This window comes from Zootoca vivipara, chromosome 3, assembly GCF_965207765.1.
Source record: "Zootoca vivipara chromosome 3, rZooViv2.hap1.1, whole genome shotgun sequence".
Taxonomy (NCBI): domain Eukaryota; kingdom Metazoa; phylum Chordata; class Lepidosauria; order Squamata; family Lacertidae; genus Zootoca; species Zootoca vivipara.
Genome location: NC_142586.1, coordinates 8,835,426 through 8,966,291, shown reverse-complemented (window position 1 = coordinate 8,966,291; position 130,866 = coordinate 8,835,426). Strand labels below are relative to the sequence as shown.

The 130,866-nt window shown below is 42.7% G+C and overlaps 5 protein-coding genes across 23 annotated transcripts; 4 read left to right on the top strand and 1 right to left on the bottom strand.

The window, feature by feature from the left end:
- The first annotated feature begins 11,156 nt into the window (after positions 1-11,156).
- CPB2 (carboxypeptidase B2) lies at positions 11,157-30,706 on the top strand. Its single transcript, XM_035110186.3, has 11 exons — positions 11,157-11,520; positions 17,939-18,014; positions 18,867-18,991; positions 19,083-19,191; positions 20,682-20,783; positions 22,756-22,860; positions 23,196-23,306; positions 24,770-24,860; positions 27,007-27,209; positions 30,182-30,266; positions 30,398-30,706. Exons 1-11 carry the CDS (start codon positions 11,441-11,443, stop codon positions 30,580-30,582), a joined length of 1,272 nt encoding a protein of 423 aa, XP_034966077.1. The 5' UTR covers positions 11,157-11,440; the 3' UTR covers positions 30,583-30,706.
- Positions 30,707-32,590: 1,884 nt separating this feature from the next.
- Positions 32,591-79,763, bottom strand: ZC3H13 (zinc finger CCCH-type containing 13). Of its 17 annotated transcripts, none has more exons than XM_088667177.1 (22): positions 79,449-79,763; positions 69,407-69,532; positions 67,678-67,787; positions 60,910-61,021; positions 60,556-60,600; positions 59,241-59,333; positions 54,245-54,353; positions 53,158-53,297; positions 50,371-50,528; positions 47,980-48,180; positions 47,098-47,268; positions 45,609-45,943; positions 44,132-44,599; positions 43,183-43,365; positions 41,622-42,093; positions 41,133-41,236; positions 38,888-39,898; positions 37,485-37,979; positions 36,466-36,615; positions 34,798-34,998; positions 33,733-33,896; positions 32,591-33,227 (listed from the first exon to the last, which is right to left on the bottom strand). In XM_088667177.1, exons 8-22 carry the CDS (start codon positions 53,242-53,244, stop codon positions 33,060-33,062), a joined length of 4,368 nt encoding a protein of 1,455 aa, XP_088523303.1. In that variant the 5' UTR covers positions 53,245-53,297; positions 54,245-54,353; positions 59,241-59,333; positions 60,556-60,600; positions 60,910-61,021; positions 67,678-67,787; positions 69,407-69,532; positions 79,449-79,763; the 3' UTR covers positions 32,591-33,059. The 17 variants fall into 17 exon arrangements, with proteins under 17 accessions (XP_088523303.1, XP_088523305.1, XP_034966078.1 ...); XM_088667179.1 differs by having other exon boundaries at positions 69,407-69,529; XM_035110187.3 differs by lacking the exon at positions 59,241-59,333.
- A 474-nt stretch (positions 79,764-80,237) lies between these two features.
- On the top strand, positions 80,238-94,071 carry DNAJC18 (DnaJ heat shock protein family (Hsp40) member C18). Of its 2 annotated transcripts, none has more exons than XM_035110193.3 (8): positions 80,238-80,550; positions 82,303-82,489; positions 83,564-83,709; positions 85,190-85,375; positions 85,862-85,974; positions 87,098-87,207; positions 88,880-89,052; positions 91,526-94,071. In XM_035110193.3, exons 1-8 carry the CDS (start codon positions 80,514-80,516, stop codon positions 91,663-91,665), a joined length of 1,092 nt encoding a protein of 363 aa, XP_034966084.2. In that variant the 5' UTR covers positions 80,238-80,513; the 3' UTR covers positions 91,666-94,071. The 2 variants fall into 2 exon arrangements, with proteins under 2 accessions (XP_034966084.2, XP_034966085.2); XM_035110194.3 differs by having other exon boundaries at positions 80,280-80,617.
- Positions 94,072-95,280: 1,209 nt separating this feature from the next.
- SPATA24 (spermatogenesis associated 24) lies at positions 95,281-102,339 on the top strand. Of its 2 annotated transcripts, none has more exons than XM_035110195.3 (6): positions 95,281-95,385; positions 97,043-97,108; positions 97,805-97,935; positions 100,012-100,082; positions 100,822-100,924; positions 102,157-102,339. In XM_035110195.3, the coding sequence occupies exons 1-6, from the start codon at positions 95,305-95,307 to the stop codon at positions 102,245-102,247; spliced, it is 543 nt and encodes a 180-aa protein (XP_034966086.2). In that variant the 5' UTR covers positions 95,281-95,304; the 3' UTR covers positions 102,248-102,339. The 2 variants fall into 2 exon arrangements, with proteins under 2 accessions (XP_034966086.2, XP_088523309.1); XM_088667183.1 differs by having other exon boundaries at positions 95,281-95,800.
- Positions 102,340-112,622: 10,283 nt separating this feature from the next.
- On the top strand, positions 112,623-118,007 carry PROB1 (proline rich basic protein 1). Its single transcript, XM_060272388.2, has one exon. It carries the CDS (start codon positions 113,027-113,029, stop codon positions 117,506-117,508), a length of 4,482 nt encoding a protein of 1,493 aa, XP_060128371.2. The 5' UTR covers positions 112,623-113,026; the 3' UTR covers positions 117,509-118,007.
- The last annotated feature ends 12,859 nt before the right edge of the window (positions 118,008-130,866 follow it).

Genomic DNA, 130,866 nt, shown 5'->3' with positions numbered 1-130,866 from the left:
ACCATTAGGTCCAGTCGCGGACGACTCTAGGGTTGCAGCGCTCATCTCGCTTTACAGGCCAAGGGAGCCGGCATACAGCTTCTGGATCATGTGGCCAGCATGACTAAGCCGCTTCTGGCGAACCAGAGCAGCGCACGGAAGCACCGTTTACCTTCCCGCTGTAGCGGTTCCTATTTATCTACTTGCACTTTGACGTGCTTTCAAACTGCTAGGTTGGCAGGAGCTGGGACCAAGCAACAGGAGCTCACCCCGTCACAGGGATTCGAACCGCCAACCTTCTGATCAGCAAGCCCTAGGCTCTGAGGTTTAACCCACAGCGCCACCTGTGTCCCTTTTGTATGTTTAGGACTAAACAAATATGGTTCTTACCTTTATCCCAAACGACAGTTCAGTAAGAAAGAGTCCTGTAATTTAGCGTAGCCAAGGTTGGATCTTTGTTTGAATCCTCTGTGTTCTAGATCATTCTTTTGATTATCTTGACACCATTTTCCACCAGCCCATTAGACTGTGGTTATCTAGGACTCGGAAGTATTCACAGTGTTCCTTCGCATTACAAATGAGAGGGATTCCTCAACACAGGGTCATTCCACGCCAAATCACCTGATTTTAATATTCAACCGTGCTCTCACGACTCAGATTTTCTTTTAAAAAAATTATGTGTGCATACCTATGTGATAACCTCCAATCCAATTAATATTTTTTAAAGATTCTTTGGTCCAAAATTGGGCACAGGACAATTTTTTTGAAAATTTCGTTTTTCGCGCGATTTAGGCTAATGCAATTTCTGCTTCATTTTAGGAAAAAACAAACAAACCTCCTGTTTCGCTCATTTTTCATGGCACCAGGTGATTTGGTGTGGAATAACCCTACAGGGATGCCATGTTTGGTCCCATCACTGTGTTTGCATGTAACATCCGGCCCTAAGAAGCGCACTGAGGATGGAGCATCTTCTAGAGAGAACAATGATTGCACCTCAATTGTAATGCAACTTTGAGTAGGTCTGTGAGAGGGCCATGTGAAACGCCCTCCCATCAGATGTCAAGGAAATAAAACAACTACTGTATCTGACTTTTAGAAGACTTCTGAAGGCAACCCTGTATTGGGAAATTTTAATGTCTAATGCAGGGGTTCCCAACAAAATTTTCTCGAGGACCCCTCATCGAGCCGCTATTGTGACAAGGACCCCCATTAATTCCTAATCCTAAAATTAAAAAGTGGTTTTATTTATTTTTCAGTTGTTTTCCTCTTTTCTTTATCCTTCGTGGGGGGGGGCGTTGGTGTGGTGGTGGCTGTGGTGGCGGCGGTGTGATGGCCGTCTGGGGGTCGGGGGGTTTCCCTCTGGAGGGGGGGGAGGCTTCTACCCTTTCACCTGGGTTGAGGGTGGTGGTGGGGCCCTCTCTTCCCTGTCGTCCCCTCTTCTTTTCTCCTCCTCTGGGGGTGGCTGTATATGCGGCGGTAGCAGCGCCAGCGCCAGCAGGTTCGGTGCGGCCTTTGTTCTTCGGGTCCCCACGAGGCTCCCCGTGTGGCGCGCAGGAGCTGCGGGATCGGGGGCCTTCGCTTGGGGGGGCTCCTTCCCCCTCTTGGGCAGCTAGGGGTGATGGCGACTGCAGTCGTGAGGCAGGCCCCCCAGGATCGTTGCGTGGTGGGAGGTCTCGGGCCACGAAGCTCCACTCGGTCGCCGCGGGGTCCACGGCCTGGAAGGCGGTTTCGGGCCTCTAGGCCCAGGGGTTCCGCCGAGTCTCCGGCCGGGCGCACTCAGCCTCGGTCCGGTGGGGTCGCTGGGGGGCCTTCAGTGGCTCCCCGGTTGATCCACCGGGCTCGCTTGGCGCCCGCACACCGGCGGCGGCAGTTCCGCCGGTTCCGGCGGGCCAGAGGCTTGGCATCTAATAGCATCTTGAGGACCCCTCTGGCATAGCTCGCGGAACCCTGGGGGTCCCTGGACCACCTGTTGGGAACCACTGGTCTAATGTTTTTTCCATTTTTTATGTGTTGTAAGCCGCCCTGAGTGATTGGGGAAACCCAGCCAGATGGGCGGGGTATTATTATTATTATTTATTAGGTCACTGCCAAATGGCTGGACAACAGGTGACAGGTGCATATTGAATAACCACAAGGAAGCCATCATGTTTTTTTAGAGTCCCTACTACTATTACAACATGAACAATAGTACTAGTTACAGGTAGGTAGCCGTGTTGGTCTGAGTCGAAGCAAAATAAAAAAAATCTTTCAGTAGCACCTTAAAGACCAACTAAGTTTTTATTTTGGTATGAGCTTTCGTGTGCATGCACACTTCTTCAGATACACTTGAACCTTAACCACTCCCATCAGCCCATCACCCATTCCCCCCACCCCACCCTCTGTATATACATAAGGGTCTGACTCTTCTGGTTCAAGTGTATCTGAAGAAGTGTGCATGCACACGAAAGCTCATACCAAAATAAAAACTTAGTTGGTCCTTAAGGTGCTACTGAAGGATTTTTTTTATTTAACACAAACAATGACAAAGAAGAAACAACAACACCAATTTTAATGTACAAATGGTTTAAAAGGACAACACAGACCATAAATATACTTCTGCTGCAGATATTGTAAGCTCTTTCTAATCCATCTCTAGACAGTTGCACTCTGTTTTACCTCTTTGTCCTACCTGAGACTAGAAACAGGCTGGACAAGCCCAGGCTTGTCGTGCTATAAGGCCTAGTTCAGAGAAGGCAGTCTGGGTAAATAAGGAAATGTATTTCAGTTGACAGCCAAATTTCACATAAGTGTATAACCAAATCTCATTTTTGTAGAAGAGGATTCCATGCTGCATCTTCTGCCTAAAAGTGGCAAACACATTACACACACACACATACACACACACACACACTGTGTGTGTGTGTGTGTGTGTATTCTGGTAGCAGTTAGAAACCTTATCTCAATCAGTGATTTATTTCAGGGTTGCCAAGAACGGTATCTCTCGGACTGTGTTATCAGGGCTGTTTTCAGATTCCACCTGAAAGTCAATAATAAGAGAGACAGGTACACTTTGACATGGTACACAAATGGGGAGCCGCCACCGAAAAGGCCCTGTCTGGGGCAGCACCAAGCAGACAGAACCACCAACAAGGTTTCACCTGAGATTAATTCTGATGTGTTTCATATGTATGGCAACTGGAGTAGCCTGATCATTTCTACCAGAAATGTTTACATAGTCACTCCTGTGGTACCTTCTGCTCCATGCTGGTGATGCGCAGAAAAGGCGTCGTTGTGGCCATGTCACCACGCAATCCACTCTAATCATCTGGATGGGATAGGACAATGTTCTATAAAAGTACAGGATGAGCTCCATGATCACTGCAGATGGTGACAGCAGTCACAAAATTAAGAGACACCTGCTTCTTGGGAGAAAAGCAATGACAAACCTAGACAGCATCTTAAAAAGCAGAGACATTACCTTGCCGACAAAGGTCCGTACAGTATAGTTAAAGCTATGGTTTTCCCAGTAGTGATGTATGGAAGTGAGAGCTGGACCATAAAGAAGGATGATCGCCGAAGAATTGATGTTTTTGAATTATGGTGCTGGAGGAGACTCTTGAGAGTCCCATGGACTGCAAGAAGATCAAACCTATCCATTCTGAAGGAAATCAGCCCTGAGTGCTCACTGGAAGGACAGATCCTGAAGCTGAGGCTCCAATACTTTGGCCACCTCATGAGAAGAGAAGACTCCCTGGAAAAGACGCAGATGTTGGGAAAGATTGAGGGTTTGAGAAGGGGATGACAGAGGACAGGTGGCTGGACAGTGTTCTCGAAGCTACCAACATGAGTTTGACCAAACTGCGGGAGGCAGTGGAAGACAGGAGTGCCTGGCGTGCTCTGGTCCATGGGGTCACGAAGAGTCGGACACGACTAAATGACGAAACAACAACAACATAGAAATCCTCTCACGGAAAGGCTTGTGTCCACAGCACTACACTGAATTCCTCAGGTGGTTGAAAAGAAACCCTGGCGGGCTTTTCTCGTGCTATAATTTGTTCTTGGTGAAATAGCTTGGTCACCATCTTTTTGTGTAAAGAGTATACCTCACACCACCCATTTGTTTGATTTTATTTTTTTTTAAAAAGAAGTGATTAGCAAGGAAAGAGTAAGGTGAATGCCATTGTGAGTGGCCTTTGGAGGAGGCTGGAGACTGTTGCGGCTGGTGAAGAACGACGCAACGAGACAGGATGGTTTCCAACGGGAAGGCGACCTTGAGCCTTTGCGGGCGCTCCCTTTTATTGACAGTTCTAGCTAAAGGTAAAGGGGCCCCTGACCATCAGGTCCAGTCGTGTCCGACTCTGGGGTTGCGGAGCTCATCTCGCTCTATAGGCCGAGGGAGCCGGCGTTTGTCCGCAGACAGCTTCTGGGTCATGTGGCCAGCATGACAAAGCTGCTTCTGGTGAACCAGAGCAGCGCACAGAAACGCCGTTTACCTTCCCGCCGGAGCGGTCCCTATTTATCTACTTGCACTTTGATGTGCTTTTGAACTGCTAGGTGGGCAGGAGCTGAGACCGAGCAACGGGAGCTCACCCCGTCGCAGGGATTCGAACTGCCGACCTTCTGATCAGCAAGCCCTAGGCTCTGTGGTTTAACCCACAGCGCCACCTGTGTCCCTATTGACAGTTCTACATGACAGCTAATGATTAACCCGTTAGCGCAACTTTTAACCAATGGTGGTAGCGCGTGACTCCATACAAGGTGGTGTTCTTGTGCACGTCACTTCCCGGTGCTACCCCAAAATGTCTCCATTGCCTACGTGCAGTTTTGTCATGCCCTCTGTCCATGCTCTTAGCACATGTCACTCTGCACACACACCCTCCCTGTATCCCATTGTCTTCCCTGACTTGTCTTGACCCACCTGGCTCATCCCGTTCTATCCAGTTCTTTCCAGATCTATCATGTCCTTCCTTGTACTGCCATGACCTGTTGCCCTGCCTACCCATGCCTCCCAACCTGTCCTGTTACACGTGTTTTTCTTTCTGACATTAGCCGGTATGCCGGGCTACTCCTTCTGCTTTTGAGGATCGGCGTGGTGTGCCAGCGCCGATCCAGTTGCAATCCCTACATGAGACAGAAAGGTCATGATCACCAATTCTCCCCTTATGGTGAGGAATCTGTAGCAGAATTATTAGACATAAGACCTAAGAGAGGCAGAATGCTAAATGGTTGGTGAAGTTGCTTATTCCAGTGTACAGTCATTGCATTCAGGGCTTTTGGCCAGTTTCAGCAAGGAAATGGTTAGATTCAGCAGTTAACAATTCAGGTTTTGCCACATATTCAGGTCAAAAGTCCATCTCTTTAACCACAGCTCTTTTAACTAGGGGTCTATTAATAAAAGTTGCAGAGAAATTAAGAATTAACTTCTTTGCAAGGCCTCAAATAACATTTGCTACTGTTTTAGTTGAGAATCAAGTTTTTACAAGCTGGTGGGACTGCAAATACACTAAAGATGTTAAAGAAGGTTCCCCTCCCCCCCCACAGATTGTCCCCCAAATCCAGTTATTAAAAAAAATATCAAGAATGGAAGTGCAAACTATAAGAGCAATAGCCTTTGGGGGAGGAGGGAGGAGGAAAGATAAAAACAACTGAACTACATAACTAGACTCCACATTCTGTAGAAAAATGGAGTCTGTTTATGATTTACTGAAATTTCAAAATGCAAGATATTAATCCATACTCATAAGAAGGAGTGTCTTATATGGATCACATATAATTGCTTTGATATGTGATTAGTGTTGTTGATATTGCTAAAGGGGGAAAACCCTTTAATAAACATAAGGAAAGGTGGGAGGTAGAGATTAATACTTATATACCGGTACGTACAGGTGCAATATATTTATTCTTATGTCTTTTATGATAGTATTTTATAAAATCTCTGCACTAGTTATATGATATTTATTATTATTAGTAGTAGTAGTAGTAGTAGTAGTATTAGTATTCTTATTCTTATTCTTATTCTTATTCTTATTCTTATTCTTATTTATGTATTTATATACCGGTACCACACTTCATCCAAAGGTCACATTTAGTTAGTATACAATGGAATATTATCTCTATCAAATCTCTTTATAATTTTTTATGGTTTTTTGTAATGCAGTAGCATATTTATATTATTCTGTGCTATCAAAAAATATTTCCTTCCTTCCTTCCTTCCTTCCTTCCTTCCTTCCTTCCTTCCTTCCTTCCTTCCTTCCTTCCTTTCTGGAATGCATACAAGGAATACACACAAACACACATGCAGGAAAAAATGAAAATGAATACATTCTGCTGATTTACGGCATTTTTTTTAAACCCAAGATTCTACTTTAAACACATCATCATAAGACCTTCAGACTACCATTCCAAAAGGTCTCATAATCAAATTGCTGATACAACTTGTATAAGTCAGGTACCAGTTTGCTTAAAGTCATTAAACTTTAACTATTTTTAAAGTTTGTTAAGTTAAAGTCATTAACTTCAACTATTGTTCCTCTGCCAAAAAGAATCCACAATGAGTAGTCTGAATGACTACAGACCAGTTGCACTTGCTCTGATTATTTTGAAGTGTTTTCAGAAACTGGTACGGAGTTACATCATTTCCTGTCTTCCATCGACATTTGACAACTACCAGTTTGCATACAGGGCGAATAGATCCACAGAGGATGCTATCACTACCAGGGTCCATGCCGCTCTGTCTCATCTGGAGCAGCCGGGGAGCTATGCGAGGCTGCTGTTCGTGGGTTTTAGCTCTGCTTTTAACACTATCCTCCCCCATAGACTGATGTCCAAACTAGAGGCACTTGGACTTTCTAACTCCATTTGTCTCTTGGTTTTGGATTTTTGGTCAGATCGCTCCCAGAGGGTTAGAGTAGGGTCATATATGTCCACAGCCCTTAGCCTTAACACTGGCTTCCCACAGGGTTGTGTGTTGAGTCCCCTGCTTTTTACCCTCTATACGTATGATTGTACAGCTATCCACTCCAGCAACAAGATCATCAAGTTTGCTGATGACACCACTGTGGTGGGGCTCATTTCTGGGGGGGGGGGATGAGTCCGTCTATCGGGACGAGGTGGAACGGCTCTATGGTTGGTGTGGAGATAATAATCTGGTCCTTAATACTGCCAAGACCAAGGAACTGGTGGTGGACTACAGGAAGGAAAAGGCGGACATTCAGCCCCTGTATATTGCCGGGGACCGGGTGGAGAGGGTGGCTGTAATTAAGTTCTTGGGTGTTACCATCAAACAGAGTATGTCCTGGAACACAAATACCACTGCTCTGGCGAAGAAGGCCCAGCAGAGAATATATTTCCTCGGACTTTTAAAAAAGAACAAGCTGAATGAGAGACTGCTGGTGTCCTTCTACCGAGGCTCCATAGAGAGCATTCTTACATACTGTATCTGTGCTTTCTGTGCTTGGTTTTCCAGCTGCACAGTCATGGATAGGAAAGCGCTCCAGAAGGTCATAACCACAGCCCGAAAGATTATCGGTCATCCTCTCCCATCTCTGGAAGAACTATACAATTCCTGTTGCCTTAAAAAAAGCAAATAATATTTTACAGGATCCATCTCATCCTGGATATAGTCTTGTTGGACCATTGGTTATAGCTCTTGGATAGAAACTGTTCTTTAATCTATTCGTTCTTGATTTAATTGTTCTGTATCTCTTGCCCAAAGAGATACAGAACAATTAAATCAAGAACGAATAGATTAAAGAACAGTTTCTGTCCAAGAGCTATAACCATCTTAAATGCTGCAACTAAATAATATGATCCTGGGGAGTTGTGATGGGTGTGTATGTATGTGTGTGAGTGGCTGTAATTGTATTTTTGTTTTGTTTTATGGGATGGCATTCAATTTCGTTGTACGGTATACGTGACAATAAAGTATATATTCTATTCTATTCTATTCTAAACAAAAAAAAAACTTGAATCCAGGCAATATGGAGGACGAGCCTGCTGCAGATCTTAGTAATTTCTGCTCTAAGCTCTTATCAAGCATGCTATGGTGGCTTCCATACCTGCTATTTTCAGGTGTGATTCGTTCATATACCGGAAAATTCAGGTAGTGCAGGTATAGCTGATCAGGAAGTCTTGCACAGCAAACCCAGGAAAATGAACTGGAAAGTGTGGGATAATGCTTGCTTTGATGTGATATCAATTCACCTTCCCACAAACATATCAGAATGAGTGCTCATTAAATAGCCCACTCACATGTCCTTTTAAATGTGTTTATGGGAGTGGTGGGTTATTGGTTTGCTTTTGGTTTGCTTCTTGTTTTTATTCTGCATTCTGTGCTCTCATTTTGTATTTAGATGTTGTGAAACTGCCCTGTGATCTGCGGATGATGATGTTGTTGGCGTCCGTCTGTCTCAAGAAACAATGGAGTGCACCTCCAGGGGTTGCAGTCAAACTGCGGGAGAATCGCAGCACCTGCTGTGGCTGCAGAGACCGGTAACTTGCCATTGCTGCCTCCCACATTGTTTTTGCTTCATTAGCAGCACTGAAATGACCTCTCTGGGGCGCAAGCCTAGGCAGCGTGTACGGAGGTCCTGGGCTGCCCAGACGACAAGACCCCCTTCTTGGCCCCATTAATATGGTGAACCAACTGCCCCAGAAGGAGCATGATGTGTCTCCCATTAGAGGTGCTACCCCTCTCCTGGCACCCATAACCCCTTCTTTGGATGAAGGGTGGCATATAAATTTAATTCATCATCATCTCGTCTCTCTCCAAACAAATCATGATGAATGTGAAATAAACAGGTTGTCTAATGGGACGTGGGTGGCACTGTGGTCTAAACCACTGAGCCTCTTGGACTTGCTGATCAGAAGGTTGGCAGTTAGAATCTGCTCGATGGAGTGAGCTCCTATTGCTCGGTCCCAGCTCCTGCCAACCTAGCAGTTCAGAAGTATGCCAGTACAAGTACATTGGTACCTCTGGTTAAGAACTTAATTCGTTCCAGAGGTCCGTTCTTAACCTGAAACTGTTCTTAACCTGAAGCACCACTTTAGCTAATGCGGACTCCTGCCACTGTGCCACTGGAACACGATTTCTGTTCTCATCTTGAAGCAAAGTTCTTAACCTGAGATACTATTTCTCGGTTGGCCGAGTTTATAACCTGAAGCGTTTGTAACCCAAGGTACCACTGTAGATTAATAGGTACCTCTGCGACGGGAAGGTAAACGGCATTTCCGTGCGCTCTGGTTTCTGTCACAGCATCCCATTGCACCAGAAGCGGTTTAATCCTGCTAGCCACATGACCCAGAAAGCTGTCTGTGGACAAACGCCGGCTGCCTCGGCCTGAAAGCGAGGTGAGCGCCGCAACCCCATAGGCGCCTTTGACCTGGACTTAACCGTCCAGGGGTCCTTTACCTTTTACCTTTACCAAACAGGTTGCCTAGAAGCACCCCATGAAAACATTATGGGTGAAACCCTCTGGGCATGACAACTGAGCTATGTCTTGGCTGGTGCTGCTTCTGTTTGCCTCTTGCCATGCTCTGATCCTCACAGAGTGAAGATCCGGAGTCTGCCGTCCTTGTCCCGTTATGCTAACTTTTGCTGCCACACAGAGGCACTGCGGAGGAAAAGGTAGGGGAAGCTCTGTTGCCAAAACAAGCTTATGAGTTAGAGAAGTTGAGTGCTAGCTGTTGGAGTTTGTTAGCTGTGGGGTGAGTGGAATCGTAGCTCTGAGAGGGGTAAACCACAGTTCCCAGAATTTCTTTGTGGGGCAAACTGCTTTAAATGTGCAGTGGCATGCGGTGAAATTTTGCATAGGGGAACAGTAGGATCAGAGGTGCCACCATGTGAGGGCGATTGGGGGGGGGGAGATGACGGGGGTGGTCATTGCAGCTCTCTCCCTAAGCTGGGCAGAAGCTCCCCAAATTTGGGGAGAAGGTGCCAGGCCTCTGACAGGATGCTGGAGCCCTGCCTGCCTCCTTCTTAAAGCCGGACAGATCTGTGAGTCCTGGTCTGTACTATGATGTGCTGTACATTTTGTAGAACGCTTTACGAGACGATATCATCGTTAATTTTTTTTTTCATCACAAAAACCACCACTAAGAGGATATGGAGTTTTGCAACCCCTGAGCCAAGGAGATAAGTAACCTTTCGGAGACATCTGAATGCAACCCTGTTATAGGGAAGGTTTTTAAATGTTGAATGTGTTGTTATGTTTTTTCACATGTTGGGACCATGGAGAAACTCAATCAGATGGTCAGCGTATAAATAGTAATATTATTATCATTATTAAATACGACACCCTTATTTTCATTGGAGAAATGTTGGAGGGTGTGTGTGTTGTATCCAACATTAGTCATGTCTCAGAGTAGACCAATTGAAATGAATGGAAAGGGCTAACTTAGGTCCGTTAATTTCAGTGGGTATACTTTCAGTAATCATACCCTCCAACATTTCTTGAGTAAATTGTGATTGTATCTCACTGGAAGGACAGATCGTGAAGCTGAGGCTCCAGTACTTTGGCCACCTCATGAGAAGAGAAGACTCCCTGGAAAAGACCCTGATGTTGGGAAAGATTGAGGGCACAAGGAGAAGGGGACGACAGAGGATGAGATGGTTGGACAGTGTTCTCGAAGCTACCAACATGAGTTTGACCAAATTGCGGGAGGCAGTGCAAGACAGGAGTGCCTGGCTTTGCTCTGGTCCATGGGGTCACGAAGAGTTGGACACGACTAAACGACTAAACAACAATGACAACAACAACATAACCCTATATAATCCTATATATTAATTTTTGCTTATTGTCATCCACCATGGAGGCCTGAAAGATTGTGCGTAAACATTTAAAATAAATATTTGATTCCAGGCCAGATCAACAAAGCATAACACCTCAACTGGTTGGGGGGGGGGGTTAAATGAGAATTTGGGCTGCTTAGGACGCAGGTGGCGCTGTGGTTAAACCACTGAGCCTAGGGCTTGCTGATCAGAAGGTCGGCGGTTCGAATCCCTGTGATGGGGTGAGCTCCCGTTGCTTGGTCCCAGCTCCTGCCAACCTAGCAGTTCGAAAGCAAAAAGATAAATTGGAACCGCTACAGCAGGAAGGTAAACGGCGTTTCCATGTGCTGCTCTGGTTTGCCAGAAGCGGCTTTGTCATGCTGGCCACATGACCTGGAAGCTATACGCCGGCTCCCTCGGCCAATAATGCGAGATGAGCGCGCAACCCCAGAGTCGGTCACGACTGGACCTAATGGTCAGGGGTCCCTTTACCTTTACCTGGCAACTGCTTAGACCTGCACACAGAGGATCACTTTACATTTTGAAAATTGTCATTGTAAAGGAATCTACTCTGACTCAGTCACACAAGGGATGGGAGCTGTGAGGATTACAAAGAGCGATAACATTAAATTTTAACCATTCTTTCAACAGAGACTTTAGAAAATCAACAGAGCAGGTCCTGAACCTCCACTGTCTCGCTTGGTTTCTTTGCAAATGGCGGCTTTGAAGTTTTTCCTTCTAATTTGTATAATATCCACCTTTGGCCAAAAGAAGAATGTTACTGCTCTTCAAAGGTAAGTATTTGTTTTCTAATGAGAGAGGTGGGAAATCTCCACATAGAATAGAAGCATATTGTCCAATGGTTGAACCTAACATGAGGCAGATATCCAAATATGCTTATTACTTTTTAACTGAGATATATAAATCAGTGTAGAATGTAGCAAAATGTCTCTTTTGGAAACATAAATCCTTAGCTGTTACTCATTGCATGAAGTATTTGCCACGGTCAAATTACAAGTTGACTTGTATACTATAATGTTGCACATTGAGACTAATAGCTAAACCCTAGACCAGGCATGTCCAACAGGTAGATCGTGAACTACCGGTAGATCACTGGATGTCTGTGGTAGATCACCGGTAGATCAGTGGCTCCCCCCAAAGAAGCTAAAAAACTTTGGCTCCCCTAAAAAAAAACTCAACATCTTTGCCCTGCACCCCTAAAATGACCTGAACCACCAAAAACAGGGCTTTCCTTCCTAAAAAAAGCTCAATGTTACTTTCCTTCTTCCATAAAGAAGCTCAACAACTTTTACGTGACCCCCCCCAAAAAACAGGGCTTTCTTTCCTAAAAAAGCTCAACAACTTTGACCTGAACCCCCCAAAAGGGGGTAGATCACTGCCAGTTTTTAACTCTGTGAGTAGATCGCAGTCTCTTGGAAGTTGGCCACCCCTGCAGCCTAGACCTATACTCAAAGCAAGTCCCTTTGAGTTCAATGGAACTTACTTCCAAGTAAGTGGGTATGGGATTGCATCCTAAAATAAGGAAACATTATTTTCGTTTTACCGAAATCTTAAAATAATGACTCCCATGTGTAAACAGAATCCATTTATGTGAGAACAATGAGTCGTTTGTGTTAAGAGTTCATTTTGTCTGTGTTGTTATGCTTTTCAGAAGCAAAGACAGATATATTGATTTGAGAGCCAAAAATGAATGAGAGAAACATTAAAAAAAAACATGTCAGGAAAGATTAAACTGTCCAAATCTTCTGCTCTTTCTAACGTACAAGTTCAGGATAATGTTTTGACATTCCATGGACTTCAAAAACCTTCATGGACTTCGATAAACTCAGACATTACATTTCACTAGACTTTGAGGAAAACTGAACATCATCATTATTATTACAGTGGATGCTCGGGTTGCGAATGTGATCCATGCGGAAGGCACGTTCGCAACCCACAGCGCTCGCAACCCGCAGCACCGTGTCTCTGCACACACGGGTTGCGATTCAGTGCTTCTGCGCTTGTGCAAAGCGCCGAAACCCGGAAGTAACCCGTTCCGGTAGTTCCAGGTTCAGCGCAGTGCGCAACCAGAAAACACACAACCTCAAGAGTCTGTAACCCGAGGTATGACTGTATTCTTATTCTTATTTTATTGAATATATATATATCACCCTATACCCGGGACCGGTTCACAGAATAAAATCAAAATACATAATCCAAATAAAAACAACAACCCAATAACCTCCCCCCCAAAAGTCCACATTTTAAAATGGCATCCTATATAATAAAGTGCAAGTGTCTCTGCGTCCAGTCCCTGTGTCCGTGGGATTGCGCTACTGCGCATGTGCCCCACGGACAGCCGTTGGGACTTGGAGCGCAGAGACTTCGGATGGGATAAACCAGGACCGTGAGAGAGATTACATGCTTGCATATACACAACCATACAAAAAAAAAGTGCGCGGCTTCCCCTTGCCTCTGCTGTGCTATGGAAGGATCTCTCTCTTTCCTCCTGGTTTCTTCTCCGTTAGAGGGGAAGGAGAGGAGGCAGGCGTGTGCCGGCGAAAGGGAGAGGGAGGGTAGGTGGGTGTGGATAGAGAGAGCGCATGAGCCGCAAGTGATGCGGCTGCTGGGCTGAAGGATCGTTTAGCTGTTACTGAGGGGCGAAAGCAGGAGAGCGGGCGGGTGGGCGCACCCGCGGGGGAAGGGGGAATTAGTCCCTGGAAGTGTGCGTGGATTTGGGGGGGGGGGTTGGAAGGGCTGCTGCAACTGGGACCAGCGAGGGGAGAGAGGGGGGGGAAAGAGTAGGAAAAAAGAGGGTGGGAAATGGGGGGGGAGAGGAAGCTGAGGAGGCAGCTGGCTGGGGCGGGGGGCGGGGAAGGGACTGAGTGAGGGTCTGAGGTGGTGGCGGTGGGTGAGTCACCGGGGGGGGGAACCCCGCTAATTAATTATAGCACCCGTTAATTTAACGGGCTTCATGATACTAGTAGGATATATTCTCCCCATAAAAGCAGACAAACATTTCCCACAAGACAAGTATGCCTCGTCCATACTTCGGCTTAATATGGTTGTGAACCCCTTGTGCCTCCTTTAATTTCATTTTGCCCGTGTGGCCACCTCCTCCAACTACTGTACTCCTGTTCCACACTTTTGCCTCCCTAAATCTGTGGTTTAAACCACTGAGTCTCTTGGGCTTGCTGATCAGAAGGCCGGCGGTTCAAATCCCCGCAATGGGATGAGCTCCCGTTGCTCTGTCCCAGCTGTTGCCAACCTAGTACAGTGGTACCTCAGTTTAAGTGCACAATTAACTTCGGGTTAAGTATGCTTCAGGTTGAGTGTAATTGGTTCTGGAAGTCTGTACTTAACCTGAAGCGTACTTAACCTGAAGCAGACTTTCCCATTGAAAGTAATGGAAAGCGGATTAATCCGTTCCAGAGAGGTCCGCAGAGTACTTAAACTGAAAGCGTACTTTCAGTACTCAAACTGGAGCGTACTTAAACCGAGGGATGACTGTAGTTCAAAAACATACCAGTGCAAGTAGATAAATAGGTACCACTGCGGCAGGAAGGTAAACAGCGTTTCCATGCGCTCTGGTTTCCGTCATGGTGTCCCGTTGCGCCAGAAGCGGTTTAGTTCTGCTGGCCACATGACCCGGAAAGCTGTCTGCGGACAAACGCCAGCTCCCTCGGCCTGAAAGCGAGATGAGCACCACAACCCCATAGTCGTCTTTGACTGGACTTAACCGTCCAGTGGTCCTTTACCTACCTTATACTGTATGTAGTTGATGTAGCTTTCTTATTGAGACTTTCAAAATGGAGCAAATCTCCGCATGAACGTGGTGTGGAATCAAAAGAGGCACAATCCACATTTACCCAACATATGGACAGGTCCTTAGTTCAATTTGTCCTGTTTTCTAGCAGGGTGGATTTCATTTAAATCATGATTTAAATCACTAGTCAGTAAGACTTTATTTAAATCCTTTTTTTTTTTACAAAAAGGCTCCTTCTTGCTGGTGTAATCTTAATATTTAAAAGCAGATGAAGGTTTCATTTTTAGAATAAAAATTACTGATTTGTTATACTATTAGAAATACATAGACCCATAACGATGAAATTATTGTGAGGTTTAATAAGTTAACTGCTTATACTTGGACAACTTTTCTACTTTGTAGGAAGGAGAAAAATAATCATTTCCTTCAAGCAATTTAAACAATTTAACTAAGACGATAACATTATAGCATATGTATTCATGTTTGTTAACTGATGTGGTTAAACAATTTTAAAAAAACACCAGACTTTAGCACACTTGGAAAACTTAAAACAAATCCTTATTTCCTGATGGACTAAAATGTAACTTAAATAGAAAACTCTATTTCGAAAGATTTTTGCTCCAAAAGCATTTTATTTTAAAAATCTGATTTAAATAAAAATTTAAAAATCTGATTTATTTATTCATTTATAATCATCGATTTTTTTACCCACCCTGGTTTCTAATAAGCATTTTTAGTTTGGGGTTTGGGGCTTGCTCTTCCTGTGGAGGGCTGTGTTTTGCAATGATTGCCCAAGAGCAAGGTTGGCAGAGTTACTCACTGTGCGCTAAATGAGGGACAGAGAGTACAAGAGATTTAAAATTAAAATTAAAATTAAACCTCCAAGCAGTTTTAGAATGGGTCTAGCTCACAGGTGTAAGTGACTCACTTCAGGATTGCAGCATCAAATGGCAGCTTGACCTGTGAATAGCTCATTCACATGCAAATGCCACAAGCAGAACTTTCCCAGAACCTCAAAAGCAGTGGACAAGTTTGTTAAATCCTATCGAAGTCAATGGGGATCAAGCATATTGGCTGAGTAGAAGAAGGCAGGCCTTTTCGCTTCGGTTGATATCCCAATTAAAGTAGCCATGCTAAAATACCCTCCAACATTTCTCCAACGAAAATAGGTAAAGGTAAAGGGACCCCTGACCATTTGGACCAGCCGTGACCGACTGTGGGGTTGCGGCGCTCATCTCGCGTTATTGTCCGAAGGAGCTGGCGTACAGCTTCCAGGTCATGTGGCCAGCATGACAAAGCCACTTCTGGCGAACCAGAGCAGCACACGGAAACGCCCTTTACCTTCCCGCTTGGAGCGGTTCCTATTTATCTACTTGCACTTTGACGTGCTTTCGAACTGCTAGGTGGGCAGGAGCTGGGACCGAGCAACGGGAGCTCACCCCGTTGCAGGGATTCGAACCGCCGACCTTCTGATCAGCAAGCCCTAGAGCGGCTCTGTGGTTTAACCCACAGTGCCACCTGCCAATGAAAATAGGGACGTCCTATTCCATAATAATAACAACAATAATTTTATTATTTATACAGTACTCTGCCCCATCTGAGTAGGTTGCGCCAGCCGCTCAGGCTTCCAACTTATATAAAAACATAATAAAACTATACAGGGCTGGCTTCAGATGTCTTCTAAAGGTAGTTTAGTTACTTATCTCCTTGGCTCAGGGGTCACATTACTCCATACCCTCCAACATTTCTGTTGCGTGTTAAGGCCTTTAAACCTCCCCCTTAAATAAATTCAAACAAGACTCAAATTTTGGTTTGGTTTTTGGCAGAATTTAGGCCACAACTTTATTGATTACAGCAAGTGAGTGGTTGCATAGGCTCTGGTTCCACTAACTCCCTGCACCCTTGCAGGTAGCGCCGACCCAGGGCACCAGCATAGGTCAGCCAAGGGTGAACACCTGGATAGGCAAAAAGCCAGGAACAGGCTATGTCCGCCACGCAGATGTCCCCCCTGGACTCAGGCATGGGCACAACCCCTCTCAGGGTTGACCAAACCATTGAGTCCCTGGATTCCTTTAACGGAATACCCTTCACATAGGGATGGCGAGAGCGTTCCCCCATCCCTATTACCTGAACCAGTGCCTATCTGCAACCTTACAAGTTGTGACGATTTGCTACGTGGCAGGCGAAACCCAAGTGGTACCAGCCAATCAGCCAAGTGGGGGAAATTCCTGCTGTGCCCCTGTCCCAACGACAGACGAAAGACGATGGCATAGCAAGGTCAAGTGTGCAAGCCCTAAAAGTAGGGAGAGGTGGGCGGGTGTTCCGATGCACTGACCAAAAGAGGAAGCTCTGAGTCACGTGCATGGGCATATATAGGTCCCTTGATCGGTTTGGCTAGCGTCCCATTGGCCAGATTGATCCCTGCATCAAGGGACCTACCACTTGGGTGTTGTGGCTATCCAATCGTACCCACCCACAACACAGGGTTTGGTTGCTAGGCCTCACCGCAACACGTGCCCTCTTTAAGGGAGGACCCGATCTATGAAAATGGGGGCATCCTAAGGAAAAGCAGGATGTTCCGGGATCAAATCAGAAACCAGAATGGCTTCTGTAAATCCAGGACTGTCCCTGGAAAATAGGGACACTTGGAGGGTCTGTACCAATTATTATAGTTATTGATTAAGTTTCTTTACTACCCTTCATCCCAAGATCACAGGGCAGTTTACAATATAAAACCACAAAAATACGTAACAAGCAATAACAATATCTCACACACACCCAGTTTAAAATATCTTATGTGTTTAGGGCAGGCATAGGCAAACTCAGCCCTCCAGGTGTTTTGGGACTACTCCCATCATCCCTGACCACTGGTCCTGTTAGCTAGGGATGATGGGAATTGTAGTCCCGAAACATTTGGAGGGCCGAGTTTGCCTATGCCTGGTTTAGGGTGTTAAAAACACCTGTGCAAGTAGATAAAGAGGTACCGCTGCGGCGGTAAGGTAAAGGGTGTTTCCATGCACTCTGGTTTCCATCATGGTGTTCCGTTGTGCCAGAAGCAGTTTAGTCCTGCTGGACGCATGACCTGGAAAGCTGTTTGTGCACAAACACCAGCTCCCTCAGCCTGAAAGCGAGATGAGCGCCGCAACCCCATAGTCACTTAAAAGATAGCATATCAAACAGGCATGTTTTGAGAACCCAGCTTTTGTTGTGCCCTTCTTGCCCCTACCTGGCTAGCATCGATGCTTGACCTGTTTGACAGCCATCACCAGTGTCTGTGGATTGTGAGGCTTCTTGAAGATGCACTGGGTGGTTTAAGAACTCTTAGAAGTATCCCTGGCACGCTTTTTTTGAGTTCTACTCATATTAGGGGGTCTGGTGATTTCCTTTGCATGTCTTCAGTGCTTCTCTACTACCAATAATTCCCTTTCCCCCCCTCTCTCTTCCAGTGATCAGGTCTTGTGGGCTCTTCCTCAGTCGGACAGGCATGTTGAATTTCTCCAGAATTTGACCACTACTTTTAAGGTAACTGCTTCTGGGGGGGGGGGAGCCATTGCAATTAATGGGCGGTGTTATCCAACATTCTTGTCCTGCTCTAGCACAAGAGACTTCCACAGATCAAAGTGGTCAGGGAGGCGGGTGTGTGATTCATCCCGTTTCAATTTTTATTTCAAAGAATGCAATTCTTCTCGTCACTGGGCCTGCATACAAATGACACCTTAAACCAGGAGTTGCACAATATTGTTTCGCCTTCGCAGAGAACCTGCATTCTCCATTCCATGCAATTGTCATCATAGAGGCATTTATTTTCATAGTATGGACACATTGACACAGTCATAATCAGTCTTCCCTACATGCTTCAGGGCTGTCCCTATATTTACTACTGATGTGCCAATCAGAAGGTCGGCTGTTCGAATCCCCGCTACGGGATGAGCTCCCGTTGCTCTGTCCCAGCTCCTGCCAACCTAGCAGTTTGAAAGCATACCAGTGCAAGTCGATAAATACAGTACAGTATTTTTTCCATGTATAAGATGCCCCCATGTATAAGACGACCTCTATTTTTTTTAAAACCCAAAATTAAGAAATTAAGTTGTTTAGCTTTTGGGGGGGTAGGGGAGCTCACTTCCACCAATCGCTCACCCGCCTGCCCACCACTGCTGATTGCTTGCCACAGCCATTGCCTCGCTGCAGCTGCCTATTGTCTGCCTGCTTGCCACCACCAACGGCCTGCCCGCCCACTTGCCACTGTATTGTTTTTAGACAGCCTTTCAGAAACACAAGAGTTTTTCTACCTGTTACCATTTGCCATTGTGATTCCTTTTAATTAACCCAATGTTTATTTCAATTTTCTTTAAATGTTTTTGTAAATGTGAATAGATTGTGCTGTGGCAGCCAGATTCCCCCAAGAACATCATGAAGAGCAAAGAGGTTCATTTCTACGTCAATGTGTCTGATGTCGGCAATGTGAAAGCGGCGCTTAACCAATCGACTGTTCCGTACAAGTACGAGACTCTTATTTCCTGCTATTCGTGCACGAAACAAGCAAGAATCTAACCATTTTGTTAAATGGTACACTCTCTCTTTCTTGTTCAGAGTTTTGCTGGAAGACGTTCAAAAAATGGTTGAGGCACAAACTCTCAACGACACTGTCTCCCCGCGGAGCTCTTTATCGTATTATGAACAATATCACTCTCTAAAAGAAGTAAGGCATTCTCGTTGTTTCTCTTCTTTATTATAAAAAAATAGCTCTATTGGTTTCTAATATACATATAACAAAAATTGCAGAAAGAGGGAAAAGATACAAAAACAAAATTCCAACTTATCCTCTTTTCCCTTACCACACACACACTTCTAGGATGGACCAGTCTGCTTAAGTTTGCCAGAGTCCAATCTGTTATTTCCATGGTTGCTATGCTTCAGGGTTATCTGGAAAGTATTTTTATAAAAGGATACTATATTTCAACAAAATTGTCTACATCATTTATATAATTCAATGCATTTATTTATTTATTTGCATTTATATACCATCTTTATCTCCCAAGGATCTCATCCTAAGAGATGGAGACTGTTTCATGGCCAAGTGGGGATTCGAACCCTGCTCTCCCAGTTCCTAGTCCAGCTCTCTAACCATTATGCCACACTGACTCTTTGAACTCATCGTTAATTTTTCTTATACAGCAAAGGCATTCTTATTGTTACTTGTTATTATTCTGTCCTATCTCAAACGGGCTGGTGGGTTGAGACACTTAGCAGAAACTTAAACCTTAAAACATAGCACCTATAGTCCCAAGAATAAAAAAATGGCTTCCAATTATGGCTGGGTGTTACATCATATGAGGAACTGAATGAGATCATTTCTAAGCAACAAGTTTCACACTGTAGAGATGACTTGAAGATGATATACATGAGAAAATGAGAGCACTTCCAGTTTTATACAACACTGTTCTTCCTTTTTCTTTGAAATCATTTTTATTGGTTTTACTTATACAAAGTACAAATAAACCAAGAATAAATATATCTATATCTATATAAAGAGATTATCTGAATCTCGAGACCTCCCCCCATCCCCTCCATGGGGTCTCATTTTAAACATCTACTTCTGCATATTCATCCATACTCCAATTTTTATATCAAACCATATTATCCATAGTAATTCACTCCAAACTAGTGCCAATGTTGTTGGGTTTTTTTGGGGGGGGGGATACCTCTGGCACCCAGTTTGGGTACTGGTTACTCAGCTTGAGGGCCAGTCCAAAACACAGGGTTTGTGGTACAAAACGGTAGAAAACAAGTGTGACATTTTAGAGAGAATCAGACAGTGTTGGATTTTGGGGTGTTAATTGTGAACCTTCATTTGATGTATCAATTATTCAGTGGGGGGGGCAGTACAAAATGTGAGGCTCACAGTGCAAAACTATACCAAACATGTATAACACTTCGGCATCAGTTTGGAGGGGATTCTAAATCTCAGGGTTCCTGTGTAATAAAGCTCAAGGTGAGGTCTCATTGTGAAAATGGAACACTGTATCGGGTGCAATCCATTCTTCCGATCAATGTAAACTCCTGATCTGTTACATTAAATAGCCAGTTCTAGGTATGAGGAACCAAATGGGGTATGCTTCACTTTCATATTTAAAATAGGCATAGATGTAGATTTTTTTATATAAAGAAATTCTACTTATTTTATTTTAGATATACTCCTGGATGACAGAAATAACCGCACAACATTCGGATATCCTCCAAAAAATACACATTGGCGATTCCTATGAGAAACGGCCACTCTATATTTTGAAGGTACAGTTTGTCAAGAGCTCCCCACCGGTACCGGACGCCTTGCGTGGATTCCCTTTTGAACATTGAGAGAGTTAGAAGAATCTCTGGAATCAGGCTTGTGGAATTTATCTGCCATGAGACTGAGTGAGGCAGCTGCCTTGGGCGGCAGATACTGAAGGGCAGGGACTAGACAGAGCTGTTTGTGCCATGTGTCCTGGCCTGCACTAGCCTTATGACCTCATCCTAGAATCATAGAATGATAGAGTTGGAAGAGACCACAAGGGCCATCCAGTCCAACCCCCTGCCAAGCAGGAAACACCATCAAAGCATTCTTGACATATGGCTGTCAAGCCTCTGCTTAAAGACCTCCAAAGAAGGAGACTCCACCACACTTCTTGGCAGCAAATTCCACTGTCGAACAGCTCTTACTGTCAGGAAGTTCTTCCTAATGTTTAGGTGGAATCTTCTTTCTTGTACTGTAGTTTGAATCCATTGCTCCGTGTCCGCTTCTCTGGAGCAGCAGAATACAACCTTTTACCCTCCTCTATATGACATCCTTTTATATATTTTATATATATCCTGTCCCATCATCAGTGTAGTAAGGTTGAATTCCCAGTCTGACTGGCTTTTGTAAATGGAATTGGGCAAGGAAAGGAGGAGGTAACAAGCACAAGATTCAGGGACCAGGGTAGCACCTGATAAATGCGTTTTCAGGACTTGCCGTATTCCGGTGACTATAATTTGTTCTATCTGTCTTCAATGCTGAATTTCAAATTGTTGGAATTTGCCGTGGGACCTGAAGGTGAAGGGTGAGTACCATTTTGAAGTAGTAAAGGTAAAGGACCCCTGACAGTTAGTCCAGTTGCGAATGTCTCTGGGGGTTGCGGCGCTCATCTCACTTTACTGGCTGAGGGAGCCAATGTTTGTCCGCAGTTTTTCCAGGTCATGTGGCCAGCATGACTAAGCCGCTTCTGGTGAAACCAGAGCAGTGCACGGAAACGCCATTTACCTTCCCGCCAGAGCGGTACCTATTTATTTATCTACCTGCACTGCATGCTTTTGAACTGCTAGGTTGGCAGGAACAGGGACCGAGCAACAGGAGCTCACCCCATCGCGGGGATTCGAACCGCCGACCTTCTGATCAGCAAACCCAAGGCTCAGTGGTTTACACCACAGCGCCACCCGCGTCCCTTGTAGTAGTAGTAGTAGTAGTAGTAGTAGTAGTAGTAATATCAAATATACAGACAGAGCTACTTTCTACACCGAGTTAGGAAGAGTCCTGTATAGTATAGAAAAGCACTTTGAGAAGACGTAGAGAGGACTGTATCGTAGTAACTTTTTATAAACAGAGACTTGGGGTGGGGGGATATAGAACACTTTTCACCTTGACAAATGTGCTTTGAATCCTAGAATTGTAGAGTTGGAAGGGATCACAAGGGTCATCTAGTCCAACCCCCCGCCACACAGGAATCTTTTGCCCAAATTGGGACTTGAACCTGCGACCTTGAGATTAGGAGTCTCATGCTCTACCAACGGAGCTATCCCAGTCATTTGAAATGACATTCAATTAGTTCAAATAGAGGGATTTCATATACTTAAGATATGGGGCGGCAAAGGTGCTTTAACTATAGCTGAACAATGATTTAGGCTGCAATCATAACAGAACGCTTACTGGGAAATAAGTCTCCTTGAACTCAATAGTGAAGGTTCATAGAACTGCGCTGCAAGTGTCTCACACACAAATTATTTTGTCTGACGGTACAGATTTTTCACACGGTTGTAATGCATAATTTTACTTTATTTTTATAGCATGGAGATTCCAAACAATGCTAGTTGTTGTGAAATGATAACCAGCGGGTGGTGTGGTTTTTATGGATGACATTTCACAGGGATTTCTTTAGAAAACTCTTCAGGAAAAGGATTTGACCAGGAATCTTGGTACCATCTAGGAAACCCTATACAACCGAACTTTCTGTTTTTATTCTCTTATTAGCTTTCTAACAGAGACAGAAGTCCAAAGAATGCTATTTGGATCGATTGTGGCATCCATGCCAGAGAATGGGTTGCTCCAGCCTTTTGTCTCTGGTTCATAGGACACGTAAGTACATGGCATATTCCCCCCAAACAGACTTTATTTATATGTACATGGAGCACCCATTCGTGTATATGGTCCCATACAGAATGTCATAGGTAAAATACAAATGGGGCCCTGCTTCCAAAGAGCTTTGTTGTTGTTGTTGTTGTTGTTGTTGTTGTTGTTGTTTAGTCATGTCCGACTCTTCGTGACCCCATGGACCAGAGCACACCAGGCACTCCTGTCTTCCACTGCCTCCCACAGCTTGGTCAAACTCATGTTGGTGGCTTCAAGAACACTGTCCAGGCATCTCACCATTTGACACTTCCCATCAAATCTCGTTCTTTCGTTCTCTGTAGGCCACTCAGTTTCTACAGCGAGATCGGGCCATGGCAAGACTTTTGCGGCACGTTGATTTCTATGTCATGCCAGTAATGAATGTGGACGGTTATGAGTTCACATGGACTACTGTAAGTACATGTTTTATAGAAGAATTGTGGGATTTGGTTTGGAGCATCACAAAGCTCATGAATACCATGAAATGGCTGGCTATTCCTAGTCCTTCCACCTTAAAACATCCAGTGGGGGCGGGATAAGTTCACAATCTTAAAGCAGAATGAAATGCATGCTCTTAAGGATGCTTTCTTCTGTATTGTTGGGTAAACGTAACATTTTCTACAAAAAAATATAGAATATAAAATGTACCCTGGTTTCATACAAGATCATATATACATAATTAGGATTAGCTAGGCTTTTCTTTCTCCCCCCCCCTAAACTATAGAGCTTTAAACCTGATGGTGACAACCCAAAGTGCTGAGGGTGTTCTGACTTCACGGAAACATTCATAGCCACCTGAAATGTTGGGCAAGAGTGATGTTACCCACCCATCCTTTTTCTTGTTCCTTTTGCTTAAGCATTGAGTTGTATCCAGCAGAGCAGACCCACCGAAATTAATGGACCCAAACTAGTCATGTTTGTTAATCTCAATGAATCTATTCAGAGTATCACTAACACTGGCTACAACCCACTGATTTAATCTTCTGCGTATAATTTCTATAGGAACATTGACTGACATGTTCTGAAGTCCAAAGTATTTCAGACAGGAAAGGTGCAGTTGGTTGGCAACCTCTTTCCCCCCTCCTGGTTATAAAATAATAATGTCTGTCTCACCCAGAAGGATTCCCATTTGTTTTCTTCTTTGGCATTATCCAAGATCAGCCACACTGAGTAATTTTAGGTTCTTCTTCTTGTAGCCCTGTGAGAGAACAGCATGTGCACAAGGACAGCTGGAGAGCTTTAAGTGGGAAAGGCATTCATCCCTCCATTTGAGGATAAACATTTTCTATCCAGATTTCCTTCCATGCCAGGGAGAAAGGAGGAAACAGTTTTATTGTTACCACACAAAGTGGGCATCTCCTCAGTGTCTCCCTGCAGAATTCAATAGCATTTTTCTTCTTAACGAGACATTTCCTTTTCTTGTCATTAAGACCTTGGCTTATTTTTCCACTTACAGTATCTCCCTTTGCTTATCTAGTTGATGACCTTTCTTAGTTGGTGGCACTGCAGAAAAAAAATAGTTATCGACAGAGAACTCTTTCTAAGAAGCATACTCAGGTTGGAAACAAGATTGTAGCCCTGGTTATAGTGTCCAAAGGTCACTCCTATCTGCGTCCACAAGCAAGACTTCAGCAAGAAGGGTGGATACTATCCATCATAACAATCCATTTATTCATCTCACATCTGCAACGGGATTTATGAGGGCAATTTATCAATCTAGGGAGTTAAATTAAAGCGGATCAAGCGAATCAGAGTCAAACCTGATTCTCTTTCCAGATGCTGCGATTGGTTTAATAATATACATTAAAGACTGATGGTATCAACCTTAAAATGCTTTTGAATCCTTTTATTTTTAATGGGGTGCATTTGTATACAGAATCGAATGTGGAGAAAAAGCCGTTCCCTGCATGGCAACAACAGATGCACTGGTACAGACTTGAACAGAAATTTTGATGCGGGCTGGTGTGGTAAGATCAATTTATGTATTTATTTATTTTTAATACACCTTTTCTGAATATGTATTTTGTCCTTAAACCAAAAATCCTCTCCACCTACCTGGGAGTATAGCCCACTGAACTCAATGTGACATACCTCTGAGTAGATGTGTGTCGCATTTCACTGAATCTTCGGTATACAGTAGTGGTGTTTCCTACAGAGGCTGTGGACTACATCTGCCATCAGCACAGGCCACCTGGGGCTGAGCGGAATTGTAGTCTAAAACCAGACTGGGAAAATGTTGCTATGTTCAACCCCCATATGACATGTGAATTCTATATTGATGGTCTAGCTCTATAATAACAATTCTATTATTTATATGCCACTCATCTGACCGGGTCTCCCCAGCCACTCTGGGTGGCTTCCAACAGAAAAATAAAACACAGTAATCTATTAAACATTAAAAGCCTCCCTAAACAGGGCTGTCTTCAGCTGTCTTCTAAAAGTCTGGTAGTTGTTTTCCTCTTTGACATCTGTTGGGAGGGCGTTCCACAGGGCAGGCGCAACTACGGAGAAGGCCCTCTGCCTAGTTCCCTACAACTTGGCTTCTCGCAACGAGGGAACCGCCAGAAGGCCCTCGATGCTGGACCTCAGTGTCCGGGCAGAATGATGGAGGTGGAGACGCTCCTTCAGGTATACTGGACCGAGGCCATTTAGGGCTTTAAAGGTCAGCACCAACACTTTGAACTGTGCTCGGAAACATACTGGGAGCCAATGTAGATCTTTCAAGACCGGTGTTATGTGGTCTTGGCGGCCGCTCCCAGTCCCCAGTCTAGCTGCCGCATTCTGGATTAGTTGTAGTTTCCGGGTCACCTTCAAAGTTAGCCCCACGTAGAGCGCATTGCAGTAGTCCAAGCGAGAGATAACCAGAGCATGCACCACTCTGGCGAGACAGTCTGCAGGCAGGTAGGGTCTCAGCCTGCGTACCAGATGGAGCTGATAGACAGCTGCCCTGGACACAGAATTGACCTGCGCCTCCATGGACAGCTGTAAGTCCAAAATGACTCCCAGGCTGCGTACCTGGTCCTTCAGGGGCACAGTTACCCCATTCAGACTTGCTCCCACTGCAGGCAGTGATGGCCATCGGTTTGAATGACTTTGAAAGATTATACAAATTCATGGTGGGTAGGGCTGTCACTGGCTACAAACCGTGATCGCTGGGTTCCACCTCCACTCTTGGAGCCAATGTGCTTCTGTTGGAGCCAATGTTGCAAGAAACCACCGGAGGGGGGAGACCTGTTGCACTCGACTTCTGCTTGTGGGCTTCCCTTGGGCATCTGGTTGGCCCCTATGAGAACAGGATGATGGGACTCAATTTGCTGCTGCCCTGATCCAGGAGATTCTTGTGCTCTCACGTTTGCCTGTATTTGGATAAGCTGCTCGGCAGATCTTCACCTTACCCACAATGTTCAAATTGTTATTAAATATATTGGGTGCTGTGAGTTCTCCCCATGTCTATGAGATTCTGGATCAGTAGTTGCTTTTCTGCTTAAAACTTGCATTCCCAGAAACTGGTTAAGCAAGACTTCCCATCTATTTATACTACAGGAATCTATAAAATGCCACGTATGAAACAGCCATCAGTACTATACAGGTAGAAATATCAAGAGGATTTTTATAGACTAATGGCAGCTTGAATTCTCTGCATTCCAGTCTTCCTGAAAAAGAAGTCACATACAGTCGTAACTCGGGTTACGAACACCTCGGGTTAAGAACTCTGCAAACCTGGAAGTATTTTCGCCCCGTGCGCGTTCTGCGCATGTGCAAAGCACGAAAATCGCAGAAATTGCACTTTGTGCATGCGCAAAATGGCGCTTCGGGTTACGACCATTTCGGGTTATGAACTGCATATGAACTGCAACAGATCGTGTTCATAACCCAAGGTACCACTGTATAGGATTGGACCTTTCACAAATTATGGCCATATATCCCATTACTAAACAAATAATTGAATAATACTGCAGTAGCAATGTATGAATAAAATTATGTTTCAATATTTAATAAAGTTTTTAATTTTATAGCATAAATACAGAATTTAAAATGCCCCTTATTTGGTTACTCATTAGAGTCATGCCATTTTAAAGGAAAACATTTTAAATCAGCTGCTTTTTTTTTTAGGCATAGGGGCGTCTGATGATGCCTGCGAGGAGACATACTGTGGACCTTATCCTGAGTCTGAACCCGAAGTAAAAGCTGTGGCTAATTTTCTCAGAAAGCACAAGAATCATATTAAGGCATATATAACAATGCACTCTTACTCCCAAATGGTTCTGTTCCCATATTCTTACACAAGAAATAAAACTAAAGATCATGATGAGATGGTAAGTAGCCTACTATTCAAGTTTTATGATGCCCCAGAGACCTGCTATGGTCCTGCTTTTGAACTTGAGATTTCCCAAAGAGAGATTTCCTTCATAAATTGCTAAATGCTGGCAGTCTCTACTCACAGGCTCAGTTCAAATGTAATGACAAACAAGGATTTGACAAGTTACAGGTTTTTGTTTCGTAGTCGAAACAAAAAAATAACAAAAAAATTCCTTCCAGTAGCACCTTAAGAGACCAAGTTTGTCATAGGTATGAGCTTTCGTGTGCATGCACACTTCTTCAGATGCACTGAAACAGAAGTCACCAGACCCTTATGTATAGTCAGAGGGTGGGGAGGGGTATTACTCAGAAGGGTGATTGGCTGATAGGAGTGGTAAACCTGTTGACGACTGCAATTGGTCTTGCAGGGAAAAGCAAGGGGTGAGATGGCTAAAGAAAGCTTTATCATGTATAATGAGATAAGAATCCAATGTCCTTATTCAGACCAGGTCTCTCCATGATTTTAAGCTTGGTAATGAGTTGCAATTCAGCAACTTCTCTTTCCAGTCTATTTCTGACATTTTTCTGTAATAAAACAGCTACTTTGAGATCTTGTATAGAATGTCCTGGGAGATTGAAGTGTTCTCCTGCTGGTTTCTCTGTCTTGTGATTCCTGATGTCAGATTTATGTCCATTTATCCTTTGGCGTAGGGTTTGGCCTGTCTGTCCAATTTAGAGAGCTGAAGGGCACTGTTGGCATTTGATGGCATACACAATGTTAGAAGATGAGCAATTAAATAGTCCTGAGATGGTATGTTGGATGTTGTTGGGGCCAGTAATGGTGTTGTCTGGGTGTATGTGGCAGCAAAGTTGGCATCTGGGTTTATTGCAGGCTCTGGATTTTCTTCATGTGCTCCCTCCTCCTTCCCATCTAGGCTTTGCGCATAGTTTGCGTACAAACCAGAATTAACCATCGTTTGCGACCCTTGATTAAAAACCAACCGCTTTCCTATTTTCAGACAAAATAGCAAATTAGCTTGCAGGAATTTCTAGCGTCCTTTCCCTTGCATGTGGAGAGGAGGCAGTGCGTGACATTACTCATTCTCATGACAAGTCATGGTTTGTCATTACATCTGAATTGAGCCACAGCGTCTGAATAGATAAAGCTGCTTTATATTCTGATTGTTGACGCGTACTGTGCTGTGCGTTATTTGTTACACTTAAGACTCAGAACCACATTTGTGAAGCACAAAATATTCAACGTACAGTATTTTGGGAAAAGCTTAATTCTTAGAAGACTAGAACGCCAGACTCTTCCTACAGGTGTAAATAGGTAGGTAGGCATATTGAAGCTTTAAGCCCAGGGGTAGGCAAACTAAGTCCCGGGGGCCGGATCCAGCCCAATTGCCTTCTAAATCCAGCCTGCGGACAGTCCGGGAATCAGCATGTTTTTACATGAGTAGAATGTGTTCTTTTATTTAAAATGCATATCTGGGTTATTTGTGGGGCATAGGAATTCATTTCCCCCCAAAAAATATAGTCCAGCCCCACACAAGGTCAGAGGGACAGCCGACCAGCCCCCTGCTGAAAAAGTTTGCTGACCCCTGCTTTATGCTACACTGTGCAATGTAGTATGGGTAGGAGAGATAATCTGGGCCAGTGTTTCCCAAACTTGGGTCTCCAGCTGTTTTGGGACTACAAATCCCATCATTCCTGACCACTGGTCCTGCTAGCTAGGGATGGTGGGAGTTGTAGTCCAAAAACAGCAGGAGCCCTAAGTTTCGGAATCCCTGATCTAGGTGATACAAGCTGTAGTCCAACATCTGACTGACAACCATTGGCTACCCTGTCTAGAATTACTACTTCCCCACATTCAAGTAATTAATTTATGGAAACATGCATAAAATATTATACCTTATATTCAGTACTGAAGTGGTCAGGAACATTTAATTGCACGGATTAGCAAAACTAGAATTACAGCAAATGAAGTCTTGAGAGCTGGTTTGTCTTTCCACCATGAAGTTGCTCAACCCATGAGATGAAAGGGAATTAGGGGGACCCAGCAGCAATTATTTGGATTGAATGTTTTTATGGTATTTATTTTGTTGTGGATCACTTGAGAATCCAAAGGAAGAAATAAAAAGCTTTCTGGAAAGATAAGCGGATTGAATCATCAGGTTACAAATGCATGGAGCTTGAACTTGCTTATAAAAACATCTTGCAGAATTAATTACAACTGGTCTCTGCCCTTATGGTAATATAATGGTTCTTCCAAGGATTTGCAGAGAGCACTATCGCTAAAATCTGCTTGCTTAGCTAATAGGGCTTTACTGACATAAAGCAAATAGATTGCTTTTGTATGTGTCATGCCTAAAGAGTGTTTCTCTGTATAATTAAGGAGACTTCATTCTGGATTCTGGAAGTGTTTTTGTTTTTTTACAACAAATACATTTAATGCTATTTTGTTCTCTTCATACCTGGTGTCATTGAACAGTATTGGCTTTTGATTTAGTCAGGTTTCTTTTCCTTTTAGCTAAAAGAAAGTGTACATAAATTTCTTGTTATGCTTTCCAAAACGTTATTTCCTTCGCAATATAAGCAGGCACTGATTGAGATGATGGGTGGATAGAGGCTCACAATAAAAGAGAGCACCAATTCTTGGAAGACTAGCGCATATAGAATGAAGTTGTTTTATATTACTGCATATATAATGCAGCCAGCAAATACATGGGCCAGGAATAGAACAGCATGATTATGACATAACATACCATAGAACTGAGATTTCTATGTACGTTTTCCTAGAGCACGATTTTCCTCAGTTTGCTTCTCCTATTTGTTTTCAAATTGTGCACTATAAAAGGGTCAGATGCTTTTTCTTGTTACAAGTGTGTGAATGCTTTAGAATCCTTGGCTTAAACATAAATCTACATAAATTAGTGCAATTAAGGTTTTTTCCTTAGGCTAATTAACTTTTTTCTTCCTTTTTTAGCAACTTCTGGCAAGCAATGTAGCCAATACCATTAAAAGTAAACATAGAAACCGCTATGTTTCGGGCCCTGGTGCACAAACAATCTGTAAGTACCTAGACTGCTACAATAAGAATATAAAGATTTTAGTATCTTTGTGAACAGGAAATGCATAAGGGTACTGACAAAGTGTTACGGCTGAGGTATTAAGTAGTAAGTATTTCTGCTTCTTTCCATAGATTTAGCTCCAGGAGGTTCAGACGACTGGGCTTATGACCTTGGCATAAAGTATTCTTTCACTTTTGAGCTTCGGGACAGAGGAACTTATGGATTCTTGCTTCCTCAGAGTTTAATTAAACCAACTTGCTATGAAGCACTTACTGGAGTCAAAATAATAGCTGATCATGTTGTTAAAAACATGTGAAACCCCCTTTATTCAATTTGGCACTGCACAGTATAGTATCAGCTAACTTACCTGGCCCATAGGGCAGCCTAATTCAAGTTGCTTGGTATTTTCATTTCAGTGAAAATTAAACTCTGAACATGTACTTATCCTGTCTTTTTATTGCAATACTAATAGCATACCTAGTACTTGTTAACTTCTCCACATGGCTTTATAAATAAACCAGAAGACAAACTGTCAGGTTTCAAGCTCGCGTTCTCCAAGGGAAAATGTTAGAAGATGCCAATCTGGAAATGCGTTAATAGCATGTATACTGCTGCTGTATACAACACCTTCATACAAGATAGCCAAATGTAATCTCCGTGTGTAGAGGCATGTGACCAAGAATGAATCACCGCTATGTTCTTTGGAAACATCCAATCTTCTGGCCAGCCACTACTGGAAACAGAACACTGGGTTAGTTGGTAAGAGCTGTTCAATAGTCGAATAGATTCCCTTGGAAGCTGGTGGTTTTTAAGCAGAAGTTGGATGGTCATCCACCATAGATGCTTTAGCTGAGATTCCTGCATTGCAGAGGGTTGGAGTAGATTACCCTCAAGGTCTCTTCCAAGTGTACAATTATTTGATCCTCATCTTGTGCAGCAGGGCAGTTTTTATATTACATCAAAAGACAACTCTGAGGATACCGTGTTTCTCATATTTTAAGGCATCCCTACAAAATAAGGCATGGCAGGATTTTCCTGAGGTGGAAAAATATAAGGCATACCTCGAAAATAAGCCGTACCGGGTGGTGGAAGAAGGTCTGTGGCAAAGAAGGGTTGCTGCTGCCGCGTTAACCCCCGAGACCTGGCTGCAGCCTCAGTGCGCAGCGTGTGCAGCCCCACAACCCGGCTGTAGCTTTTGCGCACCGCGCGCGGACACCCGGAACCTAGCTGTAGCCTCAGCGCGCAGCCCCAGGACCCGGCTGCAGCCTTTGCGCGCGGACACCCGGGACCCGGCTGCAGCCTCAGTGCGCGCTGCCCCAGGACCCGGCTGCAGCCTTTGCCTGCCGCGCGCGCAGCCCCAGGACCCGGCTGCAGCTTCTGCCTTCCGCGCGCGCAGCCCCAGGACCCGGCTGCAGCTTCTGCCTTCCGCGCGCGCAGCCCCAGGACCCGGCTGCAGCTTCTGCCTTCCGCGCGAGCAGCCCCAGGACCCGGCTGCAGCCTTTGCCTGCCGCGCGCGAAGACCCGGTGGGAGCAGGTCTGTGGTCTGTACAGATACCGGTACCGGTACTTAATTAAAAAATAAGACATCCCTTGAAAATAAGCCATGCTGTGTTTTTTTCAGGAAAAAATTAATATAAGACATGTCTTATAATATGAGAAACACGGTATGCAGGTGTAAGATCAAGAAGTTTATGGGCTTTGTTCCCTGAAGCTTGCTTGCATTACATGCCAGTGACAACATTGACACCCCTGAATAATCCCCTTTTTGGCACAAAATAGGTTCCATCCATTGTCTGGCAATCGTATAGTATTGGCATGTACTGCTAAAACCTGAAACAGCAGCACTTCACCCAGCAAAATAGGGAGAAGTAGTCATAAGCAACAACTCCGTGTGATTTAACTTAAACCCCACAAGGAGGTTTGTACATTTGATCCCATATAATCATTCTGAATTTTCCATTCACTTCAGTAGAACATGGGCCTGCCTTTTAGACTGTTTTGCGCAGATGCATTTCTATATTTTTAGTATATAAACTAATTTCATTATACGGGAATTGCTATTCTCAGGTTAATCTATATTGTACTTAGAGTATTCTGAAGCAAAGAGTTATTTCTTGCCCAACCCTCGTTCCCTGGAACAGGTGTTTCTCTTACTAGCCAAGCAAACAATTTACCTTTGGTTGGGGAAGTGTTTGCACTTAGGAAGACAGAAGCAACTGTTATAAAAGCAATGCATTCACCTGTAAAAGGAACTACCACATTATTAGCTTCTGTGTTGCTGAAACTAAATTATGCTAACCAAAAATGAAGGTAACAATACAGTGTTCACACATTGAGAAAACAAGACTTTATGTGGTTGTATTTTTGACATGAACGCTACAGTCTAAAAGAGGCACAGATTTGCACTAAATGTAAACAAATCTTATTGGTAAGAAAATTTTGCAGAAGAAACTTTATACACAAGCTTTTTTAAAAAATCATGTTTTTTCTTAAAAATTTAATAGCAGGTGACAAAACAAGTCTCAAAAAATGGACATCTTCACACACTTAAATACAAGTGAGTTCTTAAATAAGATCTGTAGTTAGATGTACTAAAAACATGCAGTGAACCAAACAGAAAGGTCTTTGAACTGTTGTACGAGCAACCTTCTTTGCTATCCCATCTCGTAATGCACACTGTACGTATGGAAAGTGTTTTCCTCTTCTAGCACAAACATACTTCTTCACAGGAATAAAGATGGAAACCTCAATTGTTATCAGTGAAAAGTGAAAAGGCCAGAGACACCAACCAGCTCAGGACATGCAGATTTCTGGGATATATGGCTGTGAGAGCTTAGTGTCCTCTGTCTTTTCTTGTCCAGAAACTTGACGAACAGTCTTGCGTTTAAACAACCGTAGACTCAACCGCAGTAACTCATTGTCTACTACTGGAGGATTTGTGTAGGTTTGTTTGGTTGTGCCCTGTTTGAATGGAAAACAATTGCTAAGTTAGGCACAGCTGCACGGTGAGTTCAGACACTGTCACCCTATGAACTTAGAATATGCTACACAACTAGTGCTAATGAACAGTGCCTGGTTTATTGGAAGAACATTCAGCAGTATGTCTGGGAAATGATAATTTCCACAGGTATCTAAAATTATTTCAGGGGAGAAGAGCATCTTAAAACACCCACTAAAGTGAGAAGTCATTAGGTCTTAAAAGCCTCTAGTGTTCAGTCATTTATAAAATTTCTGCCACATTTTAAAAGGGGGGAAAAAGGGATATGGACAAGTACCAAACCCATTTGCAGAAGAAACCTAACTAGGTGGCTTATGAAACAAGGGGAAGGTACATCAGGTTGGTTTAGATGCATATAAAGATGATTCCATAGAAACAAGTCTCAAAGTTAAATGATCAAGTCACTTTGCAATTACTGAGTGTTAAACATGTGTTTCTGTGATGCGGTGGCCTGTTAGGTGCACTTGCCTTTTCATTTTTGACTAGCTGCTTGCGGATTGCAGAGTCTCTCCTAAAGCACAGGGCCTTACAACAGGGACCAAGATTACACAGCAGGCCAGATCGCTCTTCCTTTCGCAGTAGGGCAGCCATGTTCAGGGCCCCAAATTCATGTTCAAATAAGTTCTCGGCATCTACAGAAAAGCAACATAAAGGATATAATAAGAAAATGTTTTTAAAATGATGGATAAGACACCAATATACAGCTGTACTATGTATGTCAAGAGTGTGTGTAACTAAAGTAAAAGGAGCACGATGCAGCAGGGAGCACCAAATTTGATTACCAGGGGCATCAGGGGCATGACTTATGTTTGGCCCACACCCCAAGGGTATCCTTTATTTCCCCCTCAGGTAAGTGAACGGTGGCTTTTCACTCCTATACAGAAAACTAAAATGTTGCACTTGGGGATACTTTATAGCGAGAGTAAATATTATCTTCCATATCACTTACAAGGATCTTGGATGGTTTGTGCGCAACGTTTCAATATTTCAACAGAGCACCAACACATTCACAAACCCCTTACGCATGCCATACTTGTTGGGCATGTTGCTACTTGAATGGACATCTCAAACAGTTGATTTGATACAGCCTATACAAAACTGGGACCCAGGTGGCGCTGTGGGTTAGACCACAGAGTCTAGGGCTTGCTGATCAGAAGGTCGGCGGTTCGAATCCCTGCAACGGGGTGAGCTCCCGTTGCTCGGTCCCAGCTCCTGCCCACCTAGCAGTTCGAAAGCACATCAAAGTGCAAGTAGATAAATAGGGACCGCTCCGGCGGGAAGGTAAACAGCGTTTCCGTGCGCTGCTCTGGTTCGCCAGAAGCAGCTTTGTCATGCTGGCCACATGACCCGGAAGCTGTCTGCGGACAAACGTCGGCTCCCTCAGCCTATAGAGCGAGATGAGCGCCGCAACCCCAGAGTCGGACACGACTGGACCTGATGATCAGGGCCCCCTTTACCTTTATACAAAACTAACGAAATCCTTGGATGTTTTTCTACCTTCATTCGGACAGATCCGTCAAGCCAATTATTTACCTTTAGGTTTCTCCATTGTTCTCTGGCATGTTTCTTTAATTTTGGTGAAGAGTGAAGGGCCGGCGAGTTGTTTGGAAATGCCAACTCTCAACATAACAGCGCCGGGAGTAAATTTCAGAAGAGCAGCTCCGGCCTCTCGCGGCTCTTTGGGCTGCTTTGGCATTAGACTAGACCAGTCTACATCTATTACATCCACAGGATCTGAAAACACACACAAAAAAAGAAGTTATTCCTCCTCTCAACAGTACATATCAGGCAGAGCTGGAAAAAAATTATGGTCTCTCACTAATTACCATACAATGGATACCAGTGTCATTTAAATGGCTAGAAATCTGGAATTCACAGGACATCTATTTCTGAATAAACTAAGTGACATTTGCCGGCCACTCTCTAGCAAAGGGGGGTGGAGGAGGAGAAGAGAGGAATCTCTTAAGTTTCTTCCTTGATGAGAAAGATTGAGAGAGACTTTCCTTCATTCTGGCTCTGCCAAGACTTAATAATTGGACAGAAGTTAAAGTTTAGGGTTTAATTTTTTTTTTATCGTAGCACATTTTTATCTCTTTCCAAGTCACTTGGCTATTAAAGATTATTATCTTATTGGCTGCATTTATATCCCACCTTTTCTCCAAGGAGCTCAAGGTGGCATACATAGTTCTACCCCTCCTTAGTTAATCACTTTTTTTTTCACTTATCAAACCTTTATTAGGCATTTTACGAATAAAACCATAAAAGAGAAAATCACATATAAGAGCCTTGAAATATATATAAAAAAGGCAGCAGTTAGATACATAGACGTGTGTGTGTGTGTGTGTGTGTATAAATAAAATCTGGGATTTTCCTTATTAACCTGCTCCTTGGAGGACTGCTACCAAAAACTCGGCTACGCCCGCCGTTACCCTTTGGTCAACATCAGATAGGCAGAATCCCACACTTTCACCTTGCTGGGGTTCCAGACCACAGTGAGCCTGTGATGTAGATTAGGAGGAGAGGCAGTGACTGGCCCAAGTGGAATGTGGCTGGGTTCAGACATCACAACCAATGATGGTTTATTAGACTGGGAACAAGTCCTGCATCCATATTTATTCATTACATTTATACACCACCTTTATCTTCCAAGGATCTCAAGGTGGTGTATATGGTTCTCCTCCACATTTGATCCTCACAACAACCCTGTGAGGTAGGGAGATGGTGACTGGACCAAAGTCACCCAGTGAACTTCATGGCTGAGTGGGGATTCAAACCTTGCTCTTAAAGGTCCTAGTCCAATACTCTAACCACTACGCCACAACGGTTCCTTTCCCCTCCCATCACGTTCCCAGCTTTGGTGTTGAAGTCATGCCTTCTTAAAACTATGGTTTCCCATGATCTGGACCAGGAAGCTGTACTTTAAGCACTGTTTACAAACCAGAAACTGATAGGTTGTTCTATTATTTAGATGGGATACAAAACTTCAGAGAACAGGAAAATTTCTCTCCCCTTTCCCATGACTAACAGAAGTGGAATTAAGCAAAATCACAAAATGAAGGCCATTCATTTAATGTGTATAAATTAGGCAGGATGCAGAGTACAGATTATCTTTACATAGAAGCTGTGTAGACATAAAACAAAAGGGTTGAATTTATTTCAATTCACATATGCCTGACATAAAAAGGATTACTTAAAACTCACCTGGCATCTTCTCCTCGTCCTGTTGATCCTCCCTTTTTTCAGCATCACCAGCCAAAATTTCATCCAGTTCATCATCACTAATTGGCTCATATTCTCCAGCACCAGATCCCATTGACTGCATATCATCTATTTTGACTTCATCATCTCCACCTACAGAAGAACAGTGGCAAAACATATCTATTTGAACTTTCAAGCTCACCAATACCAACATCAATGAAATGCAGACCTTCCGTGGCTTGGATCCTAATGTCTGAGAGTCCAGTTCAATTTATTGAAGAGTGATCCCACTAAAGCTGCCTTTCTCCCCCCCCCCCAAAAAAAATCCAGAGTCTTGGGCCCCTCTTTGAAATGGCATGGGATGTGGGTGGCTGAAGCACAAAGGGCAAAAACCAGAGATCACCCCTCTGTGTGTGAGCAGGTGGCAGCTTTTGGATCCAAATCAAATGTGAGCTGCATATTATACTTGGGAAGAATTTTTTAAACCTATTTGGTTAAGAGTTTTAACAAGAAACTTTCCATACTAAATACACACTTTTGTTGTCTTTTTAAGCACCAACTGAACATGCTGCAGGAGATGAGATTAGGATCGCCTACTGTTCTTGTTAGCAGGGAAACAGTGTTCGGGGAGAAATACGCTGCAACCTTTTCCTCCTGTCTCTTTCCCTTGGCATAAACTCCTCACTGCAATTGGCTCCAGGAAGCAGGGCACAGAGAATGCAGATAATGTCCATGTCCCTCCCCAACCCTATTAGAGCAAGTGTGTGTGAGAGAGAGGGGGGGGAGAGGGAGAGGGAAGGTGATGAATGAGAATGATTTGCATTGGAGGTCATGGAAGAAGAGTCAAACACACTCTTCTAGAGGCATCTACACTGTTTAGGGCTCTGGCTACACTGCTGAGATGGTGTTGTGAAGTGGACCCAAGATCAGAGCCCTCAAGCAAGAGGATGAAACACTCAATTCTCCACCAAGAAGACTCATTCAGGTATTTGGACAGCCAAAACAGACCGATAATACATCACCTTCTACATGTTCCACTTTCTCAGCTTCAACCCCATCTTCGAATCCTTGCAAAGGTCCCAAGTCTTTATCTAGCCTTTCCTTCTCGAGGGAGGTAGAGTCCAAATAGATCACCTCAAATTCTGGATGCTCCTTGCCCGGTTTTGTTTCACTGTGCTTGGATAACTCTGCTTGAGAGGAAATATTGGCACCTCGATCTCTCTCGGGATTCTCCAGGAGTAGCCTCTCCTTTTCACGATCTGTATCCCTCCGTTTTTCCCGCAGTCTTTCTCGTTCGCGGATTCTGTCCCGCTCTCTGTTCCTTAGCCAGTCTTTGGCTGTATCTCGGTCCCAATCTCTCTGCCTCGCATCTCGCCGTTCCCGTTCCCGATCGTGCTCATGCCTGTCTCTCTCCTGCACCCTTTCCCTGCTATCAAAGGACCCAGATCTGGAATGACCTTGGCGATCTGATTCAGGAGAACTTCGCCTGGAACTGTGGCTCCTTGAATCCTGTCGATCTGGATAAAAGTGTTAAGCAGGTGCATGACTATGTTGTACATGGACTACACGCCTAGCAGAGCTTGGCTGAGAATAAGCCATGTTCCGCCAGTTCTCTTCTTGCTCTTCCCATTTGAAGCTGATTTTCTGGTTTGTTAGAACACAGTTTCCCTTGATACCCCCACCCCTACAATTCTCTAGGTTTCTTTGGCAGATAGGAAATGCTCCCTCAGCAAATGAGTCAATCTGGGAAGGGTTCCTGGAAAGCAGAAGGTTTGGATGCACCTTCCCACATTTTTGTCAAAATGAAATATTTATCCCCAATCAGCAAGGGCAGAATATGATATGTTTGTGATAGTACCACCTTGGAATACATGATGCTACTAAGGATCTAACCAGTTGCCATTGAACATCTAAAGATGTTCCATGGTCTGAAAAGGCACCATGGTTTGTTTATTGTTTTATGATGCCATTTTAAATTGAAAGCCACCTTGGGGGCTACTTGGGTCCAAATTCACACTATTAATGAAGACAATAACGAAGTCTACAAATCAATTTCAAAACTTAAAGAGGGTGTAGCACAGGCATCCCCAAACTTCGGCCCTCCAGATGTTTTGGGACTACAACTCCCATGATCCCTAGCTAACAGGACCAGGGGTTGGGGAAGATGGGAACTGTAGTCCAAAACATCTGGAGGGCCGAAGTTTGGGGATGCCTGGTGTAGCATCAGGAAAATCATAAACCAACAACCAACCTTCAAACCATGAAGGGGAATTGTTTTATGAGGCTAAAGATTATGAGATGCACACCATACTGCAGCCTCTCCCTGGTGTTGGCTGATGCTTAGCAAAGGTCTGAGGTATTATGAGAATTTGAGGAAACCGGGCAGAGGCAGCTTGTGCAAGCAGAGAAACACAAATGGAACTACCTGAAGAGGTGCTGCGGCTGGGAACCCCTCGTTTTAGTTGATCAATCCTCGACTTCCGCTCTCCGGCAGCAATTTCTAGACACCTCCTCTCTCTCTCTCTGTCACCAGCGCTGCCATGCAGGATCTTCTTAATGCCGGTCTGGTCATCTCCGCTACGATGTGCAGAATCATTGGAGGGCGAGCGAAGTCGACTGGAGGTCCGGCTCCGATTGCTACAAAGACTGCTGCTTCTCTTCTCCTCAGTAGGTTTATGGTGAGGGGGCTCCTCAACCACGTGAGGGGGCTCCACGGCTTCAGTCCGTGCGCGATGGCTATTTCTGTGGGGCTCCTCGGAACCTCTCTCCAGGATACTTTCCCCACGCTCTGGAACGTCTTCATCCGACCAGTCGCTAAACGTTGTGTCCTCTCTCTTGGGCGCAGCTTCTACGACCACAGATTTCTCAGGCACTGCTTCTACCAGCTCCTCTCTGGTGGTTACTGGTGGTGTCCTTGGGCCTTTTTTCTTTTTCTGGTGTGGGCCGCTGTCCTCTTCAGAAGCCTCAGAATCTCCTTTTGATCTTTTGCGCTTCTTTTCAGTGCTTTTCTTTTTCTGAGCTTTCTTGGGAGAAAAGACCTGGGCTTTCTCTGGAGCCGGCTCACTAACGAAGCGCTCCACCCCAACGTCATCTTCTTTCTTTTTCTTCGTAGTCTTTTTCTGTATTTTAACTTTTTTCTTATCTTCGTGCGCATGGTCAGCAGCCTCTCGTTCTTCAGAAGCCCGGGTGCTTATGTTCTCTTGGACCCGGCTCCTTGAACTTTCATTGGTCTCCCGCTGCTCTCGTTGTTTGTCCCCAGAAGAGGAACTCCGGTCCTTGAAATCACTTTCCTCATAGTGTCTGGAACTGCCCTTTCTCTCCGGCTTTCGGTCGCTGTCTTTCCACCGGCTCTGCTTGTCTTCTGAAAGGTGTGTAGGACTAAGTGAGCGTGATTCTTGAGGTCGTACAACCTGACTCAGTAATCTGCGTTTTTCGTCTGTGAAAGATGAAAAATAAGTCATGACACTTCTTTTCTGAACAGGCCCTTACATCTGATTGTCTCGCTTAGGTCACAACTAAGTGGCCTGCACATATCCAACATTAAGGGGCAGAATTCCTTCTACGTCCATTGCCAGTTACATTTTTAAATGCCCATTTAAAAAAAACACACACACACACAAACACATTCGGCATGAAAGATGCTCATAAGAAAACCACCATCAATACACATATACACTGTTTCCTTATCCTATAAATACCACCTGAAAGTAAAGAAGGATACTCCTAGAATATCTTTGGCCAGACTGCACATTTAACAGTGATGTACTTTTGGTGAAAATGTTTCTGACATTTTAAATTAGAACATTTTCTGTTTCATAAGCTAATCTGCAATGAATGGATAACAATTGCAATTACAGCATGAGGAAAGTCTGGCAGTTTCAAAATTATTAGCTTTGTTTACTAAATACAAGTAAAATAAACATGGTAAACCAGATTAAGTTCTTATTTTTGGAGTTTTGTACTCACACAGCCAACAGTCAAGGAGAACGTGCAGACTGACATGTTAGTAAAGGTAAAGGGACCCCTGACCATTAGGTCCAGTCATGACCAACTCTGGGGTTGCGGCGCTCATCTCGCATTATTGGCCAAGGGAGCCGGCGTACAGCTTCCAGGTCATGTGGCCCAGCATGACAAAGCCGCTTCTGGCAAACCAGAGCAGCACACAGAAACGCTGTTTACCTTCCTGCTGTAGCGGTACTTTTTTATCTACTTGCACTTTGACGTGCTTTCGAACTGCTAGGTTGGCAGGAGCTGGGAGCTCACCCCATCGTGGGGATTTGAACCACCGACCTTCTGATCGGCAAGCCCCAGGCTCTGTGGTAAACTCAGCCTTCTTCTTTTTTTCAAGTTCCACTCATGTTTTCAGCTAATCTGCAAATGTTCTGACATTTTCACATCTTTATGATCATGGTAAAGTGCCTCTAAAATGGGGAGGGGAAGGTAAGTATCAGAAGTAGGACGGACTTTGAAATGCAGAATGCAAATCTCTGCAAGATAAGAAAGCAAATCTCTGCAAGAATGATAGCCTTGTACATACAACTCAGAAATAAAATACAGACAGACATACAAACCCATATACTTTTAAGTCATCCTTTGCTATCTCAGCTTGCGAAATGAAAGCAATGACTTCTAATCTGCATCTAGCATGGGGACTGCATGCTTTTACTTACTCTGATCTTCTCCACTGTTATAGGCATCACTATCAGGTGAATGCTCACGGCGGCGCTTAGGTGATTTACGAGGGCTGGGGCTACTTTCATTTCTGTGACGTTTTCTATATCAGGCCAAAAAAACCATAATCAAATTTTATGCACTTCTAAGAAATCTCTCATCTTTCACCATAACAACAAACAGAACTGCAACAAATTGCAGCGAGTTGGACTACATGACCTGTGGGGGTCCTTTCCAACTATACCATTCTATGAGTCTATGAAATCAAAATTTTACAAGGGATCAGTAAAGTGTGCGCTAGTCTTCTTTTAAAAATAATAATTACCATATGGCATATGAACCTTCAATGGATCCCCAATCAATTATCCTTTTGCAGGCCTAACCATAGAGGCATTTAGTCCTTTTGCCGTCTGGTGCTACAGGCAACTATGGCTGCCAAACTGGCCATTCTAAGTATCAGTTCATTTTCTTTTAAAAACCAAACTTACTTTGACTTCCTCTCTTCGCGACTATCTCGTGGGGCCCTTTCTTCCCGGATGTCTTCTCTCTTGTCTCTGCGCTCTTCTCTTCCTCTCTCCTTGTCCTCCCACTCTCTCTGGCGCTCCCTTTCCTTCTCTCTTTCACGCCCTCTCTCTCGTTCACGCTCTCGTTCCCTTTCTCGCTCCCGTTCTCGCTCCCTCTCTCTTTCCCGCTCCCTCTCTCTTTCTCTGTCGTGATCCCTGTCCCGTTCCCTGTCTTTATTATCCCTTTCTCTCTCGCGTTCTCGCTCACGGGCACGTTCACGTTCAGCTTCTCTCTCGCGCTCCCTTTCTCTCTCGCGCTCACGCTCTCTCTCCCTCTCCCTCTGTCTTTCATCTCTTCGGTCTTCACCCCTATCTCCCCTTCGCTCTTCTAATCGTTCATCACGTTCAACGTCATCGTTCCTTCCCTGGTGTCGTACTGGCGAGCTTGGTCTCGGATCTAAAATGATAAAACAGGTTTCATTTCCCTGGATAAACAGACAGACAGACTTCAACATCCAGCTAATTGTTCGTGTATTCCTGCAGAAGGAAACTTCCAGCCCGCGAGTCTGGCAGGCCTCCCCAGTGGACACATAAGGCCACTCTGGCCAAGCCAAAAGCACCCTACATCTGCCCTGCACCTGACATGGGATTTGCAGGCACCACTGATCAGCCAAACAATGGTGCTTCGAATACTTTGGACTTCTAATATTGGCCCAAGTTACCAAACTAGTTAACAACTACTGTAGCTTGTTCACTGAAGCAACAGGACCACAGTCAGTCCATTTCCTTCTCCCCCCCACAAAAAATGTTTTATTAACAATTTTCAAGATAAAATACAGTAAAAATCAAACTAGTCTACAGACTAGTTTACCAGAATAGGTAAAGTTAAAGGGACCCCTGGCCATTAGGTCTAGTCGCGGACGACTCTGGGGTTGCGGCACTCATCTCACTTTATTGGCCGAGGGAGCCGGTGTACAGCTTCTGGGTCATATGGCCAGCATGACTAAGCCGCTTCTGGTGAACCAGAGCAGCGCACGGAAACGCCGTTTACCTTCCCACCAGAGTGGTACCTATTTATCCACTTACACTTTTAACATGCTTTCGAACTGCTAGGTTGGCAGGAGCTGGGACTGAGCAACGGGAGCTCACCCCATTGCGGGAATCCGAACCGCCGACCTTCTGATCGGCAAGCCCTAGGCTCTGTGGTTTAACCCACAGCGTCACCCGCTACAGAATATTTAAAAAGTCAAACGATAAAAAAGCAAGAGAAAAGAGGGGGGGAAATACCTGTAAGGCCCTTCAGCATATTTCTATCATGTATACCCTGTCATTTATCCACATACAGAGGTGATGACTCTTCCACCTGGGAGCCTACTTTTTCTGCCAGTCTCTCACTCTGGGGAGACCCTTTCTACCTGCCTTTCTTTCATGCAGGGAGCCCATCCTCTTTATTAAATTGTTAACAGTCACTCTCCCCCCTGCATAACTGTCCTTAGGAAACTGTTCTGCTTCAGCTGCTTACTGATAAAGTATAAACAGCGCCTACCTCTCTCTCTGTTGTCGCGCTTGTCCCTTTCCCCATGCCTTCTTTCAAAGGAAGAATCCCTCGTGTGTTCACGGTTTTCGTAGCGATCCCTGTCGGGATAACTGCTCCGAGATTCCCAGCTGTCGTGGTAGCTGCTGCTGGTGTTGTGGCTGTCAACCTGAGATCCCCTTGCTCCTCGACTACCTAATGAAAACATACATGTTGAAAAGCACAGGGAGATGGCCTGCTGCCATGCTGAAAGGTTACAGGATGGCTAAAACCTTTTTTATAATCTAAACATGTTTATAATTAGTTTTAACTTAAAAATACATGTATGGCGAGAGCTAGTGTTGTGCCTCCTGCAAGTCTCTAAATATGCTGCAGTGTCTTGTAACCCTCTGAAATGGATCTGGAGTCCGGGACAGGGGAGGAGACCACAGGGCAATCCTATTTGTATGAGCGGAAGTCTGCCACACAAGTGGGCCAACCCTGTTGAATTTCACTACCACTGTTATTTTCTCAGTAGGTATACTGGTGAATTAAAATTGCATCCTCTAAACCTGATAGTTTACCTACTGGGTATGAAATCTGTTGTGAAAGGGGCAATCATGTCAAGCAGAGGTGGAAGGGATCAGAGTGGTGATGTAGAAAAATACAGTCTAGTATTAGATTTCTTAACACTTAAAAGCAAATGCTTATTAAAAAGGCAATAATCAAATGGATTTCTACCTTCCCATTACCCATCTGCTCCTAAGTATTTCATAACTCTTTGGAATACCCAAGATAAATTAAACAGGATAAATTAAACAGGATGGTGTCTGTAGTTCGTAAGTGGGGCAGAAGGCCAACAGAATTTTAATGGTGAAAGGAGATTTAGTGAAGGAAAACAGTTCAACTTTAATGAAATTTGCCTCATGACGATTTAGAAATTTAATCATGCAACAAAAACCCAGCGTTTCATTTATTATACCTTTGTCCGATAATTCAGGTCCTCTTCCTCTACTTCTTCCGGAAGTTCTAGATTCATTTCTACTCTCACTTCTCGAGTCTGTCCTCGTTTCGGAACGAGAGCTCTCTTCTCTGCCATGGGTTCTTCCATAGCTACGTGATTCTTCCAAATACTGCTCTTCCTTTTTATGGGAGTCTCGACACTCGCGGTCTCTGTAGTCATGGGTGTCCCGTGCAGAACGCAGGTCTCTCTGATCGCGACCTTCCTTATTGTCTCTGCTACAGCCCCTTGTGTCCCGTGAGTCCCGAGTGTCTCGAGATTCTCTTAAATCCCGACGGTCTCTGTTATCCCTGGTTTCCCTTCGGTCCCGCCCCTCCCGCCCATCCCTCGATTCTCGATCGTCTCTGTGATCCCTGGGAGTGCTCTGTTCTTGGTCATAGTCACGTTCCTCTCGAGTCTCTCTCTCTCTTCCCCTTTTTCCTCTCGTCTCTGAAAGGGAATTTAGTACACCTGCAGTTGAACAGTCAATTGCACAAACAGTTCTAAAATTAAACTGCAATCTATTAAAACTACAAGAAACGTTGGAAGCAGAGGGACATTTTTAAAGGGTGATGGTGGTTCTTAAATGAAAAGTCACACAAACTCTGTCACTCTCTTTTGAAGGGGGGTAGTGTGTATTTTGTTCAATGCGCCAGGCAAAGCTTGATATATATCCAATGCAATCAATCAAGCTATTGTGGCAAAACACATTTTAAACATATTTCAAAACAAAAAATATTGCATTCCATCTCCCTTATCCTGCAACACACTGAGCTCTGTTCACAGCAATTTTACATTATGGTTTCCAAAGACTGCTGATTTAGGCAAAGTTTTGTTTTTGTTTTATGATTTTGCACTCATCCTGCTCCTCTTCTGCCATTCTACTCTTGTGCCACTTCAGAGAAGTCATTCTGAATCAGCTCAGACTTTCACCAATGTGACTAATTTAAACCCATCAGCCTCCTATCTTTAACCAGTTATCAATAAAATAAAATAAAATAAAGTGCTTTCCATTTATGACATTCCTACTGAATTTCCACAGGAGTGTTTGCACAGAGACAAAGACTTTTGAAAAATCAGGGTAAATGTTCACTGATCACAAAGTTGTTAACACCCTCAAATAATTCTAGAAAGGTGATGAGAAGTAACTTCCCTTTGCAGCAGCATATTTATTTTCTTCCTCGACAAGCTCTTTTATTCTAAAAGCTTTACTAATGGTTTATTATTAACTCCCGGGACAGGAGTTGTTACCGGTAGATCAACAACTCCATTAACTTTTCTCAATAAGCTTGATGATGTTAGTAATGCTGTCTTTTGTAGTTAATACAACAGCCAGCAATTCAATATTTGAGTTTAACAAGTCTTGGGAGAAATAATGCCTGGCCTCTTGTAACTTTAAAAAAATGTTCTTACGAACTACGAATATAAAGTTTGCTTTTATTCTTATCCCTATTCATACCATCCCTCCTTTCGTGGCGTCGATCATGTGACTGTGAAATCCGCTCACGATCATGCGACTGTGAAATCCGTTCACGATCATGCCGGCTTCTCTCTCGGACTGGTGAACGATGCCTTGAAGGGGTCTGTTTTTGCTGAGAAGGTGAGGTTCGGTGAGGATATGGAGATGAGGAACGGCCTACAGGTGGGGAAGCGGTCCTTTTGTAAGAGGGAGAAGGAGTTCTTTTGTGACGTGGTGAATGAGAACGTCTCTGAATGGAAGAACCTGACTGAGATGAGGAAGAGTGATGTCTTGAGGACACGGGAGAATGGTGCTGAGTTGGTGGTGAGGCAGACCTGCAGACATAGAAATCGGGGGGAAATATGTGGAATGAACATCCTGAGCCTTATACAACACCTTTTCAACTGATGAAAATGAATCCAATACAACTAGCCTAAATTTACCAAGTATTTCTCTGATGCACGAAAGAATATTTACAGATAATTTCATAACAATGTTGCCCATCAGATTTGAAATTATGGTAGCTTACACTGTGACCAAAATGATAATGTTGCGGACTCAGAAAGGCAAGTAATTTTCTGACAATCATTTTATGCAATATATAATAACATCAATGTGAGATCCAAAGACATAGTATGTAACAATATTATTTGAGATGTGATGTTCTACTTTGATCCTGAGTAACATGACCAATAATGCAGAGACTTAGGGTTTATCACTTTAAGCTGCTAGCTTCTTGCTAAAATGGCAGCTGATGCATTCAGATAGCTTGCATAGATATATGTTCCAGATAGGGATTGCAGTGGAACCTTGGTTTTCGAACGTCTCAGAAACCGAACGTTTCGGCTTTCGAACGCTGAAAACCCTGAAGTAATTGCTTCCGTTTTTGAATGCACCTCAGAAGTCGAACGGCTTCCAAGGCGCGTTTCTCCATTTTCTCAATGGATTCTGAGGACCATCCATTGAGCCTCCATTGTCGAACGCTTTGGAAGTCGGATGGTCTTCCAGAAGGGATTACATTTGACAACCGAGGTACCACTGTATTTTAAATTCTGTCTAGCAATGAGTCTACATGAGAAACAAATTGCAAACTTCTATCTGGAATCTGGAATGGAGTTAATATAACAATTATGGAGTACAGTTCATATCTAATCAGGAGAGATGATGCTCCATTTTCTGACCTTTTTAGAAGTGTTAGACTAGTCTCAGGCTATTATTGTTGTACTAATCCCATGGCTCTTTCTCACAAGAACTCTAAACAACTTATGTATGGACCCCAAATGGTAATACCACCTTTGGCAACAAAATTGAGCATGTGCGTATCAAATCACACCAATCAATATTGTAGCTAACATGGAAAGCAGCCTAATTTGGGCTACACAAGTTCGGTATTTCAACTTTCTGGGTGCAAAGAAAATATCCCTACAACTGGTTTTTAAAAACAAACCAACCAATAAACAAATCTATATACAGTATGTAATTACTCTACCTGCAAGATGGCGAAAGAGAATGTTTATGGCTGCTGGATTTAGCTGGAGCCCAAGATGTTTGCCTTCTCCTTGTGGTAGGAGAATATTCTCTTGAAGGAGAAGAATTACTACCAGACTGTTCTTCCGGACTAGGTGAACGTCTCTGTCTATGAGAACTTTCTGAGGGATCTCTGAGGAATATACAAACAGCAATAGGTACATGGTATCAACAACAACGACATGGAGACTGCTTGTGGCTTTGGTCAGCATGTCTTTGGCTAGAGATGAACTTGCACCCTTCTCAGAGCTTTCTGCAGTCCTTCGATAATGCACTGGTGAGAGCTGTTAGACCTGGCAGTTGCTATCCAGTTTGGGGGGTGGCGGCACAAAGTAGCTGCTGGCAACCTCCTGAAAATGTTCTCCCTCTGAGGTCCTCCAAGTTCCACTATGCCAACCACCCGTGGGCTACCCAAGGTTTACTGTCATCAGTACAGTGATATCCTAGCTGATGAGACCAAGGTTTGCTTGGCAGCCATGGGAGACTATGAACAAGCCAAGTGAAACTCAATTCCCATCCAACTGTAAATAAAGAAGGGAAGCAGGAAGAAATGCCAAATGTGCTGCAAATGGTCATCACTTAGCTAAGGTGGGCCCTGTTGAAGACTGCCTTCCATTTCTGGATTTCAGGTATTGTTGGCGCACTTTCAGATCGCAACAAGTAAGTTCCAAGACTTGTAGTGTATCATGTGATCAGGAAAAGGTAAACAGACTACAAATCAAAAGCCTTCAGTGGTGGCAAGATGGACATAAGCCCTTGAGTGTTTAGTAGTCTATGAATTACATATGTAGCAAAGCTTGACAAACTACTATACACAAACATTAAAAATACTGCAAATAAATACCTTTGTTTCTCTTTTTTCTCTTTATTGTGTCTTTCAAAGTCACGGCCTCTCTCTTTCACCTCCCTTGGCTTCTCTTCTAACCGCTCCTTAGCTTTGTGTTTCTCCTTGTGTTTCTTTCCTTGTGCCGTGTCTTCTTGTATTGGCGGTGGAGGACTAGGTGTACGAGGACCTTTCTTTTTACTGTGGTTATTTTTCGAACTCCTAAAACAGGTTGAGAAAACAAGTGTTGGAAGGGTTAATTGGTGTGCCTTTAATCACAAAATGCTACCTGAACTAGAGCTGCACCCCAAAAGGCTGGAGGAAAGTTACCTAAAGTTTCAAAGCAACTACCACCACCACAATATATTCTCACTCCAAGTCTGCCGTAGCCATTGAAAGGGAGGAATGCTGCTCACAATGGGTTGCTCTACAGCGAGAGCTGCTTCTTGGCATCAACGTGCTACACATGATTGAGGCTAATCCATCTGGTGAATCTGAGCACACAAAAAGAGGTTGCTACAACTGCACAGAGCTGCACTGGAATTGCAGCTAAAAATTGAGCAAAAATGTCATTGGGTCCGCAAATAATTTAAACAGATATTGAGTGATTCTTCCTTTACTGAAGGTACATATTCAAATTGGAACAGAATCAAGTACAGTGGTACCTCTGGTTGCGAAAAGGATCCGTTCCGGAGGTCAGGACGCATCCTGAAGAATTCGCAACCGGAGGACAGCTTCTGCACATGCGTGCACGGCGAAACCAGGAAAAATACTTCCGGGTTTGCTGCATTCACATCCCGAAGTTTACGTATCCAGAGGGATAAGTAAGCGGAGGTACAACTGTACAAAATATTATTCCAAAGAAAAGAAACAGAAAGCATACCAGATTTGATTTAATAATAATAATAATAATAATAATAATAATAATAATAATAATAATACTTATATCCCTCCCATCTGACTGGGTTTCCCCAGCCACTCTGGGCAGCTTACAACATATACAAAAACACAACAAAACATCAAGCTTTTTAAAAAAAATCCTATACTGTACAAGCATCAAACAAACCAACAGAAACCAATAGTAACAGAAACCAATGAATCAACAGAATCCAATAATGATAACAAAAAATAATAAGCAGTTTATAGTTATACTCAATTAAAATAACCCATGGACTGCAAGAAGATCAAACCTATCCATTCTGAAGGAAATCAGCCCTGAGTGCTCACTGGAAGGACAGATCCTGAAGCTGAGGCTCCAATACTTTGGCCACCTCATGAGAAGAGAAGACTCCCTGGAAAGGACCCTGATGTTGGGAAAGATGGAGGGCACAAGGAGAAGGGGACGACAGAGGACGAGATGATTGGACAGTGTTCTCGAAGCTACCAACATGAGTCTGACCAAACTGCGGGAGGCAGTAGAAGACAGGAGTGCCTGGCGTGCTCTGGTCCATGGGGTCACAAAGAGTTGGACACGACTAAACGACTAAACAACAACAACAAAATAACTGCATACCCTAACTAAACATTTAACCAACACCAGCCCAACAAAAACAAATCAGGAACCAAAATTAGAACCATTTAAAACATTTGAAAACATTTTAAACTGTTGCCCAGACCCAAGAGTTGATTATTTGCATTTCATCAGTGTTCAAAAAGATCATAAAGCAGATTAAGATACACAAACATCAATCCATTAGATTACATAATTATCCCATGTCATCTCTAATGTTTTGATTATAATTTCCAACATGTTTTCCTTTGAAGCCAAGAGAAATTGTTTTATTTTTACAAATAATTTTACATTTATTTCTCATGAACTGTCTAAACAACAGTTGGCATTAAACTTGGTTTTGCTACTTCATCCTTGGTTAAGACCAGTGAAACAACCATTTAAACTGCTGAGAGAAATCTCATCCCACTGAGCATCTGCAAGGGAGACCTGTTTGCCACCTTGTAAGCAGAAAGGTTAGAGGTGGCGAAGTGGCTTTAAGCATGCTTTGGTTGGTGCAGACAATGAAAATCATGCTTTGCGAACACACTGCAAAGCAGGGTTCTGTAGCTTGGTTTGCAGTCAATCTTAATTTTGGCTGAGATACCTCAGCAGAAGGTCATCCCATTCTATGTACAACATTTACAAAAATTCAAGGTATTTATTACGGCAGATGTTATTTGAAGCTTCACAAATTTAAAATTACATAAATGTTATTTATTCATGTCATTAAAATTATATACCACTTGATTGTAGGGGGGGAAACCCAAAACATTTCCCTCTCTAATACAGTACATTAACTTGGGGAGCTGTGGCTAAGATGAACAACCAGCACCATCCACCCCCTTAAACAAATTTTAGGCCACACCACCACTCAAGAAATAACACACATTTTCTTTTACCAAACATGCATATATACTAACCTCTGTTGGTCCAAGAGGGGTGAAGAAACTGCAGAAGTCTTTTTCTCCCTCTTAGCGGTTGAGGAGGAAGATTTGGGGCTTGATCGCAGTTTTGGAGATTTGCTAGATTTTCTTGGTGAAGGCGAGGATAATTTTGATGCAACAGCCTCTGGAGAAATCTTAACAAAGTAAAACAATACATTTGTTAATGCCCCAATTTGCTTTACTGTACATTGCTACAAGTCCAGCAACAAAAAGTCGCAGTGTGGAATGCTTCTGTTCAGACTTTCTGCTCCATTTCTTTCTTTCCTCTTCCAGTCACGCTGTGTTCAGCAAACTTCGGGGTTCAATATGCAAATACCTTCCTCTTGTTCATGGGTGGGTGCTGGTTTGGGCTACAGGCACTTATAAACCTCATTGGTATTGGGTTTAAAAAGCAGGGCTGGGCAACTTGTGGTATTCTAGATATTCACTACAACTCCCATCATCCCTGACCACCAACCTAGCTGCTAGCGTTGATGTTTCTTGAAATCCAACAACATCAAGGGCCACATGTCTCCATGGATGTCTCTGGGCATTTCTCACCTTCATCCCTATGGACATTTAAAAAACAGCTACTCAGTGTGAACTAGAAGTGACATACCCAGGCAGAGAGATGGTCCTTTCTGCCCATTATGTATACGTAACTGTTTCTGTCTTCCAAGTCTGTCTTCTAATTCCTGTCCCTTCTAGTTTCCTGCACGACCTCAATCTCTCAACAACATGCCGTTGTTTCGTGCCCCCACCCCTTTCAAGTTCCTTCCCCTAAATATTCTTTTGTACTTGTATCTCAGGGTTACTCCAACTCCGATACTTGCTCTCTAGCTTACAAGTGCTGTGGTTTTGGCTACATAAGCACAGGTACAAAGACACCTTGATTGGGATATGCACGCGTGCTGTGAAGACATTTATAAAGTATTGCTGAAGGTTGAGATCACGGTAATCGTTCAAAATTATTATTAGTATCAATTATCAATTATACACCCTTCGTCTAAGACCCCCAGGGTGGGTTACACCATTAAAAGCACAATATTAAAAACAATTTAAAACTACGATAACAAAAATGAAGTACGAAATGACAAAAAGGATAAAGAGTTGTGTACTGGTTGCTGATTTGCTACCGGGACAAGTTCAAAGCTTTACTGTTAGTAGATAGAGCCCTGATCAATTTGGTTTTATCTACGAAAACTGCCTTACCCCATATGGGCTCACTCAACCACTTTGACTGGCAGAACTATTACAGGTGCTACACAAAACCTGTTCCTCATTTGTAAGAACTCAACCTTTTAGTGTGGCAGCACCTACACCCCCCTGCCTTTAAGATATCCAGGCAACCGCCTTCACTGTACTCTATTCGGTGCCTGCTAAAAATATTTTTTTGACATGTCTACCCTGATGTTCAGTCCCTGCTCCTGCCAACCTAGCAGTTTGAAAGCACAGAGTGCAAGTAGATAAATAGGTACCGCTCCAGCGGGAAGGTAAACGGCGTTTCCGTGTGCTCTGCTTCGCCAGAAGCGGTTTTGTCATGCTGGCCACATGACCTGGAAGCTGTACGCCAGCTCCCTCGGCCTATGGAGCGAGATGAGCGCTGCAACCCGAGTCGTCCGCAACAGGACCTAATGGTCAGGGGTCCCTTTACCTTTACCCTGATGTTTAGAAAGCTGATGCCAAGTGTTAATCTGTTTTAGTCTATTATTCTAGCTTTCAAGGTGTTCTAGCTTTCTAAGTGTCGGTGCTGACCTTTAAAGCCCTAAACGGCCTCGGTCCAGTATACGTGAAGGAGCATCTCCACCTCCATCGTTCTGTCCAGACACTGAGGTCTAGTGCCGAGGGCCTTCTGGCGGTTCCCTTGCTGCAAGAAGCCAAGTTACAGGGAACCAGGCAGAGGGCCTTCTCGGTAGTGGCACCCGCCCTGTGGAATGCCCTCACACCAGATGTCAAAGAGGAAAAACAACTACCAGACTTTTAGAGGACATCTGAAGGCAGCCCTGTTTAGGAAAGCTTATAATGTTTAATAAATTATTGTTATTTTAATACTTCTGTTATTTATACCCCAGATGGGCGGGGTATAAATAATAAGTTGTTGTTGTTGTTATTTCCAAATGTCTTATACTATTATGATTAGGCAAAGGGACCCCTGACCATTAGGTCCAGTCGTGACCGACTCTGGGGTTGCGGCGCTCATCTTGCGTTATTGGCCGAGGGAGTCGGCGTATAGCTTCCAGGTCATGTGGCCAGCATGACAAAGCCGCTTCTGGTGAACCAGAGCAGCGTACAGAAACGCCATTTACCTTCCTGCTGTAGCGGTACCTATTTATCTGCTTGCACTTTGATGTGCTTTCGGATTGCTAGGTTGGCAGGAGCTGGGACAGAGCAACGGGGGCTCACCCCGTCACAGGGATTTGAACCGCCGACCTTCTAATCAGCAAGCCCTAGGCTCTGTGGTTTAACCCACAGTGCCACCCGTGTCCCTATTATGGACGCAGTAATCACTATTATGATTACTTAGTGATAATTTTATTGTTTTTTGTAAACTGCTTTGACTTTTTTCTTTACATTCAAGCGGTTTATAAATTTTATGAAATAAATAAAAACTAATTGTTGTGACTCCACATTTATTTGTGGAGCTAAAAGGAAGCTCAAGAGCACAGTGTATGCCATTATAAGCAACAGATGCGTCACTAATTACTATTATCCTGAAGGCTTGCTCAAATCTTAATTCTTAAAACTTTTATTGGCTGTGTGATGTTTTATTTTTGAGATACAAACCTCCTTTTTAATTACTATCTCTTCCCTTTTCTCCATGTTTTCTTCTTCAAGCTTCATTAACTCTCTCTGGATCTTCTGGCGCTTCATTTCCAAAGACAGTTCGTGGTCATAATCGTAGTTAACGTCTCCGTTATCAGAATCTTAATTTATTAAAGCAAACAAGAGAAGTCAGTGAACTGTTATCCTTGACATTCTCTATATTAAAAAAATGTCAACTATAGGATGACTATTATTTAATGCAATCTTGGGTCCCCGGCTGTTGTTGGACTACAACATCCCTGACTACTGGTCCTGCTAACTAGGGATGGTGGGAGTTATAGTCCAACAACAGACTGGGGAGCCAAGTTTGAGGAACACTGATTTAATGGATTCAGGGTGATCAACGTAACATTACTAAGAATCAGGAAGACACTGATTTTTAGAACTGAAATTATTCAGTGATGTCACTAAACTATGTTACCCTGAAAGGTAATTCTTTAAATTACCTATTTTTAAATAATGCTCCCCCCCCCCCAAGAGTTCCGGGTAACATAACTGGATATTCATCTCACTTTTATCCTATGAACAACACTGTCTTAGTCTAACACAAGGAGATTTAGACAGGGGGAAAGGTGGGCAGAAAAATGTGCCACCACCAATGCTTCTCCACTCCGTCAGAAATGCTTTTTCCTGTGCTAAAGGGTCCGTTTGACTATTATTAAATGTGCCTGTATACAATACATTGTCTGATTGTTCTGAAACCCTTATTGTTACATTCATTTCTCTCTCCATTCAATAGTGATTTTTTGCTCTCCCTCTGGACTCTGTTATGTAATGCTTCCGCAGTACATTATTTTTAAATGTATTTTGAAAAGAGAGATTTTAAAACTAGACAAACCAATACACTTTTCTTGCATACCATGTATCCAATCTTGTCTAGTCTACTTTCTTATTTAAAAACTACTCAGGATTCAAAAGCTATTTAAAAATAATTTTATTTTAGGAGATATATTTATAAGGAATTCAACTTCACTCCTTTGCAGTTCTCTCAGTCCATTTTTATTTTCATTTTTTTGGCTCAATGAATCTAGTAGCCAATGGCACCTACCGTCTCTGTTTGTTTCCCAGTCGGGATTTTCTTCTTCGCTTTCTGGAGTTCTCTCCTTGGTAATTTTAATATCTTCCTTCCCCCTGTGCCTCCCCCTGGAGGATTCTTTCTACAGAGGAAAACAAAACAGGCAAATTCAAACAAAACAGGCCTTTAGAACTGTGGGCAGTGTCTGAGTGTCTGTCTGTCTGTCTGTCTGTCTGTCTGTCTGTCTGTCTGTCTGTCTCTCTCTCTCTCTCTCTCTCTCTCTCTCTCTCTCTCTCTCTGTGTGTGTGTTTGTGTGTGTGTTGTTTTGTTTTGTTTCTCACTACGTTATATATTTTTGTGTTTTTATATTATAAACTGCCCCAACTTATCCTTGGATAAAAAGGTGGTATAGAAATTCAAATAAATAAATAAATAGTAAGTCAGTTGATTTTAAAAAGCAATAGTTGGAAGCAGGCACATTTAGCAGGGTGGCTGGGGTCTTTCCCCACCCCGCCCCTACTTCATGACTCTGCTTTTTCATGAAAACATTCAAGAAGGGTTTGCTTTTCCCAAGTTCCAGATATTAAAAAAAGAATAGGTTGAAAACTCAGACTTATAGAACATACTCCTCCTTCTAGTATGCAGTGTGTGTCAAGGAATACTTACGAGAACTCAAAAAAGAGAAAATAAAAATAAAAAAATCATTCCAGTAGCACCTTAAAGGTAAAGGGACCCCTGACCATTAGGTCCAGTCGTGACAGACTCTGGGGTTGCGCGCTCATCTCGCATTATTGGCAGAGGGAGCCAGCGTATAGCTTCCAGGTCATGTGGCCAGCATGACAAAGCCATTTCTGGCGAACCAGAGCCCTTTTACCTTCCCGCTTGCAGCGGTACCTATTTATCTACTTGCACTTTGACGTGCTTTCAAACTGCTAGGTTGGCAGGAGCTGGGATGGAGCTCACCCCGTCGCAGGGATTCGAACCGCCGACCTTCTGATCGGCAAGCTCTAGGCTCTGCACACTTCTTCAGATACACTTCTTCGTGCATGCACACAAAAGCTCTACCAATGACAAACTTAGTTGGTCTCTAAGGTGCTACTGGAAGGAATTTTTTTATTTTGTTTCGACTACGTCAGACCAACACAGCTACCTACTTGTAACTCAAAAAAGAGAAAGGCTTAGTTCAGATATAATGCTTGGAATTCTAAAAGCAGGCACGAAGCTTGGGGGTTGAACAATTAGGAAATAAAACAAAGCTGATTCTGAATGAAGAGTTTCCTTAGTGTCCAAATTCAGGAACTGGTTGGCTCAAATGTCAGTTTATTCACAAATCAGGATATTAAAATATGGGTGGGATTCAGCTAAGTAGTTGTGCAAGTGGAAGCCCACAAAAGGACCTCCGCTAGTGCAAACTGGGCTTTCCTCCCCTCACACACACCCTGAAACCAGCTCAAGAATTTCTGTGCTATCTCCTGTGGTGGGATTTCAGGACCTCAAAACATATGGTAGCTACTAAACCAGCTGTATGAAAAGCTCACTAGTCAGAAGGGTGCAAGTTACTCAGCCATGTCTGAAAATGTTACAGCTTAATTTCCAGTAGGACTTGTGTGGGAGACAAAATACAGGTTTTTAAACAGAGAATAGTAGCTACTGGATATGTAGAAAGCAGGGGTGAGCTGAATCACTAAGATAGCCCTGCAACGAGGGTCTGGATGTAGAGATCTTATATCCACACCATTAAGCCCTCGTGGGGATATAGAAGCGGTGCAGGAAAAGGCCTGAGGAAGTTAAGAGGACAGCTGTATCTTCATTTCCAACCCTTAATTTCTAACTGGAGGCTCCATTTTGCATTTACACACTCACCAGGTAAATGCTATTTACTTTTCAGGCCTATGTTTGCTTGCTAATTTATTTTACAAACACCACGTTTTAAAAAATGCCGCAGTGTGATGAACAGCACGAAATCAGCAATAAGATTACATTCACAAAACAAATATAAAATATATCAGCAGAACAAATTAATACATCAGCATAGATGGATCGTTCCCTGGCAAATGCTAAGTTTCAAACAGCCACCCTATAAGACAGGTGCAAGTATGCAAAGACCACAATGTTAATCAGGGAAAAAAGCATTGCCTTCAGGGACACAAAACGACTCCCTCTGCAGTATATTTTAATTGTATAAACAAAGTGGGGTAATATATTCCTTTCTTCCATATCAAACAAGTGGTGGCAATCACTCCCCTGCAACCAAGCGGAAGGAGAAGATGCATTTCTGAATCTTTAACCTCCCCAAACGCAAAAACTGTGCTCAGCTCCTTGGCAGGAAGGTACAGGTAAGAGATTCCCTTACCTGTCCCTCAAGCATGCTGCATTCATTACTGCAGCAAACTGGACTAGGAAGTTTGATCTGCAAAAGGCTTGTCGCTTTGCCCTTTCTACAACAGTCAGCATCTTAAAAAGCCTGGGTCTTCAGCCTCCTCATCTGACTTATCAGTGAGCCAGAGACAGGCCTACTGATCCAGGGGGATGGATCCAGTGTTTGGCTCTGAATGTGATAGGGCCAGAAACTGGGGTGTTAAGAGACTTCCGGTCTGCCGCCAGCTCCGATCGGCAGGATTTGTCTCGGCTCCCGAGACAGCCCGACTCCGCGAGGGGGGGGGAAGCCGCGGGGGCGACGCAGCTCCCATAGAACCCCAAATTGGGCTTTTGGGGGGCAAAAGCTCAGCAGCGCTCCGATCGCAGGCCCCTTCACTGCCCGGTAAGCTCGGAAAGAGCCCCGGAGAAAGTGGAGACAGGCGCCGCGGGAGCCATTTTGAGTGCCATCTTACCCTCGCGGGGGGAAGCCCTGATTCCGACGGAGGAGAGCGGCGGATTCTTTTAAAGTAAGAACCCAATCATCGGATTTATATAAACCTTTGGCATTTAATTGGATCTGAATTGGCAATACGAGGTAATTTAAAAAGGAAGTCGATTACCCCTCCTCTGAGAGACAGTGAGACAGCAAATAAGCCCTTGGCTGTCATAAAAGTTCAGCTTTAATTTACCAGGAAGCGGACTTAGAAACTCCCCAGCTGCAGGCGCAGGGGAGAGAATTGACGCTAACAGGATTGCCTGCAAATTGGGATTAACTTCAAAGAAAGTCCCTCTGAAAACTGGACCCGGGTCCCTGGACAGGTCAGTGAACGGACCTTGAGAATAATAAATCAATTAAGAAAATTGGATTATAAATATTTGATTTGGAATTGAGTAACTGATGATATTTAAAAAGTGTCGTTGAAACGAGGATAATGATTATAAGAGACATTTGATGACAATGGAGTTTTATAAAGAAGATGGAATATACTCAATCCAATAAAAAATGGCGAGGAGAAAGTTGGAACTTGATCCCTGCCTTTACCCGGATGCACAAACAATTAGAGCCACATGAAATTCGAGATGCCTGAGAACGACCCAGTCATAACAACATCACAAGACTTTGCTTGGCAAAAGATTTTCTCTGTGGTATCGGACATTAAACAGGTGTTAAAGCAAGACAATGAACAACTGCAGGAGCTCAACAAATCATGGAGAGACAGAGACAGCACAAAAGACTTACAACCACAAATTTTAGAAGAAGAGGAACATGAACAACACAGTGCTCCACAAGTGGGAGATGTGGGGCAAGATATAGATTCTTCACAAGGAGTCCTCAAAAATGAAACAGTGGACACCGCTGAACTCCTAGTGAGAGAAGGAGTTCAGGGTAAAAGCTGGGAACTGGAAGGAAAGAGGAGGAAAAAAGAGATAGATGTGGAGATCGACAATGTAAAGATTTGGCTCCAAGATATAGAGGGGGAAAAGAATGCAAAGGAAGAGGAGAGGGATTGGGCAACATGTCTTGATGGGAAGGGGGGGGCAGAAGATGGGGAGAGAACATTGGGGGTGGGTCTGGGAAAGGGTGGGAATAGGATGAATAAGTGATAAATATTTTTAATGGACTGATATGTATGGCATGATCTGGGTATGATAAATGGAATTCATTGAAATGTCTAAGGGATTCGGTTACAGTAGTAGGAGGGATGTGATAAATTGATTAGTGAGAAGGAAAGAGGTTAGATTTTGATAATTTGAAAAAAAAAATATTCTTGGTAAAAAATAATAAGTTAAGGGAAGAGTTAAAAGTTTGAAGAATTGAAAGAGAGTTGAAATAAGTTTGGAAATTGGAAATATAAAATTGAAAGTATAGATTTATAAATATGAGTATTATGTGTAAAGCAGGAAAGTTAATTTGGATTATTATGAAGGGATGAATTATTATTGTGAAAACTGTCCAATTGATAATTAACAAGGAATTCAGAGTGGGGGAAGTCGGGGAAGTCTAGATGGTTATGAAATGATTTGAATTAAGAAGTTTAATTTCTATTTTTGTGTTTTGTTTTGTTTTTTTCTTCCTCTCTTTTTCACCTTTTTTCTTATTTTTCTTATTTTTTTTGGCCTTCTTTTTCGTAGGCCTTCTTTTGTCTTTTTTGTTTTTGGTTTTGTTTTTTGGTTCTATGAAGGAAATTGGAATTAGGATGTATTTACAGTGATGTGGTTAATGGAAAATAATAAAAATTATTTGAAGGGGAAAAAAAGAAACTGGGGTGTTAAATGGGAGGAATCAGGGGCAGGGAATGTTGCCCACTAACACACACACACCCAACACCTTTCTGCACGGCTATGAAATTTCACAGATTGGTTAGGGAGAACGAATAGGCTAAAAGCCAGATAATCATATACTGCCTCTATCTTGTTGGCTGATCAGTACTGTGATGTCAAGCAATGTTCATAAACACTAAAACTGCTCAGGATTATTGATTTGCCATGCATGGTCATGGGGCAACAATCAGGTTTTAAAATGTCCCATTTTCAGCCTAGTTACTGACTAGGGTGCCTTGGTTTATGTTTGGACCAATTGTCAGGGAACTAATAATTTCAATACCCTCATGGGTTAGTCAGCTCCAAGCATTTTAATATATACAAGTAATGATATAAACAAACCACTCACACGTGGAACCTGAAAATGAAGTTTTCCTTCCGAATCGGCCAGTTAGTCCATCCAAAATGCAAGATTTCCCCACACTGCTTCAATTTAGAAATTCTATAAACAATCCAATCAAGTGTTACTTATTTCAGCCAATTCTTTTAAAAAGAAAAGCTGATTATTGTTACGGGTTTGGGGGTCTTGACTGAGGCAAATGACTACAATTTTGTGTGACAAAATCGGATGTGAAATTAGGGGACATACTAAAAAGAGTCTCTCACCCAACTTGGAAATGTGACCTTCATGAGCATTTTAGAAATTCATGAGCATTTGACAGTAATGTGGAGAATTTTACATTATTTTCCCTTGGTTAACCATATTTTAGGATCCTGAAAAGTATTTACATTCTGAACCACTGAAGTCTTAGGGTAGTGTCCAATGAAGTTGTCCCACTAAGTGTAAGGATTTCCACCTATGCCACAGAACTTCTTCCCCCAGGATTAAGTTAACCCTTTGAAGAACTTATTTCATTTAAAATAATTAAGGCTGTAAAAAGACAGGTTAAGAAGCTATTTGAAGACTGGTTTCTTAGAGAATCTGAAAAGCAACAGAAGCTTTTATATATCTCTCTTAAGCAATGCACATTCTAACTAGAGCTTTAAGCTACCAACGTGTCACAAGAAGTAAAGATTCCAGACCCCAGAAATCTATGTCTGTACAGATTGCATAAATATCTCAGTTCTTAATTTTCATACAAAGAGAGAAAAAAATGGATTTTTGTTCTGGTTTATATCCAATTTAGCACAGAGGGACCTTTCTCAAATAAACTACCATGACTTCCTTCTAGTAGTAAATACCACAGAAAATGAAGACTGTGTTCTACTGAAACCCTAATGAGTTTAACTTGTATATATGCGGAAGCAATTTTGGCTAGGTTTTAATATAATATTAAACATACCAGATTTTTCAATTGGGCAGAGGTGAAAATCTTAAGGCAAGTTTTCACCACCGTTATGCAAATGTTCCCTTGCACAAGGCTTTCTCATACCTTCCTCCAGTGGAGCTGAAAAAAACTGTCCTGTGGTTTGAGGAATTGCTTGGAAAAGTCTGATGTAGCACACACAAAACTGGCAGAAACTGGGTCCAAGCTTCTTACACAAATGAACTTCCAATCCTCAGGAGATGATTGGTTGTCAAAGGAGGCAAGCTCAGTGGAGAAGAGAGGTGGAAAAATCCCTGTTATATGCACACATTTCTGCTCATGTGTGTGTGGGCCCAATCCATAATCTACATTGAGAAGTTAAGGCCAAGATAAAAAAAAACATTTAAGAAGTCCTACCTCTGGTGCACCCAATGGCTTGGACTTGCTCAGTGGAATTTTTCCCTATGAATAGGAAAATCTCATGTTACGTCATAAACTGCTTTGCCCTATGTCAAAAGGGGTTTGTTTTCGGCATGGGCCAGGAAGGGACAGTGTGATGTGGTTTTGTTGTTTGAGAACACAAACACAACCCTGCTTGGGAATACAGAACTAGTTGTTAGGGTCAATGGATCCTGACCAGGGAATTCTAAACACATCTTAGGTAACTGGGGTTAAGTGCAACACAGTGCTTGGTTTTTCCCCACAAAAGGAAATTGTGCATCCCAACACAACTGAAGAAAACTAAGAGATATATGAACATCCCATGCTCACCCTGACAGGAGAAGATTGCTCTTCTGTATTATGCTTCTGTGGTTCAGCTTCAATTTCTTGACGCTTATTCTTCATTCTTTCCCGAAGATCCCCTGTAGGCCTTTCGGGTGACCTATACAATATAGACAGAGAATATAACTGCTTCTACATCCTTTTTTAAAATACAGTTTACAGGTTTGAGACCTGCAGTTTTATAATACAGTTGTGCTTTGCCATCATTTTTCCTGTCTTCACTCAGCTCCTGCCATGTAATATGCAATACAATACAATACAATACAATTACCTCCAACCTTAAATAAATTGCCATTAAAGCTACCCAGTATGAGGGAGGCTTGCCTAACCCTTTTAAACAAGTTTAACTTTTGTTCGGGAATCACACAAAAGGTATGAGCTAATCCAAGGAAGTCCCCCTGCCCTGGAAAATCATCCCTTACCTAAAGTAAATAAAATGAAAAGTTTGCCTAAAAGTTTCCTTATGTCACCCAGTGTATGATAGCAATTCACTTTCATGAGACCAAGTGCTTGATTAGGCTGAGATGTAAATGTCATTCTACTGCAAACAACTGGCATTTTTATGGTCACCAACCTTTTTGGGCCACTGGACACACTTGGAATTTTGAGAAAGTGCCATGGCCACCAGCCACAAGATGGCCACTGAGGGAAGGGTGTGGCATAATTAAAAACAGCTGCAACATCTAAAAGGATAGCAAAAGAGACACACTACACAAATGGCGCAGTCATGCCCCCACATCAACCACCCCATCAATGGGCTGGAAAGGCACCTCCATCAGCCCCCGCCACGTTCATTCATAGAGAAAATCTTGTTATATCTCTCCTCTGTTCAGAACATATGGGAGGCTAGGTATCCAATCCTAGCATCCAATGAAATGCGATCATGTTTAAGGGGGCATGTGCCATGTAAAAGAGGTTGAACCCGTGCAAACAAGAGCTAAGCAGGACAACCAAGCTGTCTTTTGTGCACTGTGGACATTGGATGCATATTTATGAGATGGATCACAGGTGCCATAGGAGGTTATGGTGGGCACACTGGCACCCATGGGCACTGTCCTGGTAACCCTTTTTGCAGTTTTAAATAATATTTTCCAGAAAATACATAACAAGCTAAGAATCTCCCAGCCTGCCCCAGGGCAATTCAAAATACATGATATATACAGAACACCAGATCTAACTTAATACAAGTAAACCATTGAAGGTTAACTCTGAACATAATAGATCTTACTTGGAACCTTAACAAAATGTAGGAAATTTCAGATTAAAAACAACAACAAAAATCTATCAGCATGATTCCTTAGCTGATCTGACATTTCCCCATGACTAGGATATGCCAAACTTTATCCAGTCACTGCTTTCCACCAACCAAATGAGCCATCCTGTAATTATGTGCAATAATGAATTCAGGAGCCATTAAGAGATAGTTTAAACTCCTTGTAAGAGGTGTTATAGGGACCCAGGTGGCGCTGTGGTTAAACCACTGAGCCTAGGGCTTGCTGATCAGAAGGTCGGCGGTTCGAATCCCTGTGACGGGGTGAGCTCCCGTTGCTTGGTTCCAGCTCCTGCCAACCTAGCAGTTCAAAAGCACGTCAAAATGCAAGTAGATAAATAGGAACCGCTACAGCGGGAAGGTAAACAGCGTTTCCATGTGCTGCTCTGGTCTGCCAGAAGCGGCTTTGTCATGCTGGCCACATGACCTGGAAGCTATACGCCGGCTCCCTCGGCCAATAATGCGAGATGAGCGCACAACCCCAGAGTCGGTCACGACTGGACCTAATGGTCAGGGGTCCCTTTACCTTTAAGAGGTGTTATAATGCCTTTTAGATCAATCAAAAAGGAGGCACAAAAGCAAGTCAACTATAAACTGAGCACCCTAAAATTTGAGTTATTTTCTGAAGACTATCTTACCAGAAAACTGAAGTTATGCAGCACTCTACCCCAGTATTCCTATGAAAATCTGAACATGCGGATAAAGTTATGTGCAATATCCAGTTCTGTGGAGTGGGGTTGTGACATAAGAAGAAAAGCATGAAATTCCACTGGACTAGTGAAAGCTTTGAAGATGCTTGAAATAGCTCTTACAATCCTGGTCACGTATATTAGGCTCTTTGTATTTATTCTTCTACATGATAGAAGAATATGGTACTCTCTAGGTGTCACTGGACAATGGAGTTTGGGAGTCCAACAATGTCTGCAGGGCACCACAATCAGCTATTGCTGTTCTACATTTCCCAAAGTTGAAAAAAGTTCTGATTTGAATACAAGGGTCAGGCTCTCTTCACCCTGAGCTAACTACTCAGCCCAGCTCATTCTAAATACATGCTCAATTTGAGACAATATATCTAGCTATGCAAATAAAAGAAAATAAAGCAAACATGACTGAGTACCGGTAAGTTGTTAACTTGTGAAGATGAATCTCAAGGGGAAAAAACCTTGGCATCTTGCATTTATTTTCATCAGGTCTTAACTAAGTTTATAATAAAATATTATCACTCAAAAGAAGAAACGGGTTGATATTTTTTTGGAAGGGGAGGAAAATACACCCCTCTCTCCTAAGCTTAAATACTCAGTTTATTTAGGAAGTCTTAAGTGTAAGGAAACTAGAAACAGGTTTCAGAGAGCTTCCTCTCTCCTCTGCAAGTAAAGAGACTCTTCACACATTACTCTTTCAAGTGCGCACCTAAAAATGCTAAAACTACACACGTAATACACATACACTCAGGGGAGACAAGGATTGGCTATGGCTTCCTGTTGAGCGGTTACTCTGAAGCAAACCTAGGGTGGTTGCTGTGTGATATAGAAAATATTACTTCCCATTCTTTAAGGTGAATCAGAATGTATTCCTCATTTTATTTTTTTAGCTAACTCTGCAAGCAATACTGTAGACAAAGGAGGTCACTAATTAAATCTAACATTGGTAACAAATTTACCATGATTTTAGGCAAGCCCTTATTCTCTCAGTCCCATCACCCATCTTAGTAAGAATTATTGTGATCATGTATAAGAAAGAGCCAGCTACTTGAATACTGTACTTAAAATATGCTACAAAATGTTGTTCGGATTTAGCCCAACTTAAAATCCTACAGGCAAACTGAGCATTAAATCTGAAGAGGCTAAGGATTTAATTCAGCAGAAAATTCTAAAACCTTAGATGTTCCAACAATATTTATGGAAACAAGCTCCATTTCAATCTCCAAAAAGAGAATACTTATTTCATCCATAAGTAACGGAAGCCTTCTGATGCTATGTCAAAAGGATTCTTCTTATGGTTTAATTTCTAAAAGAAAATATGAAATCACAAAAACCACATACCTAAAAATCTTGCTATTTTCTATATTCAATTTTAAACAAATCAAAATTAGAAGTAAAGAGCCTCGGGAATTGAGCTATAAAGGAAGCATATCTGGAGAATCAAAATTCATGATAAGAAATTCATTTCAACTTCCTCTTTATAAAAATATATATTCAAGTAATGTAGGTTAAGGTAAAGGACCCGAGACAGTTACGTCCAGTCAAATTCGACTATGCAATGAAAGTTTTTCCAGATATCTGTAAGTTTAGAAGGTGTTGGATTACTTTAGTACTTTGTGTAAATTGAAAGTATTCAAGAAGGCCATATTCTGCAATCTCACAGAATAGTATGTTACTCTTTATATATAAACTTTACTCTCTTTAAGAAGTACTTGTTCATTCAAATAGAACCCTTATACAAAGAGCTGGTATGAAACTTGTAATTTGCAGGGAGGAATGAAAATGAGGACTGTACCCATATTGAACACTAAGTAAAATATAGTACCTGGAAACACTATAAAAAAGTCCAACCATCTCCTACATAAACAATGTTCCGTGCTCTCAGAGAGCTTTCTGTATATTTTATACATCCTGAGAAGCAGGGCTTTTTTCAGCCGGAACTCACTGAAACTCAGTTCCAGCACCTCTCAAGGTGGGTGCCATTGCCATTGTAAGAAAACAAGGGAGGCATTCACGGTGAGTTCTGGCTCCTCTTTTTCTAGAAAAATAACACTACTGAAAAGTATATTGTTTTAGCCCCAGGGAAACAGTATTTTATACCAAGAATACGCTTTCTTCAGATTTTTACATGTAAATTAAGCAGTAAAGTCCTACTTTGCAGTTACTGAGGGCATTTCAAAGGGCATTGTGCCCCTTCAGCAATAGTCCCAACAATTTCTTTAATCCAAAAGGAAATCTAGTCAAAGCGCAATCCTCAAGAAATTGATAAGCATCCCTTAGTACTTTCCTACATGCAGCCTAATGCTACACACATACCCACACATGATCTAAAATCACAAATAAGGTATCAAAGTAACAAGTATCCAGTTTTCTTCTTAATTGTTTCTTTAAAGGTTTATGGTTTACTCCAGTTCATACTGGCTTTGGCTATTATTCTAAGAAATACATTTTATTTGACTTGGAAACAGGTTTTTCTCGAAAGGAGTGGAACTTCCAAGTAAATGAAGAGACTATATGGATTTAATAAAACATGTGGTTTTTACTAAGCAGAGTTGTTCAACTGTTCAATGTATGAAGGTCAGCAACTTTCCTTTAATATATAGGTGGTTGTAGTCCTATACGTGCAATTCCTCTTTCCTTACATGTCTGCAGAGAACACCACTACAGAAATTTCAACTGTGCACGAATGTCCTTGCTCTAACTTGACAAATACAGTATTTTACAATATTATGCTTCCAGTCTAGAAGGAAAACAAGAGGGAGGAGAATTTGTACTGGAGAAGGGAGCCTGCAATTCTGCTCCTGATCTCTCAACCACTATTAAGATATCATCAATGTTACATCTGCACTTGGGATAGGTACCCTTGTAAGTGTACAGAGAGCACAGAAATCTACTGATTTCAAAGACTCTCCCTCTCCCCTAGTCTAGTAAGCATATTTGTACATAAAATTTAGGAATAACTATTTGGCAAAGCTACTTTGCACACATGCACACACACAGACTTTTTTAAAAAACACAACACTGATCAATACAAGAGACACATTTAGGTTATATTTAAAAGAAAATTCAGTTTTATGTAATTAAATCAGACCCACAACAAAATGTGGCTGGATTAATTAATTTAGTGCCCTATTCAGCCCTACTCTCTTTCCTCTCTCTGCCTGTCACTCCCATTTCAGGACTCTACTTTTTCACTCCCTGCCTCCTATTTCACAGCTCTCCCTCATTCCCTGTTCTCTGTCATCTCTCTGCTGTTATTGGTCTTGCTGCCACCTAGGAACCTCTGCTCCCATCATCCTTCCTGCTTCCTTCCCGTAAGCTGCCTCTCCTTTCAAGCTCTCCTCTGCTCCCTAGACTCTTTCCCTCCCCCTTCATTTCTTGTTCTTCCATTGCCACTGTCCTCTCGGCTGCCTTCTCTTCTGAGCCCCTGTCATTTCAGCATAACAGGAAGAATTAAATGCCTCTCTGGGTTGCAAATGCAATTGCTGTTCATTGCTCCATCCCTCTCCCTCATGTAACCGCATGCATGCACAATCTTCCTGGGGTTTTTTTTTTTTAATTTGCGGGGGGAGATTTGCCCCCTATGGTTTTGTAAAGATATTCAATGGCGCCTCGGAATTCACCTGGTGGTCCCACATTGGCTACAAAGCTGAAGGCATGCTGCAACAGAGTATATAAGCGATATATGGTCACTATGTATAATCAAAACTACCAAATGAATTTACATGAAGACATCTCCTATGGGGCGAGGAAATAATATTTTAATCTTCTGTTTGGTTTCATTCTCCTTTCATCACTGGTGCCCTGAATCTATAATACCTATAGAGTAGATGTTTGCTGGTTGAGTACATCTTAACATCTTTTAGTCTGCAATCAACAAAAGCATTTACAAATGGGAAGCAAGTCCTAATTGCAATTCCATGCTCGTGTGAGAGTAATAAATGTCAATCATAACCTTGTGCTTCACATGACAGCTGTCCTTCATTCTCTGTGTCTCTTTTATAATAAAAAATGAATGATTCCTAAAAGCATCACAAGACATATGATTTTTCAGCAATCATTGATGTTGCAATCCTATACATGTCTACCCAACTGCAGGTTCCAATGCGTTAAAAAGGGCTTACTCCTAGGTAACTGTGTATAGGATTATAGCCTAGGTTTCCTTCAGAAGATCTTTAAGTGCACAATATTCAGTCTTAATCGTAAATTAATTCCATATACTATTCAATCTTAAGCATTTTAGCTTTAAAAAATCTACATAAAGTGAAAACACAGAGAACTGTAGCTCTTCAAGAGTTACAAATCAAAACAATATTTTCACTTAAAGCAGTATTTTTAATCCTGCCTTCTGGTGGTAGAGACACAGTTACGAAAGCACAGTTTTGGCACAAAGGTATGCTACTTTGTGAACGTACAGTAAACCGTTTTACTGTCTAGCTAATAATAATGATTGTGGTGAAGTCATAGGCTGGGATTTTTAGTGTTGTATTCAGCAGCTACAATACAAAATTTGAGCAAATCAGAAGCTGCAGGAACATTATGCAACCATACATTTATTAGGTTTTCAATTCCCATTTGACATCAGGTAAAATTGTTCAAGCAAAAATTAATATGCAACAAGAACATTTTATAAATCTGAAGTTACACTCAAAAGGCAAGGCATAATCACACTTCCAAATTAATTGTATTTTTAATAAAGCCATATTGCTGCATTGTAAGTTTTAAAGAACTACAAGAAAACAGCTTTTGCAAGCATGTGAATATAAAGCTGAGTTCTTCATTTACCTTCTGTAACTGCTGCTAAAGCCTTTACCTCGTGGTGAAGGGCCATGTACGAATCTACATGTGTTCCCATAGAGGCAGTTGCCAGTCTTCAGCCAGTTACGGCACTGTGTCTAAGAGACAGACATTACTGGGTGAATTTCAAACTAATTTTGGAAGTACTGTTTGTGTGAAAATTCACAAAACAAATAATTCCACATATTACTCCCACCCAACAGTAACTTGATGAAAATCAATAGTCTTAGATCTGATAGTGATCTTTTATGAGACTTTGGATTATCCCAAGACATTTCAAAATGCATTTTCATTAACTACGCTGCCTCACCACATCTCTTCACCAACTAAGGGTCAACATCGCACTTTACCTTGACACATAATGCAGGTGAAGACATTTCTTTTCTCCAGGCCCTTAAATGGTTTTCAGCATTTTTAACAACCTTAGTTCATTTTATCAGCCAGTGTTTTAATATTGTTTATTGGTGTTGTTTAACCTGATAGGGATTTCCGCTTTTATATGTGTGTCTGTGTGCACACGCACACTTGCAGAGATTTGTTCTTAAATTGTTGACTTATGTAGTTTAGTCATGATTTTGTACTCTGTAGTTGTTTAGCTGTATGCTGCTTATCTCATCTAAATAGTAGGTTGCCTCATAACAGGTTTTTAAAATAGGTGACTCATAAATTTAATGTGCACTACCTCAGATGTGAAGTGTGCATGTAAACACTTTCTTGTGTGCGTGTCTCTTTTTTCTGATGACCAATCATCTACTTTAAAAGAAGCAAATACAATTCATCCATGCACACATCACATCCTACAGGGTATGGGTACATTTTGAACAAAAAAAGCAAAAATAAATAAATGGTCTTCAGTAATTATAGCACTCAACAGATCTGAGCAATGGCACTGAGAACAAATTGCCATCTTGCCACACCCCACAGAAGGGTCCTTCAACCATTAACTCCCTGCATAATTCAGACCATAGGCCACAGGAATAAACAAGGTGCATTACATCAAGAGAACCTGCAGAAGAGGAATGTCTAAATGGTTGCAGCCATGAAGCCAAGCTGCACTAAACAGGGCAAGGCAACACCACCACTACTTTAACATATGCAGCCAATCTCACTTAGGGGAAATGTAATCTCTATTCCACACAGGATACCATATCCTGAATTCAAAAGTTATCCACAGATTCTCCCCAAGAAATATCATAAGAGATTGCTAGCCAATTTGGATTTAGCATTCTTTGCTTAGTAAATAATAATTTATTAAGCTGGGGAAAGCACCAGCTCCACATGACCATCCTCTCTTGTCACATGGCAGCTTCAGTGTTGCAAATGGGACAGATTCTGGTTTAAGACCCCGATCCTAACATTAAACCCACAGTGCCCATTTTGGATGCAATGAGGATCTGTAAGTTAGTTTAATCAGGGCAACACATGGAGAAATGAGCACGTGGGCCCAACACTCCTTCCCATCTCCCTGAACCGCATTTAGAAAGCCAACGATGTTACTTCAGAACATGGCTCTCTGTCCATTCCACCCAGCCTCATCTCTGGTTGTGCCATGCTCCCATGCCCCCAGCACAATAATCTATAAGGCATCCGACTGCAATAAAAAAGCCTTCATAAACGTAAACTCCCACAACTGAGGGAAGTGAAACACTATTCCCAAACATGTCTGCTCTATGAGAGGAGGGGCTACATTAAATACAAATAATACTTTTCAACTCACCTCTGCAGTACTTCCAGTGCTGGGTCCAAGTCTTTCAAATACACTGGGTCTTCTGGATGTGCTATCAGATATGGTCTTGGTATTTTCCACTGTGACCTTCCTTCTAATTTTTGACATTTTGTACTACTTCAACCAAAAAAAAAAGCAACACTGTAAAATTCTCAAGCTGATCTATTGCAACTGAACTCATAGAAAAAATCATCTTCAGGAGTTTCTGCAGAAATCAAAGCAACAAATACTGGATTGTATTCAAGATGAATTATTTTGATTTTTATTTCATACTAGTTATGACCAGGGCCCATGTTTATGCTATGTTATGGCTTATTTCTCCTTCCTTCACTATCATCTCAAATAACATCAAGTCTAAGTGGCACCTAAAACACTTATAAAGCTAGACATTTTTCCTTTCCTAAACAATAATTATATCTATAGCAGCAACCAAAAGTATTGCTGGCATCAGATATCAACATGCCTAGAAAAAATAATGCCAAATAGATCAGTCTTTGTGTCACAGTAGTTTTTCTGAATACAATAGCGTACAAATCAATACCAATGTTCGTAATGTAACCCACTGTTCTGGATGGCTTCTTTCAGAGATAAGTTGGGCTGCTTCTCCTTTGAGCTACACAATCCATTACCAGCAAAAGTTCAGGGGCTAAAAATTGGGCAGATGTCAGATCCCAGCCAAAAATACAAATGTGGAACCTACTTGTGCTCAAACGTATCCAATAAGCCCTATTTAGCAGCCAACTGTAATACTAATGCAATTTAGACCCATTTGTAAGATGAACTGGGTTCTTGATCTGTGTAATTCAAACCAAGTGGCACACATCTTTTACGAGTATGATAATCACATCAAAAGTTTGCATATTTTCTCACTATTTAAGATAAGTTCTGGTGCATGCTAATTTATAGGACTGATTTTATAGGACTAATTTATAGGACATCTGTTCCGCTGATGGGGAAATTGCAGCTCAGGGAGCAGGATAGCAAAGGAGCAACTATTTTCAAAATGAGAATTCATTAAGTGAATAGCATAAGGAATACTTAACAATAAATTGGAACAATCCTTTTGTCAGGAGGGAAGATGAAATGAACACCAAGATTTCAGGCCCAAGATGGCAATTGCCAGGAAGGCTTCAGGTTAATCTATCCAATGTTTTCTCACTGAGGTAAGGGGTATCTACTGTGAATGAAGCTTGTCCTCCGTGCACACTATATTTTTTTGTGAAGTTTGTGACGTAATCGCAGGTGAATGTAGTACAGTGGAACCTCGGTTTACTACTACCTCCGTTTACGAATGCTGCAGACCCAGAAAGCGTGCAGAAGTGTGCCTTCGGCGAGCGAATACCTCGGCAAGCGAACGCCTCCGCAGAACGGATTGTGTTCGCAAACCGAGATACCACTGTATTATACGACAGGCATTGCTATTGCTGAGGCTGTTGTTGGGTATCATGCCATACCAGTATCAGCACAGCAAATATGTATTCGTCTCTCAAAATTCAATGACTGTGTTTGCCTCCCTCAACAGTCTCTTGCTACCCTGCTCTACCACTTTCCTTCAAATGCCTTCTCCAACCAGTGAAACAGAAGCAACCTTGATTACAGAATGTGAGTAGTGAGAAGACAGATTAATCACTGGTCCTGGTTCAGACAACATACTAGACTGGTACCTCTTGTTACAGACTTTCAGCTTACGAATGCGGCAAACCTGGAAGTGTTTACTTCCGGTTTCACCACGTGCACATGAGCAGAAGCGATCTGTGAGCTCTGCACATGCGCAAAAGCGGTCTGCGCGCTTCACGCATGCGCAGAAGCACTTGATTGCACCACGCACATGCGTGGAAGAGGCACTCTAGTTGTGGAAATTTTGGGGTGTGAATGGCACCCTGAAACTGATATAGTCCGCAACTAGAGGTACCACTGTTTAGGGAAACTTTTAATGTCTGATGGATTTCTGTATTTTAGAATTTCTGTTTTTTTGGAAGCCGCCCAGAGTGGCTGGGGGAACCCGGCCAGATGGGCAGGGTATAAATAATAATAAATTATTATTATTATTATTATTCAAATCTCAGCTTAGGTGGGTGCCATTGCCATTATAAAAGAACAAGGGAGGTGTCCATGGTGAGCTTCGGCATCTCTTTTTCTAGAAAAATAGCATTGGTTGTAGTCCCACAATGTCTGGAGGGCATCACATTGTCTATCCCTCACTTGTAATGTATGGTAGAGGATCTCATTTTAGAGCAAGGTAGGTTCCAGGTATTTCCCAGAATATACATTTCCCTTAAGATTTTTCAGGGGGGAAATGAAGGCATTCTAGTCATCTTAAAAAGAAAATACACCATATTGATTTTAAATCTCTCTGTTATCTAACCTGACTTTATGCTCATTAAGTTTCTAAGCAATTTATGAAATAATTCATTTCTAAAATGGGGGGGGGGTATACATAGGAAAGTTTGCTTTCCTACGTCATGATGCATCCTCCAAATGCAGCTTTGATTCAAATGTGCAAAGCAGTAACATAGGCCCCCCTCTTCAATATTCCAACCACCATTGCTTGCCCCAAATTTTAATAGTTTAGTGTACGACAGTCCCATTTTCAGAACTTACTGGGGATCAGTGGGCCTTAAAACAATCTGTACTCAATTTCAGTGGTCTGAAAATACCATCACCAGCTGTCAAGCCAACACAGGATTCTGGGCATCATCCAGTCAAGTCTCACAAATCCCTACAAGGTTTGGAGCTTCTTCTAAAACAATTTGCTTGCCATCACAGAATTGCAGATTTGGAAGGGAACCTTAGGGTCACCTAGCTCCACCCCCTGCAATGCAGGAATTTCAATAATCCTAAAATAGTGCCACTTCTCTTTTTTAAAAAATAAAATTGGTCCATCACAACTTCAATAGGCTGCTTATTTTATTTATATCCCAACCTTCAACAAATTATCAAAGGAAACTTATAATATGGATGGGGAACCTGGGGCTCTCCTGATGTTGAAAGACTACAGCTCTTTATCAGCCCATGCCATACACTTGGGAAAAGAAGTTACAGTTGAAATATGCCATTTTCAACAAGATGAAAATAGAAAGATCACTTCATGAATCAACACGTCATTTAGCCTTCATTTTCCAACAATCTGGAGAAATATTATTCTACCCTGGGGCCCTGCAACCAAATGGTGCAGTAGATGTTGGCAGGGTTTCCCCTCTATTTTTTACCTTTGGATTTTGGGTGGACACACAGGTGCCCAGCTACATTAAATTATTTGGACTGTTCAATGATTTATGTGAACACCCGCCCCCCTCTTTAATCTCTGGGGATATTTAAGAATAGCTTTTCAGTGTGGACCAGAAAGTGACTTACACATACAACAAGATGGTTCTTTCTACCGAATCAAAATGTATGTAGATATGGATATGTAAATAATATAATCTGTCTTACTGTTTCAGCAATCAATTCTATTCCCCCCTCACTCAGTCAACATTCAATGTTATGAGGCTGGCAGGCTGGGGGGAGAGGACTATACACCCTTATAATTTTTCCTGCAGATATTTTTGTACTTGTGCATATGTTCGTGGTTACCCCTAAGGTGACAAGCAAACAAGAGAAGTGCCGTCAATATGGTTCTGGCTGCATAAGTACAAGTAAGCTTTAATTACTATCAGTATATGGTTATTTAAAAACAAAACAAAAACAAAAAACATTTGGGATTTTCAAGCAAGTATATCAGTTTTAAAAATTCATTTGATCTAGAGACCTGAAATTTGTTGGCTGCCAGAAAATAATATTGTTTCTTGTTTTACTATTGTTTTAACAATAGCTACCACAGCGCTGTATACTAGTTAGTTCAATTCTGAATACAAGTTCAAACTATGACTGGATAAAATTTATTCCGACTAGACACTGTTCAGTGTTCTACAAGTGGACTTCCACTTGCACAACAGAAATTCTCCTTCCTTTCCTCCCTTTTCAGCACCCTCTCCCATCTTAATATGCTCAGGGGAATCTCCTAACACTCTGGAACAAATCTGGGGGGCTCATGGGGGCTGGCGAATCCATTCTCCCAATTGTGTCCTTTCCACTGACAAGACAGACACTGCTGCATTTCACCCATTAGGGTTACACACATAAAACACAGAACTGGAAAGTATATCTCACACACCTAATACTTAAAATGTGCCTGTCTATTTTTAAAAATATTGCTGACATACTTATTTAAACTATTGCTAGAGACAATATCAGATTATTTTCAACTGCATTTTTTCCTTATCTCCCTTTCATCATATCCAAAGACTGTTTCATAAAACTAGGTATTTAATTACCATAACTAATTACAAAAACTGCCTGTGCAGAGATGAAGAGTAGATGTATATAAAAAATAGGTCATGTAGTGTTTTTTGCATGCATCCTAAAACTGGATCATCATATCCAAAGACTGTTTCATAAAACTAGGTATTTAATTACCATAACTAATTACAAAAACTGCCTGTGCAGAGATGAAGAGTAGATGTATATAAAAAATAGGTCATGTAGTGTTTTTTGCATGCATCCTAAAACTGGATCATGGTGCTAGTCTTTGAATAGACCTAAATTTTCTCAACACTCTCACAAAAGTACAAATCCCAGAATTTCGGGGGGGGGGGAGAACCATAATAGGCAAACATAAACTGTGTAGCATATATATGTCCAGAAAGCACCACTTACATGAGAATTGCATGTAATGCATGGGACCAGGAGCTTGAAGACAATTTCAAATCCTAGGTCAATATGTAAAATTTATAAAAATATGAAATCCATGGAAGAGGGGGGAAAATGGGTCCTCTTTTTAGTAGGCGGGTGGAAATTTTGGGAATAGATCTATGCAATAATTTCTTATCAAACCTAAACTTATTTTACTGTTTTAACACAACTTAACTGTGTCCTTTAGTGTATTTATGAAATACACAGAGCAATCCTATGCATGCTTACTTAGAAGTGAGACCCACTCTATATGCTGTACTCTCTATATGCTGTACCCACTCTATATGCTATTGGGTAAGCTTGCATAGTGTGTAAGGATAAATTGTTTCAGGGGAGCAAGAAACTACAACAAGGAAGGAGTTAAGTCAAATCGACTGCAGACATACATGCATTTAGTATCTCTAAACTAGGGACTCAGCTACATTGGTAAAGAAAAAATGCTTTATATGCGTTATAATACTGTGAAACCAGATGGCACTGATGTCTTTCGTCAACAGGATTTCCGTTATGAAATTTACGTGTTTAACTTAATCACTTTTTTGATGTGTCTAAACCCAACCTAGATCAAAAGTCACCAGAAGAAGGCAAGCATTCACAAGTAATGAAGGCCCTATATACTCCTCTCATAAAGACAGCAGAATCTTATAGGTGCAGAATGTATCTCAGATTTGATTTTTGTATATATTTCAGTATACACAGATTTTATAATTTTCTAATGCTTTATGCAGATTGTCTGGTGGCGGTGTTTGTTATTTATTAAATTTCTATACCATCCCTCATCCAAAGATTGAAGGGCAGTTTAAAATATAAAAACACAAAAATACATATCATAATAGCAAACAATATCAATACCCGCCTTCCACCAGTTTCAAAGATCTTTTATGAAAATTTTCATACAGAAAAAAATGCAAAAGACAGGGTTATCACTGTTCCCCCAAAATTCCAGTTATTCTTTCGGGGGTGGGGATTAAAGTTTTTGAGAAAGAAACCAATTTTTCCACCCATAATTTATTTTTTTCTTTGCTTTCACAATGCCATCTGGGGTATCAGAATAAAATCTCTAAGAATTTCAGCAACCAAATACTCATCTTTTCTATTTCCACCGCCACGTGGAATTGCAATGTATAACACTTACAGTAGAACCTCTACTTACGTCCCTCTCTACTTAGGCCCGTTCCAAGTCGCGACCACGGCAAACCCGGAAGTAAACACCGGGTTTGTGATTCACACATGCGCAGAAGTGGCTGCCGCCGTCTGCATATGCACAGAAGCGGGCTGCCGCCAAATGCGCCTGCGCACAACAGCGTTTCTACCAGTGACCTGTTTCAACATAATGACAGGCCTCCAGAACAGATTGTGGTCGTGAGAAGTTCCACTGTACTTCCTTTTCTATGAAAAATGCAACGGTCTCACATTCACTGTCCTAAAGAATGGTATTTTCATACTTCCTACCCTAATGGAACACTTCATACACCAATTTTCTTGTGAGATTCCCTTCATGTGCAAACAGTTCTAGAGATCACATTTTGGGGTGCATTCCCAGTTCATACAAGGCACTTCTAGAATATGCCAACATATATGTTATCAAGGAAAATTGGCATCGGTGGTGGCTGAACTGTATTTCAGGCAATTAATGCACTAATACTGAACTTCTCACCAAGAAACCTCCAGAGTTCCTAGGAACACAGTTTCTATTCTTCATACCAGCTTCTACTCAAGAGTTTCTACTCACTGATAGCAGAAACACAGGATCAACCTCACATGCTTCAACTGTGGGCTAATAAATCCAAAACAGCCAATTCCCTCACACTGCACTTATATTTTACTACAATTTCTACTACATTCATAATATTTATTAAATCTATATGCCACCCTTCATTGTAAGATCTCAGGACAGTTCAGATAATATGAATGTGAAGGGTACCTCTGTCCAGTATACCTGAAGGAGTGTCTCCACCTCCATCATTCTGCCCGGACTCTGAGGTCCAGTGCCGAGGGCCTTCTGGCAGTTCCCTCGCTGCGAGAAGCCAAGTTAGAACCAGGCAGAAGGCCTTCTTGGTAGTGGCACCCGCCCTGTGGAACGCACTCCCACCAGATGTCAAAGAGAAAAACAACTACCAGACTTTTAGAGGACATCTGAAGGCAGCCCTGTTTAGGAAAGCTTGTAATGTTTAATAAATTATTTATTGTATTTTAATATTTCTCTTGGAAGCCACCCAGAGTGGCAGGGGAAACCCAGCCAGATGGGTGGGGTATAAATTATTATTATACCTTAAAAAAAACCCTCTGTGTTCTGTTTGCGGTTTTCTATGGATGTTTTAAGGGTAATTATTGAATTTAGCACTTTTGAAATAAATGACTACCAGCAAGATGCATGGTAATAAGGAGTTTTCCTTATTATTGTTCCAGCCTAAATACTGGGGCAAACCATTTGTCTTTGCTTGTTACCAAAGTCGGAACTATGATCCACAGCAACTTCTTATAAAAAGAAACATTGTCAATTTTATATCCAAATTTCAGTAGGACTGAGTACGGGTTCTTTTAGTCAAATTGGATGGTAGAATAGCAGCAACTTAAGAAAGGGAGTTGGTGTAGAACATGCACCAACTGAATAAAGCACTCTCTGAATATAGTGTCAAATGACTTAACACCATAGCTGTCAACTTTTCCCTTTTTTAATGGGATATTCCCTTATTCCGAATAGGATTCCTCGCAAGAAAAGGGAAAAGTTGACAGCTATGCTTAAGACTTCAATTTTACATACTTACCGAGAAGTAAGTCTCACTGAACTAAGTGGGACATCTGAGTAAGCATACACAAAACAGCAGTTCCACACATTTACCTGGAGTAAGCCTCACTTAACACAGTGAGACTTGATTTCAAGTAAACATGCACTGGCTTGTGCTGTACAGCTATAAATCTTTCTGATAAAGTGATCAGATCGAAAGAAAGCAGGGAATTTCAGCTTCCCACACCAAAATAAAAAACATTATACCTGACAAAATTTCCTTTTCTATATAAATACTAAAAGGCATGGAATCCCTGCTATCCTCCTTTGCATCTGGCCATTCAAAAACAAGAAAATCAGAGGGTAATGAGCAAACATTACATTTAACCTTTTACCACTGCTTAGTCTACAAAGTGAAAAATAAATACTACTTGACCACAAAACTAATGTTACAGTTCTGTGTACGCCGACTTGAAAGTATATCAGAACTGATTTAGTAGTCCTAGTAATATATCTTTACTCAAAGGAGATGAATGCCACTATAGCTATGATGGAAGAATAGTGGTAGATAAACCTTTTCATAAAAACAACATCACGTTTTCCCAAACATGCATACTCAGAAAAAAGTCCCACTGAAAACAGTGGGGCTTCCTTCCAAGTTCATTTGGTTTAGATCCGTCAATGTCCTGCTAACATGTTCCGGCGAACCTCTCAGTGGATTCAATGCTTAAATGGTATATATTTTGGAGTACGGAATCTTTTGGCGCAGAGTGCCAGATTTTTACCTCCCCGCACCCCTGTGGGGCAATTTTCACAAGGGGCATGACCACCACCTGACAGAATGTGACTGATAGGTGGGCAGTCTCACCTGTCTGTCAAAGTGGGCCCTTGAAGTGTAGTGAAAGGATAATGGTGGGCCAAGACTGGCCCACAGGCCAGAGGTTCCACACCCCTGGTATTCTAACCCTCTTGTAAATAATGCTGTGCCATAAATCTATGAAAACAGATTACAGAGTACAAATTTAAATGAGGAAAAATGTTTCCTTCCTATTCTGTGGCCTAGCTGGCAATTGTCAGAGATGCAGTGCTGCACAGAAAAACCCCTTGAATCCAGCAGGTTTCTTGGGTTCAGGGAGGCAAAGGAACCCATGCCTCTGGGTTCAAAGATCTACTTCAGCATTCAGTTTTCCACAGTTTTACCTGCCTGCCCATCACCAGATTCAGAGTACAAGTCTATCATAATTCCCACCCAATATATTTGCAAAAAAAAAAAGATATACCCATCACTAAGCACCATGTGATGCAGGGTACCAAATTCTAGAGCACAACTGAACTTTTTTAAAAAATTGTTTGCAGTGAATAAACTCTGCACATTCATGGTGTGAGGACTTTAGAGAAGTTATTTAATTTAGGGGTTTATCTCCCATCTCTCTTAACAACTTGTGGCATTCTGGATGAAATGTTCAGAACATAAGTGCTTTCATAACCACTGTAGCCTGCACAGACCACTCCCAATACTCTCTCACACTACACTTATGGCAACAAAAGATATCTTAATGTACTTTAACGTACAATGGTACTTAAAGTGATTTTCAATCTTGTCCTCCTTTTTCCACTGCTAGAACTTCAGCTGGTTATTAGTTTTATGCAAACACCCATATATACTGCAATTTTCACAGCAGTCAGAGTCAGTCATGTTTCTCAATTAACACCCAAGGCTTCTTTCCCACTCTTGCCTTTTGCTTCCATCTTCACCACTTGTCCTGTGGGCTTATTCAAGGTCAAAATAGCCCCTGTCCTCATGTTGAAGAGGTGTCAGCCTTTCACCTCACTTGGCTGCTATTGCCTTGTGAACTCACAGCAAGATCCCATAACGGTGCTTTGCCACCAGTGTTAGAAACTCATGTATTTAGACTGGATGCCAAATGACTCCTTAATCCAGGATTACAGTTGCCAAAATGGGAGGCCTAGTTGTCACTTTGAGGCCAGATGGCCCGGAAGTCGTATTTCCCCATATGACTTTTTGGTTCCTGAAATTCATTGATTGTGCAGGTCAAACAGTATTCTACAGGATGTGTTGCTAAGTGTGTGAAAACAGTCAAGATCCAAGGATCCCCAGGCACCCACACCTCCAGACCGGGGGGGGGGGGTCGCAAGGTGAAAAAGGCGCTTGGGGAATTTCAAACGCTGCTTGCCGCCTCCCCAAGGCGGGATGTGTAAAATTGGTTAAAGTAAGCGAATAAATAGAAGTGGACTGGGTAAAGCTGGATGGGGTGGTTACTGATGCTCCTTCGTAAGAGTTGGAAGGAATCTTTTGCCCCATGTGGGGCTCGAACCCACGACCTCGAGTTTAAGAGTCTCCTGCTGTTAGGGCAAATCTTGATTCCCAAATGAAGCCTCGTTTGGGTGCCCCCCCTATAAAATTCCCTAACACCTGCTCTACCAACTAAGTTACCCCAGGCCTACTGGGAGTTCTACAAAATATAAAAATGAGGATTAAATAACGCCCCCCCCCGCCAAACCGTTTCCACCCCCCACTGGCCCTCCCCTCCCCCAATGGCCCAAACGACTCACCTGCTTCCTCCGCCCCCGACCTGCTCCTCCTCCCCGCCGCCACCGCCGCCGCCGCCGCCCAGGGCGGAGAGGGGGGGAGAGGGCGAGGGGGGAGTCCGTCCTCCCGGGCCTAAGAGCCGCGCCACACGGGGAGGAAAGCGGGGAGCAGGCCTTGCTCCGGCTGTCGCCGCCTCTGCAGCAGGAGCACCACGGCGGCGGCGCCCTCTTCCCCTTCACGGCCCTATTCGCCTGAGGGGGAAAAAAAACACCACAGCGCAGGAAGCCCCCTACCGCCCTCCCCCAACGGATTAGTTTTTTCCCCTCCCCACTGCGCCTGCGCGACCAGCCACGGCCGCTCCTCCTCTCGCGGGGCCTTGCTTCTGCCGCAATGGATACCGGAAACGGAAACCCCTTCCTCCGCCATCGTTTCCCTTAGGCACAGAGAGCCCCTAACGGAAGGTGCATTGTACAGTATAGGCTTTTCGTTTATTATAGGGTTAGATCTTGAGGTGATTTGCGCAGCAAATAAAAGCAGCTGGGGAATATGCGAGAGTATAAGGCCCCCCTCGCTATCTTCCTGTGAGAGTTCCTCAGCTTCATAACGGTTAAGGACTGCTTTCGGTTATTTTCCTTAAAAATCGAAAGCACTTGAGCTTTACGCCCGTGAGGATCTTCTCTACCCTCTCTGAATGACTCCAGCGTTGTGGAATACAGTATACGGGAGTCGTAGCCAACCCAAACCCGTTCCTCTCTATGCGTCACGTAGCCTCAGCTTCCGGTATTTGATCGGAAGTCGAGCTTATCCGCGGCGCTCTATGGAACGGCGAGAGATGCGCCGCTCTAGCCTGCGGAAGCCTCTGTGGCGAAAAGCCTCGGAAGCGCCAGTTAAGCTTTGCAATGGCGATCTCCCAGAAGGAATCCGCGTAAATTTCTCCTCGCGAGGAGGGCGGGTTTATTTTGGGAGAGGGTGGGAGGGTGGCGGTATGCGAGGACTACAGCACCCAGGTTGCCCTGCGGTCGGGATCCTGCGTCACGTGATCTTTCCGGGGTAGTCCCCTCCGGTCCTCCCTCTCCATCAGCTGGAAAATGGCAGTGCTGAGCCCTGGGGAGCGCTGGGCTGAAGGTAACGAACCCTTCAAGCTGGTCGTGCCATCGCCTCAGAGACTGGGCAGGCTGGGATCGGCCTTAAGGTGGGAGATCGGCATATGGGGCGTGGGATCTCAGATCGCCACCGCAAAAAAATCCCGCTGGCCTTTTTAAAAGGGCTGAGCAGCGCGAGGGGTTGTTGCTTTTTTTTTTTGCGTGACAGAAGCTCTCGCCAGATGCATTCCCTCAAATGCTTGAATTGCCACCCTTAGTTGGTAGAGAGGAAGAGGGAAATGCTGGAAGAGGTCCAGTAGGTCTGGGGCATTTCTGTGCCAAGCTTAAATTCCATATAAAACAAAGGCTTGGGTGCTTCTTGAGCAGGCATCCCCAAACTTCGGCCCTCCAGATGTTTTGGACTACAATTCCCATCATCCCTGACCACTGGTCCTGTTAGCTAGGGATCATGGGAGTTGTAGGCCAAAACATCTGGAGGGCCGCAGTTTGGGGATGCCTGTTCTTGAGCTTTGGACACAAATGTTCTAGACTCAGAAAGCCCCTTTGCTTTTGTGACCTTTCAGCCCCACTCCTTGCAGTATCTTTCCCTGCCGACATGTGTGTGTGTGTGTGTGCTTAACATGCGTATCTGCTGCATCACACCGCTACGATTTGTTTTTAATTCTATATTAAGGTGACTGTCCCTTGTTTTGTTTGCAGTAAATTAACACAGCTCCCCGTTTGGTGTTTCTCGGATCATTGAGGGCTGGAGTGAAGGGTAGGCTATAGGGCCAAAGGGGGTAACAGTGAAGCAGTGCAAACATATGAGGAACAGGAGATGTGGAGATGATTTGTGAGAATTGAAGTTATCTTCAGTTTGGGGTTTTCAAGGCCAACTATGGAAAGCATAAAGGAAAAAACTAGTAGAGTGAAAAGTGGATTTTAGAGGCATACCTTTTGTGTACCATTCTATGTCAACATCCTATGCCATTGTGCAGATTACAAATATGCTGCCTTAGTTTACTGCTTTAAATAATGAAGTCCCACACTTACTATTATTATTATTTCATTTCTATTTCTATACCAAAAACTCATATAAAATACATCTGTGGCATAAAATACAACATGGTGACAACTTGTGTATGTGAAAGAGCCATCATGGGCCAAACACCACAGGCAGAACTTTTGTTCTTTATTCCCCAGAGGAGCCAACAGGATTTTCGGTTCACTTTATGTGAATTGGGCCCTCCAACCCACCCACAAAAGAGGCACCATATGCTTTGTGTTCTATGCAAGTTAGTGTCCTCTTGCAGGTGGAATGGAAGACCCAAAAATAAATGGCCACAAATGTAATGAAATGTGTGACAAATGAAATGTGAACAGGTGAAGCTTTGTTCCTGTGTTACCATACTATTGAAAGGCTTATCCAGTTGAGTTTCTGCCTGCCACACAATTGTTGAAGGCACAATAACCCTGCTTTCCCCCAATTCCAACCCTAAACCCAAATCTAGTCTGAAAACATGTATGCTCTTGCCTGGGAGTAAGCTCTATTAAACACAAGGGAGACTTAAACTTCTGAGCAGATATTTATACCATTGTACTGCAAGTTAACTATACTGTATAGTGAATTCTTAATGCTTTTCTGGGCTTTAGCTCCTGCGGAACAGGGACCACGCTTAAGCATCTTTGCAAAGTTTTCACATTCTGCATTTGCCATGGGGGTGGGATTCTTTAACATCCACCTTCACTCACTGTGTAGTAGCATTTGAGGGAAATTAACTGTCTTTCTTTGCAGCATTGATTGATGAGCTCAGAAGAAATGCATGTAAATCAGAGGAAATGAGAAACAACTTTGATTACTGTGGGTGTAGTGACTGTATGAGGATAAAAAAGGAACATCTCTGTGACAGTGGCAGGAGTCCATCAGCGTCTGGGGAAGGTAGCATGACCTACACAAAAGAACAGCTACTTGGGGTACAAAGGTAAATAGAAAACTCTTCTGCCTAGAATACTAGGCTCACAGCCTGTCATCTAATTAATGGGTAATCAATTTAGCTGATGATCCACAGAAGCCAAATTTAAGAGAAACTGCTAATAGGGTGTTTTTTTAAGAGGCTATTTTAATTCTAATATTTTGCTGTACAAGTCTGTTCCGTCCCATTCTTGCATCTACCTGTAATTTAAAAAACTCATACAAAAATGATGTAAATGTGTATTTTATCCAATACATTTGCATTTTAAAATGTATTCCTTTACACATTTTGGTACTTCTTTGAGCCAAAAAACCTGATCATAAAGTTCAAAGAAATGTGAAATTTGAAGGACACATTGCCATCTGTATATAAACCTGGGAGGTGCAAATTAGGACAGTTTTCTTATAATTCAGACTGAATGGTTTTTCCGCCATTCAGTAAGTCTTATTCCCAGATAACTATGCATAGGATTGCATCCTGTGCACACTTTCTACCCTGAATACACTGAGACTTAAGCTTGTTTACTTTGATCTTAGGTGTGTGCTATAGGCTGCATTACTGCTTTTGAAACCAACAACAAATTAGTTTGTTACTTACTTATCTCATTAGCCATACAGGCACTATCACAGTAACAGTGTGTTGTGATAGTTGATCAAATGCTTGCCCATGTGCTTTCTTCCTAGATGAAGTGATGGGTATGCATTATTCCACCAAACCGTCACCTGGCTATCATTTAGTTGGGAATTTTAAAAGTGGACGCTATGATGTGGCACCCACAGGTGCCATATAGGCAGCTGCTGGTCTAAATAAGACATTCCATACACATCAGACTTAACTTTGGCTACTTCTGGTGCCAAATAAAGACTGGTGTGCTCAGCATCAATGAAACAGATTCATAGTAAAGTATAACTATTTCAATAGAAAAGTCTATTGAAATAGCTTCTCCATTGATGCAGAAGTCTGAAACCAACATCTTTTCTTTACAGTGCTTGAAGTTATGCTTGTATATCTAGTAAAAAGCTTTCTGTAAGTGCTATGAGGAAAGATACGGTATGTATGTAAAGGGTTGTGCTTCTTTTGTAGAATAAAGAACAGTAAGAATTACTATGAGATTCTAGGTGTTGGGAGAGATGCCAAAGACGAAGAATTGAAAAAAGCATACCGAAAACTTGCCCTGAAATTTCATCCAGACAAGAACTGTGCTCCAGGAGCAACAGATGCATTTAAAGGTTTGTAGATAACCACAATAAAGCTGCATCATCGGCATATGGATTATGTTAATAATGACACTTATCTATTAACACGTGTTGCGTTATTTTAGTTTGCTAATATATAGCACAAAAGGTTCTATTGAAACAGCAAACCATAAAGCTCGTAGATGACATATTTGACTTGTTCCTCTGCATATAATGGATATTTCCGAAGAAGAACTGTTCCAAACCCTACTTGCTTTAAGTGATCCATTTGATAAATTCATTGCCAAAGGTAAAAGCAGACATTATTTCAACAAGGATTTCTACTTAAGCCTATCAAATGCTTTTTCTGCATTGAAGAATATTGCAAAGAAATATTACATAATCAGTTACACTTAAGATCCTGCCTATAATAAACAATACATTTTCTTTCAATATAAATCCCATCTAATTAATTGAAATGTATTTTGCTACAATCTTCTGAAGCCTTGTAGCAAATCCAATGGTTTTGATCTTGAAGTTTCAATTAATGAGGTAATAAACAAGGGGGAATAAGTAGTACTCAGATAATTTTACAAAATACATACCATCTTACTAATTTCTGAGGACTCTGCAGGAGAACAATTAAGGCACACCAGCTCCTATGTGAGTTTGGGTTTTCTGATATGTTTCATACTGGTATGTTCTGGTTGACATTCTACACTGCCGAAGTGGATGTTCTCTTCTAGTCTTCCATTCCTGTTCCCCCTAAGTTCGCTCCAGAGAGTTGTTGGAGAAACTGGACATGGAGGAAGGGGTTAAGGGGTGAGATAAGCCAACTGATGCAGGGTCAGCCAAGCCAGTTGCTATGGCAGTGGCCCAAGGCTATTTCTATGAATGAGGCACACCAACTCATTAGGTTCAAGGTCTTGTGCTGTATTTCACTCTGGCTTGTGAAGTGCGTTAGTCTTTTGATTAGTCAGAGTCTTTGTTACGTCTTAAATTGCTGGAACAACAGAAATTCTTTATACTTGTATATATCTTTATCTGCCAGAGGCAAAGCCTTCAAGCTGTGTTTATATCCACACAGTGGCGGAGCGTTATGCTCCGGCACTGGGGGGCGGAGAGCAGACAGGGATGTGGCTGGCGCGTGCCCTGGGGGGGGCGTGGTGCACGTCCTGGGGGTGTGACACACCGCCCGCAGGGGCATGGTGTCCAGCACGGGCAGCAGCCACAATGGTACCCCACTGGGCTCACACTGCCAGGGGCGGTGCGCTCCGCCCCGCCCCCCTCTTCCTCTGCCAGTGTATCCACATCCAGAATGTTCTGCTGAGCCTTGTCTTCTCCAGCAGTCAACTATTTTGGACCTTATTCTTTAATGAAAAGGTATTGGTCCGGGTAGTTAGTTATATGTTAAAGTATTTCTAAAACACTCAGCACATTGCAGTCCTGTGCAAGTTGGGCATTAGGCTAGATTGCAGACATTGTGATAAGTGACACGAATGCAACGTTTTCTTCTTGTTCTTCCATCCTGCAGCAATAGGCACGGCTTTTGCAGTTTTGAGCAACCCTGAAAAGAGATTACAATATGATCAATTTGGAGATGAACAAGAGACTTGTTATACCAACCTGCCCAAGCATTATAACTATTACAGAGAGTTTGAAGCAGACATCACACCAGAAGAAATATTTAATATGTTTTTTGGAGGGAACTTCCCAACAGGTGAGTGCTACAAAAAGCATTATTAACTGATGCTTCACAAAACTCCAGGCAGCCGGTAAATAAAAGCCCTGTAACAAAAGTTCAAGTAACTACATTTTTTTTGTTATCCTTTGCCAATGACATTCCAGAAATTCTGCAACTGCAGTCATTTGAGATGTCCAGTTAATACCTAGACAGGTCTTACTCTTGAAGATTCTACTGTATATTTGTTCTTAATAAATAGATTCTTACTTCAGCTCTGATAAGTTTGTATATACCCAGAGATAACCAGACTTTTATGACATAATACCTGGTTTATTTCCAAAATTGGGATTATCTAGAGCAGCCTTTCTCACAACCTTGGGTCCACAGTTGTTAGCTTTTATGGAAATGGAAACAAATATATTTAGTTTCAAGAAGCTATTCTTATCTCCCATTTAATAGGACATGCATTACTATTAAATAAGTAAACAAAGCCTATTGTTTTTTTTTAAAAAAAACCAACAGGAAATATCCACATGTTTTCAAATTCATCAATGGATCCTCCATGTTATCAGCCACGGAACAGGCATGATAGGACTTGGACAGAGGAAGAAGAGGAGGAAGAAACTAGACCACAGGTACTTAGGAGCAGGAAGCTGTTAAGAGCACTCACAAAACACTTTTCCTTAGGAAAGAATCTAGCGTTGCTTATGATTTCCTGGCATTTAAGAGGAAGTGATATTTCATTGTTGCAGTTCTTAATTGTAAGTTGCTCTTCAATAACATTTGCCAGCAAAGAATTTGAACAGCTTTTGCCAGGAACAGAGAGACAGAGACTCCCAATTCCTATGTGGATGCAAATTTCACGTAATAGCATAGGGCACACTTCGGCGAAAAGATCAAAGTGAAAATGTAACTTTATTTGTGGGCGTTTGGGGAGTGAAATATTAGGTGGGGGGATGTGCAAGGATTCTGTTGCATGAAGTGACAAAGGGCCAAGGTAAGCTTTGATTCTCTAGAATGGGAGGAGGTTTGGAGCCAAAAGGCATATTTATTGGACTGGGGAGTGGGCATATTGACCCCTCTTCATGGAAGGCACTTCGTTGCAACAGGAGCTTTGTCAATGCAGAGGGGAGGAAAGAGAGTTTGCAAATTCCTCCTTGCTCTGGAGCAGATTTGGGGGTGGGTTCTGCAGGAGGAAGGGGAATGAATCGCTGGAAATGGTTAGGTGAGCGATACTGCTGGATATAACCCACCTTGACCATCGGGAATTTATTTACAGGAAGGAGGAAACTGAAAGAATTTCATTGAAGAAAAACAATTGAACACATTTGGGAGAATCCCTGCACCAGTAATTTTAAAAAGGCATCAATTCTTCAGCATTAAGTAGAAATGAACATTTACTGTACATGACAAAAAGCTAGTCTTCGGCAGTAGTTGTTGTGATGACCTATTTAAGGCAGCATTATGTATATAAAAATCAAATTAAAAAAGGAGCAAGCATTTGTTATTTCTTTATAGCCCTCAAAGGAATAAGGAAGCTGTTCTCCCCTTGCCATATTATTTGTATTAAAGTAAAGAGCCTTGATCAATAGATAGATCAATACTTTACTTGGGCTAATTTAAACCACAACCAGTTTTGCTTAAAATACTAATTGCTAGCTAATCTGCCTTATCTGGAGGCTACTTTTTACATTTATTATTTTGATTTTCTTAAATCCCTTGCTTATATGCTTCACTAACAATGGTTTTCATTTCCAGAATTCATACTCTGCATTTATCCAGTTACTGCCAGTTTTTATTATAATAGTTGTGTCAATCGTAACTCAACTGATGGCAACTAACCCACCCTACAGCCTCTTCTTCAAGTCGTAAGTCTTGATGCTTTTCTTTGCTCTTCTGGGAGAACTGATTTGTACAATATAGAGATTAACATGTGATTTGTTTTTTTGCTGTGGAAAAGGCAGCCCCACAGCCATGTATTCAAGCGCAGCCTTTTCAAACAGGGTGATTAATTTCCACTTTGAAAGTATAAAGATACAGTATACGGTAGGTCACAGCTGTAATGCAACAACTATCTGTTTCCTTTTAGCACTTTACAGAGAATCAGTTATCTTTTTTTTTATAAAAGAGGACTTTTATGAAAGCTGAATGAATACTAAATGTATTCTTGAGAGCCACAATGTCGGGAACTACTTGAAACAGAAGCAAACTGGAACATTCTAGCACCGCAGGATAGTTTAAAAACTGTTAATAGTTGCTTGATTTCTTCATAATTTTCATGCCCAGTTTAAATAAAGTTTCAATAAGACCAGTAGAAAAAAAGCTTCAGTCTCAACTGGTGAGTTAGACATTACTTGGGAAAAATAGAGACTAAGGCATGTTTTAAAAGCTTGTGTGCTAGATTTTAGTGAAGTAACTAACATTAAAGGTGGAATTTAATAAATATTTATGGTTGCGTCTAGTATTGCTTGAGCAGAAGGCAAGATTGTGAAACAGATCTTTCCCCTGTCCCTCCCCCCACCTTCCCAGTTTTAAGTGGAATGGAGAAGTCTGCAAAACGCGATGGAGTCTGTCATACAGGGCCGCGATGGAATGGGGAAATTGCTCGAAGGTGGGCAGAGAAATCTTGCATTTGGCTATTGCAAGACACCTCTGCCTTATTTTCAAGTGATTTTCCCACCACCAGCAGCTCTACAGTCCTGTAAGATACAGCTTTACTTCATGTTTGGTGGCTGCCTTCTGCCCGTGCAACATTCAATACAATTATTAGCTCATATAATAATAAATAGGGTGAAGATTCATTTTAATTTTAAATCACTTAGTCTTCCTTATTGGCAGTATTCAACCAAGTTGCTCTGTTAGCACACGGGCTTCTAATTGTGCAACACAACTTCCCCACCCTCTCCTCTCCCCAAAATCTGTTCTGGGGATTTCTCCAACCCCACCGGAGCAGATTTGGATGTTCTGTTTCACAAATGGAAATCCTGGCACTAACATGATTTAGTCAGATGCCACATATAATGTCCCATCCCGAAAGGTTTGCTTTATTTTTCAGATCCTTCTGTACATTTCAGAAATGAGTTGATCATAATACTGACCATTTGAAAGAGCTGCAATTCTTTTGGATTATATTTGCATCTATGTGGATTCTATAACACCTGGACAGGACATCTGGGGGGCCGAAGTTTGGGGATGCCTGCATTACAGGATCATATAGATCAGGCATCCCCAAACTTCGGCCCTCCAGATGTTTTGGACTACAGTTCCCATCATCCCTGAGCACTGGTCCTCTTAGCTAGGGATCATGGGAATTGTAGGCCAAAACATCTGGAGGGCCGCAATTTGGAGATGCCTGATATAGATGAAAGGAAATGCAAAAATTGCATATTTTCGGAACAGAGAAAGAATATGCAATTTACTTTGAGAACATTTCTATTTTTAGAAGACAGGCAATTTTGAATACAAATGTTATTATGGCAAAACCATATTTCCTTTTCTTTTTCAAGTGGTTAAAATGCTTTCATTTGCTTACTCCTTCAGGACTCTTGGGCACACAATTGTTAGAGAAACACAGAATCTACAGGTGCCTTACTATGTTGATAAAAGCTTTGAAAATAGCTATAATGCCGAAGAACTCGAAGAGCTTGAAAAACACATTGAAAAAGATTATATCGAATATATCCAGACTAGCTGCAGGAAAGAAAAACAACAAAGTAGGTTGCATTTTGTTCATTCTTAAGCACCCCACGTGTGTGTGTGTGTTGATTTAAAATCTCGACAACGAACCCTGACAATGTCAAAGCCCATTCATGGTATGCCAAAGTCAGCTGCACAAAAATGGCTAGCATCTATAATGATACAAAGAGAGAAGTAGATATCAAACTCCACGCTAGTTTAGAGCTGACTGATAGCATGGAAACAATACCATTGGGAAATTCTCTACTGTGTCCTGCTGAACTAGCCCACAATGGTTTCTGTTTTCTCTGTGTTCCACTACATTGTAATTGGTTGTGTGTTGGTTGGAAGAGGCTGCAGTAGGTAGGCAGCAGTGCAGGGCATAAATCAATACAGAATCCAGACCAAATGTCTTGCTCAAGCAGAAGGGTACTTCCCACTTGCACAGAAAGGCTAGCCTCACTCCAGATTTCCCCATCCTGCTGCAACTCCCCCACCCACCCACCCACCCAGTGCCCTATTACACACCATTTTGAAGGGTTCATTGATCCTCAGGAGTGACTTTTCCACTGGAGGAGCCAGGAAACCCCCGTTGTACAAGCAGAGTTCTGCTCATTTATCCTTGGATAAATGGCAGCCACTCTCAATTAGTGATGCTGATGACTCTGCTTTAATTTAGTGTTCAGCAAGGTCATGCATTCAATTTTAAGAGATGTGTATTTTGTCAACAAACTTTATAGCAGACTGCAATCCTATACAGAATTACCTGGGAGTGAGCCACTTAAACTAAATGCTACTTCCTTCTGAGCAGACAGGCTTATGGGTGTTCATCTTTTTACACCTCCAAGTAAGGTTTTAAAAAGTCCATTGGGAAATGGTGTAAAGTTTTAATTTTTAAATCCTGTAGGAAAATTTCGCTGCAGTCTTCTTCCTTCTGATAGCCTACCAGATTTTTTGCACTGAAACAGAATGATGCTATAGAGTCCACAGGTGTTTACAAGACACACTTATATATCCTACATACAGGTGAAACTCAGGAAATTAGAATATAGTCAAAAAGTGCATTTTTTTTCAGTAATGCAACTTAAAAGGTGAAACCAATATATGAGATACCGGTAGATGCATGATATGCAAAGCAAGATATGTCAAACCTTTATTTGTTGTAATTGTAATTATTTGTTGTTAGGCGGGTCAATTATAAATGGAATGTAATTAATGAAATGTCATAGCGATGTTTATTTTTGTTTATTTTTGTATTATTGTAACAATTTGTTTTATTACTGTGGAATTTCCAAAAGAAAGCATTTGTGAAAATTAAAAGAAAAATAAAAAATAATAATTTGCATTACTGAAATTAATGCACTTTTCGGCGATATTCTAATTTTCCAAGTTTCACCTGTAGAAAGTTGTATGATCATCAGCGCCACTGATGGAGGTTCTTCAGTTTCATAGACATAAATCTGCAATATTAATTATAGTCATATATGTGCACTATAATAATCATCATCAGTTTTTTTTCTGTATTGGAAGTAGGCATGATGTCATCATGAAAATTAGTGAATTATCAACTTTGCAAAACTATCCTAAATTGTATGCAGCAGGTTGCATAGGATCTAAGACTTCAGTTACACAGAGTGATTCATAACCAAGTATACAGTTGTCATTTATAGTAAATGGAAACTGATATATACAGTCATACCTCGGGTTACAGCTGCTTCAGGTTGCGTCTTTTCAGGATGCACCCCGCGCCAAACCCGGAAGTACTGGAGCGGGTTACTTCCAGGTTTCGGTGCATGCGCAGAAGCACTAAATCGCAACCTGCGCATGCGCAGATGTGGGTTGAGAACCCTGCGGGTTGAGAACGTGCCTCCTGCACAGATCACGTTTGCAACCCGAGGTCCACTGTACTCCGCCGGGGAGTCAAGTTCCGGTGAGCTTATTTCTCATTGATTGCTCTGAAACATTCTGTAAATATGTTTAAGGTAAAGGGACCCCTGACCATTAGGTCCAGTCGTGACCGACTCTGGGGTTGCGCGCTCATCTCGCATTATTGGCCGAGGGAGCCGGCGTACAGCTTCCAGGTCATGTGGCTAGCATGACAAAGCCGCTTCTGGCAAACCAGAGCAGCACATGGAAACGCCGTTTACCTTCCCGCTGTAGCGGTTCCTATTTATCTACTTGCATTTTGACGTGCTTTCGAACTGCTAGGTTGGCAGGAGCTGGGACCGAGCAACGGGAGCTCACCCCGTCACAGGGATTCGAACCGCCGACCTTCTGATCAGCAAGCCCTAGGCTCAGTGGTTTAACCACAGCGCCACCTGGGTTTAAGATGTGTTATTTAGTTGCACCAACAAGTGCACATATTCTTGGTACTGCCAAAACGTAACCCCAAACAGAAAAGCTTAACAGATCTAATGATGTTATGCCATCTTTTGAGTTGTATCTTGTTCTCCCTGTGCTCTTCAAGACAAAAGTGTTGCTACCCAGACTGTTCCTTTTCTTTCTTCTTAGAATCGGAGCTATCGAATTTGGCGAAGCTGTACAGAGATGAACGACTGAAACAGAAAGCAGAATCCGTAAAACTTGAGAACTGTGAAAAGCTCTCCAATCTCATAGGACTACAAAGGAGTCGTCAGTGGGCAGAGGCATGAAGGGAGCGGCACTAACAGGCCACGTGTGCTATGGGGAAGAATTTCTTCTTGGTTCTGTTTTCCTTTTTAAATGAAGAGAAAAAGCATAGTGTAAAGACTTAATAGTATCATCATCATCATGTACATGGATCTGAATGAACTGAGCCCTAAGAGGCAACACTTGCTGTAACATCTACAGTAGAGTATATTTGGTTCCAAGGCCCAGTGGTGTTTCAGTGTTAATGATTCCTTGGTGATTTAATTGCATTTGGCAACTGTCTTCATCTGATCCTTTGCTGCCATTCGGGGGCCTTGCAGATGTTTCCCGGGAACATACCCCCCTCATGCTCACTGGTGTTGCCGTAAGCATAGATCCCACAAAATCAGATCAGTCATTCCCTGAACGTCTTACATTGCCATTTCCGTGTTCCTCTGAAGCTGCTGTTTATCAGACTTTCAGCAAAAGAGAGGAAGGGACAAGATTTGGTTTTGATATATACCTACTCTGTTTCAACAGAGCTTGCAGCCTCAAGGATGTAACCCTATTTTTGAACAGTCTTGTAGTAAATAGAAAAACCTGGGCTTCATATTTTGGTCCTCAGGGTGACCTTGGGGCATTCAGATTTGGGGCTTTATGGTTTTTCTATGTCTTCTGTCCATGGAACAGCTACAACTGCACTCCGCTGAGTTTCATATACTAGGATCTTGGAATCTTTCATGTAACAGGAGGTGGAAGAGTTTATCACATCAGCTTTCTTAACAGTGCTATAGAGTTTCGTTACACATGAATCACCAACAGCACTATATAGAAATACCTATATACATGTTCAGATTTGTAGTAGATTCCAGCTACACTGCGATATATACCCTTACTGAAATAACAGTTTGAATTTCTAAGAGGTAGTATTAAATAAAAACTGCTTAATTTGTAAACCCTTTTTTAAATACAGGCATGTTTTCTTTATTCTGGGAAGCTATTTCTTATTAGAGAAGGTATCTGATCTCAGTCCTGGTACTTAAAATGCCTGTGAAAAGAGATTAAATGAAATGAATGGAATTTGAATTAATTTAACAGGTGTAGACAGCCTATTAACACAGAAAGTTAATTTGGCAGGAGGTTCCTGCAAAGAGTGTGGGCTTTTATCTGTTTTGAATATTCTGGTTACTTGCTAAAGGGATATAAATATATGCAGCCTAGTGCCTTCCAGAAGTTTTGGTCCACAACTCACCTTGCTGATCATTGCCCATGATGACTGGGGCTGATGAGAGTTGTAACCCAAAACACCTGGAGGGCACCAGGTTGGTGATGGCTGGCATGTGTTTATCCAACATCGTGGTTGAGGTTGCAATCCTGCTGGAAATAAGCTTCACTGAAACTCAGTCAGAACTTAGTGGAACTTCTGAGTCAATGTGTACAGCTTAGCATTGTAGTGGTCATTTATGACATAAAGTGGCGCCTCCATTGTATTCCAGTTAAACCAGATTGTTGAATGAAACGCATACATTTTGACATAGGTGAATCACTGACATAAAGGGAAGGGATAAACTCCAACACCCAGGGACAATTTTGTCCTACTGTGCTTGCTTGCACAGATTCCCAGGTTAACATGTGCCTGGGAATATTTCTAAGTTATATTTTGGAGCTACTAATGATACTTTTAGGTAGCGTATGACCCCAAAATTTGGCCAAAGTTGCAAAAGGCCTCTGCTTTATTAATAATAAAAATTTTAGAAATGAATTGGTTGGCAAACTGAAAGAAAGCTAACACCCTGATTTATATTGTATACAATTTAACTGAGTGTATTATTTGTTTGTCCCTGTTAGGCTACAAGTAAATCTGTAGTCAATTGTAGCATCAGTTAAAAACTTGGTTTACCCTTATTAAATTAAATGTACTTCATGTGCATGGTATTTGAAAAGTTTACTGTTTTCTTTAACTTCACATTGAGCACAATCTTTTATTTATTTATTTATTTATTTATTGCGGTTTTGGTGAGATTAATTTTTCTGAATGTAAATATAGCAATATGGTAACTGTATATGACTTCATTGACTCTTGATTGTACAGTTCATTTTTCATAAACCGTGTAGGCGTGTATTGTACACCAGATGACTAGTAAACAAGGTTTGCTGTCCTTTAAGTCCTGAGTGAAAAATCAGGAAATTTATTGGAGTGATTAGTGGATTTGAAGTCAACAGTTTTCTGTTGTTTTGGCCTCAGCTCTTCAGCAATTTCACTAGGAGTATTGCAGTGTTTGAAGATTTCACCATTAGTTTTGGAAACAAAAGATTTCAGTATGTTGGTTTTTTAAACAATAACAAAAAATTTCCAAATGTAATGCATTATTTAGCCATGAAAACGACAACTTCCACTGTGTTGTATGGAAATAAAAAATGAAATAAATGATTATGATTATCAAAGCTCACTTACATGCAGGAGATTATCTTTATTTCAAGTTGATCTTTGTTTCACATATAGAGATCTATAAGCTCAGCTAACTAGCCAGGCTAGAGGCCTTGTGCCTACTGTTTCTTTCCAGTGCCTTATCTTGTGCTAGGAGCAGCTTTACTCCCAAGGTTGTAAGGACATTCCTAAGCATCTACATATGAAAGAAGATGTGCCTTGTTGTTCTGAGATGTACCTTCATCTGTTCCTTTCCCCCTCAGGTAGAAAGGAATGCAAAAAGATCAGATCATGTGCAGGCTGCTTAGGTGATGAATAGGTCATTAAGGAAAGACTATACATAGTATAATTAGTATTGTGTTGTAACTTTAGATTGGAGGAAGTTTATGCATGTTGTTGTTGTTGTTGTTTAGTTGTTTAGTCCTGTCGGACTCTCTGTGACAGTCTTCGTGATGGGTCAAGTGAGGATAGGTCTTCGTGATAGGTCAACGAGGAAAGCAAAAATGAAAATTGTTGCAGTAATCAACACTGTATATAACAAAACATTATTATTTATTTGGGTTGTGTGTTCTTACCACCCTTCATCAGATTCCAAGGCAGGTTATAGAAATTAAAATTTCAATATAATATTTTTAAAACAAATTACAAAGCAGATTTTAAAGGACGAGGCTGCAGAAACGTCCAGGTGGCTTTTTGCAAGGTTTGCAAAAGGAGAAGCAACACAACTTTGCAACTGACTTGACTTGTTTTTAATAATTACCCCCCCCCTTACCCTTCCTCAAAGATTACAAGGTAAAAACAAGCCGGCATATACATGATCAGCAGGATGGCAGCTTCGTGGATGAGTGGAGATTTCAACCCTGGTCTCACAGGTCCTACTCCAACGCTCAAACCGTTACACCACACTCTCACTCGTGTGTGTGTCCGTCCATCTCTAAGCCTTCATTAGGGGAATTACGGTTCTCTCTCTCTGAGCCTACATTAGGGGAAATACAGTACAGTACTCACTTTGTAGGCGCGCCAGCAGCTTCCTATAGGACGCTAGAAAGAACAGGCAGCTCTGGCCCCGCCCCTCTCGTGTTCTGATGCGACTGGGCGGAAGGGGCGGGTGAAGAAGTCTCGCGAGGGCTCCTGCCGCTGAAGCTCCCGTGATTCACGTTCGGCGCCGCTGCGTGATTGGCCGGAGGGGGGGAAGCGCGCGCACTTCCAACGGCCGAGAAGGAGCTCACGCGGGGGGGGGGGGGAGAGACACAAAATGGCGTCGTACGTGGCCTTCCAGCAGCTGCGAGACTTGATAGAGACGCAGGAGGCTTTGCTGGAGAGGCTGAGGCGGCAGGTGGGGCTGGAGGCGCCCTGTCTCTTCTCCCTTCAATAGAGGGTTGTGGGAAGTGACGTGCTGGTTCCCTTCGGTTGTCGCCGGCCACCGAGCTGGGCAGCAGTCCGTGAGAAACGTTGGCAAAAGGCCTCGCGGATGGAAGCTTCTGCAGGCCCACCCCCCTCTGTGCCTACCCAAGACTCTGCGCGCACAAATCCCACTATTATTATTATCATTAATTTAGACACTGAGCAAGAACACTGCCATTGCTGCCCGTCCTACTTCTCGCCATTGACTGTAAAGCATGGTGGTTTCATGCTGAATACCAGTTTCTGGGAGTGCGGACAATGGAGGATTGTTTACTTCGTGCCCTGTCTGCTGGAAAGAGGATTCTGGATCAGTTTTAGTCTGATCCAGCAGAACATGGGGATTAAATGTAGTGTGTGTGTTTGTGTGTGTGTGTTTGTATCTCCAGATATAACCTCCAGCCTCAAAGTGTACCTTTAAAAGACCAGTTGCTGGAGGGCAGGGATGATCATGTGCATGTGGGTTTTCTAGAGCCATATGGCTGGCTGCTGTTGGAAACCTGATGGAAGGCTAAATGGACATTTAGTCTAATCCTGCAGGGATTTTAATTATTCAATTTGTGCCTTCATGGCTGTGAAATGGAAGCAATTGCCTCCAAGAACACAATGAGATTTTATATCTGGTTTTAATTAAGGTGGTTGCCAAATTAAGATTTTAGCAGAGCCCCTCAACATGATGTAGCATCTAAAATAAAGCATACCAGTCATATGTGTGTAGTGCTTGTTGTGGGAACCTCAAAGTAAATACTGCAATGTGCTCTATGTAAGGCTGCCCTTAGGCCTAGTCTAGAAGCTCCAGCTAGGGCAAACTGCTGTGGCTAGACTGCTGCTGCGGTTAGATGGCCAGCAGCATGTGATACTGCTGTTAAAACTTCTACACTGGCTGCCCATATGCTACTGGAGCAGGTTAAGGATTTTGGATTGATATACAGAGCTCTGAACAACTTGGATCCAGGACTGCCTGAGCCATTATAAACCTAGCCTTGCCCAGGTACCAAGAACACCCCTACAGGAGCTGAGCATTTAGTGTTGCTGGTACCATTCTGTGGAACACTCTTCAAGCAAAGATCTGACAGGCACCCTCACTTTTAAAGGCTTTTCTATGCCAACAAGCCTATGCAGTTGATTAAAAATTATGATACTGCATGAGTGGCTGACGTATAAGTACGTTTGTAAAGAAAGTTGTTGTTAGTCGTTACAGTCATGTAAAATGAGTAGAAGCTGTTATGCAATAGCCATCAAACAGAGTGAGCTTAGGTAGATACAGATATGCCTATAGAAGTGAAGGCTTGGAGAAACAAAAAATTGAAACCATGCCCCCCAACCGTTTTTCTGTTGTTGTTGTTGCTTTGCTTCCAAAATGGGGAGGGATGGAAAAATAGGGTGGGGTGGGTTTTCCACAATTTTCTCTTTTTTCTGCATGCTTTCACATCTAGATATGCCTAAACCCACTGCAATCAGTAGACATAGATTGACCTAACTCAGCATAGGATCAGACTACAAAAATAACTAATATACATTCAGCATTTTTTCCTAATCGTAAGTCTCTTATACAAACAACTAATCTATAAAATGTAACATTCTTTTAACAGATAGCAATGCAGAAAGAAAACTCTGTAAGCAAGGTGGAATATGAGGCTATTATAAGGAAACTGCAGGTACCGTATGTGGCCTTCATTTAATAATTTATTTATGATATTTGTACTCTTTTCTTTTGTTAAACATAATCAAGGCAGCAGTAGAGATTGCACATTCTCAAAGATTTGTGCAAGTTCCCATGTAGACTCATGTCTTGCTACAATGTCAATTTTTAATATCGGAAGTTAGTATCTGAATACTTGAGAGTGAGGGGACCCGAGCGGTGCTGTGGTCTAAGCCACTGAGCCTCTTGGGCTTGCTGATCGGAAGGTCAGCGGTTTGAATCAGCGCAATGGGGTGAGCTTCCATTGCTCTGTCCCAGCTTCTGCCAACCAAGAAGTTCAAAAACATACCAGTGCTAGTAGATAAATAGACAGTGCTGTGGTGGGAAGGTAAATGGCGTTTCCATGTGCTCTGGCACTCATCACGGTGTCCTTTTGCGCCAGAAGCGGTTTAGTCATGCTAGCCACATAACCCGGAAAGCTGTCTGGACAAACACCAGCTCCCTCGGCCTAAAGCGAGATGAGCACCGCACCCCATAGTCAAAGTTTGACTGGACTTAACCAGCCAGGGGCCCTTTACTTTTACTTTACACCCAAGTTGTGGCATATTTTCTTTGCCTAATGATGCAGTTGAATACTTCCTTTTTTATAATGTTGGTTTATCTGTTAAGCAATCTAATAACTTGGGTTTTTCAACTGTATTCTAATTTACAGAAGGAAGAGGAAGAACATGCAAAGACAAAGAGTAATCTAGCTATGGAATCCGAACAGCTGGAATTTGCCCTTGGGGAGATTGATGTTCTGTCAAAGCAACTTGAGAGGGAGAAACAAGCTTTTGACACTGCGTATGCTTGTAGATTGGTGTGGGAATCTCTGTGAAGAGAACAGGCTCAAGTTTTGTTGTCTAAGAAGGGGAGTTGGTGACATGATAGTTACAGTCTCCCAGAAGACCACTGGCTAGCCAGTTCCCAAGGGACCAGCAGCTGCCTCTCCCCCAACCTCTGAACAGCCACGCACGTGCAAGAAAGGAACAGTAGCGGCTCTGGAGAAAGGCAGCTGTATCTCTTTCTACTCTTGACCACTTCTGGCAGTTCAGAGGCTGGAAGGAACGAGAAATCTGTATCCTAGCACCTGTTTTAACAACTGACCAGCTGCTCCCTGAGTCTTCATTCTCCATTATAAGAAGGTGCTAAGATTTAGCAACTGCTGGATAAGACCAGCGTATACAGCAGCAGGCTACATGAGCCAGTAGCCTGACTGAGCTGGAAGTAGGGTTAGTATTGTTAGGCATGCCAGAATTTTCCAAGCTAAGAGGCTTGTTTGCTGCAATGCTAAGCATGTTTTCTCGCAATTGTGCCCTCGTAAACATGCTTAGAATTGCAGTCATACAGCGTGCTAGCCCTACAGCAGTGTCCTCTACCATGATGTTTTGTTCTGTTCCCGTTTTTTATTTCTGCCACCCAGCCCATCAGCATTCTGTGCTCACACTGAGAATATTCAAAATAAAAAAAATTCCTTCCAGCAGCACCTTAGAGACCAACTAAGTTTGTCATTGGTATGAGCTTTTGTGTGCATGCACACTTCTTCAGAATATTCAGTCCACATTGTACTATTTGGGGGTTTCCCCCTTAGGGCTGGCTATCTATCTATTTTTACTTCTGTAAATGTTGGTACTCCCTCAAGCCTCTTGTGTGTAGATGGTTATTGTCAGGGAGTTGTTGCGGCTACTCCCGAGTAAAGACGCTCCAGTCCGTTGTGTCTTTAAAGGTTTTGTTGTGCATACTATTTACAGTGCAGAGATAGCAGAAAATATGGCCTCCTAGTCACTCTCAGAACCCGGCAATGGTGTCCGTTGGCTTCGGGGCCGGCATAATAACCTGGGCACCCCGAAACGCCACCCCTTCGCCCTGCATTTGGGTGCCGGAAGGAGTGGTGCCCCTTCTTCCCTTTGCCAGCTAGAGCAGTGCCTGGGTTCAGACGCCTCCCTGAGCCGTCCCTCCTCCACTTGTTGGTCAGAGTGGTGCAGGGGCTCTGATGCCTCGCTGAGCCCTCCCCCATTCCGCTTCCCCCTGACCCGCTGCTAGTGCTGTTGCTGGGCAAAGTGCTGGTCAGGATAATGGGGGGGGGAGGCTCCCTGTAGGGAGTCCTCCTGACAGTTATGTATGAGATATTTTGGTTATACTGTACAAGGAATGGATCCACACTTTGAGAAAGAGTTCAGTACTGTATAAGATAAAGCTTAGATCAGGGGTCCCCAGACTACGGCCCGGGGGCCGGATGCAGCCCAATTGGCCTGCCAATCCGGCCCGCGGCGCCGCACGCCGCCGCCCTCTCTAATGGCGCGCAGCGCGGCAGCGCTCTTCCAGGTCGGGGGGAAAAGCGCCGAAAATCCTTTGTGCGCATGCGTATGGGCCTCTCCCGACCCGGAAGAGGTCATTTCTGGTGCACTTCCGGGTCGGGGGAGGCCCATACGCATGCGCACAATGGATTTTCGGCGTTTTCCACCCTGGAAGCGTGCCGCCGCGCCAGTAAGCGCCCGTGCACAGGCGCACGCTCCCCCGGCCTCCGGCCCGCCGCGCGATCGGCGCGGTGGGAACCGGCCCAAACGCCGGTAAGTTTGGGGACCCCTGGCTTAGATCCTGTGAAGTGGTGTATGTGTATGTTGTCACTGCAACAACATAACAGAAACTTAAAGGGGATCAGTGTAACATACACATATAAATCTGTAGCCTAACTAGCATTGTTCTACAGATCAGTCAGCTCCATAATTACAAAGGTCAAGTTTCCAAAGGTGCATAAGGGACATGTATGACTTGCTTCCGATCATCTTATCTGACAGTTAACAACATTTGAACTACTTATTCCAGCTGTGTTTGACGGTATTGGCATGTGTGACTATAATAGTTTTCCTTCTGTTGTAGACTTTCTCGGGTAAAAAGCAAAGTGCAGAAGGAATCAATCCAAAAAGACAAGCTGTTGAGCAAATGCGCTGGTAAATTCACTAGATTATATTATTGTCTCAGACTGAGGATTACTTGAGAAATTAACCCTTTTAGGCACTTTAAAGGATGGATGTCTGAAAGCCTAATTCCTCAAGTAAAAGTGTATACTTAAAAATGTTGGCAACCAGGCACTTGAAAACAGGTACCATGTATGTGTGTATGTATGTATGGTTGCAGCTCCCTATCGTCCTGCACTCGGGGGCATAGACACATTTTCATCCACTTTCTCTGCACCTTGTGTATTCTGTCAATGTCATGGGCCACTCAGTAGGACTGGATCTGGTTAGTGCAGGCAGTCCCAAAATTCGGCCCTCCAGATGTTTTGGACTACAATTCCCATCTTCCCCGACCACTGGTCCTGTTAGCTAGGGATCATGGGAGTTGTAGGCCAAAACATCTGGAGGGCCGCAGTTTGGGGATGCCTGGGTTAGTACCCTGCAGACACTTACACTGCCTTGGGTTTCATGCTGGAAGAAAGGCAGGATATAAATGTAAGAAAATAAATAAATATGTCTATTTGTTTTTTTTATCCTGGGCACAGAATTCGGTTTCTAGAGCATGTAGTACTTATAGCACTACCTATTTGGGTTGATTATAACCAAACCAGAGTAGTAATACAGTTTGAAACTTTACTGGGAATTCTGTGTACATAACTATGTTTTGTGCCCTTTGATTTTGATATTTAGAAAGCAAAAGCACAAATCAGTGATTTCCAAATTCCCCCTACAGAAATTGAGACCCATATTCAAAAACAGGAGGACGTTCTGAACTACAAAGAAAATGAGATCAAGGAGCTGCAGAACTTCATCAACAACCAGAAGCAAACATTAAAGTAAGTATTTCGGGCTGGGATGTCTTTAACAGGAGTCAAATCTATATTTTTTATCTAAGACACTTTTAGTAGATTCTTTGAAAATACGTAGGTAACTGAGTTAACTATTTCCCTTTTATTACTATTATTATTATTAAATTTATATATCGCCCTTCAAGAGATCCCAGGGCGGTTCACAGAATACAATACAAGATAAAACACAAGTAAATAATTAAAAGAAAAGAAAACAATACCCTCCTTCCCACAGATACATTTAAAAGCTGTAGGATCTAAGTATTTCTTTTCATTTTTAATCACAATTTTCCTCCACCTGACGCTTCCTCAGATCTCAGGGTGTGGTGTGAAATAGAGAATACTGCTTACTGAGACATTTACACCCTTCCTTTGGAATCACTGTCTAAATAGATATTTTTACATTTATCCTCAAACTTGTTTCGTACTATCAGGTGGCGTCCCCTTCTGTTTTCTGTTTGTGTGCATGCTTTCCTCCATTACTTCTTCAAAGACAAAGGTCCAGTTTGGAAATCATGATAAATTTCAAAGCGGAAGCTTTCACATCCATTTAAAAAAAATAATGAATGGCAATTTAGCATTATGTTTGAACTCTAAGCTGTGGTTAGTTTTAATTTATGAATTGTAGAACTAAACCAACTTCATATACCAGCTTTGTTTGTTTTCTCCCCTGGGGTATTTTCCTGCTTTCTTAACTGTTCCATCCTTTCTGGGTTGCTGTGCTGCTAGTGGTTGCTTAGTACTGTAACTGTGGTAAATGCTGATACTAAAAATGAGTGGTCTCCTGTTTGATAGGCATGTGTTTCTAATGGAGTAGGTGGAAGCAGTAACTCATTTGAAGATCCCTTGGCAAAGAATGGGTGGTATCCAGCTAAGTTTTACTCAGATTCATTGAAATTAATTAACATTAATCCATCAGTCCATTAATTTCAGTGGGTCTACTATAAATAAATTTCATGGAATACCAACCAATGAAATTTATCATACGAAGTCCAACATTCTGTTTTTCTTTATCAATTGGTTTTATATTGAAAGGAATATTCAGGAGTCGCCACACACATAATAGTCTTATATTTATTTTTCTGGTATTTCACATGTGCCACAGATCAGCAAGTACTTACAGTAGATGTCTATTTTCACAAAGAAAATTGCAAATGTTCTTACAATGCGCTTTCTGGTTTTTGTTGTTGTTTTGTTTGTTGTTGTTGTTTGTTTGGCAGAAAACAAGCATCTGAATTCAAGATACAAAAACAACAGGAAAGTTACATAGCAAAAGTGCTTGGGAGAAAGAACAAGAAGGATTTGAAATAACCATAGAAGCATTCCCTTAAGTCACTTGATTCTAATCTTGTCTTTCATGTGTTGAAATAAAAAATGAACTTCTAAGTTTTTCCACCAATAAATTACTCTGCCTGTAATTTAAGTGAGATATTCAGCTCTAAATGCCAACTTTCCCTACTTCATTCTGTCCAGTGGGACCAATGTTGGATGTATTAATTATTGTACATGTTTAGGTGGACAAAGACTACTGCATTGGATTCTGTATATTTAAGCATAAGGCACAATCTTTTCCACCTGGATATGAAAGGCAGTCAAGACCCCAGTGATCTTTAAAGCATCTGTGGGTTTTAATGAAATCACTACTACATAGTGTAGTAATTCAATAACTATGTATTTAGGGTACTTTAATACGTTGTTCCTGGTGTGGGTGGGACTATGAGGTTACCATTGCAACCCTGTACATGTCTACTCAGAAGTAGGTCACACTTAGATTCAAAAGATGCGTAGGCAAGTGAGTAAAGAATTGCAGGAGCTCATTGCTAAACTAGCACATGCCATTCAAGGCTGTCCATCATTTTCCCTCTTTAGCTGTTAACAGAAGTGAAAGAAACATTTTCAAAGGGAAGTGGCATCAAATGGAAGAGAAAAACAAATAGCTTCAAACAGTTAAAAGGCTGCCACGTGGTATATCTTCTCAAAGCCACACTCTTCTTTCCCAGCCCTGGTTTTAATTTAAGAGGAGGCTACAGAGGGGGAATCTGCAGATGCAGCTGGAATCTTACGCCTTAGCTGCAAAGATTCCTCCCAAAAATGGGTCTTGAATTCAGCGCTGAATTTGCAGCAAGGATTGGATGGGAGCTCTAGCCAGTGGAACCAGGAGTAAATTAGGACCCCTATTGCACCTGATGGGGCCAGAGGTGACCCACGTCTGTGCTAGATACTCATTGGTGACGGAAAGACTCTGTGTACGTGCTCCAGGGCATTTGTATCACATATTCCAGGATTGTGCTGCAGGCAGCAATCCTAAACACCATTGCTAGGAAATAAGCCTTACTGAACTCTCTGGAACTTCTGAGTTCCATGCATAAGATTGCACCAATCTTTATAGCTTCACTTTGGCCCTTTTTTGCATGATCTTTTAAAAACACAGTTGTCAGTTCTTTTATTCCCTTAAACTGGTGCTTCTTTTGTAAAGAACATTTATTTTCCAAACACTAAAGTACAGTACAGTACAATGTTTTGTACCTGGGATTATGCACTGCAAATTCTAGGACAGGCATCCCCAAACTCGGCCCTCCAGATGTTTTGGGACTACAATTCCCATCATCCCTGACCACTTGGTCCTGTTAGCTAGGGGTGATGGGATTTGTAGTGCCTAAAACATCTGGAGGGCCGAGTTTGGGGGTGCCTGCTCTAGGATTGTATATCCTTTGCTGTTGCCCTTGTAAACTTCACCTGTTTATGTGGGTATTGTGGGAACCAACTATTGTTCTCTGTGATGTTAGTGATAGGTAAACTTTTTAGTTTGAAAACTCTACTATGACACTTAGTGTGGTGTGTGTATTTGTATAGCAAATCCTTACCTTTCCAAAAGCAATATAAATACCCACTTATCTTCTCTGAGGTACACTGACTGGATTTCTTGTTTTTCTCCAACCCTACAACAGAAGATTTAAAAAAGAATAGAAGGGAGAGAAAATAGATGAAGTACTGAATTGTATTAGTCCTTCCTTAGCCTGCTAACCACATGTACTTGTATGTTTCAGGATACATTCAAAAACATTTGCAGTGCTTGAAGACGTTCTCATGTAGTTTTAAGTTGAGCAGGAACCTCCAACCTTCTGATCGGCAAGCCCTAGGCTCTGTGGATTAGTAACATCATAATAATAGTTACTGAAGGGCAATTCCCTAAGGCATGTAATTGAAGCCTCAGCAGTTTGTCCTTTTTGTTTTTGTTTAGCAGTCGGAGCAGAGCTCCTTACTACTGATTTGGCCCAAAAATAATCTTCAGTTTTAATTTTTGTTTGCTGTTTGATTCTGTAGAAAAAAACAATAGATTGCAGGGGAGCCCATGCAAAAGCAAGACTACCGCGTCCTAATTCATACTGCGGTGGGTGGTCAGGGGTTGACAGTACTATGTTGTAAAGGATAACGTGATTGAGGTAACACTTTATTCATATGGGGAATACAGTAGCAGCTATGCTGGGCTATGTGTAAAAAACAGACCATCTAGCCAGGCACAAAAATTAGGATCATTAATCTGTTAATTACTTGCAAGAAAGCAGGGTTTTTCCCCCCAGCTGTGGACTGAGCTCATCAGTTGCTTTAAGGCTGGGCAGCATTGGCTTTTATTTAAGGAGTTTCTGTACCACCATTTCACACATACAAAGTGTATCACAAACAGTACCCTGTTAATTTTCTGGTTCTGGTGGGGTTAGCTTGCCTATAGCTCCTGGATTTCCTATTTCTAACGTCCCGTATATTTGCAGAGAAACACAGTTTGGTTATGAATCATTGCCTGGTTACTTTTTAACACAGCCTTTGCATTGGTTATGGCCCCATACCTGGTGAGGCTATAAGGGTCGACAATTCTCTTAGAAGTTGGGTAAATTCCAAACGGGAATGAAGTACAGCTGCTGGGTTCAGCCTCCGCTGGCTGATGTCCTAGGCCTAGTGAATGCCTGGCATCTGGCACGGACTCCATCTGGAATGCCTACAGTAACAGGGAATCGACCCTCACAATTCATTTGGGTCTTGTACGCTTGCACCTATACGAATATCTGTGTGGGACTTTTCACATCGTACTGTTTTTGAGCCCAGCTTTTGGCAACGTGCCTTGAACAATACAGGCACAAGGCTATTGGCATCCGTCAGTCTCGGGAGACAACGGAAGAGTGCGCCTTTGGGGCTGAAGTCAAGCTTTTGGAAGGTTGCAGCGCCAGCTGTGGCTGTAGAGACCGATACTGGAGAGACATGGGCGGATGGAGGCGTTCAGTTTTGCTGCTACAGGTGCACCATGGCGTTCCTTCTTTCTGCATTCCTTCCAGCAGTCATTCCTCCTCTGGCCACTGCTGTGGATACACGACCTGACTGTCTTATCTCCAGGCACTGCGATCGCCTACAAGGCATAGCCGTCAAGTTCTCCCTTTTTTTTTTTTAAGGGAAATTTCCTTATGCTGAATAGGCTTCCTCGTGAGAAAAGGGAAAACTTGACAGCTGTGCTACAAGGGATTCCCACATGGGGTTGATGCTGCCAGCATTCAGACACCTTTGTAACAAATAAATAGATCACGTTTTGCTTTCAGTTTAAAGGGTTAATTGCCACACCACTTTTTCTGATTTATTTATTATTTTAAATTCCCAAGACTTTAAATTTAGCTCCATTGGTGAACCGATCTGACCTAGCGTATCCAGTAGCTTACAGTCTTGGCATGCCTCCAGTGGATTAACACCTCCTGCTGTTACTTTGCGGATCTTTTTCAATAAATAAATTGGTTTGCTGTAGTTTTCATCAAGATCAGGTCATTGCAGCTTATTCTGTATACTTTTGATCTATCTGTAATGTATTTGTTTGTGCTCCAGTTAAAGAATGATTTTCTTTTGAACTGAAAAGAGGCAGGGGACTTTATTTATTTGACTTTTTATTTATTTTGTGGATGTAGAATCTGGAAGGTTATTTTAGACTCTTGGAATCCAAACACAGCTCATAGCTAAGAATTAAAACAGGTTTGGCACCCTCTTTGGGAACAGACAGATTGGATCCCTCTACTGCGAATCGGCCAGCTCAGTCTGTGTTAGATATACTTCAGCTACCTTGGCAACATTTCGGTTTTGTGATGATGTTTGTGGAGCTGGATCGATAAAGCCTTCTGACATTTAGACACTGAAATATTCACAAGAACTCACGTTGCACTAATAGTAGGAGTGCTTCCAATGGTAATTTTAACCTTAATTTAGCAGCTGCTTGTCAATAAAGAGGTTTTGTTGCTGGTACTGTTTGGAGTAAACGTCAACGCTCGGGAGTCATTTCAGTTGGCCCTGAAATAACTAGGTGCTTGACGTGCATAGCACGAGCTACTTAAGACAATGGGAAATGAAAAATTGAATGATGCAAGGAAAGCATCTTTTAAAAGAGTGTTTAGTGGAGCTTACTTGGGCTCATGGGACTTGCTAGGGCTGGTGGAAGTTGTAATTCTGCAACATCTGGACGAACAAAGGTTCCCCACTCCTTTATATAATGAGATTATGGGTGTCTCCAGAACTGAGTTCTGCATTCATTTGGGGCTGAGGGCCTTTGAAACCTTAAGTCATTTAGATCCATTTCACACACACACACACACACACACATATATACACACACACACACACACACACACACACACACCAATTTAAAGTAAATCTAAATGTTTGGGCTGCAATGCAGTTTGATTTAGCCCACGCTGGTCTATTTAACAGAGCAAGATATGCAATGATAGAACAGGAGAATGAGGCAGTTCACAAAAATAAGAAGTTTCTGTGGGGCAAAAGTCAAGTTCAGTTCTTACACCACAGCAGTACTCTCACTCCTTATGAAATGTGCAAAGATTATTCTCTAGGGAGAGGCTTTCCAGCTCCGATATCTACCAGCTGATGTAGTGGCAGCTAGCGAGGGCCAGGGGGCTGGTGGGGGAGGAAGGCAAATAAGCTGAACATATCAATGGAAGTCATGAAAGCAGAGAGATAAAGAGCCACCTGATATTCAAGCACAGCAGTTGACCTCAGAAATACACGTTTTAGGTGCCCAGATATTTTCCCAACGGGACCTGCATGACTTGCAGGCAGTGGTTACTCAGAGCACCCATTTATTTCAACACAATCTGCTGCCATGCAAGTATGTTTAGGGTTGTAGCCTGTGCATTAAAAAAAAAATACCCCAAGGGTGCATACCCACAGAGCATCAGAGCTGTTTAGGGAAGCTTGTAATGTTTAACAGACCATTGTATTTTAATATTTTGTTGGAAGCCGCCCAGAGTGGCTGGGGAAACCCAGACAGGTGGGTGGGGTATAAATATTATTATTGTTATTATTATTATTATTATTAGTTAAGTCCTCCAATCAGCTTTGTGAGGAGGCATGCTGAGCTCACTCTTCTGAGCAGAGATCTGGTGGTAAGTACTTTTCTGTGGCTTGAAATTGAGCCCTCATCAGGCGAGGAAAGCTATAAATCAGTTATAAGAGATTGTGCATGATGTGAACTAGCTACTCCTCGCCAAAAAGCTGTACTCTTGCAAAAATATAGAAGTTTGGAAGAAGACGGAATACGACCCGAGACACCCAAGATGGCGCTGGTTTGTGTCGGACTGTTGACGCGGCAAGAAAGGCACTCCAGATCAAGAGAGATTTATGGGGAGGTTGGAATGGATAAAAAAACCCACACAGGAAGAATGGATTGTGTTAAATCTTGTTTGATGCTTATCTCAGAAGCTGCGACATAAGACCAAAGAGAGAGGAAAACATCTAGAGAGACTGTTGGGAAAGATCTGGATTATTGTGGATTACAGCAAGATTTTGATATCAGGATTAGGATGGCAGTGCGAACAGTTATCTAGAATCCCCAGACTTTGGAGCATGGGAAGCCTGAAAAATTTTTTTCTATGATTCGGCATAATATTTGGCTTAATTGATATGTATGTATGTGTATAATTGGATATAATTGAAATAATTGAATTGTGTTTTAATTGGAAAATTTAATAAAAAGTATTTTTTTAAAAAGAAATTGAGCCCTCATCACACTAGAACTCATGCACATTCAGTGAAGCTGAATGTTCAGGACAGATAAAGTACATGTTTGTGCAGTGCATAGTTCAACTATGGAACTCGCTCCTCCAGGAGGCAGTGAATCCACTTTGAAAGAGGATTAGACAAATTCATTGTGACGAGGGCTATCAATGGCTACTAGCCATGGTGGTTGTGCTCTCCCTCCACAGTTGGAGGCAACAGTGATTTCAGATACCAGTTGCTGGAAACCACTCTTGGGTTTATGTTTCAGTTGCAGCGTTTCCCAAAGGCATCTGGTGGGCCACTTAGAAGAGGCCGCTGGAGTAGATGGGCCATGGATTGGCCTGATTCAGCAGGCTTGTCTGTGCCAGCCTTCCAGATCCATCCACTGCCATCACACCTAGCCTGAATGGGAGATTATCTGGGATTGTGCATATTTTTTTCATAGCACAAAACATCTGGATGGCACTAAACTGGAGAAGGGCACTTCAAAATATCTTGAAAGACCGGGTATGGCAGCATTTCGGGGGGAACAGGACTCGTTATTTTATGAGCAGCAATGTAGTCACTTGACTTGGCCACCTTGTCTTGGGAGAATAATTAAAATTAATTATTATTTTTAATAAGCAAAGAATGCTGTTTCCAGTATACAAAATGGTATGGGTGGATAAATACACTACTTAGAATGGCTTGAATTAGCTAGGATTGGTCACTATTCCTGTTATTTTACCCTCCATGAACACTGCATGGCATCCAGGGAATTAGGGTTGCTAGCCAGCCCTTATTTCACTATTTCAAACAATAAAGCTATATTGCAGTAGGTAACAGCTACTGGGGGCTGAAGAGCCAGTAGGTTTCAGCACTAACACAATAAAGAGGCATTTTTGTGAGTCCTGCCTGGCTGTACCCATGTTTGCCCTGCCAAATTTCCCCCTGATTAGTTAGGTTTGTATTTCTGAAATTGATAATTGCAGTTTTGTGAGAGACGGGGGCAAGGGGGGACTACTCCAAATTGAGCTAATCATGTTCCATAGAACTAAGGTATTATGGAGTAGGAGACAACTTTTATAAGACAAAACCCCTTTGGAAATAATATATTCTGGCCACCCTCCTAAATAGGCACACTATTGCCACCACATAATTGATTCAGAGTTGAACCCTGGAAAAAAATTCCAGTGTTAAACTCAGTTTCCAGGCAATGTTGGCTCAATGTTCCCTAGTAGGAAAAGGAAAGAGAAACTGCAGGAGGTTGTTGTTTCAAACAATTGATAATCATTCTTGTATGTTTCAGGGTTGAGCTTCAAGTTTGGGGGGAGGCTACTGTTATGAAAAAATGTACCCCAAAATGCGTTGCCTTTTAAGAAGGACAGACGCGGGTCGGAAGCTCCAAAATTTGCACTAAGTTCAGCTCCGCCGGGAAAATGAACAGAGACCACACGATGCTGTCAGGAAAAACAAACTGATCCCTTTATTGCAGAATGCAAAGCTACAGCTGTAGGGTCCCTGCCTCTGGAAAGAAGGAAGGAACCCCGGGAAATGGTAAAGTCCCCTTATATACCCTCTTGTTCCTGTATGAAAATCTCTGGACTGGGGGGGGGAGACAAGGGCGACGGGGGGGGGGGGAGATCGGATTAGCTGGGTGCGGAGATGACTTTTCCTTTCAGATGGAGAGATGTCAATCTCTCTTCTCCTGTCGTTGATGGTGCTCCCTGTTGTTTGGCAGGAAGGGCAATCAGTCGAGATGGGTGCAGAGGTGGGGCAGTTCCTGGCGATTTCCATGGGGTGGAAGTCCGCCCGGCAGTGTTTTCCTCCAGGCCATGGAAGGGTGGGCTACGTTGAGGATGGCAATTTATTTGAATAAAGTTGTTCCAGCTAATCCCTCTATTGTCCGTGTGTCCTTGAATGGGTATAGGGTGGTAGTAGGGCAAGGTTCAGGTGGGTTGGGATCATACAGGGTTCATACAGAAAATATACCTGGAAAACATACCTAATGCAGGGATTTCTAATTAAAAGGTAGCAGTCCTGACATATACAGTTCTAAGATATAAAACAGCAATTCTAATACAGAGGCAACGGATAGAGATTTCATGGTAAGAGAACATATAATAGGCTGTATTATTAACTTGAGTAGAAAAGTTTAACTTTGGATTTGGGCGGTTTCCCCCCCCCCCCTTCTTCTGGAAACATTGTTTTGTTCTGGGCGGAGGGGAGGTGGAGAGGGGAAATGTGTGAGTTTATGCTAACTGTTGTGCATATGCAGATCCTTAAGCCTTCCTTCAGGCAGGGTCGAGTCCTAGCTGGAGGGGTGGGGAGACAGGGAAGATGGCATTGAACAGGATTCTGAGTATTGCAGCTGTCAAATTCTGTCACCCCTCTCTGTTCATTAATAATGGTGTCCTGCAAACCCCCCCCCAATATGATTTTATAACACTACTTATAAGTATTTTGGTCCCTGCTTTGGCAAGTCACTTTTGTTAGGAAGGATGCTTGCTGTGTATATAAAACACAGTAAATAAAAGCCAGAATCAATAATTTTAAAAATCAATAAAAAGAGATGAGAACGTTAATATGTTTCATATATATGTTATTATTATTAATCACTGTGAAGAAGAAACAGCCATTTTTTCCTCTCCCGTGCATTCTTTTTTTCTTTTTTTGCAGCTAGTGACAGCTATAATACATTCAGAAGAGACAAATATGGAGCTATGACAATATGAAATCATTAAGTGACTAGGAGCTTAATAAAATTTGACCTTGGTTTGTTGGCAGTTCATGCAATTCAAAATGAGCTTTTTCCTCATAGAAAAGTTAGAAAATGTCCCTCTAGGGCTAGACAAATCCTAAGAATATTACACTGACATCTAGAGATCTTAAATATCTAGCCCTGTGTTTGAGGGCTTTGTGGGATAATGACAGCACCTTGAATTGTGCACAGAAGTTTACAGGAACTCAGTAGAAAATATAGCTGTGCTTATATAATGCTGTTGTCAGGCAGACGGCTGCATTTTGTGCCAAGCATGGGCTCTGAGCAGTCCTGAAGGGCAGATCATGTAGACCGCATTGCAAGAGTCTATCACTAAGGTTGTAATTATGCGAACGATTTTCACAAGATCCATATCTGCAAACTAGCCAAAGCCTTCCCAGAGAAGATGACGTGTGTGAAAAGCTCTGTTGCCCATCTCCGTTATTTCAGTCTAAGTCTATGGATTCAGCGGGACACCAGTCCTAAAAAGGGGCTGACCGTATGGCATGTCTGCATTTCAGTTCAGACCCCTTATCTATCTAGTTTGTCTTTCCATTAACAGATTGCTTCCCTTGATTAGAAGTGCAACCAAAAATAATTTGCCAGTGGTATCCTGACTTTCCCCACAAAAACTAAACAAGATCTGCAGGGCAAATGTGCATGGTGATTGGAAATGCAAAATGATAGGTGCAAACTTCATTCCGATTGGATCAGACCTCAAGAACAGAGCTATTGCAAACTGCTCCTAGGGCCTTCACAGGGCCTTCACACTTCAATCAGTTAGCGGTCAATGGGAAGGGCGGGGGGGGGGATTTCCCAGCAGCAAATGGCCATTTTCTGTTGTTGTTGTTGTTGTTGTTGTTGTTGTTGTTGTTATATATTAAATTTCTATACCACTCTTCATCCGAAGATCATAGGGCAGTTTACAATATAAAAACACAAAAAATACATACCATAATAACAAAAACGAAACAAAAAAAACCTCCACACACAGTATTATTGTGCTATCAGCTTCAGTCTTTGAAAGGAGAGAGCTAAGGAGTAGAGACGAATGGAGGAGACAGAAATGGAAGTCCAAACCAAGCAGCAAGAATTGCCACTGCAGTAGAAGGCTGGAGGGACAGCAACCATCCCAACCACCCTGGTAGCAGTAGAAGATGTTGCCGGTCCAGATATGCTTCTGTGAAATCAAAGGTATTAAAGCAAGGGTAGCCAACATGGTGCCTTCCAGATGTTGAACTACAAATCCCATCACCCCTGACCATCGGCCATGCTGACTGGCACTGATGGGAATTGCATTGGTTGTCCTTGGTCTAAGCCAGGGTCTCCCAAACTTGGGTCTCCAGCTGTTTTTGGACTACAATTCCCATCATCCCTGACTACTGTTCCTGCTAGCTAGGGATGGTGGGAATTGTAGTCCAAAAAACAGCGGAAGACCCAATTTTGGGAAACCCTGGTCTGAATGAAAGCTGTTGCCTTAAAGTGGGAATGCTGTGTCGCTTTTGAACCCCTCCGTCAACAGTACTGGTATTAATAATTGTTAGAACTGCAGCCTTTAATCAAATACACAGGAAACTCTTGCTTTGATTAATGTTAAATTATTTTAAATATGTGTACTTATAAAAGTTGCAGAGGCCAAGAAGTCCCAGAATATGCTTTCTCCTCCTCTCTCACATAGGAAGAAATGCATCTTCTAAGATGGCACCAGCCCCAGCATCAACATGTCCTACCTAATTTCCTTCAAGATCGGTGTATTGCGCATATACAATTGTATTCGTTTATAAGTGATTAATTTATTCATCCATTTAGGTGATTAAAGGACTAAAAATTATTTTATCAGATGACAGCTGTAACAACCATGCTAACACGCTTGGATTTTTAATCTTTATTTTTATTTCTCTAAAGTCACTGGTGCCTTCCGGAGTACTTTGTTCTGCAAGCCATAACACATTTTGAAACTAGCTGCTCCGTATCTCAGCTTCTGACTGAGTTGCTCTGGAGAGAAGGAAAGCAAATAGAGCATTGATATTTTGTTTTCTGTTTACTGATGCTTGTGTTTTTATAGCACGCTGCATGTGTGTGTTTCTATTTTCTTCGGCATGCCTCCCTCAAACAGACACATGACATAACCAGAGGTTTCGTTTTTTTATCATGCCTGGATTAAACAGGGAGAGGATGGAACATGAGCTTCTCCCAGAAGATCAAGTTCGCAAGTGTGAGTGGGAACAGACCCAGCTGCAACAGCGATAAAACAAGATCCAGACTCCCATTGTTCCAGCTCAGATCTGAATGGTTTATGCAGCATAAAAATGTTCCCCTGCATGATGAGAAGCAGTCAACTTTCTCCTGCGCCTGATGGTCCGGACGGAGAACAAATCGGCAACTACAGCTGCAGACTCCCCTCTCCTCCAGAGAAAGACTGCCACTTTCCGAGCAATTCCAAAGGAGACCGCACCTCAGACACTTCTAGTTCTTCTTACCGTTCAGCACCGGGTTCAGAGGAAGCGGAGAGTTTCAAGGACTGTGTCGAATTCTTTGAAGAAGCTGCAGATTGTCACGAGCAGTGCATTTACTGCGACTCAGAACATGAGCAAGGAAATGTAACAGCAACGCCGGTCCTTCCTGGAGCTCAGGCAAGCCCTGCTGATAGGATTTCCAAGGTTACAGCCAGCCAACTCCATGGGACTTTGAATAGTTCCAGCGACGTCTTACGAGATGGCCAGAGCGGCACAAAAGGGAATATTTGTGCTGCTACATCTGGAGGATCTCGAGCTGGTTTTCCTCTACGCAGGAGCGAGAAATTTGGGGAGTCATTGCCAGTCCAAGAGGCGAGAGCACCGAGCCTGCAGGCAGACCTCAAGGGTACTATAAAAGATCAAACCTGCAGAGACAAACTCTGTACCAGTGGGAAGGAAAGGCAACAGGTTCAGATGTCAATCAAAGCTAAGAATAGCTCAGACCCAGTGTGCAGTGGTAGAATGGGTCTAGTCACACGGAGGCTGCAGCCAGGAGACAGCGGATCTAAGTATTTGGATCATCCTGCACAATTCAGTTCCGACAAATCCAAGGAAATGTTACCCAATGCACGCAAGCCGAAGAAAAGCAGCCTTGGCAGTCGAGTGCATGGTCCTGTAAGTAGCAAACCAGCATGCCCCAAATATTTTGTTGAAAATCCATGTGTTTTGAGTGACTCTGATGAGGCTGATAACGAAGTAGAGAAGCTTACTGCCCTGTCCTTCCAGAGTCTCTCATGCCCGCAAGGCAGCTACCTAGATATGTATAGTTCCAGTAACAGGACATCCTCCAGCCTGTCCAATTCCTTGCCAGAAGATAGTAATGGAATGAACAGGTGGCCATTATGCAGTGACCAGAGGAAAACAGTGGCAGTCGGCCACGCAAAAGGAAGCCGGCTATTCCCAACAGCCAGCAAAGCCCCAGATACAGGACTGCTCAGTGGCGTGTTGGGGAAGGAGCACCCTGAGTGCATCGATGTCGCCCTAGAGAATGCTGATGGCAAAAAGAGCCTCTCTAAAAAGAGAATGGTGCCCAAGCGTCAGATCCAGTTAAGACGGAAAGAGAAGAAGGAGACAGGTTTTTGTGCTGCTGGGGACTGTGCTGCCCTCCAGCCATTCACACAACCACGAAAGGAGTCGTGTGTGAAAGTGAGAAATATCAGCGACGAGTTTAGGCTGAATTATAAGCAATTTCTGAAAGCCGCCTCTTTGAACAATGCTTACAACAAAACGAGGATGGCTTCCAGCCTGGTGAAAAACGTTTTGGCTAAAAAAATGCAGTATGAACACAGGATTAAGATGGAACAAGCATCTGTCTGGGGAAGCTCAACCTCTTCTGTCCCTTCGTCCATAAGCACTGACCTCCCAGGGGACAGTTTGGAAGGCAAGTCAAGTTCTCTGTCTAAGTCGGACTGCAGTTTTTCAACGGAAGATGTGCAAAGCCATTCCACCAGTGAGAGGTCAGAGTCCATCACAGTGAATAAAGACGGCGTGGACGCCTTGAGGCCAACGAAAGGAGTTGTGCTCAACGAGCAACTAAGGGAGAATGTCTGCAAACTGAAAGATACATTTAACGAGCTGAATGAGAGACTGAAGTATCAAGAAGTCACTCAGCTGAAAAGACTCCCCATTTTGGCAGATGGGGGTGTGAATGTAATAGAATCAAGCAACATCAGGAAGCAGGCCGCTGGGGTAAGGAAAGAGTACAGGAGAGCCCGAGCCGTGTTTGAGTCCATGGAGGCTGATACAGAAAGCTTGGCTGCAATTCCGAAATTTGCAAAGCCAAAAAAGCCATGGCCAAATCTGAAGCAGCGAGCCATTCGCCAGAGCAAGCACACACAGTCAAAGGAAGAAAAATTTCCCCTGAAACCAAAAAGCCTTGTGGTACCCAAAGATACTCCCAGTAACATCTTCACATCCAAAACCAAAGAAATGAAACTCATCCCTCAGATCAAGAATGAGCATAGTACTCTAAATGCCTCTAGGCACACATCTTTGGATAGAGTTTCCAATGAGCGGAGGCGGCCTACATTTCATAGCATGAAACTTTCGTCTGTGGCTTTTCCAGCTTCTGTCAAATCACACAGTGGTGAAAAATCAAATTCCCCCAAAACACCTCACACAGGGGAGACTATTCAAATGGAAAGCAAAGAGAAGACCAGAATACAGCAGCCCAGAGGTGTAAGAAAATTAGTGAAGGACACATATAATCTTGGCTTTAAATCATCGGACAGCTCCAGTGTAGATCAGGCATCCTATTCTGAAAGCAAAAGTGAGAACAGCTTAATTGTGCTACCAAAGGAGTCCACAGCTGTTTCACCTCTGTTCATACGCTGCACATCAATATGTCGGAAAGATGATATGCAAACAGCAAATAATGCACAGGAGAATAAGCAAGACCAAATTGGGGACATTGATGTGTCAACGCTTTCTCTACATGATCAAAGCACAAGGAGCAAGGAATCCACTGATAATTCTAATCCCACAGTACAGACACACGAAAATGTATCTGTATGTCATCCAGAAAGCAAATGTTCTGCAGTGGGTGAACCTGCAGTGCACATTACTACAATTCAGTCCAAGAAACTTGTTGAAAATAAAGAATTTCAGACACAAGTTGACAACAAACAAGTGCCTTATGAACGGAGTGAATTGAATGTCAGGCCTTCTTCTACAACCACCAAGAAAGAATCTCAGCTTAATATTAAAGTCAACAGTTCTCTCTCCAAACAGTCACACAAAACTGAAACTGACTATTTTCCAGCTTCTAGTTGCTCCAGACTGGATGAAAGGACCATGAAAGATTTGGTGCCACAGTCTAAACATAGTTTGTTGAGAGAAACCCAAGATGCTGCTTCATCAGAGTCTCTTAGGATCCCATCTTCTACCTATGTACGGGAAATCACAAGGAGAGATAATGGCTATGGAACCACAAACTATATTAATGACCCTTGCAAAACCCAAGAAGCCGAGTTGCCCTATCAGAAACATTTATCCAGTGAGTTCTTCTCCGTGGCTTCCAATAAGCTTCTGAAAGACGAAAATATGCTTCCAGAATCTGGATCATCTAATGGAAGCTGTAGGTACCCACAAGCCATCAGGCCTCCAATGACAAGCACCCAAAATATTCACACACAGACTCAAGAAAATAGTAATTTTGCAGATGGCAGGTGTGACTCTACAGTACTGGAAGACACCAGACCCTTGGACAAGCATAACAGAATACAGTCTGATTGTGTGATTTCAAACAGTCCACTAGCACCAACAGAGTACACTGAAGGAATCAAGGTAATATCAAACTCCTCTTTTACTCCATCAACCTCTTATGGAAAGCTCCACGACCCAGGGTGTGACTACTTCAACAAACATCAGGCAACAAATGAACAGTATTTTTCAGCTACCCAGGCTGACAACACAAATTACTTAACAATTCCCGTGAAAACTCATCAATCTGATGCAACTGTTAAACATCCAGTGCCTTTGAACATTGACAACAACTCTTTCACCTCCAATGTCTCCTTCCAGCCGAGTGGAGACGCATCAGGAAATAAAATAAGCAAAGAACTTTTCCCACCAAAACAAATGGAGAGGAAGGCACCCTCCGATAATGTGCTATACAGTAACCCAAGCCATGGGCAACTCCCCCTAAGACTTGAAGAGTCTCCTAGCTTCACAAGAAGAAATGAAGGCATTTCGCCATCTGGTAAGAGTGCCCCAAGCCCAACGCGGCACTTTCATCCTGCTACAGCTCCTCCTCCTCTACAAGGACACAGAAAAATGTTGGTTGATCCAGAGAGTGGGAAATGCTACTATGTGGAACCACCGAGGCAGCCTCAATTAAAGATGCTTTATGACCCAGAAACAGGGCAGTACATTGAGGTACTCATACCCCCAGTCCCACTATCATCACACAGTGGGCTTTACCAGTCTCCTTTCTCACCAGTGGTCATGAATCCAGGAGGTTATGGACCACCTTACATGTCGTACTCGGGGTTTCCTGGGTTCCCCCCTCCCCCTCCAGCTATGCCTCCCGCCAACCTGGATCTTCAAGACCAACAACCTGTTCAAGAAAATGCAAACCTCAACGAAAATTACAGCCATTTTTCAAAGAGTGACGTTCCTCCAGCTACCCAAACTGCCGATGGCAACTACATGGAGAGTTTGTACTATATCCCCACTGGAATGAATTCAAGTCCTAATCCCAATCAAACTTTATTTTCCCCACCTTCAAGTTCTGGTCCTTCTGGAACTGAAAAGGGGCCCTTCCTTAGGATGTGAAGTGCAGTGCGACAAGGGCAACTGGGAAAACTTTTTTTGTATTTCAGATAATTCTGTTATTTTTTTGTTTTGTTTTTTAAAGGTCAAACCCAACCTCCTTTCCTGGAATCTGTGAAAAAGGAATGAAAAGGAGACAGAAAGCTTGGTTTCCTTTAGTTCAGTTTATTCTGCTGTTTGAGCTCTGAAGGACCCAAAAGAGATAATGGGGCACCAAGAGTTTACAGTGCACCTCACTGGCTTAGTAAATTTGATTTTAATGTAAACATCCCTGGCAGTAAAGGGCCACATTCTGGTGCTAATTGAAGCCAATGGGAGTTAGGTGTTGACTTCAACGGGACCAGGATTCAGCCTGTGAGGTTGTCCTCCTTTGCAACTATCAAGTTTGTTCCTTAAGGCGTGCTATAAGGTATATTATTGCAATGCTAAGTCTATTTCCTGAGGAGTCCCGTTCCTCACAGCTCTTGACTCTTCTGTAGAAATTAAATGTTCATCCAAACTTTTTGAGATTTGATACTTTTGTATATTTATGCACGAATCACCAACATGTTCAGGCTTCCTTAAATTTTCATGGTACCTCACTTCACTTTTGCCATCAGAGCCCACTTGACACTAGCATGTTTCTATCAGTGTAAATGTTTTGAAGATGTGGGGAGGGGGGGAGAGAGATATATATGTGTAGGCAGGCTGGGAACAGTAGACATGGCTTCTCCTCAGAGCTTCACATTTTTCTAGAGCTGTGCACTGAAGAGGCTGGCTGCATCCTCCTTGGCTTGGTAAGTGTCAAAACAAAACAAAATATATTTCCTAGCAGTAAAGTGGGCAAGATGGAAAAGGAAGACAGCATTTTAAAAAATATTTGTCTAGAAGAGGGCACTTCAGCAGGTGCCGATTGTCATGCAAGCTATAGCTTCTGAAATTCCCTCTTCTGCACAACTATTTAAAATGGCCTTTTCGGAGCCACATCCATTTAAAGCACCATTGTACCTCTTTAGCAGTCATAACTTCTCCCAAAGAATCCTGGGTTTGGTTATGGGTGCAGGCAAATGTCTCTTTGTGAGGGGTCGCCTAGCAACTCCAAGCACCCTTAAACAACAGTTTCCGTAGTTCTTAAGTGGAAGCGAAGTGCTTTAAATGCATGTGGAGATGTGACTTTGGTATATGACCACCCTCATCAGCCTCAGTACTCAGAAGGCAAGCTATGCCCTTCCATGCAACATATGAGAATGTTTAATGGAACAGAGGAAGGGAGCAGAAGCACACAGAATGTTTCACAGTCAGCCGTGGTTGACAGATTCAAATATATGTTTTGTGCACAAGGACGAACCTGCCTACACCCTCTCAGAGGGTCTGGTGAGTTGCCTGGATGGGAGATGTATGGAGAATTTATATGTGCTTCTTGAGTTACTCCATGGAAGAAAGGTGAATTAAAAGTGTAATCTATTCATTAAAAGTAAAAAGTTCAGCACATGTAATTCCTGAGTAATTTATCAAACTGTCGTTTAGTGAGTGTGAGTAAATCAGTGGTGAAGTGTGCAAGCCAAAGCAAAAATCACTGCTGCTTTGCTCCTTCCCTGGCCCTGTTGCTACAGCACTGCCTAGAGGTAAGCTATGGTTTAGCTTAGCATTATGGGCAAACCTGAGCTTGTTATTTGTCTCTTCCAGAAAAACCATGAATGGTAAGCCAAGAAGAAAACCTTGGTTACAGCTTGTGGTTTTCTAGGAAGGAGGCAAACCGTGAGCCCTGGTTTGTGCATAACACAAGGCCAAACCATGGCTTAGCTTCAGGGGGCACAGCAGTAAGGGGACTAAGGGAGGTGAGAAGCAGTCATGATTTTCACTCTGGATACACACACACTTCCTTATTCACACTAAAGCCATAGTTTGGCTTAGCATTAAATCTGAACTGGACCCTCGTCAAGAAAACTCCGCTGAGGAGCAAACTGTTGATGTCTGTTTGGTATTAGTCTGCTAATTTTCACAACTGAAAAGTATTTCACCAATAATTGTTCCAGAGACTTCAGAAAAGAGTTTGGGATTATTAATGCTTTCATTGTCAAGTTTTATCCGGGAAAGTGATGGCATTGAAATGGAGTTAGACAAAGGCTATATCAGTGGCTACTAGCCACAATGGCCATGCCTTGCCTCTATAGTTGGAGGCAGAAATGCTTCTGAATACTGTACCAGTTGCTGGAAACCACAGGAGGTTTCCTCCACTCAGATCCTGCTTGCGGGCTTTCAATAGCAGGTAGTTAGATTGGGTGGACCATTGGCCAGATCCAGCAGGCTTGTCTTATGTTTTTGTAAAGGGTCCCTAGGGTGAGCTGCATGATTGTGCAGCGGCAAGCCTACAGGCTACTGTTTTCTCTCTCTCTGCAGACCACTGTAGTGCAGGAAACAAAGGGGAGGAGAGGGCTGAGTGGGGCTCTCAGCAGCAACAGTATCTGGAGCTCTTGGGACAGAGCTACAGCCACAGATAAAGGGTAGAAGTAAAATCAAGCCTGGTGCTGCTTCCATTCTAAAGTTAGGGCAGGATCCAATTAGGAGCAGGATTTTCCTTGCTTTCCTCACTATGTGGTAGATCCAGCAGGCCTATTTGTAAAATTAACCTCTCTCCTCTCTTTGCTGCTTAGGGGTTTCCAAGTCCCAACTTTGAGAGCATCCTTGTGCTTTTAAGTTAAGATAATTTCACGAGGTCTGACTTCTCTAATTCTAACACAGCAGCAATGGCAGAAACTGCACAATGAGCAGGGGTTTTCCTGCTCTGCATCTCTTTTATGCAGAGCTCCCTCATCTATGCAGTTGTCACCTTTTGTTCCACCCCTGCTCCTTTTGCTTTTACCTGCATTATGAAATTCATTTCTTTGTGTCTGAAGGGTAGGGGGTAGGGCAGACCTTTGATGCAGTTCACATTTCAAGGCAAATCTACCCCAGATCAAATACGCAAACAGAAACACAGCCGTCCTTCGAAATTCGCAGCTCTCCAAATTTTGCAGTGCAGTTCTCCAGCTAAATAATGCGTACAGCAGTGCATATACTGAGGTAACATGTGCGTAAATATGTCAAAATAAAAAATGCATTGCATTCAGGAAAATAAAATATGGGGGGGGGGAGGAGCACGCTTTGCAAAAATGCGTGTTAGCACTAATATGCTGAGGAATTTTCATAGATCCATAGAATTGTAGGGTTGGAAGGGACCGTGAGCATCATCCCGAGGACTTCTTAAATAACAAAAACCCAAAACCATTGTGGGAATTTGGGGAAGTGAGCTTAAGAATGGGGAAACGAGAAACTGAGAGAAACCAAGACTTACAGATGCAGCTACCCCAAGTTAAGGGGTGTGAGCAGAGCCAGGCAGAAGCGGCAGCCCTGCTTTTTCACCCGCATGCTTCCTCCCTCACGCAAAGACGCCCTGCCTGCCGGTGGCTCAGCTTCTTTCTAGCACGGCTTTATGACTCTCAAAACTGCAGGGTGGGCAGGAATGTAACAGCTGAAGCTCTTCCCAGCATAAACGGCGACCATGGTGAGGGGGAAATGGCAGCTGTTATGTTTCTGCCAGTCATGAAGACACGAGAGCCCTGCCAAAACAAAAAAGGCGAAAGTCTAACCCTTGTTGAACTTCGTTGCTTTTTTCCATCGCCTGTTCTTTGTTCCTCTATGTCAGTGGTCTTCAACCTTGGGCCTCCATATGTTTTTGGCCTACAACTCCCATGATCCCTAGCTAGCAGGACCAGTGGTCAGGGATGATGGGAATTGTAGTCTCAAAACATCTGGAGGCCCAAGGTTGAGGACCACTGCTCTATGTGACTCCATTATCGCTCATTGCTCCTTTAAGTCCTTGCATAGGAACCAACTCCCAGGGATTGAGGTACCTTCTCCTCCCCCCCAATAAAACATCTGAGGGGGGGTCCCCAAAGGTGATGAACATTGCCATTCAAATGACGTATGCACACTGTGTCATGTGATCGATTATGCGAAGTGGGGCTTACCTGGGAGGGGGAACCCCATATTTTATTCAAGTTGCCACCCCTGGGTCCTTATTTCTCCTCCTATTGTCTACGCCAGGCACCCCAAACTTCAGCCCTCCAGATGTTTTGGACTACAATTCCCATCTTCCCCAACCACTGGTCCTGTTAGCTAGGGATCATGGGAGTTGTAGGGCAAAACATCTGCAGGGCCGCAGTTTGGGGATGCCTGGCCTACGCAGTCCTGTTTGCTCCTTCAGCATCTCTGGCCTCCAGTATAGGAAAGGATAACCTGTGCCCCAGCCCTCCATATATTGTTGGACTACAACTCCCATCATTCCTTTCCCTTGGCCATATTGACTGAGGTTGATGAGAGTTTGAATCCATCTGCTTCTGGGGTCATAGCAAGGGAAATGTTGCCAGTTGTGTGGTTTCCCAAATGCAACAGTGGGGAAAGCTGCGTCTGACAGAACTTCCCTTTCTATAAACTATTTTGTGTTTTTTTTCACAACACCCCTGTGAGGCGGGCTGTTATTTCTCACACCATTTTGGCCCGAATATAAGCCACACCTGAATATAAGCAGCACCTTTAAAATTCAAGGCGGAAAAAGAAAAAAGGACAATACCCAAATATAAGCCGCTCCCTTAAAATTCTGCAGGCTCTCACACCCGTTCCGTTTTACTGTATGTCTGTTTCAGCAGCAATATCGTAATAGCCAATTTTTGTAAGGTCAACAATTTCATAGAATCATAGAGTTGGAAGAGACCACAAGGGCCATCCAGTCCAACCCCCTGCCAAGCAGGGAACACCACCAAAGCATTCCTGACTGATGGCTGTCAAGCCTCTGCTTAAAGACCTCCAGAGAAGGAAATTCCACCACACTCCTTGGCAGCAAATCCCACTGTCGAACAGCTCTTACTGTCAGGAAGTTCTTCCTAAGGTTTAGGATTTGCTTTGTCATAGGATTTGCTTTGTAACTAAGGCTTTCCCTCGCTGCAGAGCTGAGTTTCCTCTCCCTTTCCTGAATTTACCTGGAAGTAAAGCCCCCAAACTGAACATTGGCCAGTCTGCTCAGAGAATTAGGCTTCACCTGGCAATAGTATGACCTGGATTCATGTATTTTATGTATTTTCATGTATTTTAAATTGCCATGGATGTACCTAAGAAGTCTTACTCCCTGAATAAACCTCCTCAGATAAAACTGCACATGAGCCACACTTAAACTTTTCACAATCAGAATTTTTTTGGGGGGGGGAGGAGTGAGGCTTATATTCAGGCCAATACGGTATTTAAGACATTTTAACACCACCCTTCAGTTTTAACAAAAGTCCTAGGGTGCTTTGCGTCAGTTATAAAAACAGTATCAAGGTGTTTGGGTGTGGGGTGTGTGCTTAAATATATATAATGTAGAGCAGAACAGAAAAGATCTGACCAGTGGTTTTGAAAAACAAATAAGCAAAACCATCAAAACTGATCAGATTTAAAGCCAGTTTAAGATGGCATGCTGGGGAAATTCAACCCAAAATTCAAATTTAGTTTAAAAATCCAGTGCGCTTCTTACATAGCTGCCAAGTTTTCCCTCTTCTCGCGAGGAAGCCTATTCAGCATAAGGGAATTTCCCTTAAAAAAAGGAGAACTTGGCAGCTATGGCTTCTTACTTGGAATAGAAGGTCTGGGCGGGGTCAGTGTGTTTTTGTGTGTAAGTAAGCAGTCCTAGTTGGACTTAATGAACAAGCATGCCTTAAAAATTGGATGGGGTGTGTTAAGTCTATATTTCTTTACTCGCTTCCCTTAGAGCATAGATTGGGTTTCCATTGCTGCACAGCCTTCATGTGCAGTGAGGGAGTAAGACTTCTTAGGTACATCCATGGCAATTTAAAATACATGAATCCAGGTCATACTATTGCCAGGTGAAGCCTAAATTCTCTGAGCAGACTGGCCAATGTTCAGTTTGGGGGCTTTACTTCCAGGTAAATTCAGGAAAGGGAGAGGAAATTCAGCTCTGCAGGCAAAGGGAAAGCCTTATTTACAAAGCAAATCCTATGAATAGCTGCTCAGAGAAGCACACTTATTTTAATGGAACCTACTCTCAGGTAACTATGCACAGGACGGCATCTTTAATAGTTCAGTGTGGGTTTGGAAGTGCAGACATTTAGTTGGTTATTTAAAAGAATTGTAAAACGGAAAGACTTCGCAAACTAAAATGGGGGGGACATTTTGTTTTGGAACTACAGGTATATGTTGCTTCAGTGTGTGAGAAGCTACGGAGTTTCTTCAAACTTCATCATCCATCAAAGGGGCAAAAAGAACAGCTACCCCCCCCCCATATTAGGTTTTGAGAATGGTGAGACTTCCCCAGAAATCCTGTTGATTTTGATTTCAGGCAAGTTGACATTAGGAGGCGGCAAGAGTCAGAGAGGTAAAATAGAGTTGCAGAGAAGGTGCATTAAAGTGGGGAGAGTAAAAAGAGAAGGAGACAGAAAGGCAATACCGCCAGGTACAAAGGAAGCAGTAGGTGAGAAGAAGAAAGGATAGAAATGTTTGAGAAGGTAAAGAGAATGTGGAAGAAGACATGAGGAAAGGGGCAATAAGCTGGTGATAGAAAGGATAGCAAAAGAAAGTGGGACCCAGGTGGTGCTGTGGTTAAACCACTGAGCCTAGGGCTTGCTGATCAGAAGGTCGGCGGTTCGAATCCCTGTGACGGGGTGAGCTCCTGTTGCTTGGTCCCAGCTCCTGCCAACCTAGCAGTTCGAAAGCACGTCAAAATGCAAGTAGATAAATAGGAACCGCTACAGCGGGAAGGTAAACGGCGTTTCCATGTGCTGCTCTGGTTTGCCAGAAGTGGCTTTGTCATGCTGGCCACATGACCTGGAAGCTATACGCCGGCTCCCTCGGCCAATAATGCGAGATGAGCGCGCAACCCCAGAGTCGGTCACGACTGGACCTAATGGTCAGGGGTCCCTTTACCTTTACCTTTACCGTAACAACAGAAAACAGGACGGAGAATTTTGCAACAAAGCAAAGAGAAGGCAGGAGGTGAAAGGCCCCAGAAATCAAAGAGGGGGTGGAATTATTGAACAGATTCAAAAGTTTGACCAACAAAATAAATGAAATATGAGTTCACTTGTACTGGGGGGGGGAATATCACACTAATATTTTAGTGTGTGACAGGTGGTGAGGTGCTAGCACTATTATGCAGAAATTAAATGGGTCCCAAATTAATGAGTCAAGGTCAAAGGTAGGTTTTTTTTGTCCTTTTTCCTTAGCCTCTCCACCTCCATTCTTTCTCTTCCCCAGCAGTCATCTCGAAATTCATCACCACTAGATTAATACTAGAGGTGGCATTAGAAGCTGGATGTCACTTATTCCTTAATAACAAGTAAAAATTAGATAATAATTAAAAGCAACCCTCTGAGATGTAAGAGTGCAACTACTGCATATATCAGGCTTGCTAGGCCTTGAGGACTAAGCGAATGGAAATATTAAGGAGCCAGAGAAGGGAGGGAAACCCAAAAAACCCCAAAATGACCAGACTTGATCTTAGGCAAAGTTATGGTTACAGGTAGGTAGCCGTGTTGGTCTGGGTCGAAGTAAAATAAAAAAATTCCTTCAGTAGCACCTTAAAGACCAACTAAGTTTTTATTTTGGTATGAGCTTTCGTGTGCATGCACACTTCTTCAGATACTCATACCAAAATAAAAGCTCATACCAAAATAAAAACTTAGTTGGTCTTTAAGATGCTACTGAAGGAATTTTTTTATTTTACTTCGACCCAGACCAACACGGCTACCTACCTGTAACCAGAACTATGGAAGGCACCACATTGAGCCGCATGAAATGGAAGTCCATCAACCTCACCAAGGTATCTGAAGAAGTGTGCATGCACACGAAAGCTCATACCAAAATAAAAACTTAGTTGGTCTTTAAGGTGCTACTGAAGGAATTTTTTTATTTTACTTAGGCAAAGTTAGATAGCTTGGGGCCAAAGTAGATACCATTCACACCATTAACAACTGGTGTGAATGGCTCTTCAACAGGAAATAGTAGGTGTCAGAGAAGGACCAACACACACACACACACACACACACACACACACACACACACAGGAGGCAGCCTTAACCCTTTGTCCCCTATTATGGTAGTCCTGATCCAGTTGCTTATTGGCACTGGAATAAAAGCTCTCATGCACCCTAATGGATGGGTTCCCCCCCATGCAACTCAAGTAGCGAGGGTGGCTCAGAGGTGCCACTGGGAGCTATCTTCTGTATCTCGCTGCCCATACAAAATCTGCTTGTGGCTGTTGATTCAGGATCCATGGATACTAAACCTGCATGGGGAATGGGCAGCAAGCTCCTTCCCCTCCGCCAGAGGCGAACTTTGGTAATATGGCACCCAGAGCACATGCAACATTTGGTGCACCCCCTAAATATTATTACGGTATTTTCACAATAATTCATTTTGGTACAGCTGCTTTTTATGGGTACAGTATTCTTGGTAGGTACCGTACCCATATAAATATAGGTGTTGTTGTTGTTGTTGTTTCCCCCCCCCATTGGCTTGTTACCCTGTGGAATCACCCACACCCCCTAAAATCTGGTGCTGCCCCAGCCATCTACACAAATTCCTTGGGAAGTCTGTAACGGACCCCAAGTCCATACAACTTTATGTATGGAATGCTCAGTGCACAACATGAGGAACCTTGCCTTCATGTATTGACAGCTGTGTGTGCAAAACCCCTGTTTGTTTGTTTGTTTGTTTGTTTGTATGCTTGCATGCTGCAGGGAGGAACCTTCCACAGAGAGTGGGTCAGAGATGTATCTATGGATACTGGAAGAACTGATAGGGGCTAATGTTATTCTCCAGGAGGCTGGGCGGGGGAAACCTGCCAAGGCCTGCATATCAGTTTTGTTTCCTTGTTTTTATTTTTCCAGACCAGCTGGCAGCCCCTAGGTAGGAGGCACAGTCCGTTCGACTCACTTTAGAACGAGCAGCGGCAGAATCTCCGGGAACTTCGTGTTCTGCATAGTTATGCACACCCCTTTAAGCTTCGGCATGGAACCTGTTAAGTCAATGGAGTGTTTTAGAGCTCTGGGGGCATTCACAGAGTCCTTTGCATTGTGGTCAGCATGCACATGGAAACAGCATGAGGGTGCGTGATGGGGGATGGGGTGGGAGCTTCCCACTGCAGGCTGTAGGTTGGATGGTTGCTTAATGATGATAAATACTTGCAACCTGCTCTTCAGTCCCCAGGAATTCCAGAGCAGCTTATGGTTTTTAGAAAACAAAACAGCAGCAGAAGGTGAAGGGAAGAGATGCAAAAAAGGACAGCGCCTTTAATAACGGTATAGAAGAGGGAATTTTAGTGGGTGTGGCTTGCAAGCCAAGCCTGCTGAAATTACCTCTTTTAAACAACGGCAGCCCAGGTGTGTTTTGCATCTGATCCCCCTTGTCCCACGTCAGCATGTATAGGCTAAAACTCCAGCATCAAAAATGTAACACGGCAGTCTGGATAAATATAAAGGTTTTCACTTGACCCCAAAAGGACATCAGAATAGGGTACAGTCTCCTTGGGGGGGGGGGATATTCCAAAATTTGGGTGTCACGGCAAAGGGGGCTTTCCCCTGATCACCGCAAAAGCTTAATAAATGTATTCTTTTAAGTGGAAGGATTTTGGGACATGTTTTGCTTTTAAACAGGTTGCTGGTAGATTTTCTTCCTGGGGTAGGGAAAAACTTACAGTTTAAGGAAAGGGTGAGGGGTTTTTGGAGGGGGAGGTTACTGTGCAAGGGGATGGGACGCAACAGCATACCCTCCAAATGTCCTGATTTTCCACGGACATTCCCAGAATTACGAAAGCCATCCCAGCTTCTGATTTGTTCCGGGAATGTCCCGATTTCCTTTGCCAGTGCTGCTGTTGCCAAGCTCCAAGAGCAGGAGGAGCCGGCACTTGTCCCAAGCAGTGTTGGCAAGGGAGCATTCCGTTGCCTCTCCATGGCCGCTGCTGTCGGCAGCTTGTAGCGGCTGCTGGCGAGTGGGCAAGGAGGAGGAGAGGCTGCCCAGTCTCATGTCTCACCAGCTCTGAGGGGCAAGCCGAGGGCAGGGCCCCTCTGGGTGGGAAGAAAGGGAGAGCAGAGCAGCGCACAAGGAGTGTTGATTTTTTTAAATAAAAAGCAACAACTTTGTGCATCTGCACCTAATCTTGCCCCTTTCTAAATTTTATTTACTGGAGGATCGAGGAGGGTCAGTTGTTGGCGAGGGAGAAATAGGTCTGGCTGCTGTTATGGTCCAAGAAAAGAGAGCAGTGCAACACATTTTCTAGCTCCCAACAGCTAACTGCACTTGCCTCTCTTGCTGTGTCCTGGAAGTTGAGCTTTGCCAAGATGCTAATACAGGTATATGTGGATTGCTATTGAGTATAAGAGGGAGTAAGGAAACCTGGCCCTGATCTTCTAGTTTAACCTTTCTATAATAATTCTTACATACCCACCAACATTTGCCCAATAAAAATAGCAACGTCCTATTCCATCATCATCATTTTACTATTTATACCCTCCCATTTCACTAGGTTGCCCCAGCCACTCTGGGCGGGTTCCAACATACAGTATATAAAAACATTAAAAAATATAAACATTAAAAAACTTCCCTATACAGGGCTGCCTTCAGATGGCTTGGGGGTCAGATAACTCCATACCCACCAACATTTCCCCGATAAAAATAGGGACATCCTAAGGCAAAGCAGGACATTCTGGGATCAAATCAGAAACCAAGACAGCTCCTGTAAATCCAGGAATGTCCCTGGAAAATAGGGACACTTGGAGGGTCTGTTATTAGCTGTCTATTCTCAGTACAGTTGAGATATGTTTTGAATGTAATTTTTACTTTATTATGGGCTTCGTTAAGCCCCCAGCCACTAGTTTAGCTAAACACTGAATGGAACATGCTCAGTTTCTCAAATGTTACAGACTGCATCTCTTGCATTTCAATGCCTTTTAGCATCACTGTTTACATTTGAATTTTTGAACAATTAACAAAAAAAATAAAAAATTATATTTATATATTTATATGCATGTATAATTCTGCCAACTAAGAACACACTTCATGCATCTGATGGACCTCTAGTCTACAAAAGCTAATATATTGCTGTAAGAAATCTATTAAGCTGCAGTCCTCCTAACCCTACTTACCTGTGAGTAAGCCCCACCTAATTCAACGGGGCTTACTTTTCTAAGTAGATATGGTTAGGATTGTGCCGTTAGTCTTTCATGTGCCACAAGAGTCTTATTTGTACTTTCTCAAGTGTTAATTGAACCTATTTATTCATATTTTGTTTGCGGTGCAGAAACCATTTTTAAAAAATTGTTACAGATATTTTTGGTAGGTTTTGAATGGGGTCATGTACTTTGGGGAAGTGGAGATGGGATACTGACTGTGAAGAACAGGAAAGTGAATATAGCATATCATTTTGTAGTACTGTATTTAAATAATACGGCCTCATAGTTTTTTGGGATAGCATCTAATAGAATTAGTTCTTCCTCTTAAGTGTTTTAATGCATGGTTGAACAGTACTAGGTTATTTTACAGTGTTGGGATATACTATAATTAACAAGCTCAGTGTTTGTTTGGAGGGTTGTCATATCTGTGATATGCAAAAAAAAATTGTAGTGACATGTAATGTTTATAATATTTCTTATGTTTCTACATCTTTTCTTCGTCCTTGATAAAGGTCGTAAGACCTAAAGTAAAGCAGGTATTTTATATAAAAAAACAGAAAAGTCTATTTTTAAGCTTGAATGGAGACTGTAGTCTGACAATAAAGACTTTATAATATTGTTTTAGGCCACCAACTCAGCTGTTTTCTATGGACAAAACAAATCATGCTTGGAGCCTATGTGAACTTAGGGTTGTGCCAAGCATTCACCACTTTTAATTATTAGGTCAAAATAAATTACTGTAGTTTTCCATCTATAAGATGCCCCCATGTATAAGACGCCCCCTATTTTTGGGGACTCGGTTTAAGAAAATGGGGGGAGATGGTCAAAAGTTGTTGAGATTTTTTTGGAGGGGATTGCCCACAATTTTTGAGATTTTTTTTGAGGGGGGGTTGTCAAAAATCACTCACCTGCAGCCGTCAATCAACCGCGGTATTGCCACAGAGCCAGCCAATCACAAACAGCCCTTCACACAGCCACCAATCACCTGCCCTATCGCCGCTGAAAATCTCCAGCTCGCGGCTGCAACCAGTCGCCGAACCCCTCTGTGCATACCCATGTATAAGATGAGGGCAAATTTTAAAGCTAATTTTTAAAGAAAAAACCCTAGTCTTATACACGGAAAAGTACAGTATTTTCTACCCAAATACACCAGCAGTACAATCCTATATGTGTGTACTTTCTCCCAAGTAAGTAAATAAATAGGCATTGTAGCCACAGTAACCTGAACGACAAAAATGGGGGGGTTGAGAAGGGTCAGTTGCAGGGGAGTGAGAAATGTCCCTATTTTCACCTGAGGATGTTGGAGGGTGTGCTGTCAATTAATGTGACCTGGTTGCTCTTTCACAGATATGAACGAGGGAAAGGGAAAGCAGCGTGTAGAACTCAGGCCTTGTTTGTTCGTTATACACGGTGGAGCTGAGAAGAGCACCTGCTTCTCTTTAAGACCTAACCACTAATAAACCTAAAAATGACAGCGGCAAACTTTGCGCTTATGCCAGAATTAACAAAACTGCATGTATCCGGCACAAGGGTTGTACTTGCTGATGGGTTGGGTTTACAACCTGGATTCCTATGCTGATGTCCATCCTAAGATGTCCATCCTGGCCTTGATAGATCAGATTCATGGAATAAGCAGCAGGAGGGAGGATCGAGCCACCCATTTACTATAAATACGTCTTTCAGTTCTGTGCTCGGGATTCCGCACTTTTTTTTTGGTACAACTTAAAGCAGCCTGGCACCACACCCTGCCCAAAATGCAGTGAAATCAAGCGGGGCAGAGGAGAAGTTTAACCTTTTTGCACCAGGCTGGTCTCCAGCTGAAAATCACGCTAGCAAGTTATTTGCTCTGAAAGATGCTAATAACAGCAAACAGCAGTGCGTGTGTGGGAGTAGCCAGGATTTCTTTTTGGGGGGACAGAACCTCAGTTAGCTATGCATTTTTATTGGTTTTTATTTATTGGGGCTGCCCCTCGCTGCCTCCCCACTTGGCTACGCCCATGTGTGTGTGTTAATTTTCAGCAGGTAAAGTTGTGTGTTTGGATTAGGACCACTGTGACGGTTTTGGAAAATGGGATTTTAAAATGCATTTAAAGTAACATGTAGTTTGAGTATCTGGCTCATACACACCCTCTACTGTCCTGAGTCCCCTTACTGCATGTGGAACATAATATTTGTACTGCTAAA

What these genes read in the sequence shown, in the direction of transcription:
- CPB2 (XM_035110186.3), top strand. Translation starts at nt 11,441, where the DNA reads ATGGCGGCTTTGAAGTTTTTCCTTCTAATTTGTATAATATCCACCTTT. An exon ending in AATATCACTCTCTAAAAGAA is followed by an intron (nt 19,192 to 20,681) that starts GTAAGGCATTCT and finishes ATTTTATTTTAG; the next exon opens with ATATACTCCTGGATGACAGA. An exon ending in GGCCACTCTATATTTTGAAG is followed by an intron (nt 20,784 to 22,755) that starts GTACAGTTTGTC and finishes TTCTCTTATTAG; the next exon opens with CTTTCTAACAGAGACAGAAG.
- ZC3H13 (XM_035110187.3), bottom strand. Translation starts at nt 69,523, where the DNA reads ATGTCAAAAATTAGAAGGAAGGTCACAGTGGAAAATACCAAGACCATA. An exon ending in GAGAAAAAAGAGAAACAAAG is followed by an intron (nt 47,269 to 47,979) that starts GTATTTATTTGC and finishes TATATTCCTCAG; the next exon opens with AGATCCCTCAGAAAGTTCTC. An exon ending in AGCTAGTCAAAAATGAAAAG is followed by an intron (nt 33,228 to 33,732) that starts GCAAGTGCACCT and finishes CCATTCAAACAG; the next exon opens with GGCACAACCAAACAAACCTA.
- DNAJC18 (XM_035110193.3), top strand. Translation starts at nt 80,514, where the DNA reads ATGGCAGTGCTGAGCCCTGGGGAGCGCTGGGCTGAAG. An exon ending in TGGGGAGCGCTGGGCTGAAG is followed by an intron (nt 80,551 to 82,302) that starts GTAACGAACCCT and finishes CTTTCTTTGCAG; the next exon opens with CATTGATTGATGAGCTCAGA. An exon ending in AGGAAGAAACTAGACCACAG is followed by an intron (nt 85,975 to 87,097) that starts GTACTTAGGAGC and finishes TTTCATTTCCAG; the next exon opens with AATTCATACTCTGCATTTAT.
- SPATA24 (XM_035110195.3), top strand. Translation starts at nt 95,305, where the DNA reads ATGGCGTCGTACGTGGCCTTCCAGCAGCTGCGAGACTTGATAGAGACG. An exon ending in CTATTATAAGGAAACTGCAG is followed by an intron (nt 97,109 to 97,804) that starts GTACCGTATGTG and finishes TCTAATTTACAG; the next exon opens with AAGGAAGAGGAAGAACATGC. An exon ending in GCTGTTGAGCAAATGCGCTG is followed by an intron (nt 100,083 to 100,821) that starts GTAAATTCACTA and finishes TTCCCCCTACAG; the next exon opens with AAATTGAGACCCATATTCAA.
- PROB1 (XM_060272388.2), top strand. Translation starts at nt 113,027, where the DNA reads ATGTTCCCCTGCATGATGAGAAGCAGTCAACTTTCTCCTGCGCCTGAT.